Here is a 134,244-nt window from a genome sequence, read left to right on the forward strand (position 1 = left end):
TGGGCAGCCTGGTCTGGTGGTTGGTGACCCTGCACGTAGCAGGGGGGTTGAAACTAGATGATCATTGTGGTCCTTTTCAGCCCAGCCCATTCTATGATCATGAGTTACTGTTGCGCAGCAAGTAAGTAAGCAACAACTGATCTCTCCCCATCCAAATTCACTTTCAACACCTACTACTGTAACTCAACTAGCATCCAGAGAAATTAACAGTATCCAAGATCTACATCTCCAACTTAGGGCACAAGGATTAAAAGTTTTTATAATTAGTCCAGTATCACAAACAATACAATTGAGAAACATGAACATAAAACCATGTGTACATCACAGTTAGCAGCTATAAACACAAACTTGTTTTCATTGTGAGAATACATTAAGCCTCAATGCTTAGTTACTCTAAATTACCTTAATTAAGACCTAAGAACTTCAGGTAGTACAGACACAATAATGAAGCACTCTTAAACAGATACCCTCATCCATATCAACAGAATGACCATGAAAAGATTTCTGGACTAGCAGATAAAATCCAAGTTGGTCAGCTAGCCAAAGAGATGCCTGGTTAAAATAATATTTCAATTTGTGTTTTATTTTCAATATTTTCATTACATTTAATTCTAGTTGATTCATAAGGCAAAACGTACTGCTAGTAAACTCCAGCCTTTTAGACAAGCACTAGAAGATAAAACTTTGAACTAAAGATGGCAAACTACTAATGCCTACACTAACAATTTTTGTCAACTGTTGCATTGCCTCCTACTACAGTCAACTTCACTTTAAAACACTGAATAGAAAATATCTATTACCTCTAATAGTAGATGATCTACTCGAAACAAAGCTCATTTCACACAAAAAGAGGAATAATTAAGCAGTCAGTCCAAGACACCTAATAATGCCCAACAAAAACAGCTGCACATCAGAAGCATCTCAGATCTAATCAACTGAGAGATGAGTACAGTGCAATTGCAGTCCAACACTCACCCGAAATGCTGCAAGGATGATTCTAGTTACTTTCTCTTTGACTGATTCCTGAAGAATATCTGACAGCACTGGAACAATATTATACCGACGTAGATATTCACACATTTGAGGGCTAAATGCCAGCAGCCACACACAGAAAATCATCTGATACTGAAGCTGGAAGCCACATTTGTTGCTCAGGACGCCCATGATACTGAAAAATTAACAGCATACATTTGATCTTTTAATAATGATTACATACATTGAGCTCTTATACCTAGAGATGTGTAACGTTTTAGAGGAACTTTTTGAAAAGAGCAGAGTATACAACACTTCACAGCATCCTGCACCAGCGTTTAATATTGTAAAAGCAGCTCGCTCAGAAACCACTCTTTTGAAAATTTAATTATTTCTTCCTCTGCCATAAGGAAGCTTTTCCAGTGTGAAGTGCTGTGGAACTGCATTTATCTTAAGTTCACTGCAATTCTTTTACCAGTAGCAAGTTTAGAGCATCATTTGTGGTTTTAGGAGAAACAGAGGAATATAAGAGGAATATCAAGGCAGAACAAAATCTACATAGATTCAAATTGTTCCCATAATTGTATTTATCCATGCAAGCATCTGAAATGAGCTTAAGTTAACTAGTGACTATATGCGAGTTTTCAAGAGATATTTTACAGGTATAGCATATATGAGATGGGATACACACACAAAGTACAACTGGAGAAGAAAAAGTGTCACAAGACTTACAAGAAAAAGAAGTTCCACAGAAATTTTGTTCAGCTGAGCTTTTAAAACAAGCAGTTTACAAGTTGCTGTGGTTTAACCCAGCAGGCAGTCATTCACTCACTCGCCCCCAGTAGTATGGAGGAACAAGATTAAGTAAACTCACAGGTAAGGTAAAACTCACAGGCTGACATAAAGACAGTTTAGTAGTTCAGAAAGTGAAGGGAAAATAATTATAATAGATAAAGGTACATAAAAAGCAAGCAGTGTACAATGTGATTGTTCAAAATCCTCTGATTGAAGCCCATTCAGTCCCCAAGCATCAGCAGTTCCCTCAGCCAACTCAGTTTTACTGTTCAGCATGATGCCTTTTGGCCTGGGATATATCCCTTTGAGTAGTTTGGCTCAACTGGCTCATTCTGATCCCTCCCAGCTCCTCACTGGCAGGGCAGCATGAGAGGCAGGCAAAATCTGACTTAGTGCAAGAAATGCTCAACAAAAGCTACAATATCTGTGTTATCAGCATTACCCCCCTCCCAAATCCAAAACAATGAACTATATCAAATAGTAGGAATAATTTTAACTCTCTCCCAGTTAAATCTAGGATACAAGCCAATTCCAAATAAAGGCTAATCAAGTTAAGAAGTGTATATGCACAAGCTGTCATCAAAATTGAGACAAATTCAAATTTGTTGAAATACAGACTTATTGTAACACTTAAACAGTTTATTGCTGTACCAGTTTCCTTTGAGAAAAAGTTTGCTCCAATGGAGCTACCTTGACACACACAAGCATCCTTTGAATTTTCATTTTAGAATAGCTCAGTTACAAAGTAGCTACAAAGCCATCTAATTCAGCTGTCTGACCTTGAAGGTTAATCAAAAGTTAAAGCACATCATTAAGGTCACTGTCCAAACGCCTCTGGAACACTTACAGACATGGTGAATCAACCACCCCTATAGGAAGACTGTTCCCATGTTTCACCACCCTCACAGCACAGAAACATTTCTTAATGCCCCGTCCAATTCCCCCCTGGTGCAGCCTTGTGCCATTCCCAAGCTGACACTGGTTCCCAGGAGCCTGGCATCTCCCTCTGCTTCCCCTCCTCTGAAAACTGCAGAGAGCAGTGAGGTTACCTCTTGGTCTCCTCCTCTACAGCCTGGACAGCACAATGTTCTCAGCCTCTCCTCTCAAAGAATACACCTTCCAACCCTGTTACCAGCTTTGGTGCCTTCTTCTGGATGCTTTCATGGACATTAACATCCTGACTGTACTATGGAACCAAGAACTACAAACAATATTTAAGGTGAGGATGTACCAGCACTAAACACAGTGGGAAAATCACCTCTTTTGACCAGCTGGTTGAGGTTTACTGAACCCCAAAATGCAGTTTGCCCTCCAATCTGCCTGGGAACACTGCTGGTTCAGGCTGAGCTGCTGTCAGCCAGCACCTCTATGTCCCTTTGCACTGAGCTGCTTTCCAGCCACTTGCTTCCCAGTCCATGCCTGTGTCTGGCATTATTCCATCTCAGGTGCAGAACCCTTGAGATATTCCTCAATTCAACTGCTACTTTGAATATTCTCTAATTCAGAGTACAAGGTTATTTTTTCTTAAAACATAAATTGTACAGCCACTATCTCCAAAAGACATACACATGGTATAAAAGTCATGTAGACAGCTTCAAAAGATGAGTGACATCTTGGACTCATGCAGATCTTTATGAAGAGAATTTGTATTAAAAGATCTAGCTGAAGCCATGTTAATTATTTTCTCCTTTCACTAATATTTTGAGATCAAACAACTCCAAAATGAACAGCAAAAATGAGCAGAAAATCACTTCTTCAGTCCTTGTTCTATCAAGTAAAAAACAAAGAATCAAAGTTGAAGGCAAACAGCTATAATCTGCTTCAGATACTGGTCTGAACTGTTCTTCATGAAAAGTAAAATAGCATCAAGGACTCACATTGGTACCTATATCTGCAAATTTCATTACTGTCAAACAGAAAAATGAATGTTCATTTTCAAATAAATTTTGTACTCAAGCAGAGGAGCTGTCCCTTAGTATAAGAGTTCCATTCCAAAACAGGTCATTGGAGAATATACTATCATAAGGTCAAGTATATCCACATTAAGTGAAGAAAATGCTCACCAGTTTACCCCATCTGCTTCTACCCAGGCAAAGCGATATTCATTAACTCTAAGCATCAGCTGCAGGCATCCAGCAACACACTGTACATACTGGGAACTCTAAGGGAAAAGAAGAGCACATCACTTTTTACAGGAGAGGCTTAGTTTTCCAAACTAGGCTCTGCTAGCATACATCAATGCACTTTTCTTCAGCAACATTTCAAAGTTAAGACAACTCACAATATGTTACAAGCTTCTATTTAAAAATAAAATAAAATGAAAACAAAAGTTGAGAAGCAAAATACAAACAGAAAAGACTTTTGAGCAGGAAAAAGTAGTTACGTAAGCAATACCAGTTTATCATTACAGAAAGAGACTGTAATAGCCTATCTGAGCATGCGTTCTTTTAGCACGTATGTAGGCAACGTTCTGTTTGACTGTAGTGCCAAAGCCATTTGATCCGCAGAATCAATTGCTACTCTATTGAGTAAACTGTGGAAAACTTTTTAATCAAGTCTGGTTAAGTCTGCTGGAGGTCTCTGTAGCCAAGTGAATCCAAATTGGTTTCTTTCCACATTCAGTTCCTAACCATATTCATCATAATGAGATGTATATTGATACAGAAGAATACCATTAGGAAGATGACTATGCAAAATCATCGTCAAACTTCAGGCTTACATTTTAATTTGTTCTCTATTCATTAAAATCTTAGCACATTATACTGTGCTAAGAAGAACAAGACTAAAACTTTCCCATCAGGAAAAGGTTGAGAGATGCATCACTGAACTCTACTTTCAGCAAGGTTCCTATACAAATTATCACAGACCAAATGTTTAAACAGATTTTCATCACTAAAAGCATGCATTTTTTGTGCGGTAAGATAAGATCAACTGAAGCTCAGAAATAGGTTTTGGTCAACATAAAGGCAGCTCCCAAGGTACAGAACTGGCATTTTATTCTCTCTGCACTCAGTTTCTGGTATTACCTTTACTAATACTCAGACATGCTACAAATAAAATACTTTTTCGTATAAGCCCCCTTCTTTACTAAGTGCCTCCAAAGCCTCGCGGTAGATCAGTTACACAACAGAAGGTCAAACCTTTCCAATGTTTACTGGAGAAAAAAAATTAGGCAATCCCACATGAAAAGAAAAGATAAGAAGCAAAAAAGAAAATTTGACATCTGATGAGTATCACAGAATGAGTTCATCCCTATCAAAATCTTTGTGTAAAAACTGAGTCCGGACATCTAGATTTACAAAAAAACCACGTTTATTTCACTGGATCAGTATGTATTCGCTTATGTAAATAAAGCAAATATAAAAACACAAACATTCTGTCCTCCTGAAATAATCTATTAATTTATTTTGCATTACCAACCTACATATTACCAAACTTTGTAAGGTGATTATCACAAAAGCATTCTCTTCCAACACTTATAATTGAAATTTCACAATAAATCCCAGACAGCATTCCCTACCTAAAATGTTACAACAGCATCCCTATTTTACTTAGAAATAAATTTGAACCTGCTTGAAAATCTTGCACAAGCTATATCTGAAATCAGAAACACTGTAATGAAGTCAATAACAAATTTGTCCAACTTAATTAACTTAGGGTTCTGCTGTTTTGAGACCTTACAGTCTATTCAGTGCCAGAACACAACCAGTATAGATTCCTAGCCAAGGGAATAGCTTACATTTCTATAATGAATGGTATGGCATGCAATAGAGCTATTCACTGTCATACAGCCACATGACAGAAACTAACACAGCTTAGCAGTATGGAACATGGAGCTACACACAAACACTGACATACTTCAACTTCCATGCTCAGGCTGTAATTTCCCCAACACCCACGGTGATATATAGCAGTCTTTCATCTTTACTATTTTCAATTCTGGTCAGGTAATTGAAAAGGCTTTTCTCTATAGGAGGCTAACACTTCAAAGCTATAACTACTTTTCTAAAAGGAACAAATTCCAGGTTCATATTTAAGTCTTCTGAAAGACAAGGAACAATTTCAGGCTGAAAGAGGGAAGAAAAAGACCACTCTGAATTCCAGTTCACATTCAAGAGCCACAATAAACTGTCTGTGTCACAACAAAGTCAAAAATCAAGTGTTACGATCTTTTGCATTTGCTATATTGCCGAAGTTTATCTCTAAGCCCAACACTCATTATAGCTACGTGCAATTCAGTATAAATGAATACTGATGAGAAAATGACGATCTACTCTCCCCTGAATTCAGGCTATTCAAATATAACTGCATTATAGCTTCAAAAGCACTCTTAGTAATTTCATGCTACAGAGATTTTGAGGGACAATGTTTGCTATAATATCCGATATGCCTTTTCAAGTTCTGCACATTATAAGAGTCATAAGCTTCATACTTTGTCTTCTTCTAGTGAGACAGTTCATTGCTAAACAGTGTTGTGCAAATGTTAAATTAATTGCCCATCTCTTCTTCAAGTTATAACAGTGAGGTTAGACACATCCGCAGTTTTTAACAACACAACCCAACTTGTAAAATATACATTTCCAGTGCCAGTATTTTCTGTGAAAACAATGTTTTCCAAAATAATTTAATTCCTTGGCGCCATCACCTGGCACTCTGTAATACAGTTCCAATTCCATTTTTTGTTGTTGACTCCAGAACACTTCTGCACCTTAATCTGAGGAGCGGATATCGTTCGCCTGAAATATCAAATTAACAAATCTTCAAGATATACTCACATCACTTGTGGAGACTGCTCCTGCTTCCACAGAACCCCCTGTACCACGTAGCTTCTAGCAAAAAAATACAGAAGTTGAAAATAACAGCTATCCTTCATCCTCACAAAAGGGTTGTTCCCAGCACTGTTTTGATTCTCCCATCCCTATAGTTATAAAAAGCTAAGACCATTAGATATTTTTTCTGCTCGATATATTACAATAGTAAAATGCAGTTATTTCACAAACACCCCATCATGACTTGTTTTTTGGTTTAAGTGTAGATTTACAGAATACTGTGTTCCACCTTCATTCCAGGGCTTGAAAGCTGTTTCCTTGAATCTTTCTAGCAAAATTCCAACTTTATCTGGAAGATTTTTCTAGAACTCTTAATAAGCCTACAATTTGAAAAATACACTTAAAAATATACTTATGTTTTCTATTCTCTGTACTCCACTTCTGTTACAAAACTACCTTAGAGAATGACAAATCACTAGGCTTCAATAAGGTGAAGAACCAGGTAAATTTCAAAAAATGACTTCAAAAGAGAAAAATTCATATCTGAAGGACAAGCCAGCAGTAAGCAGTTCACACTAAGCTAAGTACATGCAAATACTGTCCAAAAAAAATCAAAATTTATTTAGCTTCAAGTGGAAAATAATTTTTTAAATTTAAGATGACTCAGTATAGCAAACTGGAAAAATGCTTCCATGTTCACCTCCTGCTGCCATGGGATTATTCATCCTAGTAACAAGCTATGAGAAGCAAAACAACATAAAGAGACAAAGAAAAAAATCTCATGCTTTCTTCTTAGTGTCCAGAAGAGAATGAGCATTAACCAATAAAAAAAAGATTATTTTTAATTCAAAATCTTAAGTTGAAATTTCAAGAACTGGTGTTTCCAAAGTCATTCTAACATTTAAGCAGAAGTAGGTTTTTACCTGTGAACTGAGCTGAGTTTTAATCCAGTTAAAGTAGTAATTCAAGTCACTGCCTTCCATAAGTTCTCTCCCCCAAGCAGCCAGTTTGGCAATAATTCTTGCTGCCTGAAAGAGAATACAATAAAAAAAAAAAAATTCCCAGACACAAGTTTCAGGATTTAGTGTTAGAGGGCATCTCGAAATCAAGTTCAAACAAAAGATGACCCCCTAGAGAAATCTGTTTCCTATATAAGAGGATCTCTATTCCAAGTAACTTTATTTTGTATCTGCTTTGTAGTAAGTGGTATATTTTCAGAATGTTATCAGATAGCTGTAGCTGATAAAGCTCACAAAAAGCTACAAAAAATGGGTTTATCAACAGGCTAATGTTGTAGGATACTATTACAGTCAGATATCCATCAGCCCTATGACACAATGGTCTAAAACATGCATGAGTGTTTTTATTTCTGCACTAGCACATGCCATAATTACTTAACAGCTGCAAGCTATTCAAGCTGGCTTTTTTCCCCTTAAGCTGAAGCAAGACATTTTCAAGATGGAAGAAACTTCGAGCCCAGACAAAGAAGAGCAGAACATCAAAAGGAAACACAAAAATTAATAATGAACTTGAGGAAAAAATGTTGCCAAGCTCAGTGTTTTCATGAAATCTTCAGTGCAAGAACACATGCAATGAACCAGAAGAAAAATCAAAAACAGCATTTTACTGTACCAGCTACCAAGATTTATTGAAAGCTTACCATATGAACAGTGAAAAGATCCTGTCGATTCAACATTGGCAGAAAGTAGGACCATGCAGTGTTTTTACCACGTTTAGCATAATCAAAGAAGATACAAACACGCTGATGATTTTCCTGTAGAAATTAAGAGTCAGAAAAGGAATTGAGAGACCTGCAAAAACATTTAATGTAAGACAAATATTTATGCTCCTCATTATATTGATAAGTCAATATACATTACCAGAGCACATCCTGAACTGTAATAGCCCATGGGAAATTTTCAGTTCAATAGTTACTTGCAGATACAGTCTATTTCAGCACTAACAAAGTTCAAAATTTAGGGAGTATGGAAATGAACTTGGAAACCCCAATTGTTTCTCAGTGCTCCAATACTTGATTCAGTAAAAAATATACCAGAATAAGAGAGTGAGAGACCAGTTTCATAGAGGAACACCACTCCTCTTCAATAAAGTTTATACAAAGTTTTCCACCTGTTTTTACTTCCATACTAAAGCTGGTTCAGCTGTCACAGCAGGCAACCTGAGCACCAAGACAACAAACACTACAAGTCTGTTCTGGAGAGCTTCTAGGCTAAACCACAAGATGAAATAAGACATTGTGCACAGCTGCTTCCAGCATTTTGTCTAATAACAGCTGTGCAAAGCACCTACAACTTTAAAGCAGATCAGAGAAGATGTGAAAAGCTAAAGGAGAAAGGGGAGCTATATTTTCTAGTTGTTTTAAACATTCTTTCAGAAAATGCAATATTTGGATTTCTGTTCTTCCTTGGCATTTCCACAAGCTTTCTAGCTTGTGGATAAGATGCTGTTATTCTAAAGAGATGCTTAGTCTTTGAAGTCAAGCTACTACAAACAAGTATAAAACTCTCTATCAAAGTAGACAAACCTGCTCAAAACACTATAACAAGGCAACTTGCATGAGCACAGTATCTCAGTCTCTACTACCCCATGAAATTTATCAAACTCCACTAACTGAAGGTCTTTTCTCCATGGATACAGCACCCTAGTAATAACACTACAGATGAAAAATTAGCTAGGCAAGCCCACTTATTGAAGTGCCATGCATACAGCACAACATGACCTGAATGCATGCATCATCCAAATGCTGGCATCTTACCAAGTGTCAGAGTTACAGCCAACTCTTCCTTGAACGTAGCAAAGTTACTGCACTGGACTGCATATTTCCATCTTCCTCAGTTACTGGGTAGGACTAGGTATCCCTGGTTATCTGATACTCATAACTCTTACAACAGCACGTTATTCAAGTGCCTAGCATTCTATCAGGCACATATCAAAAGCCACACAAAAATATCTTACTGTCTGCTGTACAAACTACAGAATGAAAAAAAAAAACCCTAAACCCCAAGGTCTCACGAATAGCGTCTTAATGAACAGCCTCAGCTCCATGATGACCAGTTTAATGAAAAAATGAGTTTAATCAAATAAATCACTTAACATTCACACTTATGCTACACGAAGTCCAGCTAAAATGATCAAAAATAAGTTAACTTTACAACAGCTATGAAGGAGACAGGATTAAAGAAAGAAAGCACAACAACTTCAACATGTTCTCAGTCAAAAAATAAGTCTCCAGTTTTAACTATGCAAAATTTCAGACATACTGTTCTAGTGTATAACATATGTTGGAAATCTAAAGCTGCAAGAACTACATCTTCTTGAAAAGGGTGGCCAAAATGATACCTTCATAGGAAAAGCTTCAACAACTTCATGTTCATTGTCATATTGTATCTAAACACTGGGAAATGACTGAGATCACAAATTCCTCCTGAGTATCCAAGTTTTGTAACAAATAGGATTGAGAACTGACAGATAAACATATAAGCATATTTATTTTTTAGAATATGAACATGTATACGCAAGACTAAATCACCCATGCATCTTTAGCTCTGACATTTAACTTCTTTCCGAAGACAGAACCTGCAAGTTTCATAGAATGTGAAACCTATACAGTCTTGAAGGAGACTTCAGTAAGCATTCTAACATTCATTTAAAGAGAGATAAATAAGACAGATTATTGACCTACTTGTAGCATATCATCAACCATAGTCAGAATGTACTGAACTGTCTGTTCCTTGGAGATATGAGTCATCAAGTTTATAAATGTTTTAGCACACTAGAAAATAAGAGACATTCATATTAGTAATATCATCATCATTCCTTTTGATAATGTAAAATTGTGAATTAATGAGATCCCATAAAGTCTTACGTAGGCACTGAGCATCCCAACATCTTGATTGCAATAGAGATACCATTTGGCACCACATTACAAGAAAATTTTCTGTCACATGGAACACAGAACTCTGAACTGCTGCACTGTAATTAGAGTGGCATATGACACTCACTATATATGTTTCTATCACTATGCAAATTATTACCAATTACATAGTTGTAGTGTTTGACAACTTGGGAAAAAAACACACAGAATACTCTAAAATTAAGGTAGAAAAAAAAAAAACAGAAAGCTGTATGTCTTCAGCGCATCTCCTCTCTCTTGCTTTCTATTTAATAATAATATACCAGGTGATTAAATGAATGTTGAGGTGTACATCTAGCAAAAAAAAAAAAGTCTATTTTTTACAGGTTTTATACTTCTTCCATAACATCGTAACTGTACTGTCAACTTTACTTTAAAGTTTCCTTCCATCCACCTCCCCTAAAAAGGTATTATTAAAAGAAAGGAAAATTACTTGATTGCCTTCCGTTTGCAACAGCTCTTGTTTCTCTTCTGGATTTCTTTTCTGTTCAAATCTTTGAATAAATTCACAGTCTTCACCTGAGATCATTTGCCCTCTGAAAAGCAAAATACAGAACCATTAGTATCACATAAGCAGATTATTTCAAAACATCCTTCTTTCAAAAACTTTGGTATCTCAATAGTACTGCTTTACCAATCCTACATTCTACAGCAGAAAATAAAGATGTCCTTTCTGCAACTAGTATCGCATACAATGAACAGCCTCTCCAAATCTTTCCCTGTGCATTGTCTCTGTTCAATGGCATTCTCTAAATCATTTTCAAGTTTTCAGAGTAGGAATGCAGTGTTCACTGAAAATAGTTAAAAGAACTGAAATACACAACATTATAATACAGAATATGAATAACAGTAACCCAAGCTGAAATAAGTGCTGAAAAATGAAGTTAATTGCTATTTTAAGTTTGCCATAAGCACCAAAGAGAACTTTAAGAAGTAGAGAGAAGTTAATTTATACCAATTTAAAAATACACTAGGAATCAAGGCATTTCAGCTTTTCATAGCTATTTAAAAGTTTATCTTTGTTCAAGTTCATCCAAACACGTAGTAAGAGGGCTTGAAATAGACAACTGCTGTGGGGCTACTATAGGCTAACTGCTCTGTCTGATCTTTTCTTTAACCAAAAGAAATAACGAGAAATAAGTTTGCATTGATGATGGCACTAGCCCCTTGAATACTATCACAGTAAACTGTTGACTAAGATGTAGAGCTAGCACAATATCGTGCCTTTTGTTGTTTGCTACAATGCAAAACTCACCATCACACCAAACAGAACACTACAGACTGGTATTCTTCAGGTACGAAGTTTGATTTTAAATCAAGTAGTCCTGGAATTTTTATATTATTACTTATTTTTTAAATTGACTAGTAGCTGACTAGCTTGACTAGTTAATAGCAGGACCGATTCAGGAAAGAAGAAAACTGTACATGTTACCATCATCTGCATAAAAATCAGAGGGTATGTTAAGTATTAGACGTTGCTTTGTTCCATTCCAAGATTCATCTCTTCACATTTCCACTGACTCAGCTGCCTCTTCCACTTTTCAAAGCCACACAGCACAGATTCTTTTAATTCATCTTTTCCATATTCCCGGTTGGTTTCCAGATGCTCCTCAACTAAACGTTCCACTAAAATCTTGGTAAACTCACAGAAAATTTTCACTTTTGTTTCATCTGAATTTATAAGCTACAGAAACATAAATAAGACCTACACCATGTTCTCAATTTTATTTTTCCTTTAATGACTATAGCCTCATTACAAAAAAACCTTCTACCTACTTAATTTTAAAGCAAAGAACATAAGCAAGCTCAGCACATCACCTGCTATTCTTGCATTTCATCACTATTTTAAGGAATATTCTAATTTACACTGAGCAAAGGCAATTAAGACTTACTAGATGGAAGACTCACAGTAGTTTCTACTAAAATTGAAGTAATTATAGAGAAAAAAATAATTACAGTGATGAGCATTCTGCCTTTCAGATTATTTCTTTTCTCTCCTATTAAAAATAGTTGGAGCAGTTGAAAAAGGACCAACACTTTGCCATAAATATTGGCCATAACTACAACAAACTAGCAGCCACTAATGTTTCAATCAATGCTGGCCAATCTAGGGACACCTAGATAATAATGACATGAAGTAACCAGATGAACTATCTATCTTTTTGTAAGAATATTGCCATTTAAGAAGCACTTCAGAGATAACTCGAGGTGAATTCTTTATTTTTTGCTTTAGTAATTGAAAAAGCCTTACCATGAGAATTATTGTTGTTTACAGGCAGCTTGTTAGAAAAGGTCTGCCAAACTTCAAGGAAGAAAACTTTCAAATTTTTGCTTTCATCTCACGTTGGACTGCAAGGTTGGGGGGAAGTAGATATGGTGACAAGTAAGAGAGAAGCAATATTTGCGAGACCACTGCTTTTAAAAGCTCTTGGTCAAGATGATTCACAAACTTATGATTCCTTTTTTTTTTTTCTTCCCCCTAATTATTACAGATTCTCTCCAGCAGCTTTTCTTCCTTTTTTGTTTGAATGATGCTGGACTCTTGTCCATCTACTACAAAGGGCTCATTTTCTTAACTACCCACCACAGTGACAAGGCACAGTCCCTCATCCGGTTATCTACACTACGTCACATGCACCAAAAGGGCACTCACTGGATTCAATTGTTGGACAATAATATAGAGGCATAGAAAACCTACAGTGCAGCAAGATGCAATTTCCAAAGAGCTCACTTCTCCAAGAAATCATTTACTACCTTTAACAAGCAGAACTGCATTCCCTTCAAGACAAGATACCCTATAAAGGCAGTACTACCCTGAGGCAAATGCTGATGACATCCATACAGGATGCAACAGTGGCATATTGTATTTTCAATCAGACAACAGCATGAACATCTCTAACCTCCTTAGAGTTTCAAAAAAAAAAAAAAAAAAAAAAAAAAAAAAAAAAAAACACCACAAAACACACAAAAGGCACAGAACTAATTGCCCTGAACCACATTTAGTTTCCAAAACAATTCATCTTCAATTGTTCTGAGATCTGTTTAGTTCTTCTCCCAAAGATGCTTGATTTGTGTTGACTTCCAGCTTGGGTTTCTGAGTTTCAGTAATAAAATTAAAATAAAAAAAAACTCCTCAGCCTAATTTTGGAAAATTCAGCAGCAGCAAACATAAGTACAATATTTAGGTATGATGACTGTACATATCATGTGTGATAATACGTGTACATATCATGTGTGATAACAGTATACATAGAAAACATCAAAAATCAGCAGCTATGTTAGTGTAGTTTGACATCTAGTTTACAGTTATAACCTTCAGATGAAATGAACAATATGCTGGTTAATCTTTAGCTTGAGTTGACTCCAAAAAAGAAATCAGACTAGTGCAGCCTAGTTATTAGCAAGCCATATTACTTCTGCACTGAAGAAATTTCTGCACTGCAGGGAAGATCTTCAGAAGCCTTTCATTCATGACCCAGACTCCATTGCTATTGTGAGTGGTGATGCCTTTAAATCATCTTTACAGAACTGACGCAGCCAGATTTGAAAACAAAAACAAGCAAACATTTCTTGTGAGGTTCTTTACTTCCAGCTACATAAATGCTATCCACACTTTATGGAACACAAATCAGTCATGCTTAAGTTGATGTTTTAACTTAAGAAAAACATACATTTACACAGACACTTAAATCACTAACTGCACGGACCATCAGAACAGCTGCTCAGAAGCAAACAAAGAAAAGCGTCCTTGAGAACCACCAGCACACCAGCTTCCTTCTACTCTACAGGACAGCACAAACTACTTTGACCTGCTTCTAGCAGGTCATCAGAAGCCAGCAGATTCCAGTCAAAGTGAGCTTTGCTCTAGAAATACCAGCCAATACTGCTGCAACATCTGACTTCTCAAAAAAAATCCCTTAAAGCATCAGCCAGCCTCAAAGACACTATCATGCCCAAACCTCGCTAAAGTAGAAGGGACGAGTTCAAAACCAGAAATAATTGTTTCCTCTTCAGAAGCTCCAAAACTTTATATAACATTTCCATTAACTAATGATAAGGAAACTCCTCAGCCAAAGAACTAGCTACCCCCACAGTGCTCTTTAGTCCCTCTAGTGTCACTCATGCTCATCCCTGAACCTACCTTAGCGAGCCAGCAGGCTGTTATCAGTAAATATAAAGCACAAAGATTATATTTATATCTAAGAGCAATAATAAACAAGACACAACCTCATTGACTTATAGAGGACATCAAGCACTGAGCAGTCTCACAATGCAATCACTAGCCAGATAACCAGATGCAGTACATTACTCTCCCAATACACCAGAAACGAAATAGTTAGTACATTCTTCTTTTGTAGAGTCCATAGCAAAACAAAAATCAAATTCTACATTTAGGATCTGAAAAAGAATCATCAGCTCTACCTACTGGTCAAAAGAAGTTATACAGGAAATCGCTGATAAATAAACAAAACCGCCCAATCTATATACATAATCACAGAAAAGAGGATACCAAGAACGAAGGCAAATTATAAATGGCAGACAACATTAACCACAGTCAAGCAATTAATACTATATGTATTCAAAAATGCAACTTCATACCACACAGTACCAACTCCTGTATGACAAAAGCAACAGCTCAATCTTAACAGCTCAATAACACGAGCCACCAGAGACTCCATGAAAAATACTATCCCACAGTCAACAGATCAACAGAACAACTGTACTCCCACTGTTATCCTGAGTAACTGCAAATTAGCCAACAGAACAAAACAGTTGCCAAGCTTTCTCAGAGAACATTTTCTGTCAGATAAACAGTAACAGCAAAAGCCATTTAGACTTGTTAGCAAGTGCTTGGTAGCTGCCACTGTCAAGTTACAACACCAAACTTGCTCTTTTGCCTGCACAGTCACTGTAATATCACACCATAAGCTAAACCAGGAACAAATCCATCTGAAAAAATAACTCAGAAAAAGTAAGTTTCCACTATAGATCAGTTCCTTAATCTAGTTTACCATACAGACGTACAAAGAAGAAAAAAGCAACAACAACACAAATGAAAGGCAAGACTGGGATACCCAGCACAGTACTCAAGTCACCTGTCATTCATCAGTTTCTACTGCACAAGCATTTCTTAGCTTGCACATGTACAGTTTTACAGGGAAAATTACCTGCCTCTCTCTGAAGTGACGAAGTGATAATCAGAAAGCACTAGCAGCATGGTCTGTACCTCTGTAACTCAAGTGGCAGAAATCTTGCTGATTCCATATATGGTATGCTACCATACCTGGACACTCAAGAGATGATATCGCTTCACACTTCACTAATATTCCTCACAGTCAAGAATATCAGTCAATAACAATGCAGAAATACAAGAATTCTTCATTTTCCTTCAGGTTACAGAGATGAGAGAATAAACAAAATTCTATTTCTTTACCTCATTCTCTACCTCACACACAAATCTGTTTCCTTGATCCTTTGTCCTTTTTATTTCTCTCAGTTTCCACTGCTGTTACTTATTTCCACTGCTATTACTTCTAAAGTAAATTCTGACCTAACATGAAATGGCAGCAGTGCTCTCTCCACAAAGAAGTACTTGCTTCCAACCACTCCTTGATATACTTGCTTGTTTTCCTGGATTTTTTCCAGTTGTTTCATTTGTTTTCCAACTTCTTTAATGGCAGCATGACAGACTGTCCTGCATTGTAATGTTTCAGTATATCCCAAAAATCTCAAGAATCATAGAACTACAAGGTTGGAAACAACCTATAAGATCATCTAGTCCAACTGTCTCCTCAACACCACTGTCACCACAAGCACTAACCCATATCTCGCAGCTCCTCATCCAGACACCTCTTGAACACTGCCAGGGATGGCAATTCCATCAGCTCTCTGGGCAGCCATTCCAGTGCCTGACCACTCTCTGAGAGAAAAAGTTCTTCCTTATGTCTAACCTAAACCTCCTCTGGTACAACTTGCAGCCATTTCCCCATGTCCTGCTCGTTGCCTGGGAGAAGAGGCCAAATCCCTCTTCACCACAACCTCCCTTCAGGAAGTTGTAGAGTGCAATGAGGTCTCCCCTGAGCCTCCTCTTCTCCAGACTGAACAATCCCAGCTCCCTCAGCCACTCCTCATAAGACTTGTGCTCCAGACCCCTCACCAGTTTCGTTGCCCTTCTCCGGACACACTCCAGGGCCTCAATGTCTTTCCTGTAGTGAGGGGCCCAAAACTGAACACAGTACTCAAGGTACGGCCTCACCAGTGCTGGGTAGAGGGGGGTGATCACCTCCCTGCTCCTGCTGGCCACACCATTTCTAATGCAGACCAGGATGCGTTGGCCCTCTTGGCCAGCTGGGCACACTATTGGCTCATGTTCAGCCAAGATCAGCCAAAGTCTAACACATAAGTAATAAATCAATCAATGATTTGTGAAAAAACTTTACTTACTGGAGGTAGGACTGCCAGTTTACTTTGTTTGCCCGAACTTCCGCAGCTTTGGCAGCAATGATATTTGTTGGGACAGCAGCATCTACAGCACCTCGGATATCCATCTTAACTGATATTTAGAACACACCTAGAAATAAGTTACACCTAGAAATAAGTATCTGTCCAATGCTTTCAGGTAAAAAAATAAAGTAACAAAACAATATCTGTTTTCAAGTGCCCCATTTCCTAAAATCATATTCAGTATTTTCTAAGAAACCAAAGCGCCTACCATGACGCCTTCCCTGAAGCAAACAATACATGCCATACACTGAACTCTAACCACAACCAAGGGTGTTAGGATACAATCATTATTAAATTACTTCCGGCCTTGTTAATTCTCAAACAACCAAATGAAACCATCTTTTCTACACAGCTCAAGTAGCCCTACATACAACACAAGCCACCTACAAATCAGGACTGATGATAAGGCTGACAATCCCATGCACACACACACACACCAGCCTCCCCACTGTACTTTAGGACCTATCTAGTTCAGCTGCTTGCAATTATTAGACTAGTTAAATAAAAAAGCATACAAACAAATAAACAGAAAATAAGCAGAAAAAAACAAACCCTATATAAAGTAAGAACCACCTTACATAGGCTAAGATAGTGACCTTCACCACTTCTGCTTTCTCCTTCCTGTATGATTTAATCTCCAGCTGACTGTGATGCCAAAACAAGAAGCATGCTTGCAGAGGCTCTGGGCCCGGCTGGAGCAGGAATCTGTTACAGCCCAAACCGGACCAGGCCTCCCATCCACCCTGTTTGTGGGCATTTTCATTTCCCATTACAGAAGTTATTAAGAGCAAACTGGCACCTCCTGCCCCACCCTTAACAGGCACAGCGCCTTCACATCACTGAGAAAAGAAAATATGACGCTAACAAGAATGAAATAAAATAAAATAAGCAATGAAATCGATTCCCCTCTGAAACTACCTCTGTGATCAGACACCTACAAAGACGGTAACGTTCACTGCGTCCCCTCAGCGACCACCAGAGGTGTTTCAGCACCACGAGGCCCAGCCAGAGCCGCTCCTCGTGCCACCAAAAGGACGGGGCTGCCACGAGCAGACTCGGTTCGGCTGGGAGGCCGTGGGGAAGAGCAAGAAGGGGCTGCCGCCCGCCGAACTGACCGGGGCGCTCACAGCGCCACAAAAGAATCCGTGTCCCAGCAACCCTCACCCGGGAGCCCCGCACACGCACCCCGGTGAGCGGCACAGCCCGGGCAGCGCCCACTTACCCCCGGCAAGCCGACAGCGCTGCTGACCGCTAGAAAAACGCCGGTGAGCGCCGCTCCGCAAAGCGCCCGCCGCCACGTGACGCCGCTCAGCTGACGGCGACGGCGGCCGCCGAGGGCCAACTTAGCCCAGTTTGCGCACGACCAGCTGGGCACACTGCTGGCTCACGTGCTGCCGACCGTCCGTCAGTACACCAAGGTCCCTATCCATCAGGCAGCTTTCCAGTCACTCTTCCCCAAGCCTGTAGGGTTGTTGTGACCAAAATGCAGGACCCGACACTTGGCCCTACTGAAGCTCATGCAGTTAATCTTGGCCCATCGACCCAGACTATCTAGGTCCTTCTGTAGATATGATTCTATCCGTTTTTCAAACCAAAGTGTAAAGGATTCACTAGGCAATCAGAACAACACTTCAGGCTTTTAAAATGGGACTTGCAGAATGAAGGGTCTGGAGGGCAAGGTCTCAGAGGTGCAGCTGAGCTCCCTGGGTTCGTTCAGTGCAGAGCAGAGGAGCTGATGGGGGGGCTGATGGCGCCTGCAGCTCCTCACAGAGACAGCTGCTCTCTGTGACAGCGACAGGGCCCGAGGGAACGGCATGGAGCCATGTCAGGGGAGGGGCAATGGGGCTTAAGGGTAGGGTCTGCACCAGAGGGCGGTGGGCATGGAGCAGGCTGCCCAGGCAGTGGGCACAGATGGAAGCTGATGGAGTTCCAGGACTGTTTGAACAGCGCTCAGACACAGAGTTTGAATTTGGGGTGGTCCTGTGTGGAGCCAGCTGTTGAATTCGAGGATCCTTGTGGATCCCTCCCAACTGGATATTCTACCATCCTCTGAAAGCATCAAAGGCCTATAGGGTGATCCTACAAACTACCAGTCAGCCTACATCTAACCTGGGTCTACTTCAGATTTTCTTCCTTGAAACTTCCTCAATCAACCACAATGATACTTCTGCCCAAACCCTTGATTTCTCACCTCCTGTTGGGCACACTTCTGCCTTTAACTCAAATACCAGTATGTGAGTACTCTGAGTACTGTGTACACATATACATAGGACTATGATTCTCAGCTCTAATCCCTACTAATATTATTGCTTCAAATGCTTTGTGTTCATGTCAGAAGAACAAATTCATGGCTTCAATTTGATGCCCAATGTGATCTCTTATTTAGAATGTAGGCTGTCATTGGTCCTTTTCATAGCAGACTTTTTCTCCTAATTGCACCATCTGCAAGATTTATTGCCATCCACTCAGTCTGGCTGAAAGAAGAGAGTTTGCTGTTGGAAGTTAAAATTTCGTACTGCAGAAACATGATCATTTTCTACAGTGAAGAACTTTGAAAGGTTGTTATTTGACATGCCAATTTTGTCATAAGTGGCAGATTCTAGCTTTATTGTTCATTTCACTAGCTGTTGAGAGGCTGCAGTAAAGAAATATTTTCCTATAGCTTTTCTGTAGCCTTGGAATGAGTCATAATGTCTGGAAGTATAAATCTACTGAACTAGCAAAAAGAGAAATGCAAAAAGAGGAGAAGAAATTGTAGTATTAATTAATTAAAATAATTTTGTAATAGGAATTCCAGAGCATTTTTAAGGAGCTACCAAATAGTAAACATGACATTTAGACCAGGCACGTTAATAGACTCTATCAGAGGAGTCAAATTATGGAACACAGTGCACCCTATTAGTGAACATCAACAGTGAATTATTCTTTCATATACCAGTGAAGTAATAGACTTTATGCACATATTTTTCTCTACTTGGAAAGAAGGAAATAATTAATGAAAAGTCACAACAGCTCTGTAAAGGACAGTCAGATCTCATGTTTCTGTTGGAGTTGTTTGTAGGCCTGGAGAACATTGTCACAGTGGATTCCATCTGGCTGATACATTTCGCTTGAATTTCCAAGAGGCATTCAGTAAGATTCCTGAATCTCAGGTAATTTTAAAAGGGTTAAAAAAAAAAAAAAAAAAAAAAGAGCACTTCTGCTTTGTTAAAAGGAAAGATTTCTGAAGATTTCTGTATTGATTACTAACTCTTCAATGGTGTGTATACAGCAGAAGGTAAGAATAAACAAGCAGTTTTTGCCATGCAACAGAGTGCAAAAAGCATCTGGCTGGAGTCTGCTCAGAAATATTTGAGAAAGGAGGTAGGCAGTGAAGCAAAAACCTTTCAGATGATAGTGTTACTCCTTTGGCAGGTACCTTGCCACAGGATACTGCATTACTACAGATTTACATGCATTCATCCCTCATCTGCCAAAGGCCTTTGCACGTCTGAAAATTTCACCCAGTGTAAGTCTAATGAGGCATTTTGTGTAAAGGAAATTCACTGCACTGCCAGGGTGGGCATTGAGAAATAAAAACATTATATAATAATTACAGGAACATGTCTCAAGCATTTCTCAGTTACTATGATCCTTACAGACAGCAAGATGCTGTCTGAACTAACAATAAAGCCCCACTCCACAGCATCAGCTTCAGAGAGCACCCCATTTTGCTTTATTCATGCTGCTTGATTCTCTGAACTGGATGCTGCTAAAGCTTATGATTGAAAAAGTGCTATGTTACACCTTGTTCATAAGCATCCAGCTTTAGGATTCTGGTACTGTGAAACTAATCTCACTTAACTAATTTTTATCATATCCATTAAAAGCTAATATTGCTATATTTAGGTGACCTTATTGATGTGTGAAACACATAGAGAAGAATTAAGTATGACCATGCAGGAATAAAAGTCACCAATTGCTTGGATCACAGAGAATATATATATATTTTAAATGTTAAATAGTTTAGTACTATCAAAATGGATGCAGGTGAGTCATCCTCACAGTAAGACTGCAAACAGTTGAATCGTGAGGGTATTTTTCTGTTCCCCTTCTTGTATAAGAACGGTGTATCATCATCTCTCATGTATTCTGCAAATTACAGAAGTGTTTTACACGTCTGCCATTTAACCTCTCAGCATTCACTGCATTACCAGGCTGTCTCTTGTATGTCTGTACAAGTTTCCAGCATGTGTAGAAGTGGCTTGGAAAGCTCATTCAGCTAAAACAGAAGTAGAAGGTAATGAGAAGTGAACATACTTCTTTGATCCACAAAATATTTTTGACAAAACATAGAGGATGGCAAGAATTGTAAAGGAGTACATTATACACTTGAAAAGCATAGGGAGTAGTCTCACTGTTTTCCTAACACAAGCAACTCATTTGACCTTAAGGTCATCCAGGGCTTCAGATCTGATCTGAGTGCTCACATTCCCACTTTCCCAAGGCTTAAAACCCACACCCTAGGGCAGATGGAAAGAAAACAGTACATGCATTGCATGACAGGGAAGGGAGGAAAGCCACAGGCATGGGCTTCTTAGCATGAGTTCTTCAAGCATGAATCATCCATGGCTGCACTGGAGGACATCCTTTTTCTCTCACATCTCAGTGCCAGGTGCACTTAGTGGACTGTATATTAAGCCTGTTATTTTTGGTGAAGGGGATTCTACAGAAGGAGAGAGGGAACAGCAGAGAAGAAGTAACTAAGATTCAGGTATGCTTATGACTTGGAAGAGGAAAATGTTAGAGGGAATCTAAGTTTCCTAAGGTATGAAACATGAAGGCATTTTAAGCATCAATAGCTAAGTCTATACTAACACTAATGTAAAAGAAGAGTCTTAGTTTTCTAAACAAACTGAGACAGGGAAATGTGAAAAAATTAGCTCAAGATCACATGAATGGTGAGTACAAAAGCAAGACTAAAGCAAATAGTACGTAAATGTAAAATACTCCTTTCCCCAAAGCATTTCAGTACCCCACTGTATGGATGAAGAAAAAGTTTCAAAAAAGAAATGAATTTAGAATAATTTGTCTTTATTACAGGAAGAGAAGGATATCAGAATGTGTCTATCTTTGTGTCTTCTGGCACATTACCTGGTACATTATGCCTTGACTCCTGAAGAATAGGATTGCTAGTTGTCTCCCATAAGATATGACGCGTTCTTTTCCACAGGTGGATGTGCTCAAGAATTTTGTTGTCTAAATTTCAGGATAGAATAAATAGAGCTAATTATTTAATTTTTTTAAATAATATTTAGATAATATACTTTATAACTTTTATTTAATTATTTATAATTTTAAAACATACATAATATGGGCATATATTTAGGTGGCTCTGAAATTAATACTTCCTATTTATTTCCCTGGAAACTGCAACATAGACAAAGAGCACAGTAATTATTTGATAGAGCAAATTTTCAGCTAAAAAACACTATTCTTCTATGTAGTCACCACCATTTTCACCAGCAGTGAATGAGAGCCTGCATGTTGCACTTGCAAAAATCTGCTTGGCTGTCTGGAACGTGGCTTGTCTTTCATGTTGCTGTCATCACTGCTGAAACATGCCACCCACTGCCTCACGGTGTTCACGTTCACTGTTTGGTGTCCAGAAACGTTCAGCAAGCATCAATGAATGACAACGGGTGCATTTTTTCCTCATGGAGAAATTCAGTGACACACTTTTGCTTAACACACACTTCCATATCAGACACCATTGTGTCAGGCTGCCCCTTTGCTGCCATCTGTTACACAGAAACAACACGTAATGGAATACTGGTGGGAAAGTTCAGCCTCTACTACCATATAACCAACATCCACCTCTGACACTGTGGGCTTGCAGAATAAAATAGGAGGCATTACTTTTGGAGCAGCCCCGGTATTTCAGCTACAGATAAGTAGAAGATAAAGTCATTTATTTTCTTAGTTCTTTTAATGTGTTTTTGCCAAGAAAATTCACATCTGAGGTGCTCCTTTAGACTTTCCAGGGTATGAAACAAAAGAGCACAACACATTTTGAAAAATCATAGAATCATAGAACCATAGAATCACCAAGGTTGGAAAAGACCTAAAAGATCATCCAGTCCAACCGTTCACCTATTCCCAATAGCTCCCACTAAACCATGTCCCTCAACACAACATCCAGCCTTTCCTTGAACACCCCCAGGCTCAGTGATTCCACCACCTCCCTGGGCAGTCCATTCCAGTGCCTGACCACCCTTTCTGAAAAGTAATACTTCCTCATGTCCAGCCTGAATCTCCCCTGCCGTAGCTTGAAACCATTCCCCCTGGTCCTATCACTAATGACACAAGAGAAGAGGCCGACCCCCAGCTCACTACAACCTCCCTTCAGGAAGTTATAGAGAGCAATGAGGTCTCCCCTGAGCCTCCTCTTCTCCAGGCTGAACATTCCCAGCTCCTTCAGCCTCTCCTCATATGGTCTGTGTTCCAGACCCCTCACCAGCTTTGTTGCCCTCCTTTGAACACATTCCAGGGCCTCAATGTCTTTCTTGCAGTGAGGGGCCATCAAAATACGTCTTTAGATATCTATATTGCCTATAAAAAATCTAGCATGATTTGAAAGTGCAGTGAACCGTAAATATTCCTCCCATTCTGGAGCAAATCCCAGCAATTTCTGGTGACCCAGTGATACACACCGGACTTCTTTTCCTGGAGAAAAAATGCTGCAACATTTGCACTTACAAGTGACCCTGACTTACTCTGCAATTCTGGTTTCTCCCTATGTTCCTCTCACGGTTTTCCCATTCAATCCACCCCTCCAGCAGAATTTGTGTTTGCCTTACAGTAACATGCCTCATGCATCAGGGAGGACCTGTGGAGCAGAACAGTGGGGGCTCAAGATGCTTGTCTCTCCTGTGTAGTAGTGAAGAGTTGATACGGAAGGGTCTTCCCCTTCACAAACACAGAAGTGTTTTCAATGCACAGTGTTTCACTGAAGCTTTTTCCTGGGTAATTATAGCAGGATTGGCACACAGCTTTTTCTTTACTGCTTTGGCTCTTTTTTAGTTTATCTTCATTTCAGTGTCTATGACACTGTGGGCTATGGTTATTTTATGAACATTTTTTCTTAAACAATAGTTGCTTTCTGTAACCAGTACAGAATTGTGTGGCTTCTAGGTTAGAACTTGGTTGATTTACTTTAAAATTGATCAGATCCTGGCCTAAAGGATCTGATAAAGCTAATTCACCACAATTTAGCAAATTTTTTAGCAAGAGATCTTCTGCTTGCTTCACAACCTTTTTGAAATTAAATTCTGCATGCTCAGTTAGGGTATGACACGTATCCTTAGTAGGAACCACGTTTTCAAAATAAAAATAAACTAACATTTTATTGTAATGACTACATCTTCAATTTTTCCCCTAGTAGACTGGTACAATGCTATATTGTCCAAAAATTGAAAGTGAAGTACTGTTTTAGAAAGAGGAACATAAAGGTCAGAGCAAAGGTACCTATTTATAGCCTTGAGTAATAAATGCAGCTGAGGTCTAAAAAGAAGGTGCATTATTTGGAGATCAGGGAAAAGTGTCTCTCAGTGTCCTGGGTATTCAATTCTGTATTGAAAGCTGGAGTATCTTGGGCTCTTCATTGCCTCTTTACAGCCTGCAATATCTCCTCTTCTGCCACCATCCCTCTCTGCTGCAGTCTCGTGCTTTGTGCTGATGGCAGTTATGAACAAGTGGATGGCACTTGAACATGTGGAAGGAGCATTCTTCTCTGGGAATGTGCTGCAGGTGAAATGAAGCCTACCTCTGGGATAAAAGAGTAATAAAAAAGGAAGAGATCCTTTAACTTATCTCACAGAAAAAGCCAGCTCAGAGCACTAGCTTCTTGCTGAGAGAAGGAAATGCTGAGCTACCTGATGCTGTTGATGTTAACTCTATATGGAAAGCAGGAATGAGAATGCTTACTTAAATCTCAGCAGTAACTCTGCCAAAGTCAGGCTTACTACCAAAGCTTATACAACAGCTTTCTTTCTATGCAATGATTTCTAATGCAATTCAGCTTGTTAAGCCGAATGCTGAAAACAGCATTCTCTCGTTGTTCTGTATTTTTCTCTCAGATAGAGGCGTGACCAAGGCATTTCTTCTTACAAAAGGTATTATAAGGGTGTGTAGCATTATACTTACATTATACCCGCAGTGCTGAATCACCCAAACTTTTTAATCTTAGCAGAAAAAGATTATTGCATCACGTCTGTGCCTAGGAAGATCATGGAGCAGAATCTCCCAGAAAAGATGTTAAGGTATGTGGAGGTAATACAAGACAGCTGGCACAACTTCACCAAGGGCAGATCATGTCTGACTAATGTGGTGGCCTTCTGTGACAGAGTGATGGCATCGATGGGCAGAAGAAGGGAATTGGTGTCATCTACCTGTACTTGTGCAAAGCCTTTAACATGATCTCGTACCATATCCTTCTCTCTAAATTGGAGAGAAATGGATTTGAAGGCTGGACTGTTAGGTGAATAAAGATTTGGTTTTGTCATCATAGTCAGATAGTTGTCTATGTCTCTAGGTCCAGGTGGAGGCCAGTCATAAGTGGTGTCCCCCAGGAGGTCCATCTTGGGACTGGTGCTCTTCGACATCTTTATCAATGACACAGATTATGGGATTGAGAGTAGCTAACTGTATGCTGAGCTGCTTCAAAAGATGGTGGCCAGGAGGGAGAGGGAGGTGATTGTTCCCCTCTAATCTGCCCTCATGATGTCCTACCTAGAGTACCGTGTCCAAGCCTCCAGTACAAGAAAGATGTGGAGCTGTTGATGCAGATCTAGAGGAGGCCATGAAGATGATCAAAGGGCTTGAGCACCTTTTCTATGAAGATAGGTTGAAGGAGTTGGGCTTGTTTAGCTTGGAGAAGAGAAGACACTGAGGAGACCTCATTGTGGCCTTCCAGTACTTGAAGGGAGTTTATGAGCAGAAGCGGGACTGACTTTTTACATGGTCTGATAGTGATAGGGCAAGGGGAAATGGCTTTAAACTAAACAAGGACAAATTCAGCTTAGATTATACGAATTTTTTTACCCAAAGAGTGTTGAGGCACTGGCACAGTTGTAAGGTTGTGGATTCCCCATCTCTAGAGGTGTTCAAGACGAAGTTGGATGGGGCCTTGAGCATTCCACCCATGGCAAGGGGATTGGAAGTAGATGGTCTTTAAGGTCCCCTCCGACCTAAACCATTCTATGATTCTATGAGCTTTTTCAATTTGAAATGGATATAGTAAACTTTCAAAATTGTTTGAATCCAACACTCAAAATAGAAACTCTCTTGATCCCTGTTTATAGTAAATTTTCATTTGGAAATATCAGCTAATACTAATACTAATAAGAATACTAACTTAAAATATAAAATTGTTAAAATTGGAAGTGTCTTGAAACAATGAGGAAATTTAAAAGTTGATGATTTTCAGTGCACACACACTGCTGTGTGATTTTGACTTTCTGCTGTCTGAATAATAAGAATTTTTTGAAGATGTTGCCACACAGGGAATGCTATCATTTCCTTAATTCTCTTTATAAATGGTAAACAATTGCAATTAATATTTGCAATCAATTGATTAATTTGCAATTAATTAATTAAACAGTTTCAATTAATGTTTGAATGAAAAGTTCAGCATTGCTCAATGTTCCTTTTACTTCTCTGTGTTTCTTCCATTTGTTTTTCAAAAAGGAAAAAAAAATGAATCCTGAGTGCGTGCTGACAAACAGGAGACAAGGGCTTGGCAGTCCTCTGCAAAACTAAGAGAGTAAACTATTAATAATCTACCTGGAGCATTAGTCTATATATTTAGTTTGTCTGTCTGCAGACAGGGCTGCTTCTAATGTGGTGTTTTCCTTGGAGCTGGAAGGATTACCACTAGGCCATCTGTTCAGTCGGTTAGAAAAAATGTGATTGACAGGTACCACTGACCTAAAACAAGACATCTCCTTTTGGTACTGTCTGCAGAGTACAACCACATAGTGAATTGCTTCTTTCTGTGTGATAGAATGTGTTTCATGGTTGTTACAGCCCATTTCTCTGACAGATATTTAACCACTACATACTGTTCTTCCTTCTTTTCAACTTGCTAAAACCCACAGAGCAGTAAATCTAATCTCTAAGCTGATGCAGTGCTCAGGGGATGAGGCATTGCAGATATCTGAGGGCAGATAATCCTGTTTGTCTCCAGAATGTTGGGGACCTCAGGAGGAGCTGGCAAGCTGTGAGAGGCCCTGACATTTGCCCGTTGGTGTAAGGAGAGCCATCTCTATGTTGTTGTCATTCAGTCCAATGTCTGGGATTTGGTTTTGTTTCATCGTTAAATAAAATCGGTGCCAAGAAAGGTCACTGCAAGATTGAATTCCAGAAGAGCCTTTTATTTCTCAATGTGGAGGCAACTTCTGCTCTACTTCAGGACTCACAGCTACCATGCAGACAACTGTCAAGCAAAGGATGCCCTGCAAAATGAAAATGAAGAGGATATTAAAACAGTACAACAGCTTTTCAAGGTAAGATCTTTTCAAAGGTTGCATCTAGAAGAGAAGACAAAGGTGGTAAAAAGGCTGGGAGGCATGTCCTGTGAGGAGAGGACAAGGACACTTGGGTCACCTAGCAAGCACAAAGCTTCACCAGGGGAGAATCAGACTGGGCAATAGAGCACTTTGTCAGCAGAATGGCCATACACTGCCCCAGGCTTCCTAGAGAGGTGGTTCGTGCTCCTTTCCTGTTACTGTTGAGAAGGTATTTGGTCAATACCTTCAAAATCACACTTTACCTTTTTGTTAGCCCTGAGGTGGTCAGGCAGTTGGACTCAAAGATCTTTGTAGGTTCCTTGCAATGGAACTATTCTAATTCAAAGATAGAATTCAAGGTTTCTGAATGTTCTGGACAATGGGGTAAATGCTCTATCTGGAAAGAAGCTAAAAGAAACTGTGAACGTCATATATAAGAGTTGTAGACAATTTGTCACCAAGACATCAGTAGCTTTCTTCCATTCCTGAGCCCCACCCTCTACCCTCTGTTCCTCAGCATATTATAACTACAAGGACAAAGAAGCTGGTGATCCGCCTTCTCTTTAAGTCTGCTTTCAAACAACAAATTAAATGCATCTATCTAACTCATAAAAATGATTCATACCTCATGGAGCTTATCTATGGTAAGAGGGTGAGGGAAAACATGCAGTTTCATGGCATTTAGATGCTGAGGAGATCTGCATTTTTACTGATGCTACCTCAAATGTTTTTTAATGATCGTTAACAAAAGAAGATATATCAAAGAAATCAAATAGTACTAAAATCTACTAGAATGTTATAGAAAAGTCTCTCTAATGAACAGATAAAACATTTTCTTAATTAAAAGCAACTGTTATTTGTCCTCTAGATTTTGTTAAAAGCCTCAAAGCTGTGTGAGGCCTGAACCAACATAATCTATGGTGAATGGCATGCTCCTGTGTACTCAGCAGAGCAAGGGAGGCAGATGTAAGAAACTATCTTATTAAAACTTTGATGCAGAAGTAATACACCCTGGTTCATGGTAGGGAAGAAAATGAAACAGAAAACTCAGACAACTTTGAAATAACATAGTTGGTTAGATTTTTCTCAAATTAATCTGATTTAGCACCAGAGTAGACAGAAAACTAAGGTAACCAGTCAAAAGAGTATATCTCTTTAGTGAAAGGCAAAAAGAGAGAAGAAGCCATTCCCTAGGATCCTTCAAGTTAGAGCAAGAACCGGCTTCTCCATCTCCCCTCCTTAGCCAACACATCTGTTTCCTGTAGGCCATTTCACTTGAATTATACACAGGAACACACTCTTCAGAAATCCTAAGTCATAGTGCTTTTACCAAGAGGAAATATTCAGCCAGTTTTGCCACTGTCGGTTACCCATTCCTGCTCATCAGCAAAGTACTTTCATGTCGTTCTAACTAATTATCTGTCTATTTAGCCTGGTGACTTCTTGGCTTTCTTCAAGGGAATGGGAGTTTTGTCACAGGCACACCTACTTCTTGGTAGTCACTGCTTCTGAACCCTGCATTCTCCACAGCTCATGTCCCCATTCAGGCTTTGTTTTACTGTCCTATTATTCATTGTAGGTGAACAGTTCCTTTCAGCTTGTCTCTTACATGAAACTGTAGTTTATTGATGCACCTTTGAGACTAAGTGGATAGGATGGAGTCAGGGACCTAACAGAGTAGAACATATTTAACTGCTCTGCAAAGGAGTTTACAGATGGACTTAAATGACACTGCAAGGCTTAGGGTTGTTTACTGGCCATGGTTCTTTAAACCAGTGCTGCCAGCTTCCCTTCTCCCACTGGCTACCTGTCCCATTTACTTTACTTTGTGTTTATGTTGCTAAATGCTGCAGCTCCACCAGCATGGATCTGATCAGATCTGGGACAGCCTGGTAACTGCTCTCTAACTGCTCCATGAGCTTAGCTGTGGTAAAATTTCTGACCTATCTTGTATGAGACTGCATGTGTTGGGAGAAAGTGCCTACACCACTTCATAAATCATAGCAGCAAATGATTCAGTCTCCATATGCAACCTGAGCATTGCTACTAGTAGTTACCAAGTGTCCAAAGGGACTGTGTTGGTGGTAGAAATTACAAAACATACCCATCTGGGAATGTGTACAGCCCTAATACTGAGAAAATAAAATAAATTGCAAGACTTACTTCATGTAGGAAAGCAATACTTTCCTTTTTTACTGATGGGGAACCAAAGCAGAAACGGTTGGCGTGATTTCCCAGGTCTTAGGAAATGAAATTTGTAAAACTGAAAACCAGTTTGTCACTTACACTCCCAGAATAGACAAGATGATATTAAAACTTTTTTCACGGTGACATTGAAGTCAGCAGAAAGTTCAGATTCTATCTAGTTAAGTATTTCTATATGTGACACTGATCACTGTGGGCAAACTATGTCATTAGACTCATATATTTGCTTGACTGACAGGGACTCTGATCAGAATGATTCCGCAGAACTCATTAATTCTGATGTTCCCTTCAGCCTTAGATGAGGTTTTGAATGTGATGCCTCTGAATATGAGCAGTAGCTGCTTATGAGAGCAACTTGCCTTCTAATTCAACATGGTAAAATGTTGAAACATTAAATAAATTGGGCTAAAAAAAGAATCTTTTAACAAAACAGTTGGATTAGATTTATTTATTCCCGAACGTGCTTTCAAAGAGAAACTGAATTACAAGATGAATATTTTTGAAAAATGGCAAGCAGAGTTGAGTCCTTTTAAATTCTCTTTGTGATATTTAAATTAATTCAGTTAGTTATTTCTAAACTTCATTTGCATTGTTGAAAGTACCTTTCCCTCTGACATGTTTTATCTTGTTTTGTAAAAGTGTTAAAAAGCAAAAGCAAATAAACTATTTTGCCAGACTCAGCACAAAGATGCAAAGAGTCATTTTACTCAAAGCTATCATGGGTACATTTTAATGTGCCCCCAGCGTACTTTAACAACAGCCCAGAAACGCTACACTAAGCAGGAATATAATGAGAGGGTACAAATAGGTCACAATATTTTTCTAATGGTAGCATTTGTCTAAAGTCCTATTAAGCACATCTCAATGCCATCACTTCCTCAGAAGAGAAGGAGGCTGTTCTCCGCAGAGATGCCACATTTTCATTTGTGTCCAGGTTACAGCTGAATAGGATCTTTTCACTTACATAATGTAATTATTTTTTTTAAGCACTTAGGCCACAGATTCAATTGATTTTACAAAAATGGTATGCCTATGGACAACACATGACTGAAGAAGTGCAAATGAGATGGCAGTGTCAGTTGTCTGAGGGCACCAATAAGCCTAAGTGTCCCTGACCAACCTCACCTCGGGCTTCCACCCACACCCATGGGCCCAGCTGTTCTATTTAAGATCAACCCTGGGTGCTTATTCCTTGCCTGAGCTGTGTAGGAGGAGCACGTGTCTCTGGCAAAGCTTCAGTCATGTTTAACGTGGTAATGGAATCACCTGATTGAGACCATAACCCCTGGGCTAACTTCCTGTCTTGACCTTTGTTTTCCTGTGACAGTTTGGGTTTGCCAGGTGATTGAGGGACCAGTATTAATCCCGAACAGGGGATTTAATTCCATCCTGCCCTGGTATTATGATGTTGCTTTATGGTCTGGATTCTTGGTTGGACCTGGTCTGTCCTTTTTGCCTTGCCCAGGTACTGTGACATGGGATGTGGCAGGGGAGGTACTTGTCCTGCTGGCTTCAGGATCTCCTTGGCTTCAAACTAAACTTTCCATGGGATCAACCCTCTTGCTCTTGCAGCTCCCTGACAAGCAAAAATTTTTCCAGCTTCTCTGAGGTTACCTTACCTGTAATACTTTCTATCTGCTGTTCCCCAAGTCTGGAACAGAGAAATGAAGGAAGGTGAAGAAAAACATTTTGGTAAATAAGGCATGTGCCAAGGAAAGGCAAAGAGCAGCTCTCAAGCCTCTCCAAATATCTACCTGTAGGCTGAAGCCTTATGAGCACCAAGGTGGCACCTTGGTTACAGTACTTTTGCCTTCTACTTCCCAATTCTCACCAGTCTGAATCACAAAATGGCCAGGGTTGGGAGGGACCTCAAGGATCATGAATCTTCAACCCCCTGCCACATGCAGGGCCACCAACCTCCCCATTTAATAGTAGACCAGGCTGCCCAGGGCCCCATCCAACCTGGCCTTGAACACCTCCAGGGACGGGGCATCCACAACGTCTCTGGGCAGCCTGTTCCAGCACCTCACCACTTTTATAGTAAAGAATTTAAGCTGTGCGTAGTAAAGAATTTAAGAACTGAGCTGTGTGCAAAACAAGGCTGACATAAGCACACTGGAGCAGCATCCATTGGGTTTGGAGATGTCGGACATTATTCCATGAACTGCACTTAATGTGGAAATTGCTCATGACCATGCATAGCTCATGTAGATTAGTCAGCAGCTGGTATGAATTATAATTTGTTTGATGGAATAGGGATCCATTCACAACCCCAGAAAGGTCAGAAATCATAAAAAACTACTATTTGTGAAAGGCAGCACACCATTTACATGATTGCACTCTTCTGTAAAACACTCTAGTGTCTTCAGGTGATAAGTGCTGCATTAATTACTGTTAACAGTCCTGCTGAAGTCAGATATTGTCACGTCTTTCATAAGAGTAGCATGAGCCCTAATATCAGTAAATAGACTTACCTTCTGCAGTCATTGTAATCTCTGCTGAGCAGACTTTCATTGCAATATTGTTTATTTGGTGATGTCCGTTTTTCACACTTAGTTGCGGCAGTACTAGTATGTCATAAAGCTTGTGATTGCATCACAAGATGTTAGAAGCAAGCTGAAGAATAATTTATACCAAGAAGAAATTATTGCTGTCCTTTTGAACAAGCATTTTGCCTAGTTAAATAGACTGAAATACAGTTTAATCATCACAATTTATTTAATTCTTATGTTTGAGATGTGCAGGGGGTGCTAACTATATGTGTGTGGATTGAATCACTTGGCAGCTAACACTCTTCGTCTTTGCCAAAACAGTTACTTTTACATAGCAGCTGTAAAATCTGAGACATGTTTAGTGCTCTGTTTTATTCATGAGCAGCATTGCTTCAACTGGAGCCAGATTTCTGGGAGGGAAATAGGAGTATTACAGGGTGTTGACACCATCAAATTATGATTATTGTTGTCTTACTGACAACTTATTGGAGGATACTCTATTCTTTTAGGGGGAAAAAGGGCTGTTTTGCTGGCTAGCAATAGATAAGATAATGAGGTAAAATAATATGCCATTGTCTGTGCTGTTTAATTTTGTTTTCTTGACATGTATCTTTTATAAGAAGGGTTTATCATGTACCTGATGTGTTTTTACTAAGGAAATGCTACTTCTGCATAATTTCAGACTATAGATCCTTCTGAGACCTGCACTGTCTATCAAAATATTGGGATCCATCTCTTAAGCAGATCTGTTACGAAGATTAAGACCCCCCCAGCCTCCTGACCCTATAGAGAAGTCAGACAGAAACTGGCCATATTTTCTATCATTTGCAAGAGAATTCCTCCAAGTAAAAGCTTGTTGCATTAATTTCCACTTTTAAAAAGCACCCTGGGAGTATTTCAGCATTACTCACTCCCAAGTCTAGAGCAGTTATTAGGGTCACTCATGCTGTGAAAAAGACTGGAGGGTGAGAGTTCTGTTTTTCAGCACATTTATCTGAAGCAGGAGTTATTCTAGCTTAACACGCACTGTGGCAAAGACATTTTTCTTTGAAGGTCAGGTAAAGCTCCTACAGTTTTCTGTATTGAGTGAGGGAACTAAAACTAATAACTGGAAATTGAAAGGTACGGGACTGATATGCTGCTGTATGTAAGTGCACTGGTGTCCATTAAAGCCCATGGTTTCAAGGTGAGAACTTGCTTTGTCACTAATGGATGAGCAGAACTGGATACATAGGAACAGGATTCAAAAAGCATGCTTCTGGAGAGGCGGCCATCAGCAAAAATACCAAATAATGTTAGAGATGGGCATCTCCTTTCATTTGTGAATCACATACTCAGATGCTGTCCTGAAATTAGGCCTGACACAGGACAGAGGAGTGCTTTCTCATTTGATAGCCCACTACTTACTGCTGTTGCCCAAATTACAGGCAGCCCCACTTGAAAACCTTCCTCTGACGTGATTTTACCAAGTAGAGATGTGAGATTCACTTTTCCTTCTTAATAGGTACTCGTTGAGCCTGAACCAAAATCCATAGGAAATTCCAGGGCAGCCAGAGTGAAAGGTCATCCCCCTCTCCTCCACGTTTAGCCACATCCAAATCTGATGGGGCCATTCTGGAAGCAGAGGCTGATGTAGGCCATCTCCTGCAGCCATGCCACCAGCCTGGGAGATCAGAACTCAAAGTGAAATTCACAGTGAAAAAAAAGATGCACCGCAAACACTTGTTCCTCTGTTTGGGAGTTCCCTCTGTCCCCAGGGAGCAGCTCCTTGTTCAGTGCTTTGGAGTTTTCTGGATTGCATGTTTGGATGCCTGCGTACAGGGAGGAAGCCTGGCTCAGACCTATAGGTCCTTGTAGGAGCTCTGCTGTAAACAGTGTACTCTGAAACACTCAGCTTGTGAAACAAAGAGCTCCTCACAAGGTCCTTTTAAACTGTTCTGTAATTACTGAATCTAGTTAGCGTAATCACTGTTTTTTACTTTATCAAAGATTTTTCTTTGGCATCGATAAACACTGCTCAGAGAATAGATATTTATTGTTCAGTGCTCTCTGTGAGCCAGCAATAGCTGTGCTGACAAAAATCAGAGGGCATTCTTTTGTAAAAGTTGTCAAAATAATGATGTATTACACATTAATGGATGTACTGCTTGCATATTAACGATGTGCAAATTTTCTAGCCCTCAGAGGTAATTTGTATTAATTAGCAATCATGGGTTTTTCTAGTTTAGTGATTTACATATTTTACCTGTGAAATAACACTAAAATTCCTTTTTTAGCTATGCACCTTCAACATGGAAAATGCCAAAGCCTGAGCAGGTTGGATATTACTGTCAGAGGAAGAATTCAGTGATCACAAAAGCTAAACTATTGCAGTACTTCTAGAATGTTGTCAGCAAAGCAATCCTAGACTGGCCTGAATTAATCTTGGCCTGATAATCTTGTGGCCTTCTATGATGGAGTGACGGCATTGGTGGACGAAGGGAAGGCGACCAATGTCATTTACCTGGACCTGAGCAAGGCCTTTGACATGGTCCCCCACCACATCCTCATCTCCAAATTGGAGGGAAGTGGATTTGATGGGTGGACGACCCGATGGATAAGCAATTGGTTGAAAGGCCGCAGACAGAGGGTGGTGGTCAATGGCTCTATGTCCAGGTGGAGGCCGGTAACAAGTGGTGTCCCCCAAGGGTCTGTCTTGGGACCGGTGCTCTTTAACATCTTTATTAATGACTTCGATGAGGGAATTGAGTGCACCCTCAGCAAGTTTGCTGACGACACCAAGCTGAGTGGTGCGGTTGATACGGTGGAAGGAAGGGATGCCATTCAGAGGGACCTCGACAGGCTGGAGGGCTGGGCTCGGGTGAACCTGATGAGGTTCAACACGGCAAAGTGCAAGGTTTTGCATTTGGGCCGGAGGAACCCCAGGCACCTGTACAGGCTGGGAGGAGTGGTCCTTGAGAGCAGCTCGGCAGAGAAGGACCTGGGGGTCCTGATGGACGAGAGACTGAATATGAGCCAGCAGTGCGCTCTGGCAGCTGGAAAGGCAAATGGGATCCTGGGCTCCATCAGGAGAGGGGTGGTCAGCAGGGACAGGGAGGTGATTGTCCCTCTCTACTCGGCTCTTGTGAGGCCCCATCTGGAATACTGTGTCCAGGTGTGGAGCCCTCAGTACAAGAAAGACATTGAGATTTTGGAAAGGGTCCAGAGGAGGGCAACTAAGATGATCAGGGGGCTGGAGCACCTCCCCTATGAGGACAGGCTGAGGGAGTTGGGCTTGTTCAGCCTGGAGAAGAGAAGGCTGCGGGGTGACCTCATTGCAGCCTATCAATACCTGAAGGGAACCTACACCTAGGAGGGGAGTAAACTCTTCAAAAGGGCTGATAACAGCAGGACTAGGGGAAATGGTTTTAAGTTGAAGGAGGGAAGATTTAGGTTGGATGTTAGGGGGAAGTTCTTTACTAGGAGAGTGGTTAGGCCCTGGAACGGGCTGCCCAGGGAGGTTGTGGATGCCCCGTCCTTGGACGTGTTTAAGGCCAGGTTGGACGGGGTCCTGGGCAACCTGATCTGAATGTGTATGTTTGGTGGCCCTGCTAGGCAGGGGGGTTGGAACTACATGATCCTTGGGGTCCCTTCCAACCCGGGTGATTCTGTGATTCTGTGATTCTGTGAATTACAGAGTTTGTTTTCATTAACACATGACAACCTTCTTTAAGTGGGATAAAATACTACACTGACTAATATCTTGTCTGCTTAGCTGAACGTTAATCAGTCAATTCAATTTACAGGTAACTTAAAAATATACTCAGGATCTCCTTCTACCAGCAGGGATCAACAGTTTAGCTAAAGGATACAGAGGAAAAACACCAGCTCTTTCTCTCTGGAAAATCTTGGAAGCAGCTTCTTCAAATGGCAGGTAGTTCAGCATCTGTGAGATAGGAGGAACTAATATTTATTCCATGGTATGTCTCTCCACACCCAGATGGATGAAAATAAATGATTGCCAATTAAAAATAAAAAGTTCAATGACACAATAATTAAGAGGAACAGTGGTGGGTTGGGGTTTTGTGAGTTCAGACTTCGTGATTTCTGTGTGTAGGAGGAATCCCTACAGGCTAGAATAAATTGAGCCTGGGTCACAGGCATCAGCCAATCCTCCTTAATTAACACTCCCTTCTAGTGCACAGGTGCAGTACTGCCAAGTGCAGTTCTAGGTGTGAGCTTGGTAGTATCACCTGACCCTTGATGCTAGGATCAGCTCTCCTCAAACCTTTCCTCATATGGGTTTCTCTCACCTGCTCTTTAAAACCTCGCTAACACAGACCCTACAGTCTAGGCAGCTTGCTCCATTGCTTCATGCTCTCACCATCAAAAACCCATTTTTAACCTAAAGATCCCTATCTGCAGGTTAAATCCATTATTTGTTGCTGTATGTTTAGTGAGAATGAAGAGGACTTTATTCTTTCCCCATCTGGACACAGCACACGCTGCCTGTTTGCCACAAGCGAGGCAAAGACACAAAATTCATTAATCACAAACATGCTTTTTCACAGTAGTTTCTTTCCACAAAAGAAAAAAAAGAAAAAAAAAAAAAAAAAGAAAAAGACTCCAGGAACAGATAAATGTTTCTTCCAATCTGTTCAAAACTTACCCAGTCCTATGTTTTCTGACCCCTGTCCTGCAAAAGCAGGGCAGCTCTATGCTCATATTTAGTTACATCTCTTTATAAATCACCTTTGTCTAGCCAAAAGCAAGGTGTAAAAGGAAATGATTAAACCCTACCATAAACACCTTTATTTCAAAGCCCATCTCCAGGTTGCTAGGGTTCCTCTGCCAAGCCAGAATATGCAGGGAAGAGCCCATCACACTTTTCTCAGAGTCCAAGAGAACTGGAGCACAGTGTTGTACCATATAGGGAACTGCATGCTTCATCACAAGCATAACAACTTAACTCTGAGGCAGGCAGAATGTTGCTTTTTTCTAATAGTTACATCCAAAAGATGTGCTGAAAGCTGCCACCTGTGAAATGGAAAGGATCTGTGAACATGTGCAATGGTGGAGCCTGACTCCTGGTGGGTCTGTGCCTCTATACTGACTGATTGTGATTTCCCATGGCCCACCCCTGCAGCCAGCACTGATTCCAAAGAAATGTTTGGGCACTTCGATTTTGAGGTCTTGGGGCTCAATAAGGGCAAAGACATCTCTGGCTGATTCTTTCAACTTACCTGTTTCCTTTGGGGGCTATCAGGATAATTAGAGCAAAACCCATGGATCAGCCTTGGAGATAAGATAAAGTGTTTGTTCTGTAACTGAAGCATTTATTATGAAAAGAAGAGGGTTGTAATATTTTAAAGTATCCAATTTCTTGAACTGCAGTGCTTAATTTTGAAATAAAAAGCATAGTCTCATTTGATGACCAAAAATGTTGGTTTAAACACAATTTTGGGAACATCTTTGGGGAAAGGAATATCCTTTCAGGGACTCCTTACCAATCCTGGAGTTGAGAATCGCAAATAAGCTCTGACACCCACACTCCTTGTAGCTTCTGGTACTTGGAACTTGTATTCAAATTCACACAAGTGGTGCTAAATAAGAGCAGTAAGGAGTGTTTCTGCATTTTCATCCAGATCATCTGGATGGTTTGGCATGGAATAGCAGGCTGGCTCTCTGTCAAAGACTGATAAATTGAGTCAGAGCCTTAAATGACAAGGACATTTCTTCAAACTAGAATTACTTGCTGTTCACTGAAATATCTGATTCTGAAGGATGATTGCTGTTCTTATGGCAGACCAGCCTTCCTTGCTGCACTGCCCATTGTGTTGGTACAGGCCCTGTGCAGATGAGTGCATATGCTTCATTTAAGTAATGGAACAGCATCTGCTTGAATGATTTACCTGATCAAGGGCGGCATGCACAGACTGCAAAATTGTTTCAGACTCATAGAAATCTGTGCTCTCTTGAGTATCAGACTGTGTGGTAAGGAGGCACCCTTTAAGCAGAAAGAAAAGCCAAGCTCCACTGGATTTCCACCAGCCTTTTCAAATCATTAGGAGAAATAACATAAAGTTGTTACGGATCATAGAAGAAAGTGCAGGCTGTTACAGGCTGGACCCTTTTGTCTTTTCAAGTGTTTGGACAGGTTTGAAATGAACTGCAGAAAGGAAGCTGGCAGGGACATTTGGTCTGCCTAGGAGAAGGAGGTGGTCTTTAGAAACAGCAGTATCACAGAGAAACTGCCACCAATCTGATCTCTTAATGAGTTGCTTTGAACAGCAATGTATAAAGGGGAGATATAAAACTGTTTCTACCCATCTGGAGCTTCTGTTGTCCCTCTTTTAAAATATTTCTAGAATTCATAGCGAAGTGTATTGTGTTTTTGACTGTGATTACAGGGAATGGGGCAGACAGCCTATACCCTTAGTACAGACCAGGGAACAAGACCGGCCTACAGGAAGGAGTGCCTGTGTCTCTCAGCATCAGATGAGAGAAATGTGACTTCATGGGAAAAATCACATGCCTTTCCCAAAAGCTCAGTCATCTGTGTCCATAACAGTACCTATGGCATTAAAGAAGGCCTGGGAACCAACACTGTTTGTGAGGCTGCCCCTAAGCCTAAATCAAGCATGACATTGAAGCAGTAATTTGTGCTATCTGAAGTCACAGTTGGCGTAATCTACATGTGTGTGCTTAAGTGGGCAAGTTTACATAGGGCTTCTCTGAGAAAGATTAGTAAGAGATTTTTCAAGGAAGCCACAGGGCTTTCTTCTTAATTTCATAGGAATATCTACTTAATAGGGATAACCCAGCCTCCCCAAATCTGTCCTTGTTCTGCCATTGATAATTTAGTATGCTGGGGCAAATACCATCTAAAGTGTTCCATTTCTCAAATAGAATCATAACTGCTGCTCACCATCATTCCTATCAGATCTGCTCCCCTTCCTCAAATGATCATTTGAAGTTCTTTTTCAATATTGCAGAATCATGGGGTCATAGAATCCTTAGAGTTGGAAGGGACTTTTAAAGTTCATCTAGTTCAACTATCCTGCAACAAACAAGGACATGCACACCTAGATCATGATGGAGTAACACTAGTAGCCACCACCTCAAACTACCATGCAGTGAAGCAAACACAGGATTTGTTCTTTGTGCCAGCATCTACCAGCCAAGAGTATTCTAGTTTGTGATATGACTTCTTTTAACATCATACTCACTCTTTTGCAGTTTCTTATTGCCCTCTTTTTTTTTTTTTTTTTTTCTTTCTTTCTTCTTCATTAAAGGAATTACGGTTTATTTTAGCCATCGTGTCTTTTCACATTCTTCCCTCTGGCAAGTGAATGATGTTTTCTCCCATTGGTCTTTTAATCATTCTACATCATTCTCCAAATTCCTCCAGATTTTCTTTGGCCCAAAATTTGATTACAAATCAGTAGCACAAGTCCTGGTGTCTTCCTTAGGAATGTTGCCAAGGCGCAGTATTACAGTGCAGTCACACTGTGCAACCAGGTCTCTAAACGCACTTTGATACTGCTCTGAAAAACCAAGCTGTTCAGGAGCACTGGTTCTAAATTAATCTATCAATCTTCCTTTCTGAATCAGCTCTGGAATATAATTACAAAGTACTTTTGTAGTTTTCCAGACTGCAGCATCTGATGATCGGACTCAGATGTGAATGATCCAAATCGTTTATTACAAGTTCTCACGTCACTTATATACCTTCACAAGTTTTCTTTTTTTAGCTTTCCCATCCACCCTTACAACTTTCCCATCCACCTTTACATGCCAACAGAGCATTCTACAAAACATTCTTCAACCGTTCACACAGGTGCTTATCCAATCAGAGCCGTAAGATGTTTTCTTCTTCTAGAGGTGTCCTTGGTTCTCATGCTGTTTATCTTGCTCCACAGCTTCTGCTCTGAACAGTTTTTCTTGCATTCCCACACCAGACCTTAAAATTGCAGTCATGTCACTTTTGGATTCTTCTATAATTTAACTATATTTAGTATTTTTCAATAGAAAGGAGTCTGCATAACAATTAGCTTACTTATGACACAGAATATTGGGAATATTTCTGAAGGTCATGGCTGGATATGAATCTCTTGAGTGACGTTGATACCTTTTTTTTCCTTTACTAATCATGAAGAGAGGAAAACACTTTTTGTTCCCAGATCTAGTTTGGTTGCTTTCCACTGTGGGCAGAGAAAAAAAAAGACCCCCAATAGGAATAGCGCTTGGCACGTAACATTATTAATCCTCAACTGATGAGGTTCTCCATTCAAAGCATAGGTGCACAGTGACACCTTCTGGAAGTTTGATATGAGAGTTACTTGAGCAGCTTCCATCATCTGAAAATTCATAGGTTTTACATGTAGAAGCTAATGTTTTGTCAAATCTTTGGCACGTATTCCCTAATGTCAGTGGGACATGTAGCAGCACAACATTGTCCTGATGGAAGAGTTTTCCTCAAAAGTCAACTCCATAGTGTAGGGGTTTTAATGATTACAAATAATTCAAATGTTTATGCAAAGAAAAAAAAAAAAAAGTAGGATAGAATTCGAAATGTATGTTAAGCTCATGTTTTAAAAAAAATGCTATTAACATTTCATTGTTAACTGCTTATTCACACAGACAAGGGAAGAGGGTCAGACAAAATACACTGGGACATCAGTTGGCCTAACACAGCAAACTAAATGTTGGCATAGTAAGCTGTTGGCAAGACTAAGGAATGGCATAGTTTCTTAATGCAGTCTTACTTCAGCAGAAATTTCATTTTTGTACATGTCATATTGCAATCTGTAATTAGATGCTCTTTGCCCAAGCCACCAGCTCCCTGAGTAGTCTGCCTGTCAATCTGCCAGCAACTCTTGAGTCAACGAGGTTTTTCAGCACATGGGATGTGCCCCAGACCTCAGTACGAGGGCTCGCACACCCTATGGTGCCTGCAAGCATCAGCTGGATGGGAGCCACAACAGGAGCAGAGCCATCCCTGGTTAAATGATGCTGTAAAACGCAGCACTCACTGCTATTACTGGAACGCCACTCCTTATTTCTAATAGTCAATTCCGGCTCAAAAATGTTTTCTCCTTAAGCTGCCTCATCCTTAGAAATAACAAAAATGTGATATGTAGGAGTGGAAAAGGAGCAGGGTTGTGAGTGGAGACAGCAGAGGCTGATTTCCAGACTTCCTGAGACTTCAGAGTAGGCGCTGACTGATAGAAATACTCAGAGATCCACAGAACTCAATAGATCTGTGATTCACACCAGCTGTGGATTGACTCTTTAGTTTCCAAAGAGTATCTCTGACATATCTGGAGAAATGTTTTTCACCACTATCTAAAACAAAACAGTCACTATGGATTCAGATGTAAACTGCATGCAGAGCCACATCTTCAAGTAATGAGGTGCAATTTTGGCAGAAGAGTATGTAAAAATAATCATTATGTAGCAGAAAGAAATGGAGCCTGATCGTTTTGGCAGAACGTACACTGAGTCTTAGCCAACCTTGTGACAGCACATCACCCTGTAAAACTACCTTATGGAGCCGTAATAATCAGCAAAGTTCTCAGCAGAGCCATCGATAGCAAACAATTCTGGCTGCACTGAGATCTAAGCAAGTGTAACAATCACAATAACCTTTCAAATTAATGCAGTCACCTGACAATGCAACCACAAGTTTTAGCACCAGTAAAAGTGCAAGAGAAACTCCGTGCTTTACATATCTCCTACAGAACACTTACACTTCAACAGTGTAAATGAAATAACCATAGGAGGAATTTCTTCCCAGTGTGAGTTTCACAATACAAAATAAATTTGGCTGAAAAATGAATGCATTTCCATTAATTTTTGTGAAAAAATCAAGCACTAACATGTAGGCCCTGCATGTAGGGTAAGTTTTCTCTGTGGACTGCTCCATGCAGCTGTATAGCTTGTTTTACATCCTGAAAGACTCTGGTTTATTCTGCCTCCCATCAGCCTTGAACCTAAGTCTTCTGTTTGAAATCAACTACTAACGGGTCCATTAAGGAAAGCTGCTTTCACCTGTAACTAATGTTGAAAGAACAATAATAGCTACAAGTTCAAGGAAGTAATTTCCCAGAATATCATTTGCAACATGCTCACTGCAAAATATGGTTAATTCAAATGCATCTTTAAAGATTGTAAATATATATTTACATTTTAAGTTTTCATTAATGAATAAAATAAATTTCATATTTTTATAGAGTATTGCTGATATTAACAAATAAACAAACAAAAAAACTAAGAAGTTCAAGTAAAGTAATTTACTTCTGAAAATATTTCTGCTCCCAAAAAAGCCTCAAAGTAATTTGTGGCAAAGGCACTTTCATGTCAATGAAAACAGGCAAACATGGCTCCTTACCTCTGTTTGAATTGCTCCCTAATGCACTATGAATCAGCTCCACTCAACAGTCTAGAAAATCTCTACTTAACAATCTAAGTGAGCAGGAAACAGCAAAATAGATTAGTATACATAAAGCAACCAGGCTACCTGTTTGTTCACATGAAAATGTGCAAAAGCTCTCCGAGGGCAAGGAGAGGGAGTTGAGGAGTGGGGCCCACAGTCTGTCCTAGAACCTGAAAGTAAAGCAAACCAACAAATAAAAGCTTTTGACATTATGTCATTATATGGCATTTAAGTCTGGTTGACAGAATGCTGAAATATAATAATGTTACTAAAACATGGATGCACATTCTATATTGCCTTTATTATAACGTGATCTCAACATTTTCAATGGTAACAAATTTTTTAAAAGTTACAGTTCAGATTTGTGATAATAATTGCAGGCTCCTTCATTTCCACAATTGTTCATGAGAGTCTAATAGGGATGTGTTTATCTATAATGCCTTATATCGTAATAGATAATATCAATATTGAAATGGAGTTGTGATTTAATATTTACCTTGTGCATTACAAAGAGGTGCAACTATGTGGGATTAGGAGGTGGTTTTATGAAATACAGAGTTCATGTGTAAACGGTGAATTTTCTGTGACGCATTTTCCAGCACATAACCAAGACCCAGACCCAGGACTCACAAATAGGTTGACGAGGTGTACACATTTTGCCTTCTCTCTGTCCTAGTGAAGTAGAACTAACCTGTAGAAGTGATGCAGAGTGGAGACTGGGTGTGCAGTCACAGAGGTGGAAATATAGCTCAAGTTTCTCTGATGTCCGAGGGAATTGCCTTCCCATAAGAACATGAAAAATGCATGCTCAAACTCATTTTAGGAAAAGAAAGGGAATGAATCTTTGTATCCCAACTTTTGAAGTTCCTCATCTTTAAGCCTCTTTTCAAAGAAGTTCTGGCTCTCGTTTACGTAGTCCTGCCTTATGCAGCCAAACATTAGCCTGCAATCATTAGTCAAGGAAAAAGGAGAGGAAGATGCCTGTTTGTACCAACACTATTCACTATTGCTATTCATGTTGAAGAAACTGGCCATCATTAATTAGGTGCTAGTTGATCATGACCCTCCTCCCCCAAGAGAAACAGTGAGACCATACCTCCCAAAGGGTTACATTGTGCCCTTGTTGAAATGGCTCTGGGCTTAGCCAGAGGGGTTAAGGGACTCACTACAGCTTACTGCCCTGAGCCCATCCCTGCAGAACAGCTGAGAGCTGAAGGCAGAGGCCACTGGTGTTAAGCAGGTGTCTTGCTGTTGATATCAAGACAGAGGAAGAGCTGGAACCCTCACTGAGTCTTTCTTTTTCTTTGCCAAGGAGTGAGGCAGGGCCATGTAATACTAATTGCCAAGCCTGTGATATCTCCATAGATCCTGACCAGGCCATGACAACTATAATTCAATAGTTAAATGTATTAAACATCCCAGTCACATGCTTTGTGCCACAACAGAAAAGGCAGAGATTTCCAGAAGACCTCGCCACCATGCAGTGGAAATGCTCTTTCTATTGTCTTCTCTCTCCTGGGAACATTGTCCAGCTTCCTAGCTCACCCCTCTCAGCAGACCTAAGGGAGCTCCCTGTGCTGCCAAGCAACAGCAGACTCCATGTGTGCCAGAGTGGAAGCTTCCCTGCAGCCTCAACTCAGGCAAGCCTCTTCTCCTCACACCAACAGTGTTGCGACAATGGTGTAGGCCTTGGGGGAGAACACACCACCGCAGGGAAGGCTGTCTTCACACTAGGCAGGCCTCACTTCCTCTCTTTCTCTCTGATGCCAAGACAAATGGCTGTGGGCCAGAAAAGGGGAAGGTAGAAAGGCTGTAAATAAAATGAGCCCAGAACTGGAAAAGACAGAAATTGCAGCTAGAGAAAAGGGAGGCAGAATCTGAATGGCGTGAGTAATTTCTGCATCTTCCGATTCTGGGCTCGTACTGTAGTAGGATGACTTCCTCCCCTTTGGGACCTTGCAATTCTGCTGGGAAAGGGGAAGATCGTATTGATTTACTGCTGGGAAACAGGAGCGTCTTCACTGAGCAGCCGGGGCAGCCCCGAGGTGGAGCCGGGCGGTTTCAGCACCCTGGACAGCGTCCTGCCGCGGTGGCTCCTGCCTTAGCGCTCCGGCCGTGCTCACTGTATCGCTCGGTTTCCTTCTGTTACGCGGGTCACAGAATCATAGAATATCCTGAGCAGGAAGGAACCCCCACGGCTGTTTATTTTATCACGTCTTTTCTCTCTCTTTCTCTCTCTCTCTCACCCTCCCGCTCCCACCCCGCCACCCCGCAGCCCCCGCGGACAGCCGGGCTCCTTTCCCCGCTGTCAGCGCTGCTCTCCCGTCCCTTCCTCCGCCCGCAGCTCCCCTCCCACCGGCCCCGCCCGCGCTTCATCTGCGCGCCCCGTCGAGACGCCCCGGTGCTCCGCCTCGGCCCCCTGGTTCGGGCAGCTCTGCCGGCCCCCGGAGGCACGGCTCCCCGCTGCCCGCTCGCCGCCCTCCTGCGTAGACGCTGGGCTCTGCCTCCCCCGGCAGCCCCCATCCTCGCTCCACCGCCGCCACAGCCTCGCCGCCGCCCCTCCCCGGAGCGCCGGAGATGCCCGGCGTGCCACGGAGCCGCGCCGCCGCAGCCCCGCGCTGCCCTCCAGCCTCTAGGCGCCGTGAGTACCGCTCGGGGCCGCCTCCGCCCCATCCTCCTCCTCCTCCCCCTCCGCCGCTGGGAAGCCGCCGTCTTCCCACGTCCCCCATCCGGCTCCGGACTCCGCACCACCGCGGGCGGGGAAGGAGCGGCCCCTACAGAGCGGCCCCGGGGTAGCCCGTCCGCACAGCGCGCGGGGTGAGGGGGCGGCTCCTGCCTGGCTGCCCCCGGTAGCGCCGTGTCCCGGAGGTGCCGCGCCGTAAGCGACGGGAGGAGGGGGCGGGCGGGAGGACGCATCCCTGCAGGTACTTAACGTGCGGGCGAGCTCCGTTCCCGCTTTGTACAAACGCGGCTCTCATTTAGGGAACCTCTGAAAACCTAAGCAGCCGTGCGAGCCCGGTGGCTGCATCACCTCCCCCTCCGGCCCTTCCCACCTACCTCCCCCGAGCGCACGCACACGCGCACCCGCTCCCTCCGGCACTTCTCCCCGCCGGGCGCCCACTGCCCGCCTCGCTCCGCTCCCCCGTCCTTGCAGAGCGGCTCCGGCCGGCGAGGGGCGCATGCGCAGGGCCGCGGAGCCGCCGTCCCCGGGCGGGGAGAGCGCATCTGCCGGGCCGGCAGCGGGAGTGGGAGCGGGCACGGCAGCCCCACGGGTCCCCGCCGCCGCCGACACCGTAAGTAGCGCTCGGTCCCACGGCGGGACGGGACGGGACGGGGCAGGGCGGGGGCTGCCTTGCCCCGGAGCCTGCAGTCCTCACGCCGGCATCGCGGGGCTCCCCTCCTAACGCGTGGTAACATCACTCCCCGCCGCTCCTCTGCGGGTCCCGACCTCCGCCGTCATTGGCACCGCCGTCGGGAGGACGCTGCAGGTGGTGAGAGTGAGGCACGGCCGCAAATACTGAATGAGATTATTTCGGCACACGCCGATGGGAATTGCAGTCATTTACTAGCGACGCAATGTGCTTGGCGCGACCGCTCCGTCATTTCATTTTGGCTGTTGAAAAATTCGCGATCCGAACGTTCCGCGCCGTGCCGCGGTGCCCCGTGCAGGTTCCGAACCCTCGGCCGCTCCGTGCGGGGCAGCGGGGCCACAGCGCCGCCCTCAGCTCGGAACAACGAAGGGTGTTTCCGAGCCAATCGCGTAGCGGGGCGTGCGGAGTGCTGCAGGACGAGAGCATCCCACCTACTCTCCCACCCATCCTTGCCCTCGCTCTGGGTCTCGCTTCTCGGAAGCACCACCGCTTAGGTGCTCCCCGTGCCCCGGGCGGAGCACCGCGCCCGTTCCCTGCTGTTCGGGTCTTCCCCGGAGCCTGGGGTCCCTCCCCGTGTCCCCGCTTCCGAAAGTCCGTCCCTCTGAATGACTGCCACCTGTTGTCCCGAGCGGGCGGCGGGAAGCACCGCGAGGATCCTTCGCGCCGGGGAGCGGCGCGGTGCCCTCATCTTTGAGAGAGCGTTCTGCCCACGGAGCCGCCGCGTGATGCAAAGGAGTCCACACAGCGTCCGGGCTGTAGCGGTGGTGCGGGATACCGAGTCCGGTACTCAGAGCAGAGCGTCGCAGCGCGACCCGAAGCGAATCGCGACGGCGGGCAGCGATAGGAGCGCAGCGTCAGTCTCTGCCCCCCAGTGACTCACCCCGCGCAGCCCTCAGCGCACCGCACCGCAACCCGCTCCGGCGGGAGCCGCGTGAGTCACACCCGCGCCCGGCACCGCGCGGGATGAGTCAGCGGCCGCTCCGGCTGCGCGGCCCCGGCGCAGCGCCGTGAGTCACCGCGGGACGGCAGCGCCGCCCGGGAGGAGCGCTTCCCCGTATCGCCGAGCGGCCCGCGGCGGGCGGTGGCGGCGGAGAGCGGAGTGTGCGCTGTTTGCGTGGGGGAGGAGGTTTGTAAAGCACGGAGCTGAATGAACTCGGTGTGCGTGTGCGTGCCGGAATATCAGCACAAGCAATACTTGAAGCAGTACTCGCTCCGACTGTAAAGCTGGAGGTGCGATGGTTGGGGCCCGGTGTTGGCTGAGCTGGAGCTCACGGTGATCCGGTTTGTGAAGGGGCTCAGTGTTGGGCAAACTTCACCCATACTCACTTTTATACCGCTCGTCTGCCATGGCACCCATACATGTAGCTGGGTGCTTTTGTTGCTTTTGCTGTGTAGAAGGTGTAAAATTCTCTCATCTTTCCAAATTTACAGGAGAAATAGTGACAGAGTGACTCTGCTAAGTGTGTTTTAGGGCAACTTTTTCAGTCAAACCTTACAGGATGGAGTCCAAATCAGAGGTATCATAGAATCGCAGAATGGTTTGGGTTGGAAGGGACCTCAGAGATCATCCAATCCCAACCCCCTGCCTGTGGACTGGGATGCCCCCCACCAGCTCAGCTGCCCAGGGCCCCATCCAACCTGGACTTGAGCACCTCCAGGGATGGGGCACCCATAGCTTCTCTGAGCAGCTGTGCCAGTGAAGGAGGAGCAGAGCACGTTTAAGCCCCTGGCAGAAAACCTGTACTGAAGTGACACGAGGAAGGCAGTGGCACCTGTTATTACGTGGGTGTGATGCATTTTTCAGCTGTTTCTTTTGAAATGTAAAGCAATGCTTTGATCTGGAGAGATGAACCCAGCTCTTCTGAGCTGCTCATCTGAAAAAATAAAGGAAATACACCAGGTAAAGACACTAGGTTTCTGGACCCAAAAGCACCTCATAATTGTTACTTACACTCAGGGAAATGTCCTTCTGTCCACTGTCATCTGCTGAGGCCTTTAGCAGGCCCAAGTACAGCCATGGCACACAAAGCTGCATTATGTGGTGTGGCTGCCAGCATCCCCTTACTGACAGCCATCCCTCGCTCCTACATTCTCAAAAATTGCCATCATCCCACTTCTGTTGCAAGATGCCAAATCTCTGCTAACACAAAATCTCCAAAGAGCTCTTACTAGGTAACACAATAACTATGCCTAAAGCATGTGCGTGTGTGGGGATGTGTTCATTAACATGCATTTAATTCTTCTATATTTAAAACAGCACACTGCTTAGTGCAGGAAACCTGTGTCACTTTCCTCAATGAAGAGGAAGAAACACGACTATCAAACTTGCTGTTCATATTCCAGTTGACAACACACTGCCATAACCTACAGTTCTCATGAAGAACTTCAAATATTCAAATATTTCTGAATTAATAAAATAAAGATTTGTGGAATCATAGAATCACCAAGGTTGGAAAAGACATCCAAAATTACCCAGTCCAACCATCCACATACCACCAGTATTTCCCCACTAAACCATGTCCCTCAGTACAACAAATGTCGCTTGGACACCTCCAGGGACTAACTGGGACTCCAGGAACACACTCTTTTTGGAGAAGAAATTTTTCCTATTATCCAACCTGAATCTTCCCTGGCACAAGTTGAGGCCATTCCCTCTTGTCCTATTGCTAGTAACATGGGAGAAGACACCAACCCCCACTTCATCACTACCTCATTTCAGGTCATTGTAGAGAGCAGTGGGGTCTCCCCTGAGCCTCCTCTTCTCCAGACTGAACAATCCCAGCTCTCTCAGCCGTTCCCCATAAGACCTGTGCTCCAGACCCCTCACAGCTTGAAATTTACTGTGATCCCAGCCCCAGCAGCAAGCCCTATGAGGCATAAGTGGGCAACAACAGAATTCTTCTTCCATTTCTGACTATCACCGTTGGGGGAGGTCTGAAGAATAAGCAGAAATTGCAATATGGATATAACTTCACTTGGAGCTACTGAAGTTGAGTGCTTCTCATTGGTTTCATGGAATTCAGCACTGCCCAAGGTGTTTACTGACACAGGACAGCACCACTGTGTTGGCAGCACGTGGCTCCATGCTCCGTGTTCTCCCTGCAAGTCATCAGGCTGTAGCCATGCAGGTAGGCCTTAACACGTCAGGGCTGTGCTGTATATGGGGGTGAGACTATTATTTTTGTGCTTAACAGCATCTGTGTGCTTCAGTAGGCTGAGAAAATCTTGTGCTCTAGCATAAACTGAAGAAGAAGGTGTAAAAGTTTTGTCTGCTGTCTTTTATTTTGTTTTCTGGGTATTCCTGTGACATTTTTTTTAATATCTGACCTTCTTAGTTTATATTTTAAATATTTCTCCTTTGGGAAGGCTGTTTTCTTGGTAGGTAGATCACCTTTCTGCTGAGAGAGAAGCAAATAATATAAATGTTACGTGTCAGTCAAATAGTTCTTGAGGTGCTTTCAACCAGGGAAAGAATTTTAATTCCTGACCTTCACACTCTTTTACGCTCATAAAGTCACACACAGAAATGCTTCCCCATCTGAGAGGTGTGCCAGGGAGTGAGATGAGTACAACAGCCGTATTTTTAGGGTGAGAGGTAACAGCCTGAAGTTTCATCATGGGATTTCAGGTTGGGTATTAGGAAAAAATTCTTCTCAGGATGTGGTGAGGCAGTGGCACAGGCTACCCGGGGAGTGGTGGAGTCACTGTCCCTGGAGGTGTTCAAGAGCCATGGAGATGTGGCACTGGAGGATGTGGTTAGTGAACAGGGTGGGGGTGGGATAATAGTTAGAATAGATAATCTTAGAGATCTTGTCCAGCTTTAACGACTCTATGATCTATTCCAGTACCTCAGCATTTCTCTTACAGCAGACGTTACGGTTTTTCCACTAATGTAAAAAGTAGTTTTTAAAAATGCTTCTTTAAATCCACTGAGGTTTGGATTTGTTATTCTGTTTTTGTTTGTTTGTTTAAATTACTCATTAGCATTCAGTAACCTGAGTGTGTACTTTTTGTTAAGAATCTCAGATGCTATCTAGCTGGATAAGAAGTAAGATAATATGACATATTTTTCTTTATTTTTGGTTCATTGCTTTTTAGGCATATTTTTATAACAGATAAAGTTTGTTGTTATCATTAAATGGAGGAGAACATCTCTCTCCCTGGGAGATCTGGAAATTTCACATCTAGAGGCCTGTAGGATGTTACATTAGAGGAACTTGTAATGCTGAGCCAACCAGAGGCAAGCCAATTATCTTGACAAATACATCCTTTCCTCAGTTAAATACTTGACTGATGTGGGAATGGGACAGTTTTGTGGATGTCTCCAAACAGATCCTTCTGTGCCCAGCCCAGCGTCTGTATGTTTCTCTGCGCTGTTTAACATCCTGGATCTGATCTTTCCAGACTCCAAGACTGCAAAAGTGGCCAAACTCTTGCAAGTAGTCAGAAGAAACCTGTTGCTAGTCTCTACTTGAAAGTGGTAAGAAGACACCTCCTGCAAGTGCAGAAAGGCTGTTGATGTAGTCTACCTAGACTTCAGCAAAGCCTTTGACACTGTCTCCCACAGTATTCTCCTGGAGAAGCTGGCAGCCCGTGGCTTGGACAGGTACACCAAGTACACTCTTTGCTGGGTCGTGAACTGGCTGGATGGCTGGGCCCAGGGTATGAATGGAGTTAAATCCAGCTGGCAGCCAGTCATTTCTGGTGTTCCACAGGTGTCAGTGTTCAGGCATGCCCTTTTCAATATCTTTATTGATGATCTGGATGAGGGCATTGAGTGCACCCTCAGTAAGTCTGCAGATGACACCAATTTGTGAGGAAGTGTCAATACAGAAGGACCTGCAGAGGGATCTGAACATTCTGGATGGCTGAGCTGAGGCCAATGGGATGAAGTTCAACAAGACGAAGTGCTGGGTCCTGCTCTTTGGCCATAACAACCCCAGGCAAAACTACAGGCTTGGGGCAGGAAGGCTGCAAATACTGTGTAGAAGAAATGGACCTGGGGATGTCAGCTGAAATGAGCCAGCCGTGTGCCCAGGAAGTGTAAGGAAGTGAGCATCCCTCTGTACTCAGTGCTGGTCAGGCCACATCTCAAATACTGTGTTCAGTTTTGAGTCCCTCACTACAAGATATCGAGGCCTTGGAGCATGTCCAGAGAAGGGCAACAAGGCTGTGAGGGGTCTGGAGCACAAGTCTCATGGAGAGTGGCTGAGGGAGCTGGGATTGTTCAGTTTGGAGGAGGCTCAGGGGAGACCTCACTGCTCTCTACAACTCCAAGAAGGGAGGTTGTGGCGAGACAGGGGTTGGCGTCTTCTCCCATGTTACTAGCAATAGGACAAGAGGGAATGGCCTCAACGTGTGCAGGGAAGATTCAGGTTGGATAATAGGAAAAATTTCTTCTCCAGAAGAGTGGTCAGATGCTGGAATGGGATGGCCAGGGAAGTGGTGAAGTTACTGTCCCTGGAGGTGTTCAACAAACGTTTAGGTGTTGTACTGAGGGACATGATTTAGTGGGGAAAGTATTGGTGATATGTCAATAGTTGGACTGGGTGATTTTGGATGTCTCTTCCAACCTTGGTAATTCTTTGATTCTATGAAGTGCCTATGTGCAAAAGACTGTCCTATAGGATATAGGTAGCTGAAAAATGCCCTATGTGTAGCTAATGATCATCCCTAGGGATGAATCAGGAATGTCTGCAAAAGTCCCATAGAGCACAAGGCAGTTGGATGCAGAACTCCACAGGAAAGCATGATCCAGGGAGAATCATCTGGTCCAGCCAACAGCACAGCAAGGAGTTTTACACTAGAAACTCCTCGTGTCACCTGGGTGTCAAGCAACTGTCTTGTTCAAGAGATTTTATTCCCCATACAAAGAGCAACTCAGGCAATGATAGCTTATTTTTTATTATTATTTTATGTGGTGTTTGAAGTCTCTCAGACTCAGTGCAGATGGGTCACAACTGGTGTTGCTGATGCAGTGCTCCTAAGTCCTTTCAGCTGGGACTGAATGGTGACAAAAATTTGAGCATGCCATCTCCCACCACAATGACTTGATTTTAACAAACTGAGATCCCACTGACTACCCAACAGCCCACAGAATAGCGCCTTTTAGTCCTTCCCTATTCATATGAACTAGAAAGACTTCTATTAATTTGTGGCTACCCACGCTCTCACCAAATAAATAGAGGTGTCTTTGATAGTGGGCAAACTAACAGAACTGGACACAGAGATTTATTTCATGCTATATCCAGCAGTTGGCTAAACCTGTACCCAGACTAATAATAATAATGCTGGAGATAGTAAAGTTAAACTACTTTGTTCAAGGTATCTTACCTCATTCCATCACAAATCTGAATGAATTTTTAGATCTGTTTCAGAACACATATGAACAATCCATCACCAGTTGTTAAATCTTTTTCCCCACTGTTTTCTTCTGAAATCCATGTCAAGCCAGGCAGATTTCTGCTGCATATGGTAGGGGACAGAGGAAATGGACCCCGATTCTCAAGATCAAGCAGCATCCAATACAGAGGCTTCCTCTATAGTTTGTTCTTGCTTTATAGCACCACCTAAGGGGCCTGGAAATCTGAGAAGATAAAGGAGGCTCACGGCACAGGGAGTTTACAGCAATGGCAATTCCATTTTGGTATAAAGAGACTATCTAGAGGAAAAGAAGCAATTTCTGATTGTGTTATTTTTTCCCATCTGACCAAACTTTTGAACACAGATCTCTCTTGCAGCACAGCGACATAGTAAGGGAATTTTAGGTGACAGGGAATTAAAAAAGCATGAGAGAGTAAGGAGCATCTGAGTTTGATGGGATGCTGGCATACTGAGGATAACACATCTCTCACAGTCTAGTTTGATGAATGTCCCCCTGAGCTCTCTTCACGGACCTTTCTTCCCTGACATTGAAGAAGCGATACAGCTTTGCCCAGATCTTCAAAAAACAAAGCTCAGCTCAGTGTGACTGCCCAAGGGACTTTCAAAATCAACAGGCCAGTAATCTGGACTTGTACCTGCGAGAGGTTGGTCATCATAAAGATTACAAAATTTCTCTGTGAGGATAAACCTATCAGCCTGATCACTGGTTCTTTCCCACCTCAATGCCATACTGACTGAAAAGCAGGCTCCTGTCTGATGTAGGCGATCTGGATGCACCAGGTGTAGGAGGAAGCTCTGTACCTTATTTTCATCAGCAATGTACCCTCTTCTTCTACAGCCAAGTAATAGCTCCAAGGCACCCCTTACCCTTGGACACACTGATACACACTTCATCTCTCAGAGCTCCTCAAGCTCCAAAATCTTCCTGCTGATTTCTACAGCTAATGCTTTCCCTGCCCAGCATTTCTCCACAACATCACATTAGCGGTTTAGGAAAACATGGATCATTCTTTCAGTTTAAAACAAAACAGCAAAGCAAATCATTAATTAGGCTGTAAGCCACCTCTTCTGCTATGCGTGAAAAGCAGCAGCTGGAGGGGAGCAGTGCACCTGTGCCTCTTCCTCTGCTTCCTTGTGCCACTGCCTGCGAGTCTGCAAAGCGTATTCTCAGCTGGACTCAGAAGGAAACATAGTTAGCTAAATATATGTGTATCAACATCTGTACTTCCCTTTACCAACTTTATAAGTACGCTATTGGCTTGTTATGCCGTTGATAATTGCCATTTTTCAGCATTAAAACAACCTGATTGCCTGCAGTGTTGGTCTGGAAAATAAGGAAAGCCCTCTTGTGGCATTTAGCAGTCACACTTTTGTTTTGATTACAGGTGGTTTAAGCCCTTCAGCCTCATCACGTGGAATGATAAGTCTGCAGAGATAACATCGCTAATACTATGTACTATAGCAGTAGAATCCACAGGGCAGTAAGCAGAGCCTAGTAACTTACAGTGGGTTCAGGCCTCACGTTTGGCACTTACATGGTCTCAGTGTGATCACAGTTTCATGTTGCAAGCATGAATTTTTAGCTGTACTTCACAGTTGTGCTTAGATGGAACCGCAAGATGTAGATGTTTTATACAAGACATCTGGTTCTTCTGCATATTAATAATTCTTACGTGACCAAAGGGAGTTAGTCCCACTGAAACAGAATAGGTAACGATGTACCTGTGGGTTGGCTTAGAGCCAGAGGTTAGGAGAGTGGTGCTGTCTGGATCATTGGCTCATTGCTTGTTCTGTGAACCTGGACCAGCAGATGGATTTTTTCTTAATACGATCTGCCAAAGGAGTTTCACCTACTTGTAATAATGTGCTGCACCCACACAGCACATGATACCCGCAGGTACTCACACAGAGGGGTACAGGATACTTCCGGTATCTTAACACGGTATTCCTGCTAACACAGCAGGGAAAGTCACATCCTGTTCAGTTTGTGATCCACTCCAAACCTCTATCACATGTCTCATACGGAAAAAAAATGAATTTATTCTGCTCAGTCCTTTCTTTTCCATAATATATGTGGGAAGAGATGGACATTCATAACGAGTGTAATACCAGAAAACTAGAGTGGTGAGGCAGTGGCTCAGCTGTCCAGAGAAGCTGTGGGTGCCCCATCTCTGGAGGCACTCAAGGCTATGTAGGATGGGGCCCTGGGCAGCTGAGCTGGTAGGAGGCAGCCCTGCCCACAGCAAAGGGTTGGAACTGGGTGTTCTTTGAGGTCCCTTCGAACCCAAACCATTCTGTGATTCTATGAAATCTTCTAAGTGAATATTCACAAATGAACCAAAGAACTCACTGCTACCAGGTAGTTTTTACTGAACAGCTACGTCTTCATCAAAAATGTCAAAGGATAACTGTGAAGAATAAACTGAAATGGCAACAGTGGAATCCGAAAACATTTTTTTGAATTAAGATATAGCAGGAAGAAGTGGAGTGAAAGAGCATATTCCTCCTACACCCACCACCCTCTATCTCTTCCCTTGAATAAAAGCCAACAGGCACCAGCTTTTCCACACACCACTGTCAGTTAACAGAATGGATTATTAGGGAGATGAACATGTGAACTACCCATGTAAAACATCTCAAAAAGGAAGCCTGGATAGGTTAGGCAACATAAACGGCACTTCTCTGACCCCAAGTTACTCTTCTCTTGTCAATAATAACTGTTTACTGTCCAAGGAAGCCTGAAAAACTGTTAGATGTATTATCAATCCCTCTGTGTGTGACAGTTTTTACATTCTAATTGAAACACAAAGACTGTTTTAAAAACAGGAGAGGTACCTGCAGGGAAGTTAATATTTAGTCTTTTATTCTATTACTATGAAATCTGAATTTCCAGATGTGATCTACATTTCACATTTACACTTTGAAATGAGTGATGCTGTGGGTTTTTTGGAAGCTGTGTTTTTTTTTCTCATTTTCTATTTCTAGGCATTTAGTTATTGCTGCTGAGATTAGGCCTACAGATTTACAAATGGGCTATCATTTCTGTCTGCACTGTTCTTGTGCTTCATTCCTCCTGCAAAACAGGTGCATCTTCTGCTCAGCATGTCATATGTATTTCCTTTGTCAGAGTGGGTGGTTCTCACAAAAAAAAGCAAAATAGAAACTCTTAAGATCTATAAAACAAAAAGAAATTGAGCAGGAAAAAAAATAATAATAATAATAATCCAGCAGAACTGAGTGCTGTGTTCTGCTAAAATAGTGCACTTATTCGTGACTCTCCTTCAGTCTGCAACGTCTCTGCATTCCTCCTCCACCTCAGAACAGCATTTCCTAAACTTGACCTAACATTTTAAACAGGCAACTTTTAACCATCTGCTCTTTGACTCTCAGATTATATTTCAAATATGGTATTAAATTATCAACACAAAACTAACCCCAAATCTGTAACTACTAATTTTAGTTTCCCTACAATCATCATGGCCTCGAGAGATCTCATAGAATGGCCTGGGTTGAAAAGGACCACGGTGATCACTGAGTTTCTACCCCCCTGCTGTGTGCAGGGTCACCAACCACCAGACCAGGCTGCCCAGAGCCACATCCAGCCTGGCCTTGAATGCCTCCCGGGCTGGAGCATCCACAACCTCTCCAGACAGCCTGTTCCAGTGCGTCACCACCCTCTGAGTGAAAAACTTCCTCCTAATATCTAACCTAAACCTCCCCTGTCTCAGTTTAAACCTGTTCCCCCTTGTCCTATCACTATCCACCCTTGTAAACAGCCGTTCCCCCTCCCATTTATACATTCCCTTCAAGTACTGGAAGGCCACAATGAGCCCCCCTCCTGAAGCTTTTTCTTCTCCAAGCTAAATAAGCCCAGTTCCCTCAATGTTTCCTCACAGGAGAGGTGCTCCAGCCCACTGATCATCTTAGTGGCCATCATCTAGACCCATTCCAAGAGTTCCACATCTTTCTTGCACTGGAGACCCCAGGCCTGGACGCAGTACTGCAGATGGGGCCTCACAAGAGCCAAGTAGAGGGGGACAATCACCTCCCTCTCCCTGCTGGCCACTATTCTTTTAATGCAGCCCAGAACACAGTTGGCCTTCTGGGCTGCAAGTGCAAACTGCTGGCTCATGTCCAGCTTCTTGTCCACAAGGACCCCGAAGTCCTTCTCTGCAGGGCTGCTCTCAAGGTGTTCTTCCCCCAGCCTGTGTAAACAGGATTGCCCTGGCCCAAGTGCAACACCTTTGCACTTGGCCTTGTTGAACCTCATTAGGTTTACATGGGCCCACTTCTCCAGACTGTCCACGTCCCTCTGGAAGGCTCAGCTACCTGAAAAAAAACCTTACACACAGAGGTATCATTTGGTACAGGAGGATGACTGTTACGTATCCAAGGATCAAACACAATCCAACTGAAGCATTGGAGCACTGGCACAAGGTGCACAGAGAGGCTGGCAGCCTCCTTCGCTGGAAGTGTTCAAAGACACGTTTGGATGCTTTCCTGTGTAACCTGCTATAGGGAACTTGCTTTAGCAGGGGTTCAGGCTAGATAGTCACAAGACATCCCTTCTAACCCCTGTGACTCTGTGAAGCTGCACTCACTTTTCTACAAGCTGGTAATTCATCTACAAACACATCAGGCACTAAGACACAGCACAACCCTCTGAGTAAGAGAGCACATACTGAGTGCTGTAGAGCAAGGCCAAAGCTCACACAGGTCAGAAAGGGACAGTGCCCGCAGCACAGCTTGTCATTTCACTGACATCTTTTTTTTTTGTTTTGTTTTGTTTTTAAACAATCAGCAGAACTTGCGCTCCACCAATAATTGTCGCATTGTTTGTTTGCAGGCTTGAAGCTGTAGCTTTCAATAGCTTTTGGTAGCTTTGTGTGACAGAACTAAAATGATAAAACCCAGATGTGCCTTACTTTCCCCTTGTCCTGCTCTCTTGCAGCCCATGGGATCGGAGCGGACGGAGATGCGCAAGCGGCAGATGGCAGCAACCCAGGAGACCCCAGGCACGGTGCAGACTCAGCACAGCGTAGGGAACCGCGGGCCCAACGCCTGCTGCTTCTGCTGGTGCTGCTGCTGCAGCTGCTCCTGGTACGACCGTTACCCAGCACAGAAGGGGAGGGAGATAACAGTCAGCACGTGGGACAGCAGGAAGCAAAAAAACCACCTGGGGCATTCAGCAAGCCTGCAACTAGGAGACACTGCTTTCTGCTGCAGTGCCACTGAAATAACATTATATGCATATTTAATCTCTATGCAGTACCTTCAGAAGAGGATAAGTAGGAAAGCATTTTAAGAGATATTTTAGTCGTTGCCTTAGCCTTTCTCTAAGCTTTGAAGGTGCGCACACACGTGATCACCTTCTTAGTGAAGCCCCAGCAACACATTCCACTGAAGTTAGAAACAGAAAAAAAAAAAAAAAGGCAGCAAGAACATTAACTCTTACATACCTCCTTTTAGAAATCCTTATCATTGCCCCTCTGCTTACTCTTGTCAGTGAGCATCTAAGTCTATTTCAATTTCTGTAGCCATTTACCCTTAGACAGAAAGCTGTGGTACCAGGCAGCCCTCAGCTCAGGGAAACCCCTGCTTTCTGTTGTCTCAATCAGTACTCATCGTTAGAGCTTAGAACATCTCAACAGCTGAAGCAATAGGCCCAAGCCTTGCCCATCCCTACAGAACTGCAGGTGTGATTCAAGTGAAATGTTTTGTCTAGCTCCTCCTCCCCACCCCTTTTACTTCCTTTTTCTTTATTTTTCTTCCCTAGTAGGCTTTGTTACCTGCAAGCTAAGAACTGGTTGTTCTTGGCCTTTTCCTTGAACTGGTGTATCACCTACTAAACGAACACTTAATGTATATCATGTACTAATACTGATTCTCTTCAAATTTGAGCTTCATTGGGACTCCCAATAAAAAGCAAAAGCAATACCATAACGTGTAACAGTTCTAGATGGAGGATTGCACTTTAGAAGGAACACAGATTGCTACAGGGAGTTAAGAGTACATGTAAGGATGTGTAGGTCAGAAAGATAACAGCCAAGTGTCTGGCACTGCTTCTTTGTTGCAAAGGCGAGCAGATTTGTTGTCATTAATTAGTGGTGTCAACTCATGGCACCTGCAATTCATATCAAGTTAACTCTTGGGATCAGAGACTTTAAACACTGAAGTGTTCAATGCTCACCTTCAGTAAATAGTGGAGCAGAATATATTTTCAAAGAGCTCCTATTACAAGCTGTTGAAGAGGAAAATTTATCAGGGAAGGTATCAAGACAGGAAGAGGAGTCACTGGATTCCTTAAAAAAAAAAAAAGAAAAAAAAAAATTTGTCCACCTTTACTCTCATATCAGATGCAGTTTATTTCATTTAAAATTCAAGCAAAGCTTGCCACATTGTAAACTCCTGTTCCTGTCTGGGGTGCGTTACTAATTTAATGGGTTAGACCAGAATTTGCACTGAAATAAAGAAAAAAAAAAAATCTAAGTCATAAGAATTAAACCAAAACACTGACAGCACGCTGAGTGCTTCTTGTAAATACACTATCTACCATATGAACACTTCAGAGCAAGCAAACCTAGGACTGAGGTGGAAGAAAGAAGTCATAAAACAACCTGATTGACCAGACAAGAAATCTGTTCCACCATTACTTTTTCCCAACAGCAGCTGGTAGCAAATGCTTTGGAGAACGTAAGTTAGGGAACAGCAGGCTCATCATTCCTTTGCTATTAGTATGCTATTAGTATGCAGCTTGTCAGAGCCTATACACACCCAACCCTGTCCACCCTGATGGAAACAGAAAACATTTGGTAAGGACAAAAGGCTTCTTTTTTTGCAGGATGCCAAGGACTCTAGCTCTATCCTACAGAGCCTTGCAGCAGGTGCTTAGAGATAAACTATGGTAACGCTGAGACAGAAATACCATGCTGGTCAGGATCAAAGTTTGCTTCCTTGCAGAATGGTGCCTATACTCAACCATCACTGTACAAACATCAGTATCATCTGAGCAGTTGTCCAGTAACATCTCACGTGGGTCATTTGGAACCTGCATTATTACACTTACAAATACAATTGTACATATAGAATGAAACCCCAGACATTTACCTATGAAGTCAGAGTACATAAAACTTGCATTGTCTTGGAAACTATTGATAAGCTGTTTTCTTTGTTTTGTTTTAACTTTTTACCTGATATTCCTGAGGATGCTGATTATCTGTTGCAATTCACTATTCAAACAATTCAAAGAAAACAATTTACTCAATAGATGGAATTATATTACCCAAATTTCACAATGTTGAAAATTCTTACTTGCACTTTAGAATAAAATAAGAATCCAATACAGGTTCCAAAACAGAGTTGCTCATTTTAGCTTTAAAATAATCCTTGATTTCTTTGAGAACAATTGTTTTCTAGTAGCAAGAAATGCAAAACAAACCATAATTAAGCTATTTTTATTCCCTGTTCATAAAGCCTTTCCTCTAAATAGCTCATGTACTTTGAACAGAAAAATTATGAATAGGAATAAAAATAACAGTCTGCATGAGTCATGCAGCTGATTTGCAGAACAGCCAATACCCAGCATACACTTAATAGTAGATTTAGAATGAAATGGTGAAACGAGTCTCTCAGCCAAATTCCCACAGCCCATGTTCACTCTGCAGCTAAAACTGAAGCCTCCAGCAGCTGCTCTTTGGAAACCTGAAAATATGCATTTTGAATCTTAGCTCTGTTTACCCATACGTTTCTAGGAAATGAGCTAACCTGCAAGGGCATCTTGTGAGGCACAGCATGACCTCTGAAGGAAACTTAATTTCTTTTGGGCTTGTCTTCTTCCCCTTTCTGTTGGATATGTTTGTTCCCCTCAATCTAAAAACAACTCTGACGAGCACATCAGTTCTTGTGTGAGGAATACATACCACTTCTCTTATTAAAAAAAGGCCAGAACCACTGGTAAAAAGAATACTTAATGTAGACACAAAAATAATATAGAAAAGCACGAATAGGCTTTAACCACTTATTTTCTAAAAACACAAACTCCAGTAGTTCATTGGTTTGAATGTATGGTTCGGATGTTGCAGAGAAAAGATGTGCTTGCAATAGGTGATGTGCTTGCTCACAAATCTCACAACAGGAAAGCTTCCTTATCTCTTCAGTTTTTCTCTCCTCTATCGCCAAACCTCCAGCCACTCTTCCCAAGCCTTAAAATATTACCATTCTCCATCCTCCCACCAGGTCCCTGCAGATGATGGACCACCCGTGGAGACAGGAAGAGAAGGAATAAGTGGTAAATAGTAAGGCTGCAAATAAGACAAAGAGCTTAAAAGGAAGAAGAAGGAGGAAAAAAAAAAAAAAAAGAATTGGTTGGTTTAACAAAAAGCCTTGCTAGAGACAAATGAGATTCTTAGAGATTAAAGCAAACTGTTACATTGAGGGAAAGAAAGATACAAGTGAAGAAATAGAGTTTGGTATTTTCCTAGAAGTTGTAGCAACTGTACCACTTTATCTCAGCTGAAGTACAGATTTAATATAAATTACTGGTTGTAAGTCACTGGGATGTTTTTTCTTGACAAACTGTTAGCAGCTTTACAGATCACAGGAGTTTGTGTGCACACACATTTCTCACTGAAATGGAATAACCTCAGAATTCAATTCCTGTTTGCTAAAAGGAGACATGCTGAAAGTCAGCGTCAAAAGAATCATCAGCAAAGAAAAGAGAACACTCAAGTCTAAGTGACATAAAATACTTGCATCAAGGGTAACTTAGGTAAAAAAAAAAAAACAACAATGCAGTATAATAAACCTCAATGGAGTACATATAGACTTTGTTGCAGATATAGGTTACTTTCTATCCAAGGACATACCTAATATTGTATAGTTCTGCTGCATGAAAGTTTGCTAAGCTTACACAACTGAAGAGCTAGCATCAGAGTATAACTATGGCTCCTGTTAGCACTTTTTCATTCAACCTTTCCTTTCATAAAATTGGCAAAACTTTTGCTTGCTACCTTGCAGTCTTACTGTTAGAAACCAGGAAGAAGAGAGAGCAAGGAGAACGTCCCATGAACTCCAACCAGAGGGAATTCCGAACTGTGAGGAAAGGTATGGCTTTTATCATGCGCTCTATCAAACAAGAAACGAAACAAAAATTCAAATCTTACTAAATAATGAAAATCAATTATCTGACATATGCAAACAAATGACAAATAATCATAAAGCTGAATTTGCAAGTCATCCATCTCTTGCTCCTCAAAGAACCAAGAGTCTGATGTACAGCCCATTCTTTCATCCCATTCATATGCAGTGCGTAATCACATTCCAATTTTCAATGCTTTCTGATAAAATAAATAAAAACAAAGAAACACACATAGTAAATCATAGAATCATAAAAATCATAGAATGGTTTGGGTTGGAAGGAACCTTAAAGATCATGAAGCTCCAATCCACTCCCCCCCCCCCCCCCCCCAAGGGGGTAGGGCCACCAACCTCCCCATTTAATACTAGACCAGGCTGCCCAGGGCCCCATCCAGCCTGGCCTTGAACACCTCCAGGGATGGGCCATCCACAGCCTCTCTGGGTAGCCTGACTGTAAACATCATCTATCCTTTATCTGAAAAAAAAATATATATATATATATTTTCCCCACTGGGTTAATACATAACTGGAGCTAACTGGCAGAGCTCAGCCTTAGAAAAGGAATAAACACAAAGGGAAACTCGGATGCTCTTAAGAATCAGGCATTTTTCTCTTAAGAGTTGCCCAAGCAGGTAGGAGGACCTGTGAAGCTGCCATAGACTGGAAGGTGTCTGCTGCGGTATTTGGATTGTCACTTCTTCTTACGTATTTTCATTCACTTTGTAACTCAGTGATTCAATAAGGACTATTACAAATAATAAAAAGCTTAGTTATTGCCAAGGGTTTCTTTTTCTACTGCAATTACTCTGAGCAGTAAAGTGCAATTTCTGCATCAATGTACAGGTAATCACCTTATAAAAAATGCATCTGTTTACTGCAGTTTGCACGTGGGTAGTTCCAGTGAGGAGTAAAGAGGTTCATGAACTTTGCATTTTTGTTCCATCGTGATGGCAGACGCCTTCTACCAGATGAAAATAGTTTGAGTAACAATTGTTCATTTCTCTCTTGTCCTCTTGTCCCACCTCCACAGCCCCGCTCCTACTCTTGAAGAAGTGAATGCTTGGGCTCAGTCATTTGACAAGTTGATGCTTACGCCAGCTGGTCGAAATGCTTTTCGTGAATTTCTACGAACAGAATTCAGTGAAGAAAACATGCTTTTCTGGATGGCCTGTGAGGAACTGAAACAGGAATCCAACAAAAGCGTCATCGAAGAAAAAGCAAGACTGATTTATGAAGATTATATTTCTATCCTTTCTCCAAAGGAGGTATATTGCTTTCCCCATTCTTTGATGCTGTTTTGCATGGTTGATGTGTTTATAGCTAGAAGAATACCTGGGGATAACTCTCTTTCCCCCACATTCCACTGCTAAGAAGTAGAGATTTAGGGGTAAAATACAAACCCAGCACTGAGGTGAGATGGTCAGAACTACTTTCACCATCTGTAAGAAAATTCTTCCTATGCTGCTTTGGCACGCTGATGTGAAGGCTTCAGTTTGAGGCACAACTAACACAGAATGCTGAGTTGGGAAGGACCATAAAGATCATGGAGTTCAACATAGAGATGAAGATTTTATTCTTGTTCAACTTAAAATTTATTTGTTGGATGAATCAGTGGGGTTTTCTTTTGCAGTGCACGTAGATCAGGTCTCCAAAAGCACAGTAACCACAAATGAAGTGTTATTTGCACAGCACAAATTGCCTTTGTGCAAAAAGCAGCTCTCAAAATATGACACACAACAAGAACGCTAAGTTGAGAATTTTTCAGACCTACCTGTCACTTTGCTGGTAAAAAAATGCCCCAAGTTTCAAGCAGGTCTTGGTTCATAATTTGAGTATAATTCTAGAAGAAGGCAGGAATTTTAAACTTTCTTATATTCTTGCAAAATTTGTACACTTCATTATTTGTGGTGCCAAGTGCATGCAGATAAAAACACTGTTTAAATCTAGTCGGTCCATTCTAGTAATGCTAACACCTTTCCACAGACTGGTGCTTGCAAGAAAAAAAAAAACCAAAAAACAAAAAACATCACTTGGATGCATGTGGAATTGTTCTATAACTATGCCTGTGGTCCACATCAATTCATCCTGCTTTTTAAGATAGGGATTTGATTGAGCACCATCTTTCCAGGTTGCAGTTTGCGTCTGCATCATCCTGCTTACTCCAAAGTCAGTCTCTTTACCACAGCACTACTTTCCAAGGAAATCAGCTGTCACAAAACATTACCAATCCTCTCTGCTACAGAGCAGGAAGTCAGTCTGGAAATAATCTTCTAGTCCTTCAGGTTTTAGTAGCAACAGGGTTGCAGGCAGCCTTGTTCAAGTAATACTGCTTCTACGAGAAACTTTCTCTGATGATATTCAATACATTTTTATTGCCAAATTTCAACACATTCATTCTTGGTGTAAATATATGCATATTTAACAGTCCTTATACTCATAAAGGACACCAACTGAAACAAGAAAAAATATGTACATTTTTAAGCCAACAGAACAAAAAGCAAAGAAACTGGCTACTGTACACCACTATTACTTACATGATTCTTTATTTTAACATGCAGGTCAGCTTGGACTCCAGAGTAAGGGAAGTGATTAACCGAAATATGCTGGAACCCTCACAACACACCTTTGATGACGCACAGCTTCAAATCTATACCTTAATGCACAGAGACTCCTACCCACGGTTCATGAACTCTGCTATTTATAAGGACTTGCTTCGGTCCTTATCTGAAAAATCCATTGAAGCATAGGATTCCTTTTTTCTTATGTGTATTTATTTTAAAACAAATGGGACTCTGGGCTACCCTGATCAACAGGGAATTTAGTATTCATTTACCTGAAAACAACTCAGGCAAGTTTTACTACAGACTGAATGCTTGGAACCCGCACAAGGCTCTGATACGATCAGCTAACTACAGTTTCTGATCAAATGAAGTATTACTTTGCAGAAGAGAATGAAGAACAAACATTTATGTTAAAAAAAAAAAAAAAAAAAAAAAGCAGTATTTTTACATTGCAGCATACAACTTGGACACAAGTCTCTTATAATGTATATCTGAAGTACTGAGCATGAAAACTAATTTTAAGTGGACTGTCACAGTTTTCTTGAAAGTCAAACCAGTTGCTCCATACACACTATGACCAAAGTAAAAACAGTTGTACTGTCACTCTCTGGGTTACATGAGACCAAGTTTCACCTCCTGTATGAATTGTGCTCAGTGCAGGTAAACCCCACTTGTCTTATCTGATGTGTATACAGTGTGATAATGGAAATCACTATGATCTCAAGTTTCCAAGACCTAATTGTTGAAATAATTAATGCTGCCTATAAAAACCTTTTGCTGAAAAATTGTTATTTTACTACCGGAGTCCACTGAGAGCATTTTTAAGTTCAGATTGTTCATGTTTATAATGTTAAATTATTTACTTAGTAGGAAGAAGAGTCTGGGGATTGGAATTCTTAAATAAAGCACAATTCTCACATATTTTTAACTTCCCTCTGCAGGTAGGTGTAAAAAGCATTTCATTGTTTGTTCCTGAAAGAGTAGCACTATCAGCCATCTTGGTTTTGTACACACTAATTTGACTTGTTCACTGACAGAGCTTGTAAGGCTTACATAATGAATACTCATACCTTACACTGACAAAAGATGGAAGCCAGAACTATCTCATTCCATTGCACTTTTTCAGACTGTCCAAAAGAAAAGCAACAGCTTTATCAGCTAATAAACTTACGTTCATTACACTTCACCAAAGGCATTACACTACCCCTAATTCTAGCAGCATGAAAAGAGCACTTTCAGAAAAAAAAAAGAAATGGGAATAGCAAAGCAGAATTTAGGATATTGATTTGTCTGCCTCAGTGCACTAGGTAGGAGATGTGATCTCCCCTAACCATATTCACATCATCAAACAAATAAGGAGCTTTTTCATTGCAGGAAAAGACCTAATACAAGGTAAGTTTACAATAGCTGTAGACTAGTTTCTACAGTCTCCTTCCAAAGCTGAAACATGATTCAACACACCAACTTAAAAACAACAACAACTCAGCACCTTGAAAGACTGGAAAGCAATGTTCTTTTTTCCTTCAGTACAAAACTGGATGACCCAGAGCACCAAGTCAAGAGGAATCCGTTCTATCTACTTCTACTGCACACATGCAACTGCTTCATTTTCAAACGCGCGTTCTCTCAACTGACTTTGGCATATCCCAAAGCACTACCACTAACTACTACTTGGTTATATAAAGTATAGCATGATAGGCAACAAAGGAACAAACTGGATCTGCTGGTAAGGCAGCATTCAGAGGAGCTTGCAGTCAAACTGAGAATGCCATTGGTGCTGTTTTAATCAGACTGGGTAATGCTGCTCTAAAACTCTAAGCTGACAAAGTAAGTTTAACTAGGTCAGATTCTGCTTGCTGGAAAGATCAGACACACATCAAAAAAAGTTCAAAGTGTGTCATTTCACTGAAATGGCCTGTTTCATTTCTTTTAAGTGTTCTCCCTTCCCTGCAAAGATACCTCATTAAAAGCTGGAAGACAGCTGGAACGCTCATACTTTACAGTAGACAATGCATTCTATTATCCTGTGGGAAAAAAAAAAGATACACTGAAATTAAAGGGGAGACAAGATGATACTGGATTGGGCAGTTCTGTGGCTAACAATCAGAGTACTACAAAAAAAAGTAGCTATTTCTAAACTTATTTCCCATTTTCCATATCCAAATAATTAAAATACTCAAGGTAATTTTCACTTTATTTCTGCATTACAGTGTGCTGATATTTGCAGTGCTCATCTTTCTTGGAAAACCTTAAATGTTAATGCTGAGTTTTAGATTTAACCTCACATTCAATACTGGTCCCTAGGCACCCTGAGAGTATCTCATACAAAATAAATCACTTCTCCCCTAAACAATGTTATTTTGAGGCTGTTCAATGCTGGATTTAATTGAAAGAAAAAGGAAAAAAAAAAAAAAAAAAAAGGCAAAACAAAACTCACACAGAAGGCAAGTTTTTAACTATACTTCATTACGATGTACTTGCTCATTGTGCACAAATCCTTTCCATGGCAAATGTGAATTATAAGTTACTATAAGCAAGATGTTATAGAAATGAGAAAACAATGATATTGACACAAGATATTATTTATAATTCATAAAGTAAAAAATTACCAGAAAGTCAACTTATCCTAGCTTGAAAATAAGCATGGGTGGTTTGCCTTGGCCTTTATTTAACCACAGGATATCATTAAGCTATAACAAGTATCCAGCCCACTGGTATTTTCTTCAATGTCTGTACTTTACAAACCAATAACTGTCACAGAACATGCATATTGTTAAAGACTGCTTTTTTCCAAGAGCCTGCTAAGTAGTATTAAAATTGTATGGCCTCCTTCAGTCAACACACTGTGCTTTATACTGACCTTTAAAAGCAATTAGCACAGTACAAATGGAGGGGATAAAAAAAAAAAAAAAAAACAAACATCTAAACATACACAGGCTGAAAGGTTCTACTGTATCAATTAAAATTGATCAGAGAAACATAAAGCACGCCTCCTGATTAATAACAGCTGAAACAGAAAATGTGATCAGAGTCCAACTCAATGTAATTTAAAGTATGTGATCACAAGGCAAATCCAGAACTCCAAATTAAAAAAAAAAAAGGCAGTTGCTGATAATATCTGGGAAATGCCATGTGACTTCAAAATGGGATTCATAAAAGCTTAGGTCACTGAGCAGCTGTTTACCTTCTGTTTAGTGCAAGTCAAAAAGCTGTAGAAACTTCAGCTTATGCTATGGGACAACTATGTTCCAGACTCCTCTTCGTTAAAAAAGTGTGCGTGAAAAGCTCACCGCTGAGCACTTCTATTTTTGGATTTGGATAACCAAAATGAAGCACAACTAGAATTTAGGCACCTATGTTTTTTTTAAGTCAATTTCTTGGACTTTGCTCTTCCGCTAGGACAGCTCTTTATTCTGAAATCAGAGGAGTAAAAAGTTGAGGCAGCTACCACAGCCACAAAGCTGGAGCAGGACCAAAGAAGGGCAACAAGGCTTGTTAAAGGCTTGGAGAATATGCCCTATGAGAAGTGGCTAAAGTAACTGGGGCTGTTTAGTCTGGGGAAAAGGAGGCTGAGGGGAGACCTTATTGCTCTCTTCACACACCTGAAAGGTGATTGCAGTGAGAGTGGGTTTGGGCTCTTCTCACTGGTGATGTGTGACAGGATGAGGAGAAAGAGCCTCAAGTTGTGGCAGGGTAAGTTTAGGTTGGATATCAGGAAAAACTTCTTTAGAAAAAGGGTTGTTAAGCACTGGAATAGGCTCCCCAGGGAGGTGGTTGAGTCACCATCCCTGTGTGTGTTTAAAATTGTTTGGATGTGGTACTCAGGGACATGATTTAGCAGAGGGTTCTTAGAGTTAGGGTAGTATGGTTAGGTCATGGTTGGACTTGATTATCTTTAAGGTCTTTTCCAACCTGAGCAATTCTACAACAGAGAAAACATTACCACAGGTCTAGCTCTTTTAATTATTTTCTTACATGTGGCAGTCAGGCAGAAAGATTGAAGAACAAATAGCATTAGGAAGGCTGCATAAACAAACACTGCCTGTCCTGTATGTGTTTTGAACAGCAATGGAAATTTAGGTCTACTTGCCATCCAATTTGCGATCATTTTTAACTTTTTTTTTCCTCATTCCTCTAGAAATACACTAAAACACAGCACTTTCCTCGATAGCAAACATCTATATAACTAGTCTGCTGCTGCCTAAAGCAAATTAAATGAAAAATCTATTATGAACCTGTAAATAATTTCTAAGAAGCAATTCTGCCAAAGGACTCACACATAGGCAAAAAATATATCAAATATATCTATTCTTCTAATAGAAAAAGGAAGGCTTTCTGAATTACAGCCATACTATCAAGTAAGTTGAATTTAAAATGTTTTTATGCAAAGTTATGCGAGAAACCTTGAAATGCTGAGCTATTTTGTGCCTAAAAAGTGTTTAGATATGTAACTCAGCTTCTTTGATTTAAGCATTTTTCTTTCCACCATAAAAGCCACTTTTTTTTTTCTATGTATAATAATAAAATACATTATGGGAATAGGATGCATATTTCAGACTTAAAAATACAATAGACGATTCGCATACTTAGGGAAAAAAAAACAAACAAATTATCAAAATACTTCATTGGTAAAAGTTTAATTTCAACTTACTTACAAAAATGAAAAAATATTTTAACATTCACCATACAATCGAGCAACCTGGCCCTACTGACTATCAGCTATAGGAAGGCATTTAAGGAAATGATGGCTGTGTCAAAATGAAGGCTAACTTCAGGCATGTATGCTGCATTAAAAAAAAAAAAAGAAGAAAGGAAAAAAGAAAACCAAATAACCTCTTGTTCACAGGAAGCTAGCTGCTTAGCCTAGTTTTTAAAGCTAATTACAAAATCCTCTTTCATACTGGTCCAGATGTCTTGATAATTTCTTCCTCTAACAGAACTGTGAAAAGAAAAGAAATTTTATGAGGTCTCCATAAAACTTAATTCTAAATCTTTGCAAGAAGAAACAGCAATATGACACTATACTTTGGATATGGAAATTAGTATTCAAAGCATTTGCTTATATCATACAAGCATGCTGTCACTCAAGCATTTTTATATAGAGACTTTTATAACTACTACCTCAGTAGGGGATTTAAGGACACATCAACTTTTTCTTTGTGCCATATCAAACAACTTCTAAGCTTTATAAATTATTGAGATATCTTCTATCTGTATTCAGTAACAGGAAACATAAAGCAAGACACATAAAAGAACTCCTAAGGCAGTAACCCTAATATATGCTGTGCAGCGTTATTCAGAGAAAAAAACTAACAAAACAAAGATAGCACACAATATTAAACTTAATATTGTATCTTAAATAGTAAATTATGCAGGCCTTCATTTCAGTGTTTCTCTACTTCATTACAATCGTTCCTGAGACAACTTCTGTTGTTGTTTTAACATTTTTTAACTCCCATTTCTTGAATTTTTTTTGTTGTTTTTTTTGTTTGTTTGTTTTATTTATTTATTTTTTATTTTTTATTTTTTATTTATTTTAAGAAATGAAAGCAAATTATCACTGTATTACACTTAGCCCAACACAGGAATATGGCAGCAGTCTCCACTTTTTTATATTCCGCTTTTATTTTAGACTAGAAAATAAAAGGGAAAAGAAACCCATCAAAATGCCTAAAGAAACCTATTGTACCCATCAAAGCAGAGATTAAAAATGGTTAGAAAATCCTTGGGAGAAGACTGGGAAAATCCAGTAGCTATCTTGCAACCACTTTTTAAGGCAAAGCATAATATTGTACCTAGATGTCACAAGGTCTAAGTCAACATCCTGACTTTTACCCTCAGCCAGAACTTGTGCATTCTCAACACCTTTGGCCACAGATAGCTTTCTAATATGAAGCTATTTCAGAATATCAATGTACAGTATCATTTTTGGGTTAAGAAACAACAGTCAACAGAAACTCAACTGTCATTTATGGTAAAACATGAAATTAAGCACAGAACCTGGTTGTCTGCTGTCAGGTATACAGAACAGTCGAATAGCCTTACCTTCCATCTGTTTCCACACTCATTACAAACAACAAACGTTGTCATAGGTTCATCAGCACTGCGGGTTTGAACCTTTGACAAAGGCAAAAGCCAGAGCAGGAAAGGAAAATTAGTACGTTCAACTTTCGTTAGCATGTGTTCAACGTAAAGGTTTAAAATCAAAGTTTAATGTCAATACATTTGGATAAGAATATAAGTTAACTTCGCATCCCAGTTGAAACCACTTTATTTTGTTTGGACTATACCGTGATTATAAGCTTATGTTTTGACAACTTTAGAAGCAGTAAAATACCAATTTCAGTATAGGAACTGTTTGTATATTTCTAGGAAAAAAAATCTGTGGTGAAGCTACACTTTAAAGCTACAACATAGGATACAGACACAAAGGCTTAAAGTCTCATGACTCAAACACAGCTTTCTGTTTGAAGTACCTAACAGACAACAATAAACCATAAACATAGCTAATCTTGTGATAAATATTACATGTCCTGCAGCACCACTACAGTTCTTGGACGTATATTATAATAAGAAAAAATTCTAAGTCAGAATCCTGCATCAGTCCAATGGTAGATGATAATATATGCATACTCACTACCTCCATTAAGAAAAGGCTTACACATTACAAACAGTGAACTAGTTCTCTTCCATGTAAAACTGTATTATTAAAATTAAACCAGAAGAATTAGCAAAAACTCAGCATCACAAACTAGAATTTCAGGAAACATAACTACTATGCTTGAATTTAGATAAAATATTTGGTAAATTAATACAATTAATACAACATTCTTTACATAAGCACACCTATGTAGACCCAACTGTCTCCATGTTTTGTATTTTGTTAGCATTTTGTAACACGCCATTTTGTAATGAACTCTTTTTTTCTCTGACCATGTTTATACAGGGCTTCTGCTATGAGAAAGGAAAATGAATGTCCCGAATAACCACATACCTGGGTATATGTACAGTTCTTCTTTTTGCACTTGCCACACGTAAACAGATCGGTTTGGGTACCTCCTGTTTTGGCCATCTGGTGCTCTCTGATAGCCTCTTTGGTCAGATTTTTGCGCATTTCTTTCAACTCATCACTTGCCATTTCCTGTCACAGACAAAATGGCAGAATTTAGTAGGAAGTTCTTGTTTTAAAGAAAATGAAGTGTGAACCATAGCTCCCATGTGCAGGATCTCAAAAATACATAATAAGCATTATGTGCACAGTAAAAAAAAAAAAAAAAGTTGTTTCTTTTTTTTCAATAGCATTTTACTCTGCATTCTGCCTTGACATGGAATGCAAAATTTTCTATTAATGCCATTTCCCTTAAGACATCATCTGCATGATATAATTATATAATAAGGTTTTATAGCCATTAAATTTGAGACCTTGATCCAATATAGTAATTAAAACAAATAAGGGGCACTGGACAACATGAAACACGTTTCTGCATTTGTACTTAAACACACGTAGAATAAAAACACTGAAAAAATACACTTCAGATACAAACTACTTTTTTTTCCCCGTTCCTTTGCCATCATCAATTTTTTCCTGGCCTCTATATAAGCTACAAAAAAAGCCACTCCTTGATATCAAAGCTAGTCATGATTTTTGTTACTCCTAGATACAACTTTATACCTATCTGGGGCTGGGTACAGGGGAGGGTGAGAAGTAGCAGAACCCAACACATAAGCAGAACTTCAAACTGAAATCAAATGCTATCCATGCTTTTATTTTTCTTTCCTATAACATTTTATTTTTCACTTCTACTTTCTTTATAAATCAAAACAAATCTAGACAGTGAGCATCTGTTTGAATGGGAGCTTCTGTTAAAGTGATCAAAATGTTCTTTCAATAACAAATCTAATTTGATTCAAAGGCCAATTCTCCTAGCTTCCTTCCCATATCATTTATGTCTTCTATTTACTGTAAAGTGTTTCCTTCAAAATCATTTGACATAATCTGTCAAATTTCAGATAAGCTTTAAATCAACACTAAAAATGCCAACAGGACATGCACTTCAAAAGCACAGTGCTACATCTTTCATAGGAGAATAACAGCAGAGGTTAGTATTTGAAAAGCAAATGGCAAGACAGGCTAATGTGGATGGTAGTGTTTCATATCCAGAAGGGTGAATGGCTTAGCAGCTTGAAGTCAGTCACTACCCTGAGCGTAAACCATCAGTAACAGACCACAGAATCATAGAATCCTTAGGATTGGAAGGGAGCTCTAAAGGCTATCTAGTCCAACTCCCTTGCAACGAACAGGGGCACTACAGTTAGATTAGGTTGCAAAGAGCTTATCCAGTCTCACCCTTCAAAGTCTCCAGGGACAGGGTGTCAATCACATCACTAGGCAACCTGTTCCAGTGCCTCACCACCCTCAGTGAAAGAATTTTTTTCCTTATATCTAACCTAAATCTACCCTCTTTGAACTTGAGGCCCATTGTTCTGTATTTCAGAGAATCTGGCAGAAAGCTTACCTGACTCACAGAGAAATTACATTTTCAGGAACCACTAAAATACACCACTTTCATTTCCTCTGCCCTCTATAATTCAGACTGTGCAAACCATGAAAAAGTCTTAGTCCTTCAATAGTACAGGCATTTTTTATTAGTTAGTTAGCGGCCAGGACATAAGTCCAGTAGGGAACCAATTCAAGAGCTATGCTTTACTTACCTCCGCAGTCATTTTGGCAAATTTATCAGGAGGTATGTTCCCACATAACACGTTTTTTCTTAGGTTTGGATTCTTTGCATCCTTGAGATTCGCTATCCTACTTCGTACCCTATTTTTGTATTTCATATCAGTGTTTTTTAATTCTTGAAAAATAGGTGCTTTGGATTTAAGGAACAAAACGAGTAAAACAGAGCACTGTGCATTGTTTTTTTTGAAGGGGAGCAACTGTTTTAAAGAAAAGTCTTTCCCCACTCTCCCATCTCCAAACAGCAGTTACTCTCTGCTCAACACAGCAGACAGTACTTCACATCTTGCCAAAGCCTAATCACTGTTTAGCACATAGCTGGCAAAACATGAATTTGGGGATAATAGGATTTTAACAAAAATTCACAAAAATCACCCAAGGACATAAGCCCAGTCCCTTGTTCTCATTTAATTTCTAACATAATTTCTGTATTAAAAGTAAAAAATAGAAATCACACATACACAGATCCCTCTGTTTAGTTTGTGGTACTTTTCTAAATACTGAATTTCAGTACTGACAAGTTGAACACAGTTTGCTTGTTTTTGTTTTAAATGAAATGAAATATTCAATCTACAGATTAAGTGAACTATTTTTTTTTAAACAGTATCAATGTTCTTAAATACTCTCATCCTAGAGCACAGAGATGCCCAGCAAAGGATATCTTCTTCGATCTGAGAACCCAATTCTTCCTCATCAGCACCAATAGCAATGTAATCATCTGAGGAAAACAAAAATTAGAATATTAGCACTCTGATGATCTCGGCAGTATTTTATATCACCGAGATCCAAGCTGGAACATGAAACAAATCGCAAATAACTAAAATGAATTTCATTTGCTAAGGATTGGTTGACTTATAAAATTTGCTAACAAGACTTTGAAGAAAAATCAGTGTAATGAAGAGCAATAAGAGTTGTAAAAAAAAAAAAAAAAAAAAAAAAAAAAGTAGAATTACCTTAAATCTTTCAGACAAAATTATCTCTAGCTGAAATACATAAAAAACAACTTTGCTGTACAGAAAAAAAAACATTGTCTTCTATTATGCTTGGCAATTACCCATCTCTAAACACAGTGCATCTGTGTTTAGAATAGGCTGTTATAATGAGAAAACATTCTTTATCAAGTTTTATCAATTTTTTCAGCCCACACAACACCAGCTATGTTTTGTATGCATGCAAGAGAAAGATTTCTCTAGAAATACAGTAATTAAATATTATTGTTAAAAACATGCCAAGTAGGGAATGGTCATAAAATATGCAAATTAGAAGAAATGAACCATAGCAATATTGAAGACAACACAATACAACCTAAAACATCTCCAGATAATTGTTTAGTGTTTCTAACCCAAACTCTTCTTCATAAAGACAGCTGCCTTTCCAACACAGCCAGGGACAAATTAGACACAATATGTGTTTTCCTCCTCCTCATTCTAACATGGGTGCACTTTGATGAGTAATAAAAACGAAGTTTCTTCTTCATCTCATGCAGAAGGCCATAGAACAAGAAAACAACCACATATTTTGTGACTGGCATTAGACCTATGGATGAACAGCTTACACATCAAACAGAGATAACACTACAAAAAGATTTCTTGGAAACCTAGTGAAAGTTTCAACTACACATAATTACAAAACCTAAGAAGCCATATGCATCTTTCTAAAAATCTGTTTGTCCTCTGAATTACGTATCTGCAGGATCGAAAGTCTATGGCCTTTAGTCAGCTCTGATTTCTGCCTGTGTCAGAATTCATGTGAATTAAGAGTGAAGTACAGAGTGAAATAGAATAAAACAGATAATTTTGGAAGTCTGCTTACATTGAGTCAGGTTACACTAAGCTAAGAACAGAGAAAAGTTCTTGCAGATGAGAACAACGCATAAGAAAGAATTCAGGTCACTGAGTACAACAGTTGATTTGCTCACTATCTAGCATATCATTCATCAGTCTAAAGACACACAAGTGTACAGGATGAGGAAAAGCAAAACAACAACAAAAAAAGTCAAGCAATTCACAGATGCGTCAAAGGCAGGAAGATGAAGCAGTTTAAGACTAACTGTGACTATATCCATGAAACTTCAAGGTTAAATCAAAACAGAAAGGCATCCTTCAAGATCTAGAATCTGAAGGCTCACAGGACCTCTAGAGTAAGAAAGGCAGTCATGCTTATGGTGACGTTCTCACTCAGAGATAAGACAAAAAATAGCAGTTTCCATTAATAGAGTCAAATGAGGAATTACAGAGGTAATAACTTCCTGTAATGAAGGTTCTCTGTAGACAAGATATCAGATGAATAGAAGCCACAAAATGTCCCATATCACCAGCAACAAAAAAGTAGTTCAATACACTCTCATCTTGCCGAGATTACTCAGTTTATTGCATCTTGAGTGAACTGACCTATGGGTATGCACACACAATTGGGCATAAGAAAGGGTACAGTAAACAGAGACAGAAAAAGAACAGAAGGAAGAAACAGTTAAACCTTAAAATATTGTCTACGGAGCTCACCTCCTGTTCTGAGAGCTGCAGAGAGCATTTCTCTACATTTCACTCGTACAGAATCCGAAGTGCTTGGAGCCCGAGGAAAAGAAGGGATGAAAGAATTTGAGGGAGCACTACCCTCCTCCTTCCTGCTGCTGGAATTGCTACTTGAACTGCTAAAAAAAAAAAAAAAGTAAAAAAAAAAAAAAACCTAATAATAAATGTTTTTTGCATTCTTCAAATCACTTTGTTTGAGGGGAACCCACAGATCTTTTGCTATAACCATTTAATGATATTAATAGAAGAACACAAGACTGTCTAAAGTCAATATAAGACACCACTCCAGAGTCAAAACAATTTTAAGAGTGTCTTCAGAATATTTACCAGGGTATTCCACACAACAGAGACAACAGCAAGTATTTAATCCCATTATGTGGTTACTTATATAGTAAGTTTTTACTCTCAGTTCTCTACATTAACATGAAACCATTTTTCCCTTCAAGGAACTTTACTTTAAAAAATAGTAAAGAAATATCACACTAATGTGCAGTCTGCTTACTGTACTGAAGTGGTACTATGGTTTAAGCAAGCTTTTGCATAGTCTGAAAGTGTTCTCTCACACAAGGGACAAATAATTAGAGGTTATATTCTAATTTGAAAATGGCTGTTGTAAACAGATTTGCTACAAGCATAAATTCGTAGAGAAACCAGACTTGCTGATACTATGCAAATATTTTCAGCACCTCAAGTGCCATGTAGACGGGCTCATCTTTCTGACAACATATATTTTGTCTTTACCAAAAAAAGGTGTCGAACAAGACTGTTTATCAAACATAAAAGCTAACAGACAAAAGAAGTATTCTAAACCTCTAACGTATATAATTACCACAAAGTTGTAACTGAAAGCTACACTTCTCAAAGCTCAGTACTAGTATCGAGAGAGGAAGGAGTCTCTGACAGATAAGACAGAATAAACAAAAGCTAGACTGTCCATATCTTGTCCTGTGGCTTTCATCTTTTCTTAATGTATCAGCAGTAGTCGGATCTTCTTTCTTAGCAACATATCATTTTTTGTACAATGTACATATTTCACAAAATAACATGGAAGATGTTAATATTTAAAATTTTGGCCCAAGTGTATGTATAAATTGGTTGATTTTTCAGGTTAATCCTAATTTATAGTGAACGAGGCTATCCGTCCTCAAGGTTTAAGTACCTTTCCTCTCTTGCTTCAGGGCTGTTTTGTGAGGAAGATGCAGGCTCCTTTTTCTTTTCTTCAGAATCTTTATCAGTTGAAGGTCCATCTGGGAATACAAAGCATGAGAAACTTTCACTCAGTAATCGATTTAAAGCAGTGGTACAATATCTCTGATAATTTCTTCTGAGCCAGTTAGACGTGCTGTCAGCTCCTACTCTCTGATTTATCTCTCTTGCAGTATAGTTTTCACCTCTCACACCCTTGCCACACCAGCAAAGAAAATCTATGTCAACACTTCAAATCCTTCAGGTCAAGTCCAGCATCTGCTTTAACTGGCAGTGAAGATACAATAAAAAAGATCCTAAAGAAGCTTGACAGTAAATCAGCCGCCTGCTTTGGCTTGCTTTCTCCACTACCTACACAGAGCACCCAGTGACACTGCCATCCTGCCATCACTCACCTAATTTTTGTGAATTTCTCCTTCCAAGCCCTCATAGATCTGCCATTACACATCTAACTCTGTATGCTGTTATTACTTGGATGAGCTTATTACAAATTTTAAAAGAGAACTAAATTCAAAGAAAAATAGAGAAAAGCCTCAGTCATGAATTGGGTATCTAAACCTTTGCTTAAGCATCAAAAAGGAACCTCATTTCCTGAAGGATCCTATCCCCATGTTTCTCATGGGAACTTGTGGTATAAAACACACAGATTCAGGTCTCTTCTTACTCAAGCACTTAAAGCACACATCAAGAATTCCATCTCCAGATGTAACCAAAAATTAATGCTTACAAAACAATCTGAGATCCAGACAAGTCCACAAAATTCTCCAGAATATTCTCTACAGGGGAGTGCATATCTATACTCCCCTTATATATTACTATTATATATATTCCCTTATATATTCTGAGTGATTGCCTTTAATAAACTAAAAGTGTTATTTAAAAAATCCTAATAAAGATACTGGTTCAATCAAAGTATTTATTTAAAAAAAAAAAAAAAATCACTAAAAAAGCAAAGTGTAAGCAGAATGGACTGTAGAAGATTTTTGCTATGACACCCAAAGACAGAGAAAGGAAAGAAACCCACAGTCCATTTTTAACACACGCATTCACAACTAGTCTCTATGGCTACAAACACTTACATGATAAATACATTTTTAAATATTCTATTTATGCACGTTACCTCATCTACTCACATCTTAAGCACATGACAATTTTTGCCAGAGGTTTTTAGACAGATATATCAGTATGTATCTTAGGGTAAACACTTGTGAACATTTACTGATACCCTGACTGCATCTTACGTAGGGCAGAGTATAGATGAGACCAGAGGGTAAAGTAGGAGGTAAAATCATGGCTCTTTCTAACCTGAGCAGTCTATGCAAGCATGTCTCAAACAAAAGGTCAAACTTCAGCAGCTGAGACAATTGAACCATCTTCAGCAAATACGTGTTCAAAACTATGCTACCTTTAATCTCTCAGAGAAGAGTTTATATATATTTCTCTTAAATCCAGCTTCATAAATCTGAAAATAAAAACATTCTCTGCTTAGTAGAAATACTCTTACTAAGTCACTCACTTTTATGCATCATACATTGAAAGTATCGAGAAGGTTCAGTGCCTAGCAGTAATTGCTCTTAAACTCACACACGAACAAGGATTACTTATTTTATTAATTACATACTGTTCTTTTGTCAACACAGTGTTCAACAGGGGAAAAAAATATTTATCGTTGAGAAATGAAAGTCTCTTGTCTCCTCCAATTAGCTTTTTTACATCCAGTGGCCAGACTCTGGAGCAAAGGAAGAATGACAGCTAATGGGAACTACAAACCACCATAAAAATACAACAAAGATGGAAAAGTGGCTTGTGACAGATACTTAAAAATTCAAATAAACAAGTGATTCACATCAGGAAACACACAGAAGCAGATAAATATTTAGAATTAAAATTTAAACTAAGTTCCTCTGAAGAGTCATGATTTTTTTTTTTTTTTAAATTGTACAGCTATTATAACTTACAAAACCCTTTTTTTTTTCCAGGAACAAACTGAAATTATCATCAATTTTAGAAATGAAAAATTTAACTTCAATTTTAGCCACTACTGCTTCAGAAGCCCATTAACAACAAACTAACACAGACACTTGAGGCTTTTGCTTCCTTTTAAATAACAGAAGTTAATTTAAAATAATATCCAGTTGACTGAAGGTTTGCAAACACAACTCCAGTCTACCAGAAGGGCAGGAAGGAGGATCCAGAGAATTATAGCCTTGTACGTCTGACCTCAGTACCAGGGAATGCCATGGAGCAGACCATCTTGAATATCATCGTACAGCACATACAGGACAACTGAATCAGACGCAGTCAGCACAGATATATGAAAAACAAGTTCTGCCTGACTAACCTGATCTCCCATGACAAGATGACCTGCTTAAAAGATGAGAGAACACATGCCAATATCGTATATCTTGACTTTAGTGAAGTATTTGACAGTTTCCAATATCTACTGGAGAAACTGGCCTCTCATGGCTTGGACAGTTGTACAATATGTTGGGTGAAGAACTGGCTAGATGGCCAGGTTCAAAGAGTCACACCAAATGGAGCTCAATCCAGTTGGTGACCGGTCACCAGTGGTGTCCCCTATGAGCAAGCACTGGATCAGTTTTGTTTAATATTTTTATTACCAATCTGGATGAGGGAATGGAGTGCACACTGTCATCCAGCGTGACAGACAAAAACATGTTAGGCAGGACTGTCAATTTACTTGAGGGTAGGAAGGCTGTGCAGAGGGACCAGTTGCATCCAATTATCTAACATTCAACAAGACCCAGTGTCGAGTCCTGTACTTGGGTCATAGCAACTTCACACAGCAGTGTGAACAGGAGAAGAGGGGCCGGAAAGTTGCTCAGCAGGAAAAGACCTGAGGTTGCTGGTCAGCAGCTGGCTGAATGTGAACTAGTCATGTGCTGAGATAGCCTAGAAGGCCAATAGCTCCTTGCTTGCATGAGATAAAGCGTGACCTAAACCAGGGTAGTTATTGTGTCCTTGTACACCACATCACTGAGACTGAACCTTGAGTATTGCAGTCGGTTGAGAGCTCCTCACTACGTAAAGGATACTATGTTGCTCAAGCAGGGGTAGAGAAGAGCAGCAATGGCAGTGAAGGACTAGAAAACAAGGTTTAATGAGGAGTGACTGAGGGTACTTGAGCTTCAGTTTAGTTTAGAGATGAGATGGCTGAGGGGAGACCTCTTTACTCTCTAAAAATCCCTGTAAGGGAGTTATAAGGAGGAGGATGTTGCTCTCTTTTTCACATGCCTAGTAATTGAACATGAGAAAACAGTCTCAAGTTCTGCTATGGGAGGTATATCAGGAAGAATTTCTTCAAACAGAGGAGCTAATAGTTGAAACAGGCTGACCAAAGCAGAGGCATTTAAGAGATGTGTGGGCAGGGCACTAAGGGATGTGGTTTAGCAATGGGACTCAGCCTGTCAACCTGATGGCTGGACATGATGATCTTGATTTTTTTTTTTTTTTTTTTTTTTTGGAACAGGCTGCCCAGAGAGGTTGTGGATGCCCCATCCTTGGAGGTGTTCAAGGCCAGGTTGGATGGGGCTCTGGGCAGCCTGGTTTAGCATTAAACGTGGAGGTTGTTGGCCCTGCATGTGGCAGGGGGATGGAGATTCATGATCTTTGAGGTCCCTTCCAACCCTGGCCATTCTGTGATCTTTTCCAAGTCAGATGATTCTACAGCTCACACATGACATGTAAAAGAAGAGGTATTCTAAAAGTACTTTTGCACTTGCCATCTTATAGACATATAATACTTAACAGTAAACACTATTTCTGCACACAGACTGTAATTTAGGAGCTTATTTTCCTCAATAAAAATTTCAAATCGGCCAGTAAGTTTTTAGATGCCCATGAATAACTAAACCTAATGACAGCATTACCATATCTGTAAGATTGTACCAGACTGTACCAGACTTGCTCCAGCAGAATCAAAATTACGCTTGAAATAACAGAGGATCATATACGCAAACTCAATTGAATAACAGACTTCTGCATAGTCTGGCTAGTGTTAACTTGGTAACATTGAGACAAAATTGCTCAGGCATGCTTAAGACAGACTTTTTTGATTTTAAATTGACATTTCAAAGTGTGCTTGACACATTTGTATTGTGATTGGTTTTTGGCTTTTTTTTTTTCCTGGCAATACAGGATCAGACTTACACTTAAGATTATTGTCCAATAATTCTGCATTTCCATCCCAGTACATAAGCTGACTGAGGTTAAATCTACTTAAAGATCTAGACATTCTTTTTCACTGTATACCCTTAGATTTTAGTAAGAAATTATTAGTGATTTTTCTACATATATATACATATATATATATATATATATATAATTTCGGTTATGAGGAGTTCTTCAAATATATATATATATATATGTGTGTGCATGTGCGTGTAACATATACACATATATACACATATATATATATTTGAATTGATACCCATTGATACCCAAAAAATTGATATCCATTGATTCATCTGTATAACAATCTACATACTCAAGTACTTGGCAAAATAGTAACTTCTTGCAAACTCCATGTTATGACACAGTGTTATTTTATTCTGAGAACAGAATTTGCTTCTTCATGTAAATTGTGACCAACTAGGATGTGCGGTTTAACGTTTTTATAGCAACATCTGAAAGTAATCTTTCACTATAGCTCACGCAGTGACTCACTCCAGATATTGCCTAGGAGCCCTCTGCTGGGCAGCTTCTGACCTCACTTGAAAAACCATTTGTAACCCAGCATAGTTTTAAGCAAGCCAAAAAATCTGTTAAAACTCTGGTGATTCACAACCTTATTTTGATTTCTAGTTTCCCATGCACCCTTGAAACATAAGTTCCGAAAGCATTCAACTTAGTACATGCAGCCTGAACAAAGATTCTTTCCTAAATTCAAAATATCATTTATAAAAATAACTCACAAAGATTTCAGATCTCTGAGTACAATGCTTGGTATGATTAACAGCTGTCCGCTTCTGTTGCCATCTTTGATCCATACCATTTTACATGCACTATAAACAGCATAATCGAAACTGATTTCTCAAGCAGCTCAACATAGGGTATTTCGTATTCTTCTGAGAAAGTCAAAACTAATGATAAAACAGAATAAGATTACTTCGTAAAATTCCCACCCAGTAAGTCATGCAGCCCAAATAAGTCTTGTAATTCTGGACGTTCTAATTACCAACCAATGAAACAAGAGGTGAAGCATTTGACCTACCGTGCTTTATTATGCGCTCTACATTGTCATCAACAAGAATCTAATTATGTCAGATTTTAATACAAAGAGTGCTGTATTTTCAAAAATAATTTGATTTTATTCTGTACATGCATAACCATAAGTGTAACAGACCTGGCACAATCATGTACATGCAGCAGTGTCTGTCCCGTAACAAAAATTAGAGTAAGATAAAGGTAACAAACTCTCTGTCCCAGGAAGAACATATACAGTTCTGACTGTAGTCAAATATTTGCTATTTACTTCCCAGTTCTTCATACGTTTGAGATCACCTGATGTAAGCAGCCTAAAGGTAGATTCTCACAATTGTCTTAAAACAATCTGAACGTAGCAAACCATTAAAAGGGGCACCTTTTAAAGTTCCACTTTTCCCCAGCTGTGTGCTACTGCTACAATCCGTCTGCAAGAACTGCAAAAGAGCTGGATCAAGAAACCAACAGTTGAAAAGAACTCAGAAGAAATAAACAAAATGTTTAGTTTACAACTCCTGAGTTCCCTTTTCTGACCTCTTCAGTACAGGAATGAGCAAGAAGGCCTCTCTGCAGAAGGGAAGGAAAACCTCCTTCAGCTGCAACCTATACTTTGATGAACCTATCATTACCATCAGACACCAGAGACTTATTCCAGTTTTCCATAGCAAGAACACACTCAGAGGTTGAGGAATTGTTTCACAGTGTTTGAACAGTTAAATATCAGTCAGCCACAGCTAACAATATATTAACACAAATTTGCCTGACTTCAGACATTACAGAAAATCAAGCAGAAGACTATTTCTGTTATCTTAAACAAATAGTAATCCCTTTGTTGAATGGGTAGTGACACCAAGAAGAGTTACTATTACTTGCCTAATTAGAATTATCTAATGTTTAAAAGTGTTAAAAAATATCTCTGGTACAGAAGCTGTAGCTTACGAGGATGTACAAATTATTGAAAAGCAGATTATAAGAACTCTCACAATTTCTCCTTTTTTTACATATCAAGGCACTGTCTAATTGAAACAAAGACATTTCTATGCCATTTACAAAAGGAGTCATAAAATGTTTGCTAATGCTTCATGACCGATAACACAGCTAACTGGGATAAAATAAGGCTAACAAAATGGATAAATTGAAGTTGACTGAGGCTGGCAATGAAATGGGAGGCATGTATTTAGCACATTCATCTAGAGAATATCAAATATTTAAATCAGTAGAAAATTATACAAACTGTTTCCTATTTCAAAACCTTGAGCCTCCTGAAGCTTAATTTATCTAAATTGGGATACAAAGAAACACAATTGAGTACAATACTATGTTGTATTAGATACACTATCTAGAAGACAGCTTAAGATTTAAATCATTTCAAATACAATAAGTGCTACAAGATATCCTCATACAAAACCCTGTTAACAGAAAGCTTTTGGTAACTGCATTCATTGCAGTAACGGAAATGAAAGAATTTTCTAAAACTATTAAGGTTTTACAAAGTACAGGTTTAATTAGAGAAACATTCACTATCTCTAACAGTATTTTAAGCTTTTTTTTTTTTTTTTAGTTTCTTCTCTTTACAAATGAGTTTATAACCAAGCTTCAAAGGGTACACACTTTCACATGAGGTTCTGCATGAATTCTTCAGAGTACCTTTTACGTTTGACAGAGGAAATAGTCAAGAAAAGGCTTTTTAGCTTTTAATACTGCAGTACAATACTGCTCACTCAACAGCACGCAGTGAGGTTTGAGAAATGAGTCATGTTGCAGAAGCTGGTTTCCTACTGTTTGTCAGCACTAGTCAACGCATATTAACTTTGCTTCTGACTGTATTTTCACAGTAATCATCTGTGGTAGTCAAAGAGGTTAAAAAAAAAACAAAAACCTACCTCAGCACGGATAGATTCAATACTTAAGCAGCAGCACAACTATTTCTGAAGAATGGAAGTGTAAGGATTTTTATCAAGTCCACATATAGTTGTAATACACAAAATTAGTTTTTTTTTCCTTAAAAAAAAAAAAGAAAAGGTTGTGTCATACCTAACAGTTTCTTCCAAGATTTGATCAAAGATTTTGCTAAAGAAGTAACTTCTTCATCTGTGCTTTGCTTGCGTATTGCATTCACTGACATTCCAATTCTGGTAGTCTGCAACAGAAATGAAAATACACGCTATAAGAAGTGGCATGAAGATAATTGATTAAATTAACATTTCTAAAGCTGCTTTTTAGACAATTTTATTTTAGAGAGATGTATTTTTATTTATCTTCATGACTATCAGGATGAAATGCTGCAAGCCTTTACAGAACTTTTTTAAAAACACACAGTGCATTTTACGAAGAAATACAACACTACCATTTGTCTCCATCACAGAAGTTCAGAGTTAAGGGAAATTGGACCAAGTATTTCTGTCCTTAAACCACTTCAAAGAAACTCTACAAACTACTGACCTAAACTAAGCGTGGCATCCAGACTAGCTAAGAACGTGAAAGTCTTTTACACATTTTAAAGTCAAAAAAAAAAAAAAAAATACTGTAGTAAAGGTTATAATCACAAAATCTTATTTTCCTGTGACACAATGACTGCAGTTATATTTGGTATGAGCAGAAACTTGCTAAATGTTTCAGTAACTTCATATTTTTCAAATTCCCATTTACTGACTATGGAAGAAGCTGTACCTGTCATGTTGGGAGTGATGGTGTTTTACATCCCAGTCATTTTAGCAATACTGAGACTTATTAAAATTTTAAGCATAGAGGTTTCTGCGTTTAGGTAGAAACAATAAGAAAAGCTTATCCTTCTGAAAAGGCCAAGCTGACAATGGGCTTTAAAGCTTTGGCTCTACTGCCACCTATAGAGTGAAGATGATATTTATGAGCTACTCAAGATTATTTTTTTTTCCCTCCTTTTAAGATCTATAACTTATGTCCTCATGGACATAAATTTAGATAAACAGCAGTAGAAGCATCATTTCACAATATTTTCAGCAAGCATCTTAATATAAGAAAATAGAACACCTCCATACTTTCAGTTTTGGGAAAGAAGTACTTTGCACAAGTATTGTACTACAATATCATATTTTGACTGATTACTACATTTTTACATTGTTCTTAAGATGCCCAGCTTTGCTGCATTTATTAATGGCCAGACTCACTAAGTATGATTTATTCCATTTATTTTTGCAGTGGCTTGTCATAAATATCTTCTCCTTCTCCTTTAAAGGAGAAGTTAAATCTAAGCATTACACTAAAAAAGGAAATAATTTGTTTCTGAAAATTACCCCTTACAACCCACATAGCACACTTCTCTAGGCACTCTGGATGTGCTAAGTGATTGGAAACATACTGAAATCTTCAGTAGATATTTCAGCAAAGGAGGTACATCAAAATCCCAGGTCTGAACATAGTTCTGAACATATTTTAGACTGAAGAAAACAGATGGCTACTCACTTGTAACTAAGGCTTCTCAAGATGGTCTTCGTGCACATCCACACTAACAGAAAGCGTCAAACAGATGCAGAAGTTCTTCCCTATTTCACCTTTCCCCCTCATGGCTGAGCAGTGAGCACAGACCAAGGACTTCACTCATTAGCAGCTATTTGGCATTTCTTTACAGCTGCCTACGTGCTCTTTCCATGATATGCTGTATGGGAACTGCTGAATCATGGCCTGAACCTCTGATTGATCACCTAAGACAAGCCATGAGTGAGCCCTGGGAGCACAGGTGAAGGCAATTCACCTGTGCTGCTAGAAGGGGTGGAGCCTGGCTGCACCTCTCCTAAACCAATTTAAGAGCTGGCTACCAGTAGGGAAGGATCTCTTTCTGGAAATCCCTCCTTTGGAATTTTACAGCTAGCCAAGGACAAGGGTAAGCCCTTTATCTATTCTTTTTGGTGTAATAACATGCTTAGCCAAACTCCCTTGTGTATTTCTAATTACAACACCTGTATATTCATTGATTATACATTTGCTCTAGCAACTAGTTAAGTATCACACAAAGACCTAAACAGAGCAGAATTGATCAACTGCTGGATATTATCCACAAAAATAATTAGAGGGCTGGAGCACCTCCCATATGAAGATAGGCTGAGGAGCTGGGCTTGTTCCTTCTGGAGAAGAGAAGGATGTGGGGTGACCTCACTGCAGCCTTCCTGTCCAAACAGGAGCTTATAAACAGGAGGGGAGTCAACTCTTTGAAAGGGTTGATAACTGCAGGACAAGGGAAAATGGTTTTAAGTTGAAGGAGGGAAGGTTTAGGTTGGATATCAGGGGAAGTTCTTTACTATGACAATACTATGACAATGGTGAAGGGCTGGAACAGGCTGCCCAGAGAGGTTGTGGATGCCCCGTCCCTGGAGGTGTTCAAGGCCAGGTTGGACGGGGCCCTGGGCAGCCTGGTCTAGTATTGAATGTGGAGGTTGGTGGCCCTGCATGTGGCAGGGGGGTTGGAGCTTCGTGATCCTTGAGGTCCCTTCCAGTCCAAACCATTCTGTGATCCTATGATTAATTTTAGATTAGGAAAGTAACATTTTTGAACTCCATAAAACTGTTGTTTGAATGAGAGAAATGTACCTAACAAAAAAAAAAAAAACTTACCCTTCACTGGTAACTGGGAATGATCCTCTAATTTATTTACTTGAAAACTCATGTAAGCAATCACAAAAGGTCATTGTTAGCGCAGTCATTTGGTGTATATAACTACACATCAGCTATCAGCATTTGAAGTTTCCTCAGTCTTCCAGCCTAGAGAACTGCTACTATAAGAATCATTTCAAGTCAAAGACTCTTGTATTTCTGTCTAGTCCAATTTAACCCCCGAAACTCTTTTTTATAAGTTTATAATGTGCAGGTATTTAAAAACTCTCCTCTGTTCAAGTGAATCACTCTTCCCTATTTCATATTTCTCAGCACTTGCTTGCATTTACTGTGTTCTATTTTTGAATAGTAAAGAAACTCAGACTTGCATAAACACCTGTTTTCTCTCTCCACCAAATCATTCAGGCTGGAGGCTTAACAGCTAGGCCAAGCAGCTGAGGAAGAACAGCAATCAGTAAAGCAAGCAGAGATGTTACCAACTTCAATTGCAATGAAGTAATAAGACAGAATTTGGAAAATTTGGCCCAAAGGATTGACAAATAAAGCTCTTGAGAATAACCACATCAAGCTTCCCAGGTCTCCATAGCTTGCCAGTGAACTGGCAAGTAACTAACAAGGACTGTATATCATAGCTCAGTTTCATGTAGGGGTGTGCACCTGCACATGTGCAATTTCCAGTAAAGCCTGCTGGTTCAAACGAAGACATCTACCTCACTCACTGTCCAGCTGCGCACTACCTACAATGAGGATCTAAAGACCAATGTACTTATTATTATGCAGCTGCTAATAAATCCCATGATAATAAATACATGAGCTACTGGCTGTTCACACAGGTGAGCAAGCTTACACATAACTTGTGGTATGTGAAACTGACTGTGTTGTAATTGCTTTATCTTACTGTGACAGAAGTCCAATAACACAGACTCATGCCACAAGCACTAGCCCAAACTGCTGAAGTGCACTTTCCCACCCCATGCACCTGTAAATTGTCCCCAGTTCAGACTGAAGTGACAGTCATGCTATGAGATGAGATGTCACTTCTCTTACTGCAAAGGAATAATGAAGCTATCAGTCAGAAGTGCTCTTCTCTGTGTAGGCAATTTTGAAATGGTTTTCCCTCATGTCCCATGTCCATTTGAATATATCAGTCAATATCTCCATCTACACAGAGGAAGTTAGTGCTCCAATTCTCTCACTGTCATCCCCCTTGACATTAGCACACCAATGACCACCAACTAGCAGAGCTGAGAGTGTGATCACTCCACATTTGAATCATTCTTCCAAATCCTCCATTGCTTAAGCAATGTTAGGAGACTACTAGAAAACATACAGCAGACTTCACATATTTATCAAACTCAGGAAAAATAACACAAATTTCAGTCTAAATGAAATCTTACACAGCCAAAGAAGTGTTTTGGATACAGGAATGGATGCTTCAGAAAAACTTGACTAAGCTACAGAATCAATTACCTTCTTTATTCAGACCCTCAAGGTCTGAAGGGGAAAAAGAGTACAGTGTCATGAGATACACTAATTCATGCAAAAAGGTGAAATTTCAATTAAAGTTGCAAATAATAAATGGCAATCACTAGTACTAATAATGTGCTGAAATACATTATACAAAAACATAGGCAACACTGACACTACTTAGATCTTTCCAGATAATCCTGCATCTGCAAATTAAACGTCACTTAAGACAACATTACTTTTCAGTCTTTTCCAGTTTAAGTGCCTACCACAGCAAAAAAAACCCTGAACTTTTGCTAATCTCTGCTATTTGCAAATTTTCAGAAATGGGTAATCTCCAGTTAGTTTGGGACAAAGATTGATCACTGCAGAACTATATAACCAACTCTAAAACTTTACATGTAAATAAAATTCACTGATACGCTTTTTCGAAAGAATTTATAAAAGTAATGTTAGAGATGTAAGAGATAAGCAGAATGAGATTGTAATGCATGTAAGAGAGATTGTCCCACACCACTACACCCCATACAAAGGATGCAGAATTGGTACTGTAATTAACTATAGAATTACACTACTGGAAGGTACATGTTTAAACAGGTAATGAAGAAACACAAACCTACCAGAAGGTATGAACGATGGTTCTCCTCAATTACAGTCCAGAAACAGAACTAACTACATAAAAGGAGGACCTCTTACCAGGTGCATAATCCTTCATCAAATAAGGAAACATATCACACTTGTATTAACAAGAAATTAGGAGTGCACGTAAGGGAAATCTATGAACAGTGCTCCACCATGACAACATCCACTATTTTCAAATCAAAGGTCAACTTCAATAACTTGCTGCTGGAAGAAAGCACTTCAGAGCCCTAAATCATAGTGAAATAATACTATTTAGCCAAAACAGCAACAATTCTTCAAGACCTTTCTCCACATGAATCTATTTAAATAATGCAACCTTCCAAATTTGCTGGCTTCACTTTCATTATTATGGAGTTAATTTTTGCAACATAAAAACAAAAGAAGTTGTACCTGTAATAACTCAAGGGTCATGGGAATATTCTTAAGCTCCTTTAATAAATCAAGAGCTCCAGCCTGCAAAACCAAACAAAAAAAAAAGAGTCAAGTCAGTAGGAATCAAGAACTTCAAATATAGTGCCAACAGCGTATTCTTAGTCTTAAAGTCCCAGATTGGATCCAAACCATCAGCTTTCAACTTGCCCACAGAAAAATCCCAGGAAAAGTAACATTCTGATTCACCAACTCTAAAAATTAACCAACCTCAACTCAGAATTCAGTTTCCACTGAAAGACCAGAGAAGTTTAATCCTGTATAATTCAAATGCTAGTCACTGTATTCTGTAAGTTGCTCCTTAACCACTACACATCCTCTCAATAATGTATTCAGGTGCATGTCACTTATCATAAATTAAACAACAGCACACTAAGTGAAGAACCTCACGTGTTTGAGAACAAGAACTTGGAATTGAGAAACTCTGCAGTCTATCAGTAACACAGCTTGTTATGACTAACTTCCCTATCTGTATTTAGAGTGGTTAAGCCATAAAGTTATACTGGTTTATACACTGTTTTACTAGACACAGGTTTAATGTCCACCACAGAAAGAGACATCCATGTAAGCAGGTTTACTAACAAGTGCTCCAGCAACAAAGCTGCACAAGACTTGCTTAGAAGTCTTATTTTCAACTATTCACTTCAATTCAGTGAAATTACGTATATTAAATCACATAGGTTGGTGCAGACAGATAACAGTATTCATTCTACATCACACTGGCCAAGCATCAACTTTCTCCAAAATGGAAGCCAGAGACCATCCCAACGCACTACAACATCTGAACCAATACATTTGTTTATTACATGACGTGGCTCTTTATTCCTTTTGCACTGCTATGACAAGGAAAGGTACAAACAAATACTGTATGAGCAGCAATCTTCAAGATAGATGAGTCCATTTCAGAGACTGCAATTAATAGTAATTAATTAGTAGCAGATTAGCTATCTATACACACAACTACTTTAACAAGTCATTCACTTGCCATGCTGGCCTTACTTAAAAGTTTTCAAATATGTGAGCAACATGCTTCAGAATTTACTCATTTATTTCAGCAAAGCTCTGCAGCATCCACTCCTCACCACACACAGGGCTGCCCAGCAGAGGACAGTAGCCTCACAAAAACTAAGTCACGCCTGCTATTCAAATGCATCTGGTTCTCAACCTGTGACTTAAGGAGAGCAAGGCAGCAAAGGACCTCTCTCACAAGAGGCCACCGTACCTGAGCTAACTTCATCACATCTCTGCCTTTTTTTTTTTTTCCCTTTAATTTAAATTTGTTTGGAAACAAACCCCCAAATCCCCTTCTTTCAGTTCATTAAAATTCAATTCCCTTATTTTTCTTTACCTGTCACTCAACATATCCCATTTCACTTACCATATTTGCTTTTCCATACTTAAAATATACATTTTGCATATCTTCATTTGCATTTGTCCTTCCTTTTAAGTTCTCCCCAATCAGCTTCTCACACTTGTTGCAAGGGAACTCAAGTAATCTGCTGCTGCACCCGCACCATCTTACAATTTAACCACTAAAGATAACACACAGGACAACCACTAAGAGGCTGAGAAAAACAAAAGTTTCAGGTTTGTTTTTTTTTTAAAAACTTTTTTTTAAAAACTTTTTTTAAAAACTTTTTATAAACTCAGGATATTGGTATAGCACAGCAATGATACTGTAATGCAAAGTAGGAATTACAGCACGCTTCTCATCTCATCTTAGAAATACATTCCATTCAAAATTTCCCTCTAATTTTTTTTTTTTTTTTAACTGCAGGTACCAGAACAATTTTATTATTTCCAGCCTAAACACCTTCCAAAACAGCTTGACATACAGCAGGTGAGCAAGCCATACAACTAGCAATAAGAAAAAAGAGATGAAGCACTCTATACACAGTAGTTACCTACATGTGATGCCCTCACATTCTCAAAATTTGTAATGCATTGATGCTTTCTAATCCTTAACTCTTCTCTAGTCAATTACATTAAGTACACTAAATAATAGATGCTTTACAATTAAATCTGAATTAAAAACTGCACCACCAATAAGTGTACAATCAATAGGTATGCAGATGTTAGGCTTAGTAAAATCATAACAGTGAAAAGTTAATCAAAACAAATGGAAACGCTCACCAGTATCATAAGCTCACAGTAAACTCCACAAGGAACAATTGCCAGGAAGAAATTCCTACTCAGTGGCAGTCAGCCCTTAAATGGGGTCTAGGAGAGGTGGAGCCAGGCTCCACCCCTTCCAGTAGCACAGGTGAATTGCCTTCACCTGTTCTCCCACGGCTGATTCATTGCTCGCCTCAGGTGGTCAATCAGAGGTGCAGGCTGTGATCAACAGTCCCCATACAAAAACACACTACAAAGATAATTATAAATCTTTTTTTGCAAAGCATTTCTGTAATCTTATAGGAATTGAAAGACAGGGTCCCATTGAAGGAGGTTTCCAGCTTACCTTAACTTTCATCTATGCATTTAGCAGATTATCCTTCTCAGCCTCCCTTAGATGATCAAATCATAACAACAGAAACATGCTCTACGTGTGTAGTTTAAAGTTAGGCTTCAGGCTACAGAAAATGTAATGTGTTTATGAATATGGCAGACTTATACAGTTATACATCTGATCTACTTCAGGAAACAAACATTTATTGACACAGACAACTTTATGTTTTCTTTTCTGAACTTACTCAACTGTTTTATCATCCATCCTCATTGTTTATACTTATTCATCAAAGTAACTTAGTGGAAGAAGTGTACCTACACACAAATGAGAGCTACAGGAGGGTACAATATGCATTTTAACCAAATCCCAATAATTCTGAAGAAGTAGTGACATGTATCTCAAAAATGTAGGCACCTGAAGTAATAGCAGAATATGTATCTACTGTGTATTAAACACAAAATTGCATCGTTATTTTGTCCTAAAAAAAAAACCTCTGTGCACCACATCAGTAAAATAGTTATGAAATCTGCCCAGATACAATTAAACCCTTCATTAAAGCAAGTCACAAAGAACGTGACTCAGGATGGATGTCTGCTCTGACTGCCTTTTCATCCCATCAAAAGAAACGCCGCACAGCTCTCTGTCACAGGCACAGAGCCTCCATGTGTAGCAGACTGTTTCCTGCCATCAGGCTCTTGACAACTTCAGAGAGAAATGGCATCAAAGCCTTTTTTATTGATGGGTTTCATCAAATCATTCTCAAAGACACACACTAAATGTATACTGAAACACAAAAAAAGTGTTTCAGACTAAAATGCATGTTGGCAGCATAAAGAAAGGTTTCCTGTTCATTTTAGAATCATAGGATCATTAAGGTTGGAAAAGACCTCTAAGATCATCTAGTTCAATCATCAGCCTACCCCCACCATGCCCACCAACCATATCCCTTAGCACCACATCTCCACATTCCCTGAACACCTGCAGGGATGATGATTCCACCACTCCCCTGGGCAGCTTGATCCAATGTGTCAACACACATTTAGGAAATTTTTCCTAATATCCAAGCTGAACCTCCCTGGCAGCGTCCCACTGAGGCTTGCCCCATGGACATGGTACCACTCTCTGCAGCTGTGAGATAATTTGCTTACACACACCAGAGCATGAGCATGTCCCCGGCTGCTGTTAGAAGTTATAGCCCTAAGCCTCCCAGATCCCCAGGAAATAGATGATGGTCAGTCACCAGGAGCATCCATGGGATCAGTGCACTGGTAGCCATTCCCATGTTGTCTGACAGTGTCACTTGCCTTCTGTTGCCAGAAGCCTCCTAGATAACACTGAATTGACTGTATCTCACTATTCTTGCTATCATGGTATTCAAACATTCAACATGTTTTGACAAGCAGTCAACATGTTTTTCTCAGAATCACAGAACGGTTTGAGTTCAAATGGACCTTAAAGCCCATCTAGTTCCATTTGCCTGCTGTGGGCAGGGTTGCCACTACCAGCTCAGACTGCCCAGGGCCCCATCCAACCTGGCCACCAGGGATGAGGCACCACAGCTTCTCTGGGCAGCCTGTACCAGTGCCTCACTACCTCTGAGTAAAGAGCTTGCCCCTAACATCTAATCTAAAGCTACACTCCTTTAATGTAAAATCATTAACCCTTGTCCCTTCTCAACACAGAGAGAGTCCAGTCCCAGCTTTCCTGCATCCAGCGTCCTGACTGGATGTCCTCTGATACACTACTCCAACATCAGAGCTGGGAAAGCGAAACAATGAATCCTTTTGTGCTTAGAAGTTGAAGGGGGGAAGGGGAAAGGAAGAAACTGAGTGTTACTGTATCACGAGGAGCTTGCAGATGAGTTTTCTAAGAGCAAAAGGGATATGAGCCTCCACTTGTGAGGCAGACTGCTGCCAGAACTTCAGCGCCTAGGTGCAAGTGCTGCAAGCTGCCGTCCCTCCTCTACCAACCTTACTTAAAGTATCTGGTGTTGCTGTTGGCTATACAAAACTCGGTGCAGTCAGTGGGAACCAGATAAGTTTCATTGCTTTACTGCAACCAGTAATGCTACAAATATGCAAGCCTTAGTAAGTACTTGATTTTTTTTCTTTTGCAGGAAAAATAAATATTGCTGAAGCATCACACAGTTTTTAACTGTCACTTGTATGCTACTTTGTGTGTCACCGTATCAGGCACTTGGCCTGATAAAGGGGGGAGGGAGGTTTGGGGCTCAGCCCACGTGTGCTTCAGAACTCTGCCCACACAGACGTGGCCAGCAGGACCATGGCTGCTCAGCCACCTTCACGGCTTTGAAGCCTCACCGTCAGTGCTCCTACACGAAAACAATGTATTCGGAGGAGAAACCCGCCCGCGCCTTTCCCACCCAGCTGCCGGCCGCGTACCCGAGCCGGCCGCCGCCTGCTCCGCCGGGCTCAGCGCGGACACCTCTGCGGGCCAGCACACCGAGCCCGCCTCTCCCGGCGGCGGGACGCGAGCAGCCGGGCCAGGGGAAGCTACCCCGACCCCGCCGCCAGGCTGAGGGCTCCCGGGGCCGCCCCCGAACGCCGCGTGGCCGCTCACAGCTTCCCGGACGGCGGCAGCCCCCGTGGGCCGAGAGGGGCCCGCTAAGAGAAGGCAGTGCGGAGCCGGCCGGGGACCGCGCCTCGCCCCGCCTCACCGCGTTCTTCTTCTGCACCATCTTGTCCATCTTCTTGGCGATGCGGATGATCTCGTCCTCCGTCGTCATGGCTGCCGGGGCCGGCGTGGCGGCGGCACCCCCAGCACCGAGACGCGACAGCGGAGCCGGGCGGGAGGGCGGGACGGTGGCAAGGCCGGGACGGAGGCGGGCCGCGGCGCAGCGCCCCGACCCAGCAGCCCCAGCGGCGGCGCCAGGCAGCGCCCGCCGAGCGCCGGCCGCGGGAGCCACAGGCAGCGCTGCGGCGCGCCGACAGCAGGCGGGGGCGGGGCGGGCCTCGGGCAGGGGGCGGGCCGCGGGAGCGCCGCTCGTACCCGCCTCGGCTCGTGAGCGAGAGGGAAACAGCGCTGAGGGCACGGCGGTGGCTGCCAGGCAGGACAAAGTGCAATTGAATGAGCTGCTCGCTGCGTTATCCTCTCCAGTTCGCGGTGCTCGTCAGCCCTGAGAGAAACACACCTTCCACGCACAGTTACAGCCCTGCCTCTCGGCATGCCGCCAGGAATCAGTCATTTTGTTTTCGACTGCAAGTAACAGCGCTTCTCTTTAAGCGGGGAGAAAATCCCTTCTTCCCTAGAGCCTGAAAGGTCTTTCAGAAGGTCTGCCTCGAAGAGTGTGTCGTGGAGGATTTCAGATGACAATTTTAGATGAGGTTCAGGACTCAGCTCTAACACAAAAGCAACGGAGACACAGCAGAAACCTTTACCTGAGCCCCACATTACACTGCAGGGTGCTAAATGGCTCCTGGTCTCCACGGTAGCCCAAGCCTTGTCTGTGTTCAATTGGGATACAAACTGGTGAAATTTGATGTAAATCTATGATGTGCACCATCAGTTAACTTGTCCATTAATTTATCTCCCTTAATTTTGTTGTTGAGAGAATAACAAACAAACAACAACACAGCTTCATTTAACTACTTTCACTGCATTTACTTCAAGAAAGCAGTCAGTATATCTGCAGGTTACATAAAGATGATATGCAGATTATCCACTGCTGAGATTCAGGAGGGTGTTCATACATGCCTCTAGACTCTATTATTAGGAAGCTTGCAGTGCTGCAGATGTCTGTGTTGTAAACCAAGGGCTGGAAAACATGAACACTTTGGAGAAGAGGTAAGTTGGGCACATCTTACACAAGACTCAGGAAAACAATGTGAACAAGGAGCCACTGCCATTGTAGCTACGTGCTGTGTGCTTTGCAGCAAGACTGCTTTCAATTATGAAACTACATACAGACAGTTGCTTTTAAGGCTCTTCTGCACAGCACTCAGTGCATATGATGGTCGCAGCATCTGCCATTGAAAGGCCTAGGCATACGAAGATATTATAGAAGTGATAAAATGTATTTGGGAGCTATGTGGCATCTTCCCAGAGGGTAGATCTAGTCCATGAACAGGACTAGCATAAGGAAACATTTTTCATTTGTTATGCACCCAAACAGGAAAACTAAGGCACATTCCTTTAGGAAAACACAAAAAACCACATATAAAGGACTACAACAATTCAGGTTTGGACAATTTTGTCTAGAGGCAGTAACCTTGTACTCATAATCATGAATTCAGGTTAAATTTTATGTTAACCTAAAATGAAATTTATCTTTTTTTCCCTCACTACCAGATCAATGATAAAAGCAGTGCAGTGTATGCTATCAGCTGAGAGCTTTTGCTACACTGCACATCAAGTAAGTTCATCTGTGTTCTACAGTAGGTGCAAAGTAGGTCAGGGATAACACTCAGAGATCTAGTCAGTATCATCAGATCTAGTCTAGACCTGTCAGTATGCTTACATTGAACATTTTAAGTTCTGAAATGAAGTCATCAAATATATTTTAGAAGAATGCCTTATTCTATGGAAATATGTGGAAAACGTTCAAAAATGCAGATGAAATCTTAACACTCAAACTGTGTTAGGTAAGGAAATTATGATTATAAATCAAATGCTACATAGCACTTATAAGAGGCAGCAGCAGGACTGTAAGGAGAAAACAAATCATACATTTAGCATCTAAAGTAAAAAAGTAGCAACAGGGAAATATTTCGATAGGGAAATATAAGAATAACCAGATGGGAATATGCTTTTCTTCAAACATCTGCATTAAAAGAAAACAAAATACAGCTCATATAACGGACTACCGTTTTGATTCTGTAACACACAAAACCACAGGTACTCCTACAATACTGACATTTATAAGATAGCTCTCCTAACAGGGTGCACATATGAAAGGCTGTAGAAATCTACTGTATTCCTTTGTTATGAAACAGCATACTGAGAAATCAAGGGAAGATCAAACAGTAGCACACACAAAAAAAAAAACTTGTAATGAAGGATCTTTATGATGCACTTTAAATCTTCCATTTTCAAACTAGCAATCTGTATGGAAAAGCTCCTCTAATTAACTGTTAATGTAAGCATGCAAAATATAAAATTAACAGCATTCCACAGGGTATTAAGGAACAACAAATTATGTTCACTGTGCATCACCTTTTTATTTTAGCACTGTCTGTAACAATGATTTAAGTCTATCAAAACAGAATTGTAACAGGTCTACATCAGTCAACAGATTTAGATCCTTGCTCTGCAAAGAGGATGAACAATTAGTCCAATATTAGACACATCAGGGGATCTGTATCAAATTGAGTTTTGATGCCTCCTAGATGCAAGACTTTCCTCAAAACTTTCTGAAATGGTAACTTTTGTGTTGATTAGTTGTTTTTATTGTACTTCAGCAGAAAGGATCCTTAATTTCCTTGTATAAGCTGTAGATTATAATGGCATGGCCTGAAGGTAGACCACATTTTCAAGTTCAGGTGCCAGCAGTATCATTTAAAAATGCTATTCTCACTTTTCCCAACTGAAATCTGTAACTGGAGGCATTTATGCGTGAAAGTTTAAAATTTTTAAGAAAACCCGTTGTATATATTTTTAAGGTTTTGTTATTAGACTGTCACTCAGATGAACTAGACTGTAAACCACTGACAGCCCTGCTCTCTGTTCTGGAGACTATTCTTTGCTAGAGATTCAAAATACTCCGGTCTTTTAAAGACTTTTCACCCCATGCTCTCATCATTTTAAGCACTACTTAGCAAAGCATTCCAAGTATAAGGTAATTCAAGAGTTTGCTCACATTCAAAACCAGTGAACATTCACACTCTGACTTTCAAAGTCCATCATCTTTTTCTGTTATGTACAAAAGAAGCCTTTCAGAAATGCTGAACTGCCTTGAGGGAAAGCTAACTTGTCTACACAGAAAAGCTAAACCTCACACTTCGATGTCTGAAGTGAAGTTGACTACACCTCTGCAAACTGGCCAGGAGTTTTTACAGAGATAAAAGGAGGTAATGTGTTGCTCTCTTCCAGTAACTAGAGCTGAAAGAAAACCATTACTTACTGATTTATTTTGTGGATGTCAAATTATGTTAGCACTTCAATTAAATCAGTTTTAATGAATTACATCAAAGGTACGTTTCACTAAAAAGAGAATTAATAAAGCCTGTTGTTCCAAAGGCAAATGGCAATAATGTGAGCAGAAAGCAAAGAAAAAAGAAATCTTTTATTCTACATCTATTCTTCTTCAGAGAATCCCATTTGCAAATGAGTTGACATTATGAAAATGATGTCACTTTCTTCATTTACTACACCTGTGGTCTCATACCGTACTGGATAAAGTTTAATACATAAATTACACAGAACTGTAGGGGTTAGAAGGGACCTCTGAAGACCATGGAGTCCAACTTCCTTCCTAAAGCAGGTTCCCCACTTGTATAATTAATGGATATCAAGATGTTACAATCACAAAATAAACAAGAGAGTTAGGCAAAGTGGACTATGATGACAAAAGAGAATAAATGGAAGGCTTACCCTTGTGCTGGGCTCACCCACAAAACACCAGAAGGAGGGATCTCCAGATGAGATCCTTCCCCACTGGTAGCCAGCTCTTAAATAGGTCTAGGAGGGGTGGAGCCTGGCTCCATCCCTTCCGGCAGCACAGCTGAATTGCCTTCAGCTGTGCTCCTCTGGCTGACTCATGGCTCACCTCAGGTGATCAGTCAGAGGTTCAGGCCGTGACTCAGCAGTTCCCATACACCACTGTAGGTTGAACAGGAAAGCATCCAGGCAGATTTTGAGTATCTCCTGAGAAGCAGAGTTCACAGCCTCTCTGGGCAGCCTGTTCCAGAGTGTTCTGTCACTCTCACAGTAAATAAGTGCTTTCTCATGTTCACATTAAACTTCCCATGTTCCAGTTTGTGCCTATTTCCCCTTGTCCTGGCACTGGGCAGCACTGAAGATTCTGACCCCACCCTCTTGACACCCACTCTTCAGATATTATCAACATGGCCAACCTGCAGTCCACCTGAACACCCAGATCTTTCTCAGAGCTCGCCTCCAGTAGGTCAGCTGCCTAGCCCATATCGATGCAGTCATTGTTCTTCCCCAGGTGCAAGACTCTACATTCACTCTTGTTGAACCTAAAGGTTCCTCTCTGCACAACTCTCCAGTCTGTCCAGGCCTCATTGAAAGGCAGTGCAGCCTTCTAATCTCAGCCACTCCTCCCAGCTTCCAATTACAAAGTAATAATAATAATTATTTACTATTATGCTAATTGTAGGCAACTTTTCTCCTCGTGATTACTTAACTACAGAAAAGGATGCCAGGACTAAGAGTAAATGGACATTGAAAAATATCCCAAAAGTTTTCCATAAACATGAACTGACAAATTACTCTGTGCATTGTTGCATCTTTACTGTTACTAGCTATTTTCTCATATTGCCATTATATATTCACATATAGCACCGCATCTAATATGCATTTGCATACATTCATTAACTTCATAAATGTACTCCACTACGTTCTAGACATCAGTTTATGCAAACAAGCAGACTTTAATTAAACTGCTGGTGGGTGAAGGTCAACTTTTACCACATGAAGGCCCTACTTCCTCTCAAGTTTCATCAAACTACCACTTCACAGCACGTCTTCCCAGATAATCTCCATGTTTTCTGTTGTTTACTTCATACTACATATACCACCAATCTGCCTCAAATATTAGTTAGCCTGAAGAGCATGTAACCCCAACTCCAACCTTAAATATGCTTCTTTAACAAAAATATTAAGTATTACATATGCTAAACCTAACAGAACTTCAGAAGCCTCCCTAACATTACAGAACCCCCCCCCCCCACCTCCCCCCGAAAGGTCTAAAAGTACACAGTGAGAAGACTTTGCTATTTAGTGTCCTACTGTAAGAGTACTAGATTTCTTTAATTTCCTCCATCTTTCAGCAAGCCAAATAAAAATTAACCTGGAATATGAAAAGTAATATTTAACATTCTCTCAAGGTAGCAAATAATAAACTAGCATTCTTTTTACTTTTGATAACTACAAATCATCCTGCTTTTGTATTACATTACAGAATCACTCACACACTACTATGCAGTACATTTGCAATAGGCCTCTGAAGCACCTGCATGACAGCACATGAAAGCTCAGCTTCTTCAAGTATGCATAGAAACAGTTGTGAACACTTGCCCACACTACCTTTATTTCACAAATGATAAAAACTGAAACATTTTACATTTTCCCTACTAAAGAAGTAATTTTCCAAGTTAGGATTCCTTGTCATAGATGAGCAAACTAAATTACATCTTAAATGTTTACATTAAATATAAATGGCTTATGCTTGATAACATAAAGAGCAAGTGCTCGGTATTTCTTCACAAAAACTTAAGATACACAGTGACACACTGGAACAAGTTGCCCAGTGAGGTTGTGGATGCCCCATCCCTGGAAGCATTCAAAACCAGGCTGGATATGGATCTGGGCAGCCTGGTCTAGTGGTTGGTGACCCTGCCCATTGCAGGTGGGTTGAAACAAGATGATCTTTGAGGTCTTTTTCAACCCAGGCCATTCTGTGATTCTATGATATGGCTTCATTAACACCTTCAAGATTGTTCTTAGTCACATCTGTTAACATAAATAGCATCCCTACATGAAAGATGCATCCTAATAACTTTAATGAAGTTCAGTGTAGCCCATCAGAGAGAACATGTTTTAATTAACAATTCTAGTAACAGCTACAGCATACAGTACCATTTTTAATCAATCTACTGTGTTGTAATCATACAAGGCAGGAATAAGAAACCAAAGCACACAGCCCTCACCACAGTTGTACTTCAAGACTGGCTGAAAGACTTGGCTTATAACACATAACTTGATGCACTTATTTAAAACATGAGCAACATATTCTAACAAGAAGTCAGACTTCTGACTTCACAAAACTGCAGCTGAATGTAAGTACCAGTTGAATCTGAAATGCGGTAGGGAGTTAGAAAACCCCAGAAAAAAACATTGACACTTTCATATCAAATGCTTTAACAGGTTAGACAGACATCATACCCTTTGGGGGAAGTTTAATACTGCACAAATAAAATTAATTCTTGGCCAGTTTTAAATTGTAGCTTCTGAGAATGGGATCTTTATATTTAGAACACTGACAGCCCAACATCTCCGTTTTAATAGAAATTGTAGAAATAAATACACTGGGCCAAGCTATCATTATACACACCAGTTATGACAACTGTCCTAGCATCAAATCACATCAGGCAGTGATTAAGTTCAGCTACAGGATCACACACAGCTTTCCAAGTAGGTGGGAAATTAATAAAGTCAAGTCAGTAACTCTGGACACTGTATTATGGGAAGAGACAGGAGAGGCTTCAAATACATCCACAAAGTTTTCTCTAGTTTCTGAATTATTTAGGAACTTCTAACGACAACATACACATCTTCCCCTGCAACACAAACATGAGGAAGGACTCTTCTTAGAAGACAGAAATTCAAATAAGTCATGACATTTACTTACATACATTTTGGTAACACAGCTCTTTGCGGTTTAAGTAAGCAGCAAAACAACGGTATAACAAGAAATCTTGTTATGATAGCCAGGTATTTGAATGCAATCACAATATAAAGCATTTATAGAAGAACATTTGAAAGCATCATGAAGAAAACAATTGAAGCTGACAGCTGAAAATGCAGAAGTACTAGAAACTGACTCCAAACTACGAACACATTGCCTCAGAGAAAAGTGTTAAGGCAGAATAAAGCTAGGAGTGATCTCACTTTAGCATCTTAAAAGTATTTTTTAAAATTATTCCAACAGAAGAAAAAAATGTCAAACAAGTAGACAGCTAGAAGATAAACAAGAGCAGAATGATGTTACTGAACAACTTACAAACAGCACAAGAAAACAGTACAAGAAAAAAAATCAGAAGCTCATACAGAACTTTGGAAACATGCCAATATTTAGGACATAGTTTAGACATAGAGGAATGAGTGGCCTTCTAAAATGTAGGGGCAACATATAGCTATGTTACCAAGTTTGCAATTCAGCAGGACTGGAATATTAGCTAATGCAATTTGGGAATGACTCCAAGCTAGAAAACACTATTTTCTCAACAGAACATTGGCACCACTGCAATAACACTATGTTTCCTTCTGTGAAAAAAATTAGCTGAAGGGCAAATTGGCAAATATACAGAACACGGTGACCAAGTAAAAAGACTAATTAAACTTCAAACTTGATACTTTCCTCAGCCACAGACAGAATTTCTAGAATTTTTCCAATACAGTGAAAATAAATCATTTCTTAAGTTTTACATATTAAGAGATATTCAGTATATCAGAGAAGCTGGATTAGGAAAGTAAATTGGCTTCCTAAAAATGAAGTTCGATATATATGAAGAAAAGTACTAAAATCTGAGAACTCAAAGTGAATGTGTCAGGTTTCTGGCAGCAGCTATGTTAGAGACTGCAGTTCCCAATGTATATATATTTGTACTGGCAGATGCCTCTGATATAAATCCAAATGTTCTGTAAGAAGACCGCTGATTAATTTGGCTGAGGAGTAAGTACCTTTTATGTAGGTATGAATCACAATGCTGACAAAACAGATCATCACGGATCATCACAGATGCACTCAAGACAGGAACATTCTTTGCTTGCAAACATATTTTAGTATAGAACATTGTTATGCACCATATTATGTAGTAAAAACCATGGTGTCTTTTTTAAACATTAGGCACATAGTGATGGTCTATAAACTCTAAAGAACATCTACTTCAGAAAGTATATTACAAAAGAAAAGAAAAAAAAAAAAAAGCTGTCACACTGATTTCTGTAATCCAGAGCACTTTAGAATTGTAAGCTTCTGAAAGAAGTGACATTTTTTATCTTGAAGATTTTTTTCCCCCAGTAGTAGTTCAGCATATTTTTAGGCTACAATAATCTAGGGAAATGCAAAATCATACAGTTGAAAATAAAGTTGTGTTCTTTTCCAGACAAATCTCAAGTGTCAGTATGAAGAAAAGAAAGTAGTAGATGGTAAGAATGTGTTATGGATGAGATTCAACAATATACAAAACTAAAAACTACACAGCTGCACTGTTTTCATTCAGTTACTCCAAAGCAGGCAGTAAAGTCAAAACTATATGCTGGAATAGCTCATGTAAAATACATCATCAACATTTCTATATAAATGAAAGCTACAATTTTCAAGTGTAAGGTGACTATTCAATATGAAAATAGGAATTTTAAACAAAACTCAAATTATTCCTATGCACTTCTTCAGAATTCTGTTCGAGTCAGCATTTGGCATAAATTTATAGTAATCCAAACTAAATGACAGCAGCATAGCAACAAATGACGGTCTAATGAGGAATGAGTGCCTTCATAATTTCCACAGTATCTACCTGTATGAAAACATTTAAAACTGAGGTGTTTTAAGTGCAGGAAATATTTCTGCTGACTATAATAGTCACTCTAGAAGAAAAACCCTATTTGGAGCAACAATGTTTAACATTTAAAGCTTTGTCCTCAGTAACATTTATTCTACAATCATATGCTCACTTTGTTACATGTTGTGCACTTTATACATCCATTACATACACAAAATGTTTTAATTTGTTTTCAACGAGTACTAAGAACAAATCATGTCTCAAGTATACCAAACTGGTCACATTTATGTTGCTCACATAAGTTTAGTCTTTGATTGTACAAATAGTTTAAAATTCTGCAATCACAAGTCTTAAAATAGTTACATTCAGGTTACATTCTATCACTGTTACCTAGGTGCATCATTTTTCAATCCCATCAGAGGATGATCAATACTACAAAGATTATCATTTCTCACATATGTGTACAATTTACTCCTTGTCTTAAGTATAAATTTGCAACACAGTAGTAACACTGCAGGTACAGAAGTAATGCTTTCTTATCAGGCATGTGAAAAGACTAACTCTACCACAGTTGATGCTGGTGTTTATGTAGAAGGCTTCTCACGTGTCATTTCAGTCTATGGGAGGTAGATGTTTGTCTATGAACTGTTTTATATCCATCATCTCCTGCTCAAAGATAAAGGTACATATTAGTTAAGTTCCTTGCTAAATACATTCACTAAATAATGTTTCAAAAGTTCAGTTATTGTGGGCAGCTGGGCTAAGAATATTGAGCGTTTCATTAGTTATTTGACATGATTTAATTACTTGGCACACAACAAGTCAGTGCTGTTAACTCTTCAAGGCACTAAATGTATCTTTACTCACAAATGCTTAAAATACAAAAAAAAAAGAGCAGAGGTCACCTTCTCTGACTTTCTCTATTACATATTAATCATGTGCACTGAATAGCACCAGGTTGAGGCTGGACTGGATTTGAAGGTAGCTAAAGCTGTAGCTTCATGAAAAGCCAGCAGCTCCTCCTCTTAGCCAAACTGCTTTACCTGCCTGATGCTTCTTCCTTCAGTTCAGAGAAGCAATTAAGTGAATTAGACTGCAAAACCAATCCACATTAAAAAATAATTTATTTTCTGGAAGTTTTGTAACTACATCAGCTCCTTCATCAGAATACACAATAGGAGTACGTGATAATAGAAATTTAAGCAAGTGTAGAAAATACATGAGGTTATGGCCCCAAAATTATAAATTATGAAAAAAATAGATCACATGGTACTAAGTATTGTAAAAAAGAGCACATATTTACACATTTGCATGACAACTTCATGTTTTTACTGCCTAAATGCAATAAAACTGCACAAATATCCCAAAAACTTTCTTCAAGAGATGCGGTAATCCAAATTAAGAAAGTTACTGCTACAGACAAGTGGAAGACCTGTTCCTTGTCACCTCCTCTAACTCCTATCATTTACTTTGTGTACATTCAGATGCTTCAACTCACTAAAGCAGCAAAACTTATGCCAGCAATCTTTACTATTTTTGCAAATTAAAATAGTTCAAAGAAATCTCTCTCATCAGCTCCAGAGCTAGTATTGGAGGAGAGCACCAAAAAGTCATGAGCAGAAGGAACTAGTCCACCTTTTTCTGGCAGTTGCAAGCTATTATTAAATCAGCTCAATTGTTTTCTGAGCCAGAGCCATAAACACATTTTGTGGCTGCCACTTCCCTAATATCAACCCTCCTTGCACATTTTTCTGATGTCTCCATTCAAAACCACACAAAATTCTCCTCAAAATATCAAGTTGCACTGGTGCTGTGAGAATTCAGTCTGCCTTCTAATTCAGTAATTATTAATGTGATTAATACAGCTTAGGAAAAAAAAAAAAATTGCTTTACAGTTCAGCTAGCCCAGTCCCAAAAATACAGTCCTCTGAGGAACTTCCCACTGGTCATATAAACTTTTCCCTTGGATGTTTTTTCAGACAGACATTCAATATTATAGCTATTCAGTAAAATAAGTCAGTAGCATTATGTGCTTTTAATTGATAAAGATAAAATTTGAAAGCCCTAGAATTGTTTTGAGGAAAAAATAAAACCATACTTAGCTAAAATATTTATATTAAGAACATTACCTCAATACATGAACTATGCATCATGCCAGAGTAAGTTCTGAAGGTTATATTGGCTGGATTTATCATACTCTTTAGCTTCTCAACAGTAAGAGAACCAAACATTAAAGGAACAAGTGGGTCACAGTCCCCATGGCACTGAAGAACAGGAATCTCCTTATTGACACCAACAGCACCCTGTCAGGGGTGAGAAGAGAAGGAGGAGAAAGTAAGCAGGGTAACTTCAATATCTCTGGGAGAAAATAATCCCAGGGCACTACTCCTTATGGTGTGACAAAGTGAATTCTGAAGGGGGAATAAAAAACAATAAACAAGAAGTCCTGCAAAACAAAATTGACACTGATTTCAGAACAGTTTTTAAAACATATGATTTCATATGAAAGTCACGTTAAGCAGAGGTAAACTGCTGAGTACTCCTTCAATTCCCCTTCTTGCTAGAATTTAAACCCCCAGTGCCCTACTCTGAGAACTGCTGAGTTATCCAGCTGCAGCTAATACTCAGTAATACTAATTCCTGCACAAGATACAATCTTCAGGTATACTCATTCTGCCAGTGCTAAACCGCTTCAGAAAGAATAAATAAATACCTGAACAAAAGAGGAACGCAGAGGAAGCCAACAGCTGAGGGCTACAACACCTGCTAACTTTTGATGCGTTGTAAGAGCTGTATACAATGATAAAGCTCCACCCTAAAATAAACAGATTCGTATTAGAATGGTGAAGGTAATGTTACTTGTAAGCTTTGTTTTACAATCTTTGGTTTCTCCTTTAAAGAACTTCTTCTATTCCAATTTATTCTTCCTTAGAATCAATACTAAAAGCAGTATTCTTATATGCACTTGTGCTTTTTTTTTTCCCTTCAAGCTCATGTGATCAATTCACAAGTAAAACAGAAAATGTACCACAACTGACAGCTGAAACCCAAGCAAGAAATAAAGCAGTGTCACTCATGACAGCATCATCTCAAGTTTATTATTTCAATTCACTTCAACACAGACTACAGAGTTGATCTACGGACCTAATAGGTCTGTAGAATATTGGCCCAATTAGGATATTTTAGAAGTACAAATGATGGAAATATATTTCCCTAACAAATCCAGACCATGAAATATCTATCACACTAAAGGTAGATTAAAATGCTAGCAAGATGTTAAAGAAAAAAGATTTTCATACAGCACTACAGAAGGTACATACATAACTAATAACTTGCTATTAATTTTAGTAACTTTTTTCCACAAGTTCATTTGTCAGTGAAAATTAATTATTTAGATAAACTTTGGTTATTCAGGCAAAGAGAAACTGACACCTCAAAATGTCAGAAGCAACAGACACCCATTCAACTTTGGATTTCCCACATTAGGAAAGCTAAGCTGTTCCCCTAGAAGAAGATGGTTCTAACTATACCTTACCTGAGAAAAGCCTCCCAGAATAATTCGATTGGAAGGAATTCCATTTTTTACTTCTTGATCTATGAGTGCTTTAACTGCAACACAAAGGCCAGTAATTAAAATGCACTCTGTTCTATAGAAAGTCTAGGAGAGAAGAGAGACCACCTCCCTGTCTGGATGAGGAGCTGTGAGATATGGTTTAGTAGTTTGTGGTAGCAGTGGTAATGAGAAGACAGTTGGACTAGATGATCTTACAGGTCATTTCCAACCTTGTGATTCTATGATTCTCTGATGCCAACATAAAGCTCATGAGAGAAAAACCTTGTCTGCTATACAATAACAAAGTACCAAAAATCTAGGATGCAATCAAAAATTCCAGTACCACTATATAACTTCTAATCAGGAAAACATGCAAGGAAGTCGTCTACTGCCTGGAAAACGGTATCGTGTTCTAACTATCCAGCATGACAAATGAATGCCCACATAGCTTCAACTTCCTATGCTATCCAGAAGGATATCTTAAAAGGGAAGAACAAAAACAAGCATACAGGCTTCCTTGTCTGTTTCATCTTTGAAGGTTTGAAATGTATGAAGTGTTTTCACTCATGAACTGCCTACTTAGTCATGAAGCTTTATAAAAAAAAAAAAAAAAAAAAAAAAAAAAAGCTAAATTTAGATACAGTGCATCCATATTACCTTTCCTAACAATTTTGTCTTCTTCAATCTAATAGGCTCTTCCAGACTAATCCCTAGCTCCTAGCAATACATGGAAGTACTTTCAAGACTGAAAAAGAATTCCTAAACATACCATTCTCTGCTGCCTTTTTGATCCCAACTTCATCTTCCTGCGAATCTGGAGAAAGTCCAACGATATCAAACCTTACAAAAATATCAACAAGAGCATTACTCGTTAGAGCATCCATTCCACTACTTTAAAGCACAACACTGAGATACTTTCCAAACTAGAATGCTTGCTGGCTGACATATTTCAGACCAATTACCCACAATTTCCGAGAAATCATGAACAATAAAATGCTTGACCTAAAACGTTGCTAATTTGCTAAAATACTTGAGGCTACAAAGTTTTTGAGAGCTTCGCTTTCTTCTGTCATTTATTGCAGATTAAGCAGCACGGTTTTGATATTTGCTCCAAAAACATCAGCAGGGACTTAAATTTAACCATCACGCATGCAAAATTAAAATACTGTTTGAAGAAACAAACTCAAGTTACTTCAAGAGCAGAAAAAAATCACGAGGGCTTGCTTAAGAACACTGAAACTACCGTATTTTTCCTCCTTTCTATTCAGAATGGATGTTCTAAAGAACAGTTGCTAGACATCCTAATTCTACTGATGCACTAAATATTGCTCACTTAGTAGCAATGGCATTTATATTCAAACCTCTGCTACTACTGACCACAAATCCATATACAACACAGACTATAGATTATAGATGTAAAATCAGATTATTTTTTTCATATAGTTTAATACATGCAGATTAGAACTGAGAATAACCATTACCACACATACACAGAAAACTGCAGTATACTTTGAGAGCCCTTTTATAGAAGGAAACTGAAGCAAAAAGCTTTTAATACTTCCATCCAATTCAAAGAAGCCATTCAGAATGTTCCGGATTTTTAATTAAGAACAGTGAGCTCAGACTTCTAGATATCTTTTGAATCAAACTGTTTGCAGCTTAATAAATACTCACCATGATGGCATAGCCATGTTCATGTTTAAAGTAACCGGCATAAATGGCCTAAGAACGAGAATGAACAACACTGATGTAAGGTACATGCTGAAATTTAATTATGCAGATGCAGTTACGTCATTGAATTACATCTCTCTTTTTCTTCCAAACCATAATTAACACTAGCTACCCTGTAGTGTGTCTTCAACTAATCTCCCTTGAAATCAGTCTCTCCAAACACATTTATTATTCAGGGCTGACCTTTGCTTGGAGATCAGGCAAAACATTAACGGGCTGTTTTATATATACACCCACACATGGAAAATACAAGCATATATATGTTCCATGTAGCTATTTCTAAATAAGACTTGTATATCACAGTTCCACAGACAGGCTCAGTGGATGAAGGCAACATACACAGCATCAGCAAACCTAACAATCAGCAAAATGCAGCATAATGGCAGAGCCTAGCCACACCTGTTCCCCTCAGCAGCAGAAGCTGCTTAAGCAATGCCTGACTCCATTCAAAGACTCACTCCCACCCTCATGCTGCTGCTGTACGGCATCTTCTCAGATAACTTCACTTGACTGCATGAGGAATCAAACGTGGCTGTTTTAATCAACTGAAACAGAGGAACATAAAGTCTGCAGGGAAGACTGAAAGGAGACAAAGGGCAATCAAAGAGAACAGCTTGCTTACTTATTGCTGTTAGAGAAGAAGAAAATCTGAATTTTGTGTTAAAGTAAACTAAAAGCATTAAGATACATCTAGGATTATTTACTGACTCCTCACCCTGCTCAGTACTTCAGTTCTCAAATTGCAAAGAGAGCCCCAAAATGCATTATTTGCAGAAGATAAAAGAATATCCTGCGAACCTCTGAAATGCTCTGTATGTAACATGGAAATTGCAACTACTATACACACTCAGGTTTAAGACATGTATGTGCATAATGCAAAGTTTATTTAATGGTGAATAAAACAAAAAATTACTCCTTGTTAAGAATGGCTTGTAATGAGTGACGGGGGTGAGGAGATACCTCAATCAGGTGAAAGCATAAAGTCAAAACAATCTAACTTTATATCTAGAGATTTTCAATTTGTTTTCAGCCTGAATGAGTAATAAAAGCAAAAATGAATGCAATTTTGTCCAAAGGTTCCTAAAAAACAACAAAATATTTAATAGAATCAAAACTGTTTTCAGCGTCTTTTTAGCTGAAAGTTATAGCCATCCCAAATTCCATGCGATTCATCACCCGCACAAGTACCTCAGTATTGAACTACAGAAAAGATGAAACAAGAAAAGTTACAAACTTACGCGTGTGGGCAAATGTATTTTACATGGGGGCTTTTGATACCTGCAAGTGCTTCTGACCATCCATGCCTGTTAACAAAAAACACATTGTACGTCGTTTATGTACTAGCTCAGCTCCTATGTTTATCTTGCTGAAACTACACAGCACATATAAAAATGCTGAATAAGGTCAATATTTCTAGAAGAACTGTACAGATAGGCCAATACGCTATGAATACATTACTAAATGTAAAGGTTTATCCTGCTTCTGAGTATTTGTTGCGTATATACAGACAGGGACACTTTATCCAATTTTATCTAGACTATCACAGTTGTGTCACAGCTGCAGAAATACCACTTAGGCTCTGTTTAAAGCCTGCTCTTTACCTGGCTGGATTTAACAGCTTTGGCACTGCAACATATGAACATATGAATGTGTACTGCTTCCAGACTCAGCACTGGCACAGAGTTCACTGTGCTGTTCCTGCAGAGTTAAGGCAGCTTTTTTCCACGGGCAGCCTTCTCATTTTTGACTGCATCTATTGATGTCGGAGAGAAAAAAACCAACACCTAAGCACAGACCATGTAGAGCCAACTCAGTCAAACCAGGCATGCTGACTTCGGATAGCCTGCATGCTCTCAGAATCACGCAGTTTTTCAAATCTCAAGCATATGCTGCATGAAAGCACAGAGCCCAAGGTTTGCCCAGGACATGGGCCATCAAGCTTCCTAGAAACCAGGTAATTGGAATCACTATTTAAATTAAGAGCTCAGTGAGATTCACGCTAGGGCTGAACTACGCTTGTACACAACTGGACCCAAAGCCAAATCTGTGCATAACTGCTGGCTGTGTCTGTACTTTTCTTCAAACATTCAACAGTCACTGGATTTCCTGACTTCTCTCATTATTCAGCACCCCTAACTCACTCAGCACACTGGGTAACAAAGAGACATTTCTAAAGAGAAGACACCTGTAACAAACTCAGTGACATAGCTGAATTTACTCAACCAACAGCAGACCAGCCATAACACCCTGTTTTCAGTATCATCCTAAAAAGTTAATGCATACTGCATGAAGTGAAGGCGGTTTCAAACACATAGAGTGCACAGGCATTTGAAATCCAGGCTGGATATGGCAACCTGCTTCCTACCAGTACAAAATATGTTACTAACAAAGAGTGGGTGATCTGACTCGCAGAGTGTTAATAATAAAGCACAAAAGACCAAAGAAGGATCTAAAGGAAAAAGATGACTGAGAACACCTGGTTAGATTTAAAAAATCGGAGATTTTTTTTCTTTTAGCCACGTGTAAAGACTAATTTGACAAACGGCAAAAACCACATCGCATAAACATGCACGCTGACTCTCTGTGTTGCACACTTTCTTCAGATTTTGACAATCGTGCAGTCAGCCGAGCGGATGCAGCAAGGTACGAAGTTTAAGCAACTTTCAGCGGCTCCCATCTCTAAGGCACGCAACCTCACACCCGGAACCCTTCACAGCTACAGGCAGGCACTAACACATCGACATACACACCCGGTATCTCCCAGTCCGTGAAGAAAAATCACCTAGGAAAAATAAAATCGCGCTATAAGACAACTTCAAGAAAGCGAGACCCCCGGGCTGCAGCCCCCGCCCCACCGCCCGCAGGAGGCGCCCAAAGCGCCGCGCGGCACCACGCCCGCTTTCCACCGCGACCTTTCCAGCACCAGGCGAAGGGGACCCGTGGCGCTGCGCGGGCCTTTCACCGCCCGCTCTCAGCAGGGCCCGGCCTCGCCGCGGCGTCACCCCCAGGCCGCCGCCGCCCCCGGCCCGGCGGAGAACAAAGCGGGGCGGGAGCCGCCGCCCGTCAGAGTTCCCGAAACCTGCGCTGTCGCGCCCACTTCCCGCCCGGACTCACGGCGGCCGTCGCCTTCCTGGCGGCCGGGACGATGGCGGGGAGCGGCGCCGACATGTTGTTGCCGCACATACACCGGACTGCCGGGCGGCCGCGGGACTACGGCCAACGGCGGGAGGCGGGGCGGGGCGGTGGCCGGGGGCGGGGCTGTTCCCGCCGTCACCGCCCCGATTGGCTGCGGTGGGGTTGGCGGGAGACCGGGGTGGCGCAGGGGAAGCGCTGCTGGGTGCTGGCGGCTCTGAGGGAAGGCAGCGCTGGGCTTCTTCAGATTCTACACAGCTGCTTCTGCTTTGGGGTTTGCAGCAATTACGAAGGGATTTTGCATGGAGGAAAAGGTGTTAGCCGATGTTTGGCTGAACGTGAGCCAGCAGTATGCCCAAGTGGCCAAGAAGGCCAATGGCATCTTGGAGTGTGTCAGAAGTAGTGCAGCTAGCACGAGCAGGGAAGTGATTGTAGTCAGCTTTGGTGAGGCCATGTGTCAAGTACTGTGTTCGGTTTTGGGCCCCTCACTACAAGACACCGAGGCCCTGGAGTGTGTCCAGAGAAGGGCAGTGAAGCTGTGAAGGACCTGGAGCACAAGTCTGATGGGGAGCAGCTGATAGAACTGGGGTTGTTCAGTCTGGAGAAGAGAGGACTCAGAGGAGACCTTATCCACTCTCTACAACTCCCTGAAAGGAGGTTATGGTGAGGTGGAGGTCGGCCTTTTCTCCCAGGTAACAGTGATTGGATGAGAGGGAATGGCCTCATGTTGCACAGGGGAGGTTCGTGTTGGATATTAGAAACAACTTATTTTCAGAAAGAGTGCTGAGGTATTGGAACATGCTGCCCACGGAGTGGTGGAGTCACCGTCCTTGGAGATATTCAAGGCACTGAGGGACGTGGTTAGTGGGCATGGCGTGGATGGCTTGATGGTTGGATTACATGTTCTTAGAGGTCTTTTCCAACCTTAATAATTCTATGACTGAACTGTCTTTCACCTTTAAAACTAGCTTTCAATGGGCTTTCAAATCTGAGTGTCTGCCAGATTATGCTATCATGTCTGCCACTTGACTATTTCTTATAAAAATCCATTTTTGTGCTTTGAAAGGCTTGGGGAGAAAGGAAATCTCAATGTTCTTTAGTGGAGTAATAGCAAATACTAAGTCACGGGAACCAGGAAAAACAGCAAAAAACAAAACAAAACAAAAACCCTGAAACAACAGCAGGCAACACTGTTGGACAGAACTCATTTGTCCCTGTCAGATCAGATGCTTGCATCAGTGAATTGTGGTTTATGGCCAAAGAGTGAATGCCTCTTATTCATTTGTTCATTCCAAGAACTCAGACAAACTCTGAATTAGTATGGTTAACACACTGCTGCAAGAATGAAATGTTTTGTCTTCTGTTTCATGCATCTTTGTCAGATACTTCCTCCCAGGGAGTCAATCTGCTCATTGTATTTTGCTGGGTGGTATCTGTCGGAGCTCAGTCACTGTTTGGCAACTCAAACAGCAGCTGAATGTGCACTGTGTTGTGTGAAAGCACACCCATCCTGCTGGCATGTTCCATACCAGGCAGGGGTAGTTTTCTACTACGTAAATTCTTCTCGTGTCTTACTATCTTTGTCAGCGTGGCTGCATAAATTATGTTGGAGAGGTCTTTGCACCAACTGTATAACTTCAAGTACACAACCTCTTTTGCCATGACTGGTGATGCTGTTCTGATACCTATTATCTATGGTAGGGGGTTTCCACTGTTGCCATATTGTTATTTTTAATAAGGCCTCTATGTTTTATCTCTGTGCTTTAGTTCTTGTAACACGTATGATACCCAACTCAAATCTGCTACAATGATGTTTACCAGATTGTCTTTTTTATTCAACAAAGGTAACCCTCCAGAGGTGACCTGATGCAACTTCTGCTGTGCAGGGCCTGATGCCTGCTGACAGCTGGGCCAAGTGGTTGATCACTGCATCTGGACTGACCTCAGCTGAACTGCCAGCCCTGCCAGTGCTGCTCAGAGCTGCTGGAGGAATGCAGCTCTGTGCACACAGGGTGGCTGGGAATTGCACAACAGCAGAAGGGCAGTGGGGCACAGGGCATCCTGCTGCCTGCAGGCAAACAGCACAAGGCTCGTCTTCCTAAGGGAGCCACTATTAGCTTCCAAATTGTGAATCTTTCAAAGCTTCGTGAGTTGGATGTCTTTAGAGCGAGTTATCTGCATACGAATATTTTTCTACAAAATTTATGGTAATGAGAATTTTACAAGGGAGAACGTGTCTAAACTGCGTATTTTCCCCTATCCTAGTGGCTGAAATTGACACAGATGGTTTCCCATACCAGCATTTTATGTACATTGCTGGATAGTTGGTGTTTCTGAACACCAGGAGAAGCAATACAGACTTCAGCCTGTAACTCGATTTCCAAATGTCCCTCTCACCTGTTGCTTACTGGCAGAACAGTAAAGGTTACCAGGCTGAGCTGCATGCTAACTTCTATGAGATCTGTGTGCTGCGTGCCCTAAGTCACTCCTGTTCATAAGCAGCCTGTCGGTTTTAAAATGCTTGGCTTTAAAACACGGGGCTGAGGGCAGTGCGAATAATACAGGAGTGAAGAACTAAGCCCAGTTTGGGTCCAAAGCCATTGGCACTGTCTGCTGAGAGGACTACCTGACGCTTCACTCGCGCTTCCCCGTTTTCGCAGCACGTAGCCCAATCGCAGCTATCCGGCGGAGCGGAAACCTGACCTACTCCATCTCGTGCAACCTCCTCCACGCTCCCTTCCTCTTAGGCTGTGGCATTGCGCGACAGTGCTGGGAGGCGCGGTTTACGGCTCTTGCCGTAAAGCAGCTCTGCCTGGGGAGCGCCGCAGTTGTCCTTGGGAGGGCAGTGGCGATGAGCGGGACTGGCGTGCATGGGGCTCTGCAGCTACTGCGGTCGCTGCCTAAGGTCAGCTTGGCCAACCTGAGGCCCAGCCCGGGTTCAAAAAAGCCGGTGAGTGCCTGTGGCTGGTCGGGTGGGTCTCGGGCTCCCTGTTGCTCTCAAGGGCCGTCGCAAGGTCTCTGGGAGACCGCGGCAGGCCTGGGAGAGCTGCCCAGTTGGAACGAGGTGGGGTGGCCCCGTATCCCTTAAACCTGTGTGCATGTGGCCATCTCCACGGACAGCTGGCTGATGGGCGGCCCTAACTAGGCCTTAGGGCTACTGTAGTGGTTGAGCTACATTAAAAAGTATATAAAATACCAAACATTTATGATTGGGAGTAACAGTACGCATGAAAAAGGAGAGGCTAGACAGAAAGTCATTCCAGCCAGCATTTGTTATTAGCAGTGATTGTTCCAGAACAAAACTGAATTCTCTCTTCTCATCCCTACTTATAAAACAATAGAGAAGTAAGAAAAAGAAGCCCAGCTGGAGGCAAGAAGAGTCATAGGAATAGAGAACAAACAGAACACCAGGCATCCCTGGCAGTGCTCCCCAGAGATGCTAACAGACCTGTTGAGTTCTGCATGTTTGTAATCACACAGGCCCATGCCATGGCAGGAGAACCGATATTCTTTCCCACTGTGGTTATCAGGGGTTCTACTTTCAAGCTGCTTCTCTAGATGCAGCTTTGTCAAGGTCATAACGACCTGGAAGGGAGACCCTGTGTGGGGCTGGTGTCCTTATTTTTTTCTTTTCTTTTTTTTTTTTTTTTTTCAAGCTAATCACACCCATGTTGTCTAAGCTTGAGGTTTAAAGGAACTAATGTAATCAGTTCAAATGAGTGTATTTAAGTGCATGTTACTTCACTAACAGATGTTGTGACAAGAACCAAAATGTTTTGATTAGCCCCACTGACAATCTAAAATGTGGTTAATATACCAGTTGCTTCCTATTTTTGACCACAAATTGGTGTATGTGCAGGCAGCTGCCAGAAAAGATGGGCCAGTAATGCCCTCCGTCTGCCTCCAAGTACTTTCACTCCTGCTTTGTATTTGTGCTGATGCTAAAGGTTCTGTGGTGAGCCAGATCAAGGAATGAAATCCCTGAAAACTAATTAGACAAAAAATAATTTTCATCCGGTTTAATTTCCTGATTTGTCTAATGCAGAGCTATGCAGCACAAAAGATTCTGTAAATTAAGCAGCACAGTGTGTGGCTTAGGGATGAGACAGCTTCCATTAGTGGCAGTAGTGTAGTCTAGCATGAACTTGCACTGGAACTCTGTGCTATTTAATATTAATACGGATAAGCCTTGCCTTGTTTCAAGTATGTTAATGATTTTTTTTAAAGTTATTTATAGCCACATTGGCTTTTTTCTTAATATGCCAGTGTACATTAAGTTTTCCATAACTTAATAAAAAGCATTTTAAAAAACAACAGATTTTTTGTCTTTGTGGCAGTTCTCAAACCTTAGTTTTACTAAATATTCCCTGCTGCAGTATAACTGCAATGCATGATTTACAGTATTAGGAGTGCCCACAGTTTGCCTGAGTGTTGGATGCGAAAAATTAGAATGTGAAGAGACTTAATGAAATCTTTTTACTAATGACTTATTTAAATTATTTTTGAATCAACAGTGATTATGGAGTGACTTAGGATATCAAAGGTTGCTTGTTAATGTTACAAATCATGTTTAAAATGTGTTGCTTTACGTATTTCTCAGTATGACTGATTCAGATTGAAGAATACAGTGGAAAACAGCAGATACTTGTGGAGACATGAGAGCGTGAGCCATTAAATGGAAAAAAACTTTGTAGAATCAAATGCATTTATCAAAGTGATGTGTAGATGTGGTTGTGCCTCTTGGAGCTCGGTAGCAAACTCTTAACTGTGCACCACAGTGGTGAGGAATCTGAGGCTTGTGGTTTATCCCTGACAAAGCATGAGGAAATCAAAGCGACCTTTAGTTCCACAAAATCTTTGGTATGTAAGATAAAGTAATCTTACACAGTAGATTTTTAATAGCTAGGTTGGTGTGGGCTGACACTGCTTCATTTCAAGTTGGTACAACCAGATGCTCATTTCCACCATTGTTTAATGCCTGTCTTGTGATTATGCAGATAATTGCATACTTGTGTTCTGCTAAATGATGTAACTCATCTTTTCTGATACCTTTTTTTTCATTTGCTGTTTGCCACTTAGCTGTGCAAATGCTGTTGCAAGAGGGTTGCTAACATGCTACTTGTGACTGTGGTGCTAAGTTGAAGTTCAGCATAGTTTCACAGCCTTAGTTTAAGCACTAATAAAAGATTGAAATATAATCCTCTTCAGATCTGTAGTCAGTAGTTACAGACTTTCCAAAAAATCTTGGTCCCTGGAAACGAGTTACATGTATGCATTGCAGATGTTTTCTATTCCTCTGCATCTTGAAATGTTTTGATTTCCATTGTTAGTATTTGTAAACTTCTGAGCACTAAGCAACTTTTTCATTAAACAGGAGGGAATATCAACAATTGTTGTGTTGGTTATGTCTCAGAAATATTTTAAAGATTCTTCTCTAGAAAGTAGTTAACTAAATGTATCATTTACTATTTTCAAGGAGAGAAGACGTGGCCGTGGACGATACAGAGGTAGAAAGTGTGGTCGAGGTCACAAAGGGGAAAGGCAAAGAGGAAATCGCCCCCGGTTAGGCTTTGAGGGTGGCCAGACTCCATTTTATTTGTCCATACCAAAATACGGGTTTAATGAGGGACATAGGTAAGTTCTTTCATAGTAGCACACAGATTAATCAGTCTGCTTTCTCATGAAGCCAGAATGTCTGCTATGCCAAAACATGTTATCGACTAGTTATGTCTGACAGTTACCTTGCCTACAAGCAGAATCTCCTGTTTCTCATGAGATACTTATTTATTTTAATAAATTATTTCATTTTGCTTTGCAGCTTTTCTTGTTTGCCCTTTTCTTTGCATAATCTCTCGTTTATAGCAGTCTATCCCCTACAGTTAGGCCTATTTCTCTTCTGAGAACCCTCCTCCAAACTTCCTTGTTTCTCCTTGCCTGTTGTCACAGCAGATAGCCAATTCAGCTGAGTGGAAGTGGGCACTTTGCCTTTAATGAACTCCTGTGAAGATGTTAGGCTTTAAAGTGTAGCTTTTCTTTGTTATTTCAGTTTGCTTTGTTCACCTGGAGCTCCGATGTCTGCTAGCCAAGCAATTCTGCTTTTCCTCATTGCTCTACTCGCTTAGCCCTGCAGTGGTGCCATTTATGCCTATCTGTACTCCATCTGTTCTGCCCAGTATCTTAAAAAGCTCATTAATAACAAATCTGCCAGACATTAAATTGTCCTTTGCTACAGTTTTCATCAGGTGCTCTCCCTATGTCTAATACTTCTGTCCCCTTTTCACGTTGTGCTCATTTGTGCCGTTGTCCCTCTTCCAACTTATTAACATTATTCATCCAACCTGTTTTTTCTTCTGTCTCTTTTCTTAGTGGTGGATCTGTGTGCTGGTCTTTATATTCATTTTCTTAATTATATTGACACATGGAAAACTGTTAGGTTTTTGTTATCTAATTTTCTTCCTTTTACTGTGGTCACAAAAACGTCTATGTCCATACAATGCTGTTATAGGTACTAGTAACTTCTGTTACATGCCACATGCAGACAGTTTAAGAATGAAAAGACTGATGTCTTTGTTTGTTAGTTGTTAAACTTGCAGTTTGATTTAATGTTTCATTTGCTGATATAACTTCAGCAAATAGCTGTTCAGTTTTATATTTTCAATTTATACATGAATTTATACAGACCTGTCCTCATTACTAAAGTCTATTTCAACAAGTCTTATTAGTTTTGAAGTGTTTTAAATTATATTTCCATTTACTGTCATTTCTTCCTCTTTGATTAATTTACAATAAGAGTAAATGAGAAGCACTTTTCATCCACAGAGGACATGCTACAGAATGCAAACATCGAGCTTCTCACGTTAGCAGTTTGTTACTAAACAATAACAATAGAAATCCAAGCTTCTGCAATGACAAAAATAAAAGGATCCTACTGCTTTGTAATCATATTGAGCACACATAGAAACAATAACAAAAGGTTCTTCTTCAACCTAACTGCTCTCCAGAGACAGCAATGTCTCTAGGGTTTATCTTTACTTCTTTTTTTTTTTTTTTTTTTTTTTTTTTTCTCCGTGTGGCAGGTGCAAATCCTTTTTTTTTTCAATTTTTGCTCTGTTAGGAGCTATCTGATGAGACTAATTCTGTTGCTTATCTGCCCCCCCCCCGGCTTAATTTAGATAAACTTCTCAGTTTTTCTGCAAGCGTTCACAGATTTCCAGTAGCAGCAAATTGATTGTAAGAGGATAGTTTTGAGCATCAGCAGGAATCCTGTGCAGTAGGCAGAGAGACTGGAACTGGGGAAACTACTCTGAGGATTGGATTGTGTAGTTAAATTACAACTTTATAAAAGGCAACTGAAGATTCTGCTGAAGGTGACTGCTATTGGCAGAATACTTACTTTTCCTTGGTGATAGTTTGTCTTGATTTATTTTTTTGTCAGATTTTCCAAAGGCATTACAGTGATGTTACCCAGCTGGATTCGCTTTCGTGTGGTGGTTATTCAGAATCTTGTTGAATTAGCAAGAAATGCTTATACTTAACTCATAATGTTTTGCTGCTTCCTTAAACCAACTGGCTTGTCAACAGCAAAAGGATCAGTGTCATATTGGAGGGTGGAAATTGAACACATAGTGCAATCTTGATCTGTAACTGGGACTTGTAATAAGACTCAATCTGGCTTATGGATGAGTCTTTTGCAAGCATTCACTTGGTTGTTTTAAGACTGGGTAGAAAACTGAAGATGTACTGTGTATCACTGACCAGCTCTATTAAAGTTTGAATTTTGTACATTTATTTTTGTTCCTTTTTTTTTTTTCCCCTCATTCTTCGCCAGCTGCCGACGTCAGTATCATCCGCTCAGTCTTCAGAGGCTGCAGTACCTGATTGATTTGGGTAGAGTTGACCCTACGCAGCCGATTGACTTAACACAGCTTACTAATGCCAGAGGTGTAACAGTGCAACCTCTCAAACGGGATTATGGTGTCCAGCTGGTGGAGGAGGTAGGCATACATTACAGGTATATTGTTTCAGGCAGCGTAAAGCCTTGGGTTTTCAGTTTTTTCCACACTAGACTGTCCACTTGTCCTGCTTTGGAAGCATCCTGCCTTTTTTTAAATTCCTTTTCTGTAGAATTCATGATATCAAATCCACTAGAGGGCAGCATGTGCAAGCAAAATATTAGGGAGATCTTTTAAGACCAGACAAAAGTAATAGTTAGCGGAAAACTTAACGATAGATCAAAACTTATTTTGGGACAGAAGATCAGAACATACAAAAATAAATGTATGAACATTTTTAATTGAACCCATGTAACTGAAAGGGGAGCAATTTGGGACAGTAAACAGGCAAATCATAGGGTTTTTTTTTTCAGGATAAAATGTTTCTTATAACTTTGCAGAGAAGAATGTATGTATGCCTTAAAATACTCCTGCTAATGTTACTCTAATATGTATTGAAACTTACAGGGTGCTGATATCTTTGCAGCAAAAATAAATATTGAAGTGCAGAGGGCATCTGAATTAGCAATTGCAGCTATAGAAAAAAATGGAGGTGTTGTTACAACGTCGTTCTACGATCCAAGGAGTTTGGGTAAGAATTTCTGTTGACTTCTGACTTATTAAAATATGAAGATTAAGGGTCCAAATTTCAAATGTAGAGTTTTTATTGGAAAATTGTCTACTTCATCCATTCTAAAAGCTTAAGCAAAAGATATGTTATAAAAATGTTGACCTGCAGTGTCTCCTCCATTTTCTTTTTTCTTAAAATGTTCATCTCTTTAGCCCTACTGGTGTCAATGGTTATTTACCTGTCAGCCAGTTTAAGAAATGTCAGTTGCTGTGTAAACAAAGGAACTAATAAAGGATTGATTCCTTGAGGTTTTTGTCTTTTCCACACATTTAATAACCCTTGGCAAATTCAGGGGAAGATTGATTTAAATGACGCTTGGTTGATGATATTTTTAATTTAAAATTGCTTTCCAGTTAAAATGAGGAAATAACTAAGTTAGAGAAGGTCAGAATCATTCCAATAAAAATGGCTATTGTTTTAGAACACTTTCACTGAAGAATGTGGCTTTGCTTTGCTCGAGGCTGCATCCTGCCTGGTATTCATTCATGCCATTTTTATTGACAATAATGGAGCTTTCATGTGTGAATGAGGCTGAGGACAAGAAGAGTAAGCTTCTTTTGTACAAAATATGTTGTTCTAGACTAATATAAGCAATTCTTTTTTTTCCTAATCCAGGAAATGATCAAATATTTAGTTTAAAAACATCTGAAATGTATTTTGTTAACTGTAGATAAAAATGAGGTGAGGACAGTTTCCCAAATGTCCAGACAGACTCATAGAATGGCTCAGAAGGGGCCTTGAAGATTCTCTAGTTCTATCTCCCTGTCCCCCACTGTGGGCAGAGTTGCCACCCACTCAGTCAGGCTTTGAATAGGGCCAGTGAATGCACAGCTTCTCTGGGCAATCTGTTACAGTGCCTTTGAGTAAAGAATTTGTTCCTTATGTCCAATCTAAATAAACTTCCTGTTGACTTTTTGTTTAAAATACTTAAGGAAACATTGAAGTTGCCACTTGTTGACTGTGTAAATAGTGATTTTTAACGTCTTAGCCAGTGCTTTAAGCCAGAAGATGCCATCTTCCTCAGTGTTATCTTTCCAATGAAGTCATTATAAATGTATTGCAAATGATAACTCATCTAGACTGTTCTGATATTTGTGATGACACACGTCTTTGTTTGGATAGGAAAATGGCATTTCATTCTGAATAAGAATATTCCTAAGATTTGGTTTTTGCTTGGTACGTTTTTATTAAGTTAGCTTAATATGTTATTTAGCACAAAATACTGAGTGTAATTTATTGTCCCTAAATAATGATTATAAAAGATCGTATCTGATCTCTTTTCTTTGCAGAGATTTTAATTAAGCCAGTCCCATTTTTCCTGCGTGGCCGGCCTATTCCAAAGCGAATGCTTCCCCCTGAAGACCTGGTGCGTTACTACACAGATGCCAATAATCGTGGGTACCTGGCAGATCCATCTAAGGTTGCAGAAGCCAGACTTGAACTTGCCAAGAAGTATGGTTATACCCTACCAGACATAACTAAGGATGAGCTCTTCAAAATGTTAAGTACGCGCAAAGACCCTAGGCAGATATTTTTTGGTCTTGCTCCAGGATGGATCGTAAACATGGCAGACAAGAAAATTCTGAAGCCAACTGATGAGAGGCTGCTAAAATACTATAGCTCATGATTTCAGGACTGGAGACAACTGCAGGTGTACAGGAAACATCTGGATATGAAATAATGGATACAAAGTGGTGTTTGTTTTTTTTTTTTTAAGACTCCTGTTACACCAGACAAAACAGAAGTTTTTGTTTATGTAATCTACTGGCGTAGCTTTTGCTCTTTTTGATTGTCAGAACACCGTGTATGAAAAATCTGAACATTTGGAAGCAGTGTGAAGTCTGAAATAAAGCATGTATTTGGGCATTTTCTCTTGCTATTATTTGCCTATTATATTTTTTGCAGAAAAAATAGTTTGGCACTGTACGTTTCAGTGGATGTTTCTGAAGAGTAGCTTGACTTAATAATTAGTTTATATTTGGATGGAAACCGTCAAAGTACAGAAGAATTCGTTAACCTCTTCAAGTTCATAGCAATGTTCTGGATTTTGCCACTGCCAAAAAATCACAATTTGCTTCTTTTTTTTTTCTTTTTTGTCTTGTAGTCATTGCTTCAGATGGAATTTACAAAAGCCACAGTGTGTAGTTTGAAAGAACTTCATCTGAATTCCAAAAACAAAAGATAACTGTCTTAACAGCTGCTTTTATTCAAATGGAACTTAAAAGCTGTCCAGGTGCAGATATAATGTCATTGCTAAACATGCTCAGAATTCAGTGACAATGAATATTAGTAGTGCATCCAGTGACGTTAGATTATGAAGGATGAATGAAGAACATATGTGATGGACAAAACATACAATAAGGATTCAGTTTTCAACTTGGTCATACTGTGTGGTAGGAGACTAATTCAGGTTTTGTAAAAAAAACCTGCGAATTATTTTTGTAGAACACAGTATGTAACAAGAACAGCTTGATACAAAGTGGGTAAACATTTTCCAACAACTGCTTGTTTTATCAATAATACTGAAGTATTACAATCCTAAGTTTTATCTGGATGCTTAGGATTGGGCATTTTGGGATGACAAACCACGCAGTAAATCGAAAGGAGAATCTTAAGTTAGTTTGTGAGTGATTGATCTGACTCTTCACAAGTTAGTGAGATGTTTCATAATTACTTGAACTTTTAATGGAAGCTGAGTTTGGCATTAAAGTAGGGATAATTTGGATATCAAGATGCAGGAAGCAGTCCGGAAGACCAGAACATAAGAATAACGCTTGCTTTCCAATTTTTTATGTGCCTTTGGAAATGCTGCTTATAGTTTCCTGTAGCAGACAAACCACCCCATCACCTAGGGAAAGCTTTCCAAGTGCCAGAATCTGCTTCTAATTTGTAACACCTGCAGTTTCATTTGTGTGCTTCAGTAAGGAAAGCATTCGCTTTTTCTTTCAGAGAATAAAAGAAGTAGCAATTTTTTTTTCTTGCTGGTGTTTGTCAACTCAGATTTCTGCTTTGCTCAGCAAGTGGTGTTGGCAATCTGTATGAACATCTGTAATTACAAGACAAAGTGAAATGTTCTCATGCAGAATAACTAGCACAGAATGCAGAGATTAGCAATGGAAAGTAATTTTTTTTTCTTTGACAATTTACAGTTCAGTTTCTATTGTCTGTTAATGTGTGTGAGATGCTATTAATAATGGGCGTTCTCCTGATTTATAGCTGAAGTATAGGTGAAGCATAGCAAAACAACACCAATATAAAACTGGATTGTGAATAGCAGGAATTTGCTCTCACTGGTGTTAACACTGGTTTTTTATAAGGTGCACAACACTTTTCTGGCACCTCAAAAGTAACACTGCTTGCCAAAACAAGTATAGCGAGTGTTAACTTGAACGTGAAGTAAATAACTTTCTCACTTTAGATGTATCCTGTTCTGCATCCTGATGATTGTAGGTTTGGAAACTTAAATGACAAGCAATACTTATTTTTACTTTTTTTTTCCTTGCTGTTGTTACAATGCTGCCACCTCCATTTGGGAAGGAGTTGGAGGGGGAAGAGTATTTATTGCCTTCCCTTATTTGTGCCATAATGTTTCTGTTTTTATGAATCAATTCACAATTGTATTATGTGGAGGTGGTGGTACTCAACAGGAAAGCTACTTAACTGGAAGCAAAGAAGGAAGTTAGTCATATTAGTGAAGACCAGAAGACAAAAGTGTTTATGTATCATTGTGTATTTTTGGGAGGAGGAGAGGGGGGAAGGCAACTTTGTTTCTGCTCCTGCTCTTTGTATTAAAATGAACAAATTGCTTTCAGAGATTTTTTTCCTAAGTCAACTTCTTTGATACCTGCACGCGTGTGCACGCACTGCTTGCTATAGGTTTCCAAGTGGTTTTCAGGTGAAAGGGTAACTTGGATAAAATGATAACAGTGAAAGAAAGAATGAAAACAGGAAACAGATGTCTGGTGACGTCGAGTGATTGGATAGCACTTATTCAAGTGAACGACATCTTAGTCACAAGGCAGCTGTATCCTGGCTCTGATACTATAATGCTACAAATACCTTGGAGCCAAAACAGCCACGTTCCACAAAATCCGGTCATTCTACTTTATAAAGGTGATCTTTTATCATCTTATAATTGGAGAGGGCAAAGGGGGCTGTATGTTGCTTTATTTAAAATATGCAGTGCTCATCTTTTTTTTCCTGCTTATAGTACTTAGCATTTTATAACACTTGTTCTGATTTTATTTACTAGTGAAAAAAGTGACAAAGCTATAGAGGATATCCTGTTCATTTTATCTCATCAGGAGCACAAGTCTCCTGGCAACTGAATACAGAATTATCTAAAACACATGTAAGTTATTGACAAGGTTTCCAATAAATCTGTTACATAAACAGCCTCTCAGTGGGCTGTCATTTATCAGGCCCTTCAATGCAGGACTGCAAGCCAGCATTGGCATCTAAGGGCAACCTCTACGTAGGAGTCTGTACCATGTTTTCATGTTTGTAAGATAAAAGATTGGTTTCGATATCCTGTTTTGATAGTGTTTTGTTTTTCATATGCAATAATTAATTACACTGCAAGAAGCACCGAATCTTCTGTAACTGAAAAAGTGTTACCAGTTAGCAGAGAGAAAGCACATTAGTGCCATAAGATACCAAAAGTGTTCATTTTTTGTCAACATCAGGCTTGAATGGTTCCTTGATAAAACGGGTCACATATGTGAGACTGGAATGAAAAAGGCCTTTGAACAACTATCTAGCTCCGTAATTATTAAGTCTTGGTCTATTGTACCTGCAAGTGGCTGCAGGCTTGAAGTGAAGCTAGTTAAAATGAATGTCTATTCCTTTTTACTTATACGTACAACAAGACAGTTCTTAGAAGAGCTACTGACTTGTCATTCATTATGCTGCCTATTAAATTATTAGCGTTTAACAGTTAGAAATTGACCAAACCACTCACTGATTTCTGGAGATACAAAGACATAAATTATTGGCCCTGGCCTGAATCTTCTCTGGCAGAGTGCCAACATTGTTTTGACATATGAGCATAATTGATGTCAGTGCTCCAGGAAGTCATATAATAGTGATCAATTATGAAGATAGCTTCCCATTGCTATTTTATTGGGTTTTATTTCACTACTTAATTAAAAGGCTACTTCAAAGCTAATTTTGTGCTGCTGAGCACTCAAAAGTTCTGTAAGATTTGCCTACACTAATTTGAAATAGTTGCACAATTTGTTATTTTAAGTATGAAATATTAATATTATTCTTATATATCTCTAGAACAAGTGAGATGGAATGTCTGCCCAAAACGGACAATTTTGTGTAGTGGGTGCAGATTTCTCTCTTAAAATTTCCTGATCGGAGATCAGATGGGATTAGTTTTACTGAACTCATGGTCTGTATTTCAGTTTATTGTGTTGTCATTCAATATGTGAAAAGATGTACTGGGAAGTCTTGGTGTGGCAAGATCTTTGCCCATCAGAGGAAAATTGTGAATGTTGAGCTCCTTTATCTTAACCCATGCGGCCATCATTGTCTTCCTTAGCAGAAAAATGTGGCATTGTCTAACAAGCTGTCTGTTCCTTGGTGGAAGTGAGCTCTCCTCAGATCTGTCTCCTCTGTTCCATCTGTGTCTTTCCGCGGTCTCTTCTGACTTCTCCTGTTGTAGTTGTGGGAACTGCAGGGCTCAATCATTCTCACAGTGTCATCCTGTCTCGCCCACTCTGAGTTTGAAAATCTGGTTGTTTAATGTGCCTCTGGAGCAGGAAAAGTGTTGATCATTCCTGCATCTGTTTATATGAGGGGGTTTTTCGTGGCTTGAGTTTCCTGGACTGGTGTTGCTTTTGTTGTTAAAAATGTCAACAGCAGAGTTGTTTACTTGTTAACCTCGTAGATTCCAAGACACATGCTGACCACTGTGGAGAGCTCTTCGAGCAATGGATTCAGAGCTCATTTAGAGTCAGCGAGAACTGCTGGAAGGTTTTCTGTGCACTGAGTTCAGAATTATACACCCTAGATCCAAGTCTCAACAGACATTCCTGCATATCGTGCCCAAATCAGTCTGTGCTTGGACTTCTGAAGACCCAGCCTCCAGGAGGATTCACGATAGTCTGCTGATGGGATCACCCTGACTGATTTCTTATCTACAAACATAGGCAAGTTTGCATTAGCATATCAAACACTAGCATATAATTTCCCTTTGAAGTTAATATCATTTCTTTTTTAATTTTCAAATCAATGGAAGAACAGTCTACATTGCTCACAAGCAGACAACACAAACTAACTTTGTAGTCTGCAGAAATCCAATTGTCAGTCAGTAGAGCCCGGATGCTCACTGCATTTAGCCTGGAGTAGGCACCTGAGCAGCTGAAGTGCTCTCCAGGCTCCGCTATCTCTATCAGTAGTTTTAACATATAGCACATTTGTGCTATAAAATACTGGAGCTGAATCTCAATCTCTGTGTCTTCAGTGACTTGTAAGCATGAGCTGGGATGGTATTAAGGATCTACATGTCACCCTGCTCAACATTAGAAACTTCTGAAGCTTGATGCACCAAGTCCTTGAAAATTAGTATGCCGGTGCAGTAAAAAACAGAGTAAAAAAGCCAGAGGTCATAATGTCACAAGAGATGAAGCTCTGGCAATTAGATGATGAGCGTTACCTTGCAGCTATTGTAGACAGCAGCTTTTTTGAGGTACAGATATCAGTGGCACCCCCTCCTAGCAGCCTCTGTGACTCTTTCCAGGTGGATGGCTCCCATTTCCCAGCTCTGCTCTGATACTGTCATTCAGAACCTGCTTATCATCTTGACCCTCTTGGTGCAATCAGCTGCTGTTGTTTGTGCTAACTCTAAAGTATGTGTTTCCTCTGTTTGCAAAACATGGAAACACGCAACTCAGAAAAATGGGAGAAGAGGTCTGAAGTGTGTGCTTCAGCATGCAACCATCAGAGCAGGTGACAGATATTTAAACACAGGTGTTGTCTCACAGGTCTCTGAGATATGTAGTCAGTGTGTCTCTTAGGTTCACCCTGTGACCGCAGGGATGAGTTCTGATGATCTGATGTATAGAAGACCTATTTTGGGACTGCTCCTTTACAGATTTTGACTTGCCATACCTCTTAATGTCAACTATTCCTGAGTCCTTAACACCCCGCTGACAAATTTGTTTTTCAGTGTGCAATCTTTTTTTTTTCCCTAAGTAAATAATACTTATCACCACAGCAAGCAGTCTGGGTACGGGCCATGCACTAGACTTGAAACTGCTCCAGCCAAAATATTATTCTACTGTTTTTATGTTAGCCTTGGCTTACATGACACTGCTGCTGCACTGACTTCTAGGACTTGAGGAATGTTTGGGCTTATTGAGTCTTTGCTGTTGTTTTTTTTTGCTTGTTTGTTTTCCTTTTTGTTGTTGTAAAGCTCCAGCCAAGTGTTTGCTATCAAGAAATGAATTACTGTAACAAGGATGTGAACATGTAGCACATTTCTGCCCATGTCAGTTCTTCTGAACTCATCTGTATGCATCTGAAGGAACCAAAGCACAGGGATGTGTTGTCTATTAACTGTGAAAAACATAATCTGTCCATTAAGAGAGCCCAAGAAGAAGATGTAGGGAAGAGAGCTGTCAAGACATTTTTGCTGCCCCTTTTCCCACTTCAGACTGTCGCTCTCAACAAAGCCGGATGGCTTGGCTTGCAGCATATTAAGAAGCCATGCACAGAATCTGGAATACTACCAGACACTATGGGCACTGACAGGCAGCTCCGGCACTGCAGTTGGCCCCAGTGAAATAAAACATAATTTTCAGAGACTTGAGAACATGAAAAACAAAGTATGAAATTCTCCATTTGAGGGGATTCCAAAAGCAGAAAACTTTTGAGTGTAGTGCAAACGCTGTTCAAACTCTGCCACATACTTAATTGCTCTGTGTTTTTTGCTGACTGTACTGTTGTGGACCATAAATGTTCAAGAAATCATTTAAAGAACACATTTTAGGTTTTCTTTGTTGTTCTTAGTGCTTTCAGCCCCGCAGGAATCTTGTTTCCAAGCATTGTTCCTGCATCCAACAGGGCTAGAAACAAATCTAAGAAGCGGGTGCCAGCATTTTCATGTGGTGGCATTGTTCCAGGAATTTGTTCTTTAGGATAAATTGTAAATATTGTAAGGCTTGCAGAACAGTTACTGATTCATATCTTATACCAGTGCTGGGTTTTATTCATTGTTTGAGAGTATAACTCCTCTGCAGTACTTACAGCAACCTTCAGTCATGTCTTCCCAGCATGAAAGTAACATTCAACACTCACCTATAATATTCAACAAAACACTGCATTACCTGGTGCATAACCATCCCATGCAGACAGCACCCTTTCCCCAAATTCTAAGCCTGCTCTGATGGTTTGTAATGCTGAGAGCTGTGCCTACTTACCGGGCTAAGCAGGTCTACCGTCCTTCTGGTACAGACAATGCTGACACCTAGTGACCAGATGCATTTATTCCTAAGAGAATTCACCCAGCCCTGATTTGGTCACTCATCAGTTCGTCTCTCACTCTGGAAAATTTAAACTCCAAAGTGAATTGTTCTTCTAAAAATCGAATTAAGGTGGCTTGAAATCTTGTTCAAATATTGGATGGAGCCATGCAGATTTTGCACACACTCTCACTGGAGCTGCATCTTACAGCTGCTATAAGCAAACTGAGTTGACTAATAGCACAGTGCTCCTGTGTTCTTTTCCCCAGTGAAATCATGCTTTTTGGATTCTCTTTGCTCCTCTTCTTTTGATGGATCCAAAATCAAGCACAATGGGATGTTCTCTGAGCTGCAAAATTTTCTGTCAATTGAGCAAGGACATCTCACCATGGCACTGCCACCTGGAAAGCACTGCCTGTTTTGTTGTCACTTTCGGATCTATGCCCTCACATCAAAGACAAAGAGTAAAATCTAGGTAAAAGACACTTCCTGAATGCTTGTTACCAAATTCCAAGAGCATAACATATTTATGTATTTCTATGTGTGACCTTAGTTAAAAGAAGTAGCCACATGAAGTTAAGGAAAGAATCACCCAGTTGTGAACAAAATTATCATTTTCCTTGCAAGAAAAATGACTGCCTCCAAAAGTAGACTGCAGATATTCTCAGTAGTTCCCCAACTTAATAGATTTCATGTTGAACCATAAGCTGTAGCCTTGAAGTAACAGGAGTTGGAGGAATCCTCATGGCTGGAGAAATGTTTACCTTTTAATATCTTTTAAAAATTTCTTCAAATGTTGGAAATAATCGTTTTGGTTGATTCAACATTACCCATTACTATTAGCACTGTATTTGGCTATACAGAGTCAGACCTCAGTGCTTTTCTGTAGCTGAAAGGAAACTTTGATTCTTCCTGAATGAAATAACTAGGAACTTGCACAAGCCCTGTGTTGCTGAAAGCAAAAAGCAGGCTTCTTTTCCTTCACATAATATCCTATCTCTGACTCAGAACGTTATAGGCAGCTCAGGTTCTGTACCTGTAGTGTGTTTCTAATTAGCTCATGAAAAAAAAAAAAAAAAAAAAAAAAGAAGGTTCTGCATTTTAAAATCCACATCCTCTGATAGGATGTGTTAACAAATTCCCCAAGCAAAAATCTTTGCCAAAGGCAGCAGAGTCCAGTCCCCGAGGAATACTTGCCTCCAAACTGTCCAAATGGGACCTACGGCTGTTCAGAGAGAGAAAGGAACGGTGTTGTAGATGTTTGTTAGTGTAGGTTTGATGTTTGCCTTCTTCATGTCAGGGCACTGCTGGTGCAATTTATCAAATGTCTCTGGGCTGTCACCCAGCAATGTGTGCCTGAATGAAAGCCTGATTTTTGTTTTCACTGCTGTAAACAGCTGCCCTTGGTTTTTCTTCAAAAGGAGCTCACAAAGAAAGAGGGCTAAAAGATAATTCATTTGCATCATTAATTTGAAGAACTATTTTTAAAATAAGTGAAAATAAGCTCTAAACTTATAATAGTATCTTTCATACTGAAGAGCTAATGATCTATTCTGAGCCATGATTCATAGAACAGGTGAAAGGTAACTTCAATCAGTTATAAGTAATTCTCAGTTTTGAAATCTAAATAGTGGTGATACTGAGAGCCTTGAATGAAATCTTTGTATTTAGGAGAAATGCAGCATTTGGTGAATCCTCTAACTTGTCTTCTTTTTTTCTTTTTTTTTTTCTATCTTGTTCCCCGCAGCCCCCTACTTTTTGGAGGTAATGGGAGTTCCATTAATCAGCCATACTAAGCCAATTGTTTTCATTATTTCATATTGCTAGAGCAGGATTCCTGTCTTTGTTCAAAGCATCGTTGAAAAGTAAAGTTTTCCACTATCAAAGAAAAGGAAAGGACCACCTATGGTCTCTTCTCTGTGGGTAGGTACAGGTCACTGAACCCTCGCAGTACTACCCACAGAGCAGGGGACCTAGTGAAGAGTCAGATCCATTCCTAAAATACCACCTAGCACAGAGCTCCAGCAATGGGGATGCAGGTGCATATGCAGAAGTGAATGGAGAACCCATGATCTCAGTACATGGTACCACATCATCCTCTCTGCTGTTATGATCTGAAAGGGGAGAAGCTAAACAAACCTGCTGCTTGCAGGGTTGCAAGCCAAAGGAACGGCCTTCCCCTGGGGTGAAGGCAGCAGCAGACAGGTCTTGTGTATGTTTGGCATGGAAGTGCTCATCCTACTGCTCCGCCTGAAAGTCTGTGAGTTCAGTAGTGGAGAGATTGTTCTCTTTCTGGAGGAAAGCTGTATGACTAGAATTAGGGCAGATTCTGAGAAGGGGTACCTTTCAAAGAGAGTTAGCTCTCTCTTTTACTGTTTTCCAGTTACTTACTGAAGAAAGTTGTTCTGTGGGCCCATGCACTGTTTGCCCACCTCTGTCTGAAGCCTGCAACTCCTGCAAGTGGAGGACATTTTCCTCAAGCATTTCCCTGAGGCCACTTGCATATTTCTCCTCCAAGAAAGCTCACCTGCAAGGCCCTGACTATCAGCTGTCACACCCCCGTGGGAAAGAATTAATTTTATTTCTTCAAATAACATCAAATCTCACCTGAACCATCACAGGCCTCACAGGCCTACCTCCGCCTGCTAACATGGTGAACTCATGGCATACCAAAGAGTTTCATCTTTCAGACTCAAATGTCTTTGTAGGAACCTTATGTGCAGTAGTGCTGGAATCAACAAGTAAGGCACGTACTGCTGGGGCTTTTCTTTTGTTATGCTTGTATCCAAAATTGTTAGTGATACTTCTGTCCAAGGAGCTGGGCCATTTATATGTATACTTCCTGTTCTACTTCCCAAACTTTCCTGGCGGTTCACTTGGATTTACCCATATTTCAATTGCAGTGTAACTGGATTCATCGTACACTTGCAAATACAAAGTACAAAGGCATATCCAAATTTCTATCACATCTAAAATTAAGGTTAAATGAAAGTTAAACCTAAACATTCCTGCTTGATCTTAGTTCTTCCTAAGTCTCAGGATGTCTCCTCATTGAATGTTCACTTGAATTGCATAGAGCTGTGTTCTAAAAACACCAACTGATGAAACTTAAGGTGTAGGATTTTTATACTGTTAAGACTGTAGCATGTTTTTTTCTTTTATTCATAGAAAACCATCAGGAAGGACATAATTCAACACTGAAACTTGTTAAGGAAGAGATCTTTGTGTTATATCTGTATGGGAACTGCTGAGTCACGGCCTGAACCTCTGATTAATCACCTGAGGTGAGCCATGAGTCAGCCAGAGGAGCACAGGTGAAGGCAATTCACCTGTGCTACCGGAAGGGGTGGAGCCAGGCTCCACCCCTCCTGGACCTATTTAAGAGCTGGCTACCAGAGGGGAAGGATCTCTTCTGGAGATCCTCCTCTTTGATATCTTCTAGTGAGCTCAACCCAAGGGTAAGCTCTTCTACTTATTCTCTTTTGTGATCCTTGTTTGCCTTACTCTTTTGATTATATTGCAATTATAACATCTTGGTTATACATATATCTCTTCCATTAGTATTCTTTATTAGAAGAAGGCAACATGATTATTTCTGCTTATCGTATTTGTTGACTGCTTATTGGTGTTTTTGACTCCTTTTTGAAACAGAAGTTTTTGAAAATTCATAATTCCACTTTTCTATAAAGGCTTAACAGTTGGACTTGATTGTCATGGGTCCCTTCCAACTCAGGATATACAGTATACAAGCTATACAGTACAGCATTATTTAAAAATGATGTATCTTTTGTGCTTACCAAGGAATGACTGAGTATCTTTTCGTATATCTGAGCAACTTGTTAAAATTACTAACATCAACAGAAAACACTAAAAGACAGTAATGTCAAAGGGAGAATATAAAGGTCTCATGTAAGTGAAAAATATTTGCTGTGACATGGAAAGAAAATTAGAAGCTTTTTGGTATTGCTAGAAGGTGTCTATTTTCTTCATCCATTTCCACCTCTTCTGTGCCATCCTTACTAAGAAGCTAAAGCCTCTGGCCATGTGAGAGAGATGTCTGTGGCTCCTGCAGGACAGAAATCTTCTGACTCATGAAACAGTTCTGTTCTGATAACCCCTCTATACTAGTTTGTTTGGAGAAATTAGATTACATATCTTTGTCAAGTTTTATTTTTTTTCTTCTTTTCTTCCGTCCATATCCAATCTGAAAACAAACATACAACGTCTCTTATTTACTACAAAAATATCACCCTTTTTTTAAGCTTTGTCTGGTGATCAAAGTCCATCAGCAAGCTACTCTGTGGCTGTGGATTTATTTTAGTAAAAGCACAGTGCACAAATACATTTAAAAAATGTAACTTGGAGAGTGTAAATATCACTCGTTTAATTTTATAAGAATCATAGAATTGCCTGGGTAGAAAAGGACCATAATGATCATCTAGTTTCAACCCCACCAACTTTACAGACTTTTCAAATAAAACTATGACCTAGATGCCTGATAGTCTCCAGTATTTCTGGAAAACTGTCAGAGATGCATTGGTCACAGCATTCGGGATGCACAGGCAAAGCAAGAGACACTGGAGTCTGCAGAGCCCTTTGTTCAACAGGCAGCAGCATTCTTAGCTGCAGATCCACTCACAGTACGTGAAAGAAAACATGCTTTGATAGTGTACACTGACACCAGCTGACATTTCTAAGGCTTCTTATCAGAGCCTCTTACAGGCAGAAGCTGAAGCCCTTAATCAGTTTCAGGGAGTGCTGCAGTAAAGTTTTTCTTTGTTTTAGTCTGACATCCTAAGGATAGGAGTGTTGTGCAACAGAACATGCTTGCCTGCTGGCTTATCCTTTTTGCTTGCTCTCCATTTCTTCTAAACCTTTTGAACAGGTTCTGTGTGCCAGAGGAATGGAGGTTCTTATCTGCAGAGAGGGACCCAGGTGGACAGCAGGTTGGTCACAAGTCAGCCTTGTGGCCAATGGTTTCCTGGGGTGCATTAAAAAGATCGTGGAGATTTGGTCAAGGGAGGTGATCCTCCTCTTCTGCTCTGCCTTGGTGAGGCCACATCTGGATTACTGTGTCCAGTTCTGGGCTCCTTAGTTCAAGAAAGACAGGGATCTCCAAGAAGGAGGGACACAGAGATGATTAAGGGCCTAGAGCATCTGCTGCATGAGAAAAGCTGAGGGGTTATCTTATGAACGCTTGTAAATACCTACAGAGTGAGAGTCAAGTGGATGAGACCGGGCTTTTTTCTGTTGTGTGTAGTGACAGGACAAGGAACAGCAGGCACAAAGTGGAACACAGAAAATTCTATATGATCCTGAGGAAGAACTTATTTATTTTGAGGGTAACAGAGCACTGGAACAGGCTGCCCAGAGAGGCTGTAGACTCCCCTTCTATGGAGATATTCAAAACTCACGTGGACACTTTCCCATGCAACGTGCTGTAGGGAACCTGCTTTAGCAGGAGGTTAAATAAGATGATCTGCAGAAGACCCTTCCAACCCCTCCAATTCTGTGATACTCTAGATGTCAAAGACAGAATGTTCCCCCAGGCCCCATGAAGCCAAGCAGCCAGACAGGAGAAGAAGCTGGCATGCCTGGGAAAGACAGGCTGGGATGGGAACTCCTCTTGCAGACGTCATCAGGTGCAATCCCTGGGCTGGGATGCCAACCTCCTGATGGAGCTCTGTAAAGGACATACACAAACAGCCTAGCTGGAGAGGGAAGCAATGAAATCAAATCCAGAAATCATTCCATCAGAAGTTAATGAGAAACATCTTTGTTTTCATATCAGCCAGTCGTACAATCTTACTATTGCTTGTACCAGTAGTGAGAGCAACGCTTTTGTTTGCCGTATGGTAGATATAAAACGGGCTGCCCTTCGAGGTGGAAGGAAGGAAGGAAGGAAGGAAGGAAGGAAGGAAGGAAGGAAGGAAGGAAGGAAGGAAGGAAGGAAGG

At 40.3% G+C, this 134,244-nt stretch overlaps 5 protein-coding genes across 9 annotated transcripts in view; 2 read left to right on the forward strand and 3 right to left on the reverse strand.

Annotated features, from left to right (window-relative positions):
- ATP6V1H (ATPase H+ transporting V1 subunit H) overlaps positions 1–18,280 on the reverse strand; it is a 39,587-nt gene extending 21,307 nt beyond the window's left edge. The window contains exons 1-9 of one of the 4 annotated variants that reach the window (XM_042870139.1): positions 18,197–18,280; positions 16,915–17,041; positions 10,904–11,006; positions 10,240–10,329; positions 8,197–8,310; positions 7,460–7,564; positions 6,543–6,593; positions 3,831–3,928; positions 976–1,168 (exon numbers count right to left, since the gene is read on the reverse strand). In XM_042870139.1, coding sequence (XP_042726073.1) covers positions 976–1,168; positions 3,831–3,928; positions 6,543–6,593; positions 7,460–7,564; positions 8,197–8,310; positions 10,240–10,329; positions 10,904–11,006; positions 16,915–17,018 — 858 coding nt within the window. In that variant the 5' untranslated portion in view covers positions 17,019–17,041; positions 18,197–18,280. Of the gene's footprint in view, positions 1–975; positions 1,169–3,830; positions 3,929–6,542; positions 6,597–7,459; positions 7,565–8,196; positions 8,311–10,239; positions 10,330–10,903; positions 11,007–16,914; positions 17,042–17,912; positions 18,167–18,196 lie in introns of those variants that run through there. The other 3 variants (XM_042870137.1, XM_042870138.1, XM_042870140.1) reach the window with 3 other exon arrangements.
- A 27,534-nt stretch (positions 18,281–45,814) lies between these two features.
- RGS20 (regulator of G protein signaling 20) lies at positions 45,815–64,303 on the forward strand. The gene is made up of 5 exons (XM_042869331.1): positions 45,815–45,928; positions 57,342–57,490; positions 61,406–61,492; positions 62,556–62,790; positions 64,084–64,303. The coding sequence occupies exons 1-5, from the start codon at positions 45,815–45,817 to the stop codon at positions 64,270–64,272; spliced, it is 774 nt and encodes a 257-aa protein (XP_042725265.1). The 3' UTR covers positions 64,273–64,303.
- A 4,401-nt stretch (positions 64,304–68,704) lies between these two features.
- On the reverse strand, positions 68,705–94,164 carry TCEA1 (transcription elongation factor A1). Of its 2 annotated transcripts, none has more exons than XM_042869838.1 (10): positions 94,035–94,164; positions 88,870–88,932; positions 83,818–83,923; positions 76,514–76,601; positions 75,325–75,470; positions 73,485–73,541; positions 72,799–72,953; positions 71,081–71,227; positions 70,132–70,203; positions 68,705–69,025 (listed from the first exon to the last, which is right to left on the reverse strand). In XM_042869838.1, the coding sequence occupies exons 1-10, from the start codon at positions 94,101–94,103 to the stop codon at positions 69,017–69,019; spliced, it is 912 nt and encodes a 303-aa protein (XP_042725772.1). In that variant the 5' UTR covers positions 94,104–94,164; the 3' UTR covers positions 68,705–69,016. The 2 variants fall into 2 exon arrangements, with proteins under 2 accessions (XP_042725772.1, XP_042725771.1); XM_042869837.1 differs by having other exon boundaries at positions 75,325–75,473.
- Positions 94,165–100,080: 5,916 nt separating this feature from the next.
- Positions 100,081–111,284, reverse strand: LYPLA1 (lysophospholipase 1). The gene is made up of 9 exons (XM_042869680.1): positions 111,179–111,284; positions 110,815–110,846; positions 109,303–109,368; positions 108,008–108,055; positions 107,103–107,173; positions 106,316–106,389; positions 105,494–105,595; positions 104,910–105,083; positions 100,081–103,446 (listed from the first exon to the last, which is right to left on the reverse strand). Exons 1-9 carry the CDS (start codon positions 111,245–111,247, stop codon positions 103,393–103,395), a joined length of 690 nt encoding a protein of 229 aa, XP_042725614.1. The 5' UTR covers positions 111,248–111,284; the 3' UTR covers positions 100,081–103,392.
- A 2,724-nt stretch (positions 111,285–114,008) lies between these two features.
- Positions 114,009–121,684, forward strand: MRPL15 (mitochondrial ribosomal protein L15). The gene is made up of 5 exons (XM_042869910.1): positions 114,009–114,146; positions 116,673–116,830; positions 119,025–119,190; positions 119,656–119,779; positions 121,108–121,684. The coding sequence occupies exons 1-5, from the start codon at positions 114,048–114,050 to the stop codon at positions 121,443–121,445; spliced, it is 885 nt and encodes a 294-aa protein (XP_042725844.1). The 5' UTR covers positions 114,009–114,047; the 3' UTR covers positions 121,446–121,684.
- The last annotated feature ends 12,560 nt before the right edge of the window (positions 121,685–134,244 follow it).

Source organism: Lagopus leucura, unplaced genomic scaffold (genome assembly GCF_019238085.1).
Source record: "Lagopus leucura isolate 7727_CA_CO unplaced genomic scaffold, USGS_WTPT01 Super-Scaffold_100002, whole genome shotgun sequence".
In the NCBI taxonomy this organism is placed as follows: Eukaryota; Metazoa; Chordata; class Aves; order Galliformes; family Phasianidae; genus Lagopus; species Lagopus leucura.

What these genes read in the sequence shown, in the direction of transcription:
- RGS20 (XM_042869331.1), top strand. Translation starts at nt 45,815, where the DNA reads ATGCGCAGGGCCGCGGAGCCGCCGTCCCCGGGCGGGGAGAGCGCATCT. An exon ending in TCCCCGCCGCCGCCGACACC is followed by an intron (nt 45,929 to 57,341) that starts GTAAGTAGCGCT and finishes GCTCTCTTGCAG; the next exon opens with CCCATGGGATCGGAGCGGAC. An exon ending in ATTCCGAACTGTGAGGAAAG is followed by an intron (nt 61,493 to 62,555) that starts GTATGGCTTTTA and finishes CCACCTCCACAG; the next exon opens with CCCCGCTCCTACTCTTGAAG.
- TCEA1 (XM_042869837.1), bottom strand. Translation starts at nt 94,103, where the DNA reads ATGACGACGGAGGACGAGATCATCCGCATCGCCAAGAAGATGGACAAG. An exon ending in TGGTGCAGAAGAAGAACGCG is followed by an intron (nt 88,933 to 94,034) that starts GTGAGGCGGGGC and finishes TTGGTTTTGCAG; the next exon opens with GCTGGAGCTCTTGATTTATT. An exon ending in ATCTTGGAAGAAACTGTTAG is followed by an intron (nt 76,602 to 83,817) that starts GTATGACACAAC and finishes TTGTATTCCCAG; the next exon opens with ATGGACCTTCAACTGATAAA.
- LYPLA1 (XM_042869680.1), bottom strand. Translation starts at nt 111,247, where the DNA reads ATGTGCGGCAACAACATGTCGGCGCCGCTCCCCGCCATCGTCCCGGCC. An exon ending in TTCTGGGAGGCTTTTCTCAG is followed by an intron (nt 105,596 to 106,315) that starts GTAAGGTATAGT and finishes TGTTTATTTTAG; the next exon opens with GGTGGAGCTTTATCATTGTA. An exon ending in TGCGTTCCTCTTTTGTTCAG is followed by an intron (nt 105,084 to 105,493) that starts GTATTTATTTAT and finishes CACCCCTGACAG; the next exon opens with GGTGCTGTTGGTGTCAATAA.
- MRPL15 (XM_042869910.1), top strand. Translation starts at nt 114,048, where the DNA reads ATGAGCGGGACTGGCGTGCATGGGGCTCTGCAGCTACTGCGGTCGCTG. An exon ending in GGGTTTAATGAGGGACATAG is followed by an intron (nt 116,831 to 119,024) that starts GTAAGTTCTTTC and finishes ATTCTTCGCCAG; the next exon opens with CTGCCGACGTCAGTATCATC. An exon ending in CTACGATCCAAGGAGTTTGG is followed by an intron (nt 119,780 to 121,107) that starts GTAAGAATTTCT and finishes TTTTCTTTGCAG; the next exon opens with AGATTTTAATTAAGCCAGTC.